This window comes from Lissotriton vulgaris, chromosome 7 (genome assembly GCF_964263255.1).
Source record: "Lissotriton vulgaris chromosome 7, aLisVul1.2, whole genome shotgun sequence".
NCBI lineage: Eukaryota > Metazoa > Chordata > Amphibia > Caudata > Salamandridae > Lissotriton > Lissotriton vulgaris.
Window position 1 is genome coordinate 118,428,104 of NC_141695.1, and position 144,179 is coordinate 118,572,282.

The 144,179-nt window shown below is 46.3% G+C and overlaps 1 protein-coding gene across 1 annotated transcript; it reads left to right on the top strand.

The window, feature by feature from the left end:
* Positions 1 to 21,615: 21,615 nt before the first annotated feature.
* Positions 21,616 to 81,852, top strand: LOC147700963 (phospholipase A2 inhibitor and Ly6/PLAUR domain-containing protein-like). Its single transcript, XM_086929792.1, has 5 exons — positions 21,616 to 21,767; positions 59,257 to 59,376; positions 62,784 to 62,930; positions 75,652 to 75,795; positions 80,031 to 81,852. Exons 1-5 carry the CDS (start codon positions 21,716 to 21,718, stop codon positions 80,219 to 80,221), a joined length of 654 nt encoding a protein of 217 aa, XP_086785918.1. The 5' UTR covers positions 21,616 to 21,715; the 3' UTR covers positions 80,222 to 81,852.
* The last annotated feature ends 62,327 nt before the right edge of the window (positions 81,853 to 144,179 follow it).

A 144,179-nucleotide genomic window follows, 5' to 3' on the forward strand; every position in this document is an offset into this window, starting at 1 on the left:
TGTGCAGCTGAGGATCAGTGGCTGAGCTTCTACAAGGGACACTGAACCAGGGTCATTTCTATAACACCTCTCATCACAGCCCTACCAGAGCATCACAAGATACTCTTGCAACAAGCGGGGAGAACTTCTTGTTCCAGGATGTGGATGGATGATCTGTTGGTCTTGGAAGAGTGCAACAGGGTTTTAGAAACAGAGGTCTCTGGCTTGAAAACCACTGGGCTGACACCAAGAAAAGAGAAGTGTAGAACAGGGTTAGGTTCTGTGAATGACTTAGGTCATAGAGTATCGAACACAGTCATTGAGCCCACGGAGTGCCGATTGCAAACGATTGTGAGGCTCCCAGCCCTGAAAAGAAAGTTAATTTGAGATCTTTCCTGTGGTTTCCCAGATTCTAAAGCCCGTTCATGCACCATTTCACCAACACCACAGGTCTCACTCAAGAAAAAGGAGGAATTTGTGTAGGATCTCAGCCGCACCTTATGAGTCCTTATTGATAGAATGATAAGTATGAGAAAGAATTTAAGCTGCTGAAGCAAAATATTGTGCAGCCAAACCTTTGAGACTACTTGACATTATCAACAGGAGTTTGGCAATGAAACATGGTTGTGGTCATGGTGTAAGCGTAGCTCTACTATAGGTAAGTAATGCATGGGAAGAAAGAGTAGCCATGCTTGTTCGAGATTAAAGGCTGTTTTCCCAAACTTGCCTTTGTGATAATGGATTTCCAATCAAATTGTCCCAAGACACAAGTGGTAGAAAATGCTCTCTTCCAGACCATCATCTAGTTATTTTTAAACAACCTTATTTATAAATCCACAGAGAATGGAACGCTTAGGTTCATGAACCACAAATCAAAATGTACACATACAACATCTACATCTTTAATTAGCACAATCTTTCATTCAATTATATACCTGGAAAATGTGTGCTTCAACAATTTTAGGTGCCCTAAGATCAGGTCATGTTTCGCCATCAACATCCAAGATCGATAACCGATAATATCCCACTCATTCCTGATCATGGGACAGTGCTTAATTTGTGCTGGTGGTTTCCTGAACTTAATTGTCAGCACTGGCACTAGTGTCAGTCCACTACATGGTAGCACTGTATTTTTAGGTTCAGATGAGCACAACAAAAATGATTATTAATTCAGTGTTCATTAAAAATGAATAATTCTAGCCTCTCGTGCCATTATTGTAGCTTTGTGTGGCCTGAAATAGTCTGAATCGTCACACTTGTACAAGTGTGATGGTTAGGTGTTATGTCTGTACTGTTATTCGCAGTGCTGGCAGGGAATGGGTGGTACAGGCTGCAGTGGCCTTCCAATAAGGGCCCTGGTACTACATGTTTTGCAAATTAAGCACTGTCATTGGAGTATGTATGATACACATGCTGGTTGGACATCCTTTATATGTCATTTCATGATTACATTTATATTGTAAATGGTAATCTAACATTTTTGACTTTGTGAATGCTATCATGTACGATAGCTGTTAGTATTTTGTCTAAATGATCCGGATTTTGAACCACACAACATGCAGGGGGAGGGGGGAGTTTTTGCTTCTAAACCTGGACCCTTGACAGTCTGACATCAAGAGCATGGGGTAAGAGGTTTGCTCAAAAGTTTTGTAAGGCGATAAATGTAGTCCCCTAACAACAATATTGCAGTTTCTAGAGCAGAGGTCTTCAAACTATGGGGCGTGCCCCACTGGGGGCTGCAGATTTAATTTACAGGGGGTTTCAAATGAGTCTGCAATTACTTGGCAAATAAGATATCCTGTAAGTGGGCCAGGACCTTTCCAGGATGTCTTCATGTAGATGCAGCAGCTAAAGTGCAAAAAAAGAGTGTGGGAGCTGTACTACTGAGTGCCATGGGGCAGTGAGTGTACAGGCAGGGTCAAATATGCTGATAAAAAGATGTCAATATTGTGCATTCTATTGTTGTTTTTCAACTTCCGGTCACTTAATATAAAATAACACCTCAAATGAAAATATGTAAGATAAACTAATGAAAGGCATAATTGCTTGTTTACCTTATGAAACCTCAGTTGGCTAATGCAATCACTGCAAATGCCTGTGTGTGTGCCTGTGGGCAGAGAGTTACAGGATGAAAACATGATCAGTGCAGTGAGGAATAGTGACTTGTTCATTCATAGTGCTACAGGGTCTCAGACTGTGACAGAAAGCACTGTGAATGTCATTATTTTACATTTGTATTACACATTATAAAACAAGCTGCTCCAAAATAATGTTTATGATAAAAACAAGTGCTTTAAAAATATGCATTTTAGTAATAAGCATTTAGACTTTTTTTGTTCATTTTATAAATATGTGTCCATTAAAAGGGCACATTCCTTTTAATGGACACATATATTGATTCTCCCCCAAAAGAATTGTCACTGTGAAGCTTAAAATGACTCCATTAATTAAAACCTATAAGACCTTCAGAGCAGCCTTTATATTTGGTGATTACTAGGCTTGGGTGGTGAACTGTGCTCTGTTTGCGGAGTTTGCAGAGTTTTTGCCACTCTGCGAAGTTCTAAAAAACTCAGCGGAGAGGATTTTTTTCTTCGCTCGTGTTCGCCAATGTTAAGTTGGTGAGCGCGAGTGAGGAAAATCTTACTCCAGACCACCTCCTGGCGAGTTTTCTCAACCTGGGCGGACGCGGATGGTCGCTACAACTCGCCTTTGAGAACCTTCCATTCGCGTGAGGAAGCTGGCGCTCCAAAAATACTTCTACTTGAGTGGCAGAAAGAGGCAGAGCCCTCTTGCGCTGTGCATGGAGCTGTTTGTGCTGATTTTACAGTGCGGGACAAACACCTGCCACTACAAATCAGCGCAAACAACAGGATGTAAAGCACTCCACCACTTGTGGAATCTCCGCAGAGCGTGGCAGAGTTTTTTGGTCACTTCGTGGAGTTCCACATAGCGTAACTCCTTGAACACCCTCCAGGTCAAGTGATTACCCAAATGCACACATTTAAATTTCAGTACCAGGAGCCCTGGTGAGAAGGTATGTTTCTTTTTTAGCTCTCTATGTTATGTTAGACTCATTTATTATGCGCACAGATGCTCCAGCAAAGGAGCGTCCTGGCGCCCGACAAGGTAGCTACACAACACAACTGGACAGAGTGAAAAGGAAAGAACTACGGAAACAAAAAAGTTTTTACAGCTCGGCGAAAAGAGAGCAAGTCCCTAAGGGCACGGATTTCAGGGGGAAGGGGGAAGGGAATTCTATCTATCTCTCTGCTTCATAGCTTAGGAGCCCGTTCCTCTACCCTCAGTGAGAGGCCACTGGACCCCAGTTATGGCAGTCTCACTGTTAAAAAGTATTCAGAGTGCATTTTCCTCGCTAACATTAGGGCCCAGGTCACCATTGCTGTGCATTGAACAGGGCCCAAACAATGGGTGGAGGTGGAGAGGGGGGCTAGGTGTGTGTTTTTTACACACAGTGGCAGAAAGCCTGCTTTGGGCACCTGGCCTAGAAGTAATGGCCCCATTGTGTGGGCAGAGTAGACAGCCTGCTTCACAGAGCTGCATGTATCATTTATGCTGCAGCTGCATCAGAGGCCCGGGGCACACTTGCTGTGCCAGTGTTGCTTTGGGCCTTGGGCAATGGCCCATAACTTGATCTGGGCATCAGAGAGATGAGAGGGAGATGGTGAGACATGTGAGCTGTCATTGGTGAAGCAGGCCCATTGACTATGGCTCAGGGGCCTGAAGGGACCACTGCATTACAATTATGAATGTTGTGCTCCACAATGAGGGTATGCGGGCTCGTTTTACTTGCTAGCATTGGGGCAGATGGCATCCTTGGTGCTAAAAAGGGAGCCACATACGATAGGTGTTTTTTTCTTTTGAGAAAGAGACAGAGCTTGTTTCCAGACTGAAGTGATGGTCAAGCATGATAGGGAAAGAGTGAAAGAAGAAGACAAGATAGCCTGCCTCAGGGCTACAGCCATCATTACTGCAGGTGGAGAAGCATTAGGGTCCACTTCACCCCAATGATGAAGAGTGGTGTTTTTAGTCAATTCTGTTTTTCTTTGATGGCATTGCTCATTTTTAAGTCTCACAATTTGTGTGGATTGCGAGCTACAGAAAAGCATTCTGGAATGGTCTCATAATGTCCACCCCTGAATCAGCCCTCTCTCTCTCGCTCCTCAAATCCTCGCCATAAAGTTTTGGAGGGAGCTAAACTTCTACAAAATTGCTTAGGGGGTTCGGAGTCAAACAGTTTGAAAACCTCTGTTCTAGAAGGAGCTGAACTCCAGTGACATTACATATATTGGTCATCATTTCTCATGAGAATCCCTTTGGAGGAGGGCAAGACGACCACAAGTGCATCATATCAACTTGTTCTTCACAGCCTTACCGACAGTGACCGGAACTAGCAGAAGTAACTTTCAGCAGGACACGAGCAAAGGGCCGCTTCGCTAAATTTGTGTTTGCATTCTCTTTATGTTGGACACATATTTATTTACTTAAAACATTTATAAAGCACACTGTGACCATACTGGTATCCTGGCATATAGATCACTTGACCGCTCTCGCCCACATCATCCTCAATGTCTCATCGGAGATGTTGTTTCCAGATCCCTTCTCCATGTAGTCATGCAAGTCAGTGGGTTGTCCGCTAGAAGGTTGGTTGTGTGTGTAAATAGCAGTGATACCCCTATTTATTTAGTGCTGCTTCATAAAACATGGACTCAAGTGTAGGAGAGTAGGGTTTGCTTTCCTATGGTCACCTGACTTTTTGCTTTTTGCTTCACTGTTTTTCGACTTAATGTGGCTGTGGACCTGCTAATCAGACCCACAGCCCAGCTGTTCTCTCTCTAAATTCAATTCAATGTACTTTAGGTACATTACCAATTGGGAATTGGGTCACCTTTTGAGCCCCTGTACAGTGTACTATAGGTACCCAGGGCATAGGTGCACCCAAGGCCTACCAGGGGCTGCAGCATATCATTTGCCACCCCTGGCTGGCCATCCAAACTGACACAACTGGCTGCTCACTCAGCTGGGGCAAGGTCGTGTAATCACCCCTTGCTTAGATATCGTTTTTCTATGTATAACCTTATATCTAGTCATATATACACCTATAAGTCACTCCATGGCAGGACTTAACAATCCTGGAGGTAGAGTGCTTGGTTTTATGTGAGATGAGGCTCTAGCATGAGCTTAGCCTGTCTGCAGCTTTCGGAACCATGTCCTTACAGCTGTTCTAGGATATAGCCATACCATATACTCTTAAGTGCATTATGAACCTCACGGTTAAATGCTAACTCTGGTTTGGCTTTATCAAAACATGTCGTATAAGGTGTCATACGCTTTGGAATACTACCCCCTCGCCAGTTCTGGCGATGGGGGTAGCATTACACCCTTCTAGAGGGAGAAGACATGTTGCGCCTACTAATCCCGGTTAAAGTTAACCAGACCCTCAGCATCACAAAATGGATGCTGCTGCCACAGACACAAGTCTGACCTCCTGCTGCTGGGAGTCCTTCCAGCGAGGGAGGCTTGGACAATAGGTTTCCTGTCTTGGGAAGTGCTAGCACCACCCCAGACAGGCTCTAGTGTATTGGGGCAGGGAGGGTTGAAAGAAATGAGACACTGCCTGGGGCACACAAGGTGTCCCATGCATAGTCCAGTTCAAACCGGTGCTGGGGCACTCCAGCTCCAGCTCTGGCACGAAACTGGACAAAGGGAAAGGATTGGTTACACCCCTTCCCTGGTCCCACCCATAGTAATCCAGCCCCTAGATATGGTATATAGGTAGGAGCTGAGTCCCAAGACTTTAGATTTATCCTGACTGAAACTTGAAACGAAACTCTGGACCTTCGACGTTCTACTTGAAGATAGAAGACTGAAGAATCTCCCTTGTGGTCAAGGAGTGACCACCCTGCACAAGCAGGCACCATCAAGCGATCAACGGTTTGCTTTGTCATCGCTCCCGCCGGAGCCCGAACACAGAGCCTGACAATAACCAGACTTCCAGACCTCTTCAGCCCGATCCACAGCAAAGCTGAGACCCGTGGAGTTGACGCGAGACGTGGGACCGGCCATCTTGGAAAGTCAGCTAATTGCTTTCCATGCAACTTCTGAGGAACCCTCGAAGTTGTGCATTGGGGATTGAGAAGCCTCAGCCCCGAGCATCATCTGCACCAAAGATCATCCCTCCACACTCCACGAGTGCTGCGTGGGGCCCTTTTGCATTTTCCTGCTTGACGCGTCTGTCCGGTCACTTGCCCGTTGGCTAGTGACCTCTGTGAGCACGAAATCTTGAATCTACACCATCGTGTGGTTGCTCCAGACTGGCCCTCGCTCCCCTGAAAAGGAGAAGCCCATCAGACCTTGCTGGTCTGATTAAGAAGCCATCTTCCTTTCCTGCGTGGGTTACCTTTGCCAAGGCTTTTTGACTCCAATCCGGAAGCCGACACCGCCGACAGTGAGATCCTTCATGAGACAGTGGGTTGTCCGCTAGAAGGTTGGTTGTGTGTGTAAATAGCAGTGATACCCCTATTTATTTAGTGCTGCTTCATAAAACATGGACTCAAGTGTAGGAGAGTAGGGTTTGCTTTCCTATGGTCACCTGACTTTTTGCTTTTTGCTTCACTGTTTTTCGACTTAATGTGGCTGTGGACCTGCTAATCAGACCCACAGCCCAGCTGTTCTCTCTCTAAATTCAATTCAATGTACTTTAGGTACATTACCAATTGGGAATTGGGTCACCTTTTGAGCCCCTGTACAGTGTACTATAGGTACCCAGGGCATAGGTGCACCCAAGGCCTACCAGGGGCTGCAGCATATCATTTGCCACCCCTGGCTGGCCATCCAAACTGACACAACTGGCTGCTCACTCAGCTGGGGCAAGGTCGTGTAATCACCCCTTGCTTAGATATCGTTTTTCTATGTATAACCTTATATCTAGTCATATATACACCTATAAGTCACTCCATGGCAGGACTTAACAATCCTGGAGGTAGAGTGCTTGGTTTTATGTGAGATGAGGCTCTAGCATGAGCTTAGCCTGTCTGCAGCTTTCGGAACCATGTCCTTACAGCTGTTCTAGGATATAGCCATACCATATACTCTTAAGTGCATTATGAACCTCACGGTTAAATGCTAACTCTGGTTTGGCTTTATCAAAACATGTCGTATAAGGTGTCATACGCTTTGGAATACTACCCCCTCGCCAGTTCTGGCGATGGGGGTAGCATTACACCCTTCTAGAGGGAGAAGACATGTTGCGCCTACTAATCCCGGTTAAAGTTAACCAGACCCTCAGCATCACAAAATGGATGCTGCTGCCACAGACACAAGTCTGACCTCCTGCTGCTGGGAGTCCTTCCAGCGAGGGAGGCTTGGACAATAGGTTTCCTGTCTTGGGAAGTGCTAGCACCACCCCAGACAGGCTCTAGTGTATTGGGGCAGGGAGGGTTGAAAGAAATGAGACACTGCCTGGGGCACACAAGGTGTCCCATGCATAGTCCAGTTCAAACCGGTGCTGGGGCACTCCAGCTCCAGCTCTGGCACGAAACTGGACAAAGGGAAAGGATTGGTTACACCCCTTCCCTGGTCCCACCCATAGTAATCCAGCCCCTAGATATGGTATATAGGTAGGAGCTGAGTCCCAAGACTTTAGATTTATCCTGACTGAAACTTGAAACGAAACTCTGGACCTTCGACGTTCTACTTGAAGATAGAAGACTGAAGAATCTCCCTTGTGGTCAAGGAGTGACCACCCTGCACAAGCAGGCACCATCAAGCGATCAACGGTTTGCTTTGTCATCGCTCCCGCCGGAGCCCGAACACAGAGCCTGACAATAACCAGACTTCCAGACCTCTTCAGCCCGATCCACAGCAAAGCTGAGACCCGTGGAGTTGACGCGAGACGTGGGACCGGCCATCTTGGAAAGTCAGCTAATTGCTTTCCATGCAACTTCTGAGGAACCCTCGAAGTTGTGCATTGGGGATTGAGAAGCCTCAGCCCCGAGCATCATCTGCACCAAAGATCATCCCTCCACACTCCACGAGTGCTGCGTGGGGCCCTTTTGCATTTTCCTGCTTGACGCGTCTGTCCGGTCACTTGCCCGTTGGCTAGTGACCTCTGTGGGCACGAAATCTTGAATCTACACCATCGTGTGGTTGCTCCAGACTGGCCCTCGCTCCCCTGAAAAGGAGAAGCCCATCAGACCTTGCTGGTCTGATTAAGAAGCCATCTTCCTTTCCTGCGTGGGTTACCTTTGCCAAGGCTTTTTGACTCCAATCCGGAAGCCGACACCGCCGACAGTGAGATCCTTCATGAGACAATCCGTGCCTGACTCCTGGTTGTCGTCGACGCCTCCTGGTCCATGTGGCTGCAGAGACAAGCTTCACGACATCACCTGATTGCTTTGCGACATCGCCTGGTTCCTTCCTGGTTCCTTCCTGGTCACTGGCTAGTGACCTAGACTCTGTCCCCTCTGCTTTCAGGTACTCTTCATCCTCGATCCGCCCTTGGATCCATCCGGACACTTCTCTCCTGGTCCCCTGCAGCATCTTTCTCCAAGGCTCCAAAGGAATCAGCGACGAAACCCAACACACTTTGACACCTATGCACCCTCTTCCTGTAGGTGAGGTAACACAAGTACTTCGGTGCTCCTGTGGGTATTGACTATCCAACTGTCTAGGTTTCAAGTAGCTTTCTCCTAGTCTATCCGGAAGTGCCCTAAAAGAACTAGAGGCATATTACCAAGGGCCTTTTCGTCACTTTAGCTGGACTTTTTCCGGCTAAAGCGGCGATAATGTCATCGCCCGATTACCAAGCTGTCGCTAACACCAGTTAGCGACAGCTTGTAGGCGGTAGCGAGCATTTTGGGGCCCGCTTTCAATGTCAGCGATAATTATCGCTAATGACATGCAAAGTGGGCGTGCCAAAATCTTAGCGACTGAAAACAGTCGCTAACATCGCTATCACCTATTACCTACAAAGGCGAAGCGATGGAAATATTCGCGCTAAGCACGGATATCTCCAAAAGCTAACGCCTGCTAATACCAGTTCTTATGCTATAAGGGACAAGGGTCCTTAGCTTATCAGGATTAATAGTAACAATGGAATATAGGCCATGATAGGAGACTATATTTTGTTCTCTGTCCAGCCGGACAGGGCATTTATTTTGAGGGAATCAAAAAATGAGTGGTTATTAGGCACAATCCTGCACCTTACTCAAGAAGGACAAACAACAAATAAGGACAATTTTTACAGGCAAATAGAGGAGCAAAACTGGCCACTTTTAACTCAGTGTTTGAATGGAAGAAATGCCAGAAAAGTGCTAGACACAACAAAATAAAACACAATGGTACAGTCGTGAAAGCACTATTTTGAGTCGACGTTTTGGTCCCTTTTGCTCAATTGTATGGGACCATCATCAGGACTTAAGTTTTAGAAAACATTTGCCTGCCTGTAATATTACACAAGCCTGTTAAGGAGGAAAAATGGGGGAAAAGGGGAAAGAAAAGCCGTAGCTAAGTTACTGACTGGTCCTTCAACAGAACTTGCAAGCGCAATCATAACACATTTTTCATTCGGAATAGGCTTAGCGTGCTCTAAGTGGTGTTTATTATTTGTGCCTAAACCGAGCATACAGGAACTTGTGCAAGGTGACAAGTGTGTATCACATTGTTCCTAGCTAGACTGGCATTTCCTTCTCTGGTAACATTGTGGTTTTCATGGGTATGATTGCGTCACACGTTCTAGTTTTTTAGGGATGCATCTCTGACATCGTTGGATAGAATTAATAAAATTCCACTGGAGACCCATTCTGTGTCCATTCATACGTGCACTTACATACAGTGTTTTTAAGTGAGAGTGGGTGGCTAGCTTACCCTGTTATAGGGTTTTTCGTGGTCAAAGTTGATTGGATTAATCAGTAATTGGTTGGCCCGGGGTGGGAAAGAGGGTGGGGGCCGCGGTTTGGTGATACCTGTGGGGTGAAGGGGAATGGGGTGTTAGTGTATAACTACAAGGAAATTCCTTTATGGGCGTGCTACGGTGTAAGGAAATTACCTGGGTGTCCGAGTGCTAGGCGTCCTGGTAAGTATCCTAGCTGAGACACCTCGACTTTTCTGAAAGGACGAAGTCGAACCTTATTAAGTCGGGGGACTTATTGAGGATGGGGGGTTGATTGGGGCCGAATTAGATAACCATTGAAATACCTGGTTTATTCCAATTCGGTCGGACTCCGCGGGCTGCGGTACTTCGAAAGCCTCAGCGGGTGTCTCTGTGGAAGATTACATGAGATATGGGATCAGTTCCCGGGCTGCTTAAATTGCGGGCAACATGGATATTGCTGGTTGGTGGCGGGCGAGGTGGCTTACCTATGGAGTCCTGTGCCTCCGTGGGAAGATATCCATCGGGCGGGAATGGTGTCCGGGCCGTCTGCTGCTGCTTAGATTGCAGTGTAGCCAGGTACGGATTTGTTGGACTTAAGAAGGCATGTGGAAATAGAGGACGGATTACTTATTCCGTCCGCCATCTTGGAACGGGCATTGGGATTGGAATTATGCCCACCATTTTGGAACATGTTCAGGGGGCAGCGGACCTTAGGTGCTTAAGTGATATTGTTATTCGTGCTCAAGTGACAAAGGAAATGCTGTTACTTAATGACTGTACAGGGTAATTGATAGAAAAAGAAAAATCAGTTAAAACCACAGAAATTATAGTTCTTTGCCATTTAGGTCTTATGCAGGTATATATACAACGGACAATGTTTCGATTCGACCATACATCAGGCTGTCAGAGTTAGAGTAGAGTTGTCCAATCTTCGGCTCTGTTGAGGCCATTCCTTATTGTGTTGAATTGTATCATAGTCTTTAGTTCCTCTCTGTTCAACAACTGAGAAATGTCTCCACCTCGAGGTGGTAGTTTCACGACATTCAGAATTGTCCATTTTAAGTCGTTCTCATTGTGCCCCGCTTCAGTAAAATGTTCCACCAGGGGGGCGTTAGCTGTTTTGCACCGTATTCGACTCCTGTGCTGGCCAAAACGCGTCTTCACTTTTTTGTGTGGTCTGACCAATATATAGTTTAGGGCAACAACATTGTATGGCATAAATTACATTCGACGAATTACAGTTAGAAAACGAACGTCTTTCATCGTGGTGTCGTGGGTGAATTTCTTTCCCTCCACCGTGTATTCACAGACATTACAACATCCACATTTTACATGGCCTATGAGGGCTGGGAGGCCCCAAGCAGCATCTAGTGTCGCTCCCTGTGGTGTCTCTGGTAACGCTGCTCGGACTAGGTGATCTTTTAGATTTTTACTTTTGCGAAATGCAAAAAGGGGCCTCTCAATATTTAGCGAGCCAGCGTTGACTGTCGGCGAGTGTTTAAGAATTGATTTCTTGATATTGTTGGACACTGGGGAAAAAGTTGTGACACAAGCAATTTTTTCATTTTGTTCTTTATTTTTGGGCGAAAGTAGAGCCTCTCGTGGACAGTACCATGCTCGTTTCAGGGATTGCCTAATTATTCTTTTAGGGTATCCGCGGTCTTTCAGTTTGGTAGAGAGTATATTTGCCTCTCTAAAGTAGTCTGTTTTGTACGAACAATTTCGTCTGATCCTGAGAAATTGTGAGAATGGTAAAGAATCTCTCAATGCTCTTGGGTGGTTACTCCTATAGTAAAGGAGCGTATTCCGCTCTGTGGGTTTTCTGTATAGTCGGGTCAAGAGTTTGCCTTCAGAATGGAAAATGGTGAGGTCAAGAAATGGTATCGAGGATCTGTCGTGGCTGAGAGTAAATGTCAGACCGCAGCAGTTATTATTCAACCAATGTAGGAAGTTGAACAGTGTTTCGGTAGTTTGGTTCCAGATTAAAAAAATGTCATCTATATATCGTTGATACATTTTAATGCCGGCGAAGAAGGGATTACATGAGAACAAGATGGAACCGGTTTCTAATTGGTCCATAAAAAGTATGGCCAAGTTGGGGGCAAAAATCGCCCCCATGGAAGTACCTTTGATCTGCTTGAAGTATGTTTTGTCAAAAAGGAAAAAGTTTCTGGTTACACACAGCTCCAATAGCTGGAGAATGAACAAGTTGGGCACCCTATGCGGTCGTGGACGAGTGTCTAAGATTTTTTGGATGACCAGTAGTGCCGCCGTTTGTGGCATGTTAGTGTACAATGATTCTACATCTAACGTGCAGAGTGTTTCCTGCACGGGATCATAGTCTAGATGTTCTACCAGATTAATCATAGACATGCTATCTCTCACATAGCATGCAGTACCTGGGACAAATTCCTTGATGAAATAGTCCACATAGGCCCCCAAAGGTTCTAGGACAGAGACGATGGGTCTTCCGGGGGGATTATTTGGATTCTTGTGAATCTTTGGGAGTGTGTAAATTACAGGGCATCTCGGAGATTTCACGTTAAGAAAATTGTATTCTTTTTTACTCAGGAAGCCTTCTGTATAGGCTTGGCTAGTGTTTTTAGAGATAACCTCTTGGATTTGTTTAGTGGGATTACCGGGTAGATTCTGGTAATGGTCTGTGTTATTTAGTTGGCGGATAATTTCCACCTTGTATGCTTCAATTTCCTGAACCACAATACCTCCACCTTTGTCTGCGCTCTTAATGACTACATCATTATTGTTTTTCTTTTTTTTTTAAACATTTTATTTTTCAGAAACAGATAAAACAGGTACATACAAAAAAAAAGTTGTTGAAATACGATAATATTGTACAATAAACAATAGCTTCCATGTTTGATTTGTTTTCATTCTCATATTGAGAGGGAAAGTGAAATAAAAATGAAGAAAACAATAAAAAAAAAGAAAAGAAATGAAGAGAAAAAGGGCAGTGAATAGACATATAAAACGACATATTGGAGTAAGTCATTATCATACTATCACACTGTGCTAAGCCTCCTTCTCCAATTAGTCATGGGTTGCCAGATCGCCGTACCACGCATAGCAGATCTTAGCCCTCTAGTGGCATAGATAGCACTTTCTTGATTGAAGACCCCAAGAAGATGTGCTAACCACATTTGAAAACTCGGTGGATCTGAGTCTTTCCACCGTGCTGCTAGTATTACCCTGAGGACTGCTGAGCTTATAAAAAGCATGTCCTCTTCTTCCCTGCTCAGGTTTAGTGTATTATCAGTGCCTAGCAGATATAGAGTAGGGGAGTTGGGTATTTTATGGCCAAACACTTCCTCCCAGAATTCACAGATCATTTTTTTAATAGGTGTTAATTGGTCGCATTCACAGAACATGTGAATAAGCGTTGCAGGGCCTTTAAGACATCTGGGACAGTGATCGTTATCTCTTTTTCCCCATGCATATAATTTGGCCGGAGAATAGTATAGATTATTGATAGTCTTATAGGTCTGGGCTATTAAACTAGCTGACATAAGTAGTCGTGATGATAGGCAGAGACTCATGTCAATATCTACATTCGGATTGTCAAGTCTGTCTGCCCACGCAATTTCTGTATGTTCTAGGTCACCTTATCCAGTAGCTGACCATAGATTGGACCTATTCTTGCTGTTCTTTTAGGGATGGTATCGATAATTTCAATTTTCTCCGAGTTAATATTAGGGTTCTTATGTTTGAGCATAGTATGAATCTGCAAATATTTAAAGTAGTGCCCATTTGGAAGATGAAATGTTTGTTGTAGATCAGTAAAGGTATATATCATTATTGTTTTTCAATGTTTCAATTGCTATTTTCTCTTCAAGTGTGATATTGTAAGGAACAAAGAGTTTGCTATTCTGCAGGGTCGTTAAGTCCCTAAGTACTAGTTTCTCAAATGTTATGATATCCGGAGGTATCATTGATGCTGACGGTGAAAATGTGGAAGGAGGCTTGAAAGGAGTAGTTGGGACGGTTGGCTGACTCGGATGTAATTGGAAAAAGGCCTTCAGACGGATTGTTCTGAAGAATCTTAGCAATTCCGTGTGTAGCTCCATGAAATTAGGGCAAATTGTGGGGACGAAGGACAAACCTTTCTTTAGTAATTCCAGTTCTGTCTCAAGCAGTGTGTGTTTAGATAGGTTAAAGATGGGTACAACCTCTACCGATTCTGCCATTACCACTGGTAAAAGTTGTTCCTGGTTTTCATCTCACCCAGGGGGTTGTGCCATCACCTAGTCCGAGCAGCGTTACCAGAGACACCACAGGGAGCAACACTAGACACTGCTTGGGGCCTCCCACCCCTCATAGGCCATGTAAAATGTGGATGTTGTAATGTCTGTGAATACACGGTGGAGGGAAAGAACTTCACCCACAACAACACCACGATTGAAAAATGTTCGTTTTCTAACTGTAATTTGTCGAATGTAATTTATGCCATACAATGTTGTTGCCCGAAACTATATATTGGTCAGACCACACAAAAAGTGAAGACGCGGATTGGCCAGCACAGGAGTCGAATACGGTGCAAAACAGCTAACGCCCCCCTGGTGGAACATTTTACTGAAGCGGGGCACAATGAGAACGACTTAAAATGGACAATTCTGAAAGTCGTGAAACTACCACCTCGAGGTGGAGACATTTCTCAGTTGTTGAACAGAGAGGAACTAAAGACTATGATACAATTCGACACAATAAGGAATGGCCTCAACAGAGCCGAAGATTGGACAACTCTACTCTAACTCTGACAGCCTGATGTATGGTCGAATCGAAACATTGTCCGTTGTATATATACCTGCATAAGACCTAAATGGCAAAGAACTATAATTTCTGTGGTTTTAACTGATTGTTCTTTTTCTATCAATTACCCTGTACAGTCATTAAGTAACAGCATTTCCTTTGTCACTTGAGCACGAATCACAATATCACTTAAGCACCTAAGGTCCGCTGCCCCCTGAACATGTTCCAAGATGGCGTGCATACTTCCAATCCCAATGCCCGTTCCAAGATGGCCGACGGAATAAGTAATCCGTCCTCTATTTCCACATGCCTTCTTAAGTCCAACGAATCCGTACCTGGCTACACTGCAATCTAAGCAGCAGCAGACGGACCGGACACCGTTCCTGTCCGATGGATATCTTCCCACGGAGGCACAGCACTCCATAGGTATGCCACCTCGCCCACCACCAACCAGCAATATCCATGTTGCCCGCAATTTAAGCAGCCCGGGAACTGATCCCATATCTCATGTAATCTTCCACAGAGACACCCGCTGAGGCTTACGAAGTACCGCAGCCCGCGGAGACCGACTGAATTGGAATAAAACAGGTATTTCAATGGTTATCTAATTCGTCCCCAATCAACCCCCCATCCTCAATAAGTCCCCCGACTTAATAAGGTTCGACTTCGTCCTTTCAGAAAAGTTGAGGTGTCTCAGCTAGGATACTTACCAGGACGCCTAGCACTCGGACACCCAGGTAATTTCCTTACACCGTAGCACGCCCATTAAGGAATTTCCTTGTAGTTATACACTAACACCCCATTCCCCTTCACCCCACAGGTATCACCAAACCGCGGCCCCCACCCTCTTTCCCACCCCGGGCCAACCAATTACTGATTAATCCAATCAACTTTGACCAGGAAAAACCCTATAACAGGGTAAGCTAGCCACCCACTCTCACTTAAAAACACTGTATGTAAGTGCACGTATGAATGGACACAGAATGGGTCTCCAGTGGAATTTTATTAATTCTATCCAACGATGTCAGAGATGCAGCTCTAAAAAACTAGAACGTGCGACAGAATCATACCCATGAAAACCACAATGTTACCAGTGAAAGAAATGCCAGTCTAGCTAGGAACAATGTGATATACACTTGTCACCTTGCACAAGTTCCTGTATGCTCGGTTTAGGCACAAATAATAAACACCACTTAGAGCACGCTAAGCCTATTCCGAATGAAAAATGTGTTACGATTGCGCTTGCAACTTCTGTTGAAGGACCAGTAAGTTACGCTACGTCTTTTCTTTCCCCTTTTCCCCCGTTTTTCCTCCTTAACAGGCTTGTGTAATATTACAGGCAGGCAAATGTTTTCTAAAACTTAAGTCCTAATGATGGTCCCATACAATTGAGCAAAAGGGACCGAAACGTCGACTCGAAATAGTGCTTTCACGACTGTACCATTGTGTTTTATTTTGTTGTGTCTAGCACTTTTCTGGCATTTCTTCCATTCAAACACTGAGTTAAAAGTGGCCAGTTTTGCTCCTCTATTTGCCTGTAAAAATTGCCCAAATTTGTTGTTTGTCCTTCTTGAGTAAGGTGCAGGATTGTGCCTAATAACCACTCATTTTTTGATTCCCTCAAAATAAATGCCCTGTCCGGCTGGACAGAGAACAAAATACAGACTCCTATCATGGCCTATATTCCATTGTCACTATTAATCCTGATAAGCTAAGGACCCTAGTCCCTTATAGCATACTTATAGCATACTTTCCCATGGTCCGCAGCTAACTGTTTGGGTTCCCTTGTTTGAAAGGATACCAGTTCTTAGCCATGTTATCCATGGGAGATGGATAACATGGCTAAAAGCTGTTTCACGCTAATGCATTAATATCGCTGTATTGTCAGCGATATTCACGCATTTCGCCTGTTTTTTATCGCTTTTGAGATAAACCTTGCTAATAGCAAGTTATCTCAGCGATAAAAATCGGTGAAGCGCTGCGATAATAATTTTGCCGCTAACCCTACTTAGCGATAAATATCGCTATTTGTAGGTAATATGCCCCTAGTTTCCTATTCTTACCTTCCCATTCTAACTCTATGGTAACCTGCGTGTGTGTAAAGACACTGCACACGCCTCCCATGGGCCTCCTACTTCCTATCCTTTGGTAGTACAGTGTAGCCCCAGCGATTCCCTAGGCCCTAGGCCTTTCTTTTGTTCGTGACGTGGTTCTTATACCACTATTTTAATATATGGTTTGAAGTGCCCCTAGGGCTCTACTGTAGGTTGTGCAAACTTACTGTATGATAATTAAGTCTCTTGTTATGTGCTTGTCCCTCTGACCTCATAAAGAGTTCAGAGGGATTGTTTAGAAATAAATACATATATATTTTATATATAGCCTGTGTGGTGTCCTTTCATTTGATATTAAAGGGATTGCATATGGTAAAACAGCTGGCGTCACATGCCCTCTTGAGTTTAGCCTAAGACTGCTTTGTCCACGCTACCATTAGGAAAGCTGGTCTATAAGGTTGACTTACAACCAATCACCATAAGGGTCGTTTGGACTGGTGCAAGGTGCTCACTAGAATAGTGAACATCATATACCAGGCCAACATTCTCACATCAAGTAGGGTTGTTCTCTATTTGCTTTTGCCTGAACCTGTCTATCTCCAGCCCAATGTAGTCATTGTGCTGACTTATAACTATTGTTTGGTCGAAGACCGAATTGTTCTGTATATGATTCTCTATTCAATAATTCCTGCGTTGCAATATAAGTCGCCGGGTCTCATAGGAGCCCGATAGCTCCATCCCTGAGATCCAATGTCTGAAAGCCCTGGTAGAAAATCACGATTGTTGGAGATTGGTTTCATGGGGTAGGGGAATGAGGGGGTTTTCTTTTTCTTTGTAAGGATGTTCCAATAGTCAAGCGACACCACGATTGAGTTGAGGGTGTGTGCTTCAGAAGGCTTATGGGATCACCATAGCTAATGGGACATGTGTGTGAGATTGATCGGATGCAACCTCTGGCACTGTGGCAGGATGGCAGGGCCAGGCAAGTGCGGGCGTAGATGGACTGAGCACTCCCACCCCTCCATTTCCTGGCTTTTTGTAGAAAATTGACCTGGGCACCAGGGAGACTCGTTTTCCCAGATCATCAAAAGTAGTATTTGTCATTTTAGAAAATGTACATGGTAGCCCTTCTAACACACAAAGGAGTCAGGAATAAAGCTCCTTTTGATACTAGCCTCTTGTCCCAACCACATGATCCCTAACTTCCCCCGCCTGTACAGGCCTTTATACAAGACTTCGAGGAAAGGTGGTAAGAGTCCTCCGCCTGCCTTGTCAGGTGGACCCCAGATACTGTCCATACTTATCATCCCATGTGGCCCTTCGACATGTCTTTGCTTGTGTGTCCAGGTCTGAAACCCCCACCGCGGATGTCTTCAAATAGATGACTTTGAATCCTGAGACCTCTGTAAATTTGCCCAATTCCCGCAACAATGCTGGAATTTACAACTCCGCTTCTGTAAGGAAACATGAAGTCACACACAAAAAGACCCGTTTTGTATTCCCTTTAGGTATGTTTCATTTATAATAATTATTTTTATTCTTTTGGACCAGGGGTCCCATTGACGAGGTGAAATTCAACAGAGAAAGTGGGCGCTTTTGACTCAGGGCTCTAGATGGTGTAGCCGGGTAACACTCACCACTGATCCTAAATTGTGCAGCGGGATTTTTAAATCAAGTCAAGCTTTGTCCAACTCCAGTTTTTACAATAACTTTTGACGTGAACCTCTGATCTACTCTGATTAAGACCTTCTCTACATCCAGCAAAAGAAGAAATATTTGCTCTTTCTTCGGCAGCATTGAATAAATTGTAGGTAAGTCGGGTGTTGTCAGTTGTATTTGTATTTTGTATTTGTATTTTGTATTGTGTATTTATAAAGCGCAACTATCGCTCCGGAAGGAGCATCCTGGCGCTGGCTAGATAGTGAGTAAACAGTAAGTCAGGCAGGCTTAGATAGCGGCCATGACATATTCGTCTGGGAGATTGAAAATCCAGGTTTTTAGTTGCTTCCTAAACTGGTTTTCTTGAGTCAGAAGTCTGAGATTCTTGGGCATGGAATTCCAGGCTCTAGAGGACAGATGGGTCAGGGTCTTACCACCTTTGGTTATGAGGTTAAATGTCTGTTGTTTATCAACTCTGGTAGTTCTGCCGAAAGGAGTGAAGGCCATATGTCCAGACATGCCACCAGTATAGATGTAAAACATTTTACATTTAAATTTAATAAGGATGTAGGCCTACATGATCCGCTTTAGATGGCTCTTTACCAATCTCCAGTATCAATGAAATGTTGGACTCTGTCATGGTTTTTATTAACTTTCTGTCTGCAGAAAAGTGTTGAAGACCGTGGTTATGGGATGTGCCACCAGGTCTGAGCAGTCATCATAAGCAGACACGCCACCTGGGACTGGTGTTTTACTACTTTTAAGATTTTTAATTTCCATTTTAAAATTCATCAATGGTTATGGGGTCAATTATGAGGAAAAGTCAAAATTCCTTGACAGACTCCCCAAAGACTAGGTGGTTTTGGTCGATCTCTACCAGTCTGCTCGCGGTTCTATTGGGCTCTTTGCGAGACCAGGGCAGTTGTTCAGGATTCTTCGGGTATCTGGGGGGCTTTCATGGTCTTCTGCGGGGCTTCAGATGGATCGCACAGACCTTGGAGAGAGATGGAAGTCCTCTGCGTGGATTCATATGGTCTGTGTAGGCCACCATGGGCACGAGGGCTTCAAGCCCTCTGCACCTAACTCAGAAGTTATCTTGAACCAGGACTTTGTGGGTTTGGATAACGGGGATCTACTCTCCGATCTAGTGGTCTTTGCAGGCTTCATGGGGGTCTGCGTGGCTTCAGAGGGTCTTTGTAGGTCTTCAGGTGCCTGTGGGTGTCTTCAACGGATCAGTGCAGGACTCAGAAGGTCTCTGAAGTCAAGGATTCCGGACAGATTTATCAAGGTTTTGCATGGTGCTCGCGCCACGCAAGTTAACGTGAAGGCGACGCAACACCTAAGTGAGATTTATCAAGCCATGCAAGGCCACCTGCAAGGTAGCACAGGTTGCTGCATTGCGTTACTCTGCGGTCGGGAGGTCTTGCATGGGTGGAGGGTGGGTGTTTGTAGCATTCACAGATTTACCATTAGTGGTAGACCTACGAATGCGTCACAATGCTGCACCTCCTCTGGTGCGGCGCAGCGCACATAAGAAAGGTGGCTTCTGCGTTGCGCTGCGTGAAATAATGATAAGTCTGTCCCTTCAAGGGGGGGGGGGGGAGGGACACCTAGCTGTTTTTATCAGGCTTCCAGGGTATCTGAAGAACGATGTGGGTGGACGCCCAGCTTCAGCCGCTGGCACCAGCGTGGGAAGAGGGCATGCCGGTACTTTTCTGATGGTGGTCTGTGAAAGGAATGGACTGTACGTGTGGTGGTCTGAACCGAAGAAGAAATGGGTGGAGGGTATCCATGATGGTCTGTAGGAATGGTGGACGAGCTGACCCATGATGCTCTATGCTTCATGGTCTGTAAAAGAGATGGATGGATCGTGCCCATGGTGGTCTAAAGTAAGGTTGATTGGACCAAACTACTGGTGTTGGGTAGAAATGATAGGAGGGCTTAGACAGAAGGGTTCATAGAAGGGATGGTGGGCGGGTGGTCTGTAGAAGTGAAGGGTGCGGCCCTCAAGGCAGGCTGTAGGTGGGCCATACCTCTGATGCTCTGTAGAAGGGATGGACAGATCTATGCAGGGTAGTCTGTAGAGGCGCTAGATGGACGTTTGCCACTAGTGGTCAGTCTATAGACGAGGTGTGTTGACAAACAAGGTGGTCTGTTGAAAGGATCGGCAGACTGTGCCTATAGCCGGCTGTAGAAGTGATTCCGGTGCTGTTTCCCTTGCGGTCTGTAGACGTGTTGGATAAACGTGCAGTGCCGGTCTGCAGAGGGGGGGGGGAGGGGTCTGTCTGTGGAAGGGAGGCATAAACGCCGACGTCTCTGGAGGGGTGCATGTACGATACCCATGGAGGCGTGTAGGAGGGGTGGATGAACGGATGGATGTTGCTGTGCCAGTCTGTGGAGGGAATGAATGGGCGGTACCCGTGGAGGTCTGTAGAAGAGATGGATGAATGCACACTGTCATGTCAGTCTGTGGTGGTGATGAATGGACGGTGCCAGAGAGGTCTGTAGATGGGATGGATGCCACCCTCTGCCACGCGTTGGGGGCCTGTAGAAGGCATAGATGACGCCCTCTACTCATGCCAGTCTGTATCAGGTGGCGGTGGGGGTCTGTAGAAGGGAAGGATGATGCCCTCTACCCACGCCAGTCTGTATCAGGGGGCGGTGTCTGTAGGGGTCTGTATAAGGCATAGATGATGCCCTCTACCCTCTCCAATCTGTATCCGAGGTCGGTGGGGGTCTGTAGAATGGATGGATGCAGCCCTCTGCCCACGCCAGTCTGTGTCGGGGGCGTTGGGGGTCTGTAGAAGGCATGGATGACGCCATCTGCCCTCTCCAGTCTGTATCAGGGGGCGGTGGCGTCTGTAGAATGGATGGATGCCGCCCTCTGCCCACGCCAGTCTGTATCAGGGGGCGGTGGGGTATGTAGAATGGATGGATGCCGCCCTCTGCCCACGCCAGTCTGTATCAGGGGGCGGTGGGGGTCTGTATAAGGGATGTATGTAGCCCTCTACCCACGCCACTCTGTATCAGGGGTCGGTGGGGGTCTGTAGAATGGATGGATGCCGCCCTCTGCCCTCTCCAGTCTGTATCATGGGTCGGTGCCCGTGGGGGTCTGTAGAAGGACGGATGAATCTCGTTGGTGGATACCCACCCAGACGTCACCGCTATGGCTGAATACCGTCCACCCACACATACCAGGCTCTGAAGAGACCTCGCGGCCAGCCCCCCATCTTCCCTCTGATGCACGCGCTCCCCCCGCCCCCTCCCTCCTGCCTCCGCATAGGCACTGCACCCCGAGGCAGTGCAGCTGTGCAGCGCAGAGGACCAGACGAGCCGCATCCATCCCTCGACGTCTCTCCGGACCACCATGAAGCTTCTCCCGCCCGTCGCCTGCTTCCTGGCCGCGGTGATCTCTGGAGGTGAGACCCCCGCTTCGTCCCCAGCCTACCTCGGAGCTGTGTCCGGGCCCCTGCCCTGAACCTGTGTCTGGCCGTCCAACGGATCGGACCCCTACGCTACACCCGTCCTTGTCAGCTCGTTCCCCTAACACCCTATGGGTGAGGCACGCACGTGCCCGTCTGCCCACCCGTGTCCACACAATCACGACATGGGTGACATCCTCCTGCTGGGACCGGGCACCTTCCTTCGGACACTCGCACCCCCTGCTGCGACCACCCACTCCTCAACAATCTACGGGGCCACCACCACCCACGCTGGAAATCCCAGGGCGAGGCCACCCACCCAGGGAAATTCACGATACCCCCCCCCCCCCCCCCCCGCTGTGCGACCACCCACCCTGGATGGCCCACAGTGAGACCGCCCCTCGGTGCGACCAACCACCCTGGATGTCCCACAGTGAGACCCCCCTTCGGTGCGACCACCCACCCTGGATGTCCCACAGTGAGACCCCCCCTCGGTGCGACCACCCACCTTGAATGTCCCACAGTGAGACCACCCCTCGGTGCGACCAACCACCCTGGATGTCCCACAGTGAGACCACCCCTCGGTGCGACTGCCCACCCTGGATGGCCCACAGTGAGTCCACCCCTCGGTGCGACCGCCCACCCTGGATGGCCCACTGTGAGACCACCCCTCGGTGCGACCACCCACCTTGAATGTCCCACTGTGAGACCACCCCTCGGTGCGATCACCCGCCCTGGATGGCCCACAGTAAGAACCCCCCTCGGTGCGACTGCCCACCCTGGATGGTCCACAGTGTGACTACTCATTGTGTCTGGCCCAGAGTCAGACCCCCCCTCCCCCGCTGTGCGACCACCCACCCTGAATGTCCCACAGTGAGTCCACCCCTCGCTGCGACTGCCCACCTTGGATGGCCAACAGTGAGACCACCCCTCGGTGCGACTGCCCACCCTGGATGGCCCACAGTGAGACCACCCCTCGGTGCGACCACCCACCCTGTATGAACCACGGTGAGACCACCCTCGGTGCGAATGCCCACCCTGGATAGCAAGGAGTGAGACCACCCACCCAGGTCAATCCTCGACCACCCCACGGTGCGACTGACTACAATTGGACAACCCACAGTGAGATCACCAGGGAGAGAAGATGAGAGGTGGTACAAAGAGAAGATGGGGGGAGAAGAGAGGTGGTACAAGGAGGAGAGGGAGAGAAGAAGGGAGGTGGTACAAAGAGAAGATGGGGGGAGAAGAGAGGTGGTACAGAGAGGAGAGGGAGAGAAGAAGGGAGGTGGTACAAAGAGAAGATGGGGGGAGAAGAGAGGTGGTACAGAGAGGAGAGGGAGAGAAGAAGGGAGGTGGTACAAAGAGAAGATGGGGGGAGAAGAGAGGTGGTACAGAGAGGAGAGGGAGAGAAGATGAGAGGTGGTACAGAGAGACCACAGGGAGAAAAGATGAGGAGAGGGAGAAAAGAGAGGTGGGGAGGAGAGGCCACAGAGAGAAGAGACGAGGAGAGGGAGAGAAGAAGAGAGGGAGAGAAGGGAAGAGGAGAGGGAGAGAAGAGGAGAGGGAGAGAAGAAGAGAGGGAGAGAAGAGAGGAGGAGAGGGTGAAAAGAAGAGAGGTGGTGCGGAGAGGCCACAGAGAGGAGGTTAGGGAGGAGAGGGAGAGAAGACTAGAGGTGGCGCGGAGAGGCTACAGAGAGAAGAGAGGAGGAGAGAAAGAGAAGAGATGTGGAGGGGGAGACAAGAAGAAAGGTGGTGTGGAGAGGCCACAGAGAGGAGAGATTAGGAGAGGGAGAAAAGAGATGAGGATTGGGAGAAGGAGAGAACAGATGAGGAGAGGGAGAGAAGATGTGAGGAAAGGGAGAGAAGTAGAGAGGTGGTGAGGAGAGGCCACAGAGAGAAGAGATGAAGAGAGGGAGAGAATGAAATGAAATGAAATTGGGTTTTGTAAAGCGCGTTACTACCCGGAGGCCTCGTAGCGCTGTGGATGGGTAGGGTGAGGGAGTCTGTTCACTGACTCTCAACGGAAGAGAAATGTTTTCCGAAATTGTTGTAGGTTGGGCTTGCTGCGCAGTGTGGGAGGCAGGGAGTTCCAGACAGAGGTAGTGTTCCATGAGATGGAGCGCCCGCCCCACATAGCACGTTTAATTTTTTTTGTTGATGCCAGAAAAGCTGTGCTAGAGAAGAGGAGAGGAGAGTGAGAGGGAGAGAAGAGATGAGGAGGGAGAGAAGAGATGAGGAGAGGGAGAGAAGAGATGAGGAGAGGGAGAGAACAGATAAGGAGAGAAAGAGAAGATATGAGGAGAGAAGAGGAGAGGTGGCGAGGAGAGGCCGCAGAGAGGAGGTTAGGGAGGAGAGGGAGAGAACAAGAGAACAAGAGCGGTGGTACAGTGAGGCTACAGAGAGAAGAGAGGAGGAGAGAGAGAGAAAAGAAGAGAGGTGGTGCAGAGAGACCACAGGGAGAAGATAAGAGAGGGAGGGAAGGAGAAAGGTGGTGAGGAGAGGCCACAGAGTGAAGAGATGAGGAGGGGAGAGAAGAGATGAGGAGAGGAAGAGGAGAAGAGAGGTGGTGCAGAGAGAGGAGAGGGAGGGAAGAAGAGAGGAGGAGAGGGAGAAAAAAAAAGAAAGGTGGTGCAGAGAGGCCACAGAGAGAAGAGGTGAGGATAGGGAAAGAAGAAAAGAGGTGGTGCGGGGAGGCCACAGAGAAAAGAGAAGAGAGGAGGAGAGAGAAGAAAAGATGTGGGACAGAGAGGCCACATAGGGAAGAGAAGCTGGGAGAGGGATAGATGAAGAGAGGTGGTGCGGAGAGGCCACAGAGAGAAGAGATGAGGCGAGGGAGAAAAGAAGAGAGGTGGTGCAGAGAGGAGAGGGAGGAGATGGAGAGAAGAAGAGAAGTTGTGTGGAAAGGAGAGGGAGGAGATCGAGAGAAGAAGAGGGGTGGTGCAGAGAGCGTACAGAGCATACAAGAGAGAGAAGAATAGAGGTGGTACAAAGATGAGAGGGAGGAGATAGAGAGGAGAGAGGTGGGACAGAGAGGAGAGGGAGAAAAGAGAGGTGGCCAGGAGAGGCCACAGAGAGAAGAGATGAGGAGAGGGAGAGAAGAAGAGAGGAGGAGAGGGAGAGAAGAAGAGCGGTGGTACGGAGAGGCCACAGAGAGAAGAGAGGAGGAGAGGGAGAGAAGAAGAGAGGCGGTGAGTTGAGGCCACAGAGAGAAGAGATGAGGAGAGGGAGAGAAGAAGAGAGGAGGAGAGGGAGAGAAGAAGAGAGGTGGTGCGGAGAGGAGAGGGAGAGAAGAAGAGCGGTGGTACGGAGAGGCCACAGAGAGAAGAGAGGAGGAGAGGGAGAGAAGAAGAGAGGCGGTGAGTTGAGGCCACAGAGAGAAGAGAGGAAGAGAGGGAGAGAAGAAGAGAGTTGGGACAGATAGGCTACAGAGAGAAGTGATGAGGAGAGAGAGAGAAGAAGAGAGAAGGCCCGGAGAGGCCACAGAGAGAGGAGATGAGGAGAGAGAAGATCAGAGGTGGTGAGGAGAGGCCACATAGAGAAGAGAGGAGGAGAGGGAGAGAAGAAGAGAGGTGGTGCAGAGAGGAGAGGGCGGAGATAGAGAGAAGAAGAGAGGTGGTACACAGAGGCCACAGAGAGAAGAGGTGAGGATAGAGAGAGAAGAGAGGTGGGACAGAGAGTCCACAGAAAGAAGAGATGAGGCGAGAGAGAGAGAGAGCGAAGAAGAGAAGCGGTGAGTGAGGCCACAGAGGGAAGAGAGGAGAGGAGGAGAAGAGAGGTTGGACAGAGAGGCCACAGAGAGAAGAGAAGAGAGGAGGAGAGGGGTAGATGAAGAGAGGTTGTGCGGGGAGGCCACAGAGAGAAGAGATGAGAGAGAGAGAAGAAGAGAGGTGGTACAGAGAAGAGAGGGAGGGGTGAAGAGAGGTGGTACAGAGAGAAGAAATGAGGGGAGGGAGAGAAGATGAGAGGTGGTGCAGAGAGGACAGGGAGGAGACGGAGAGAAGAAGAGAGTTGGTACAGAGTGGCCAAAGAGAGAAGAGATTAGGAGAGGGATAGAAGAAGAGAGGTGGTACAGAGAGGAGAGGGAGGAGATGGAGAGAAGAAGAGAGGTGGAGTGGAGAGGCCACAGAGAGAAAAGATGAGGAGAGGGAGGGAAGAAGAGAGGAGGAGAGGGAGAGAAGAAAAGAGGTGGAACAGAGAGGAGAGAGGGGAGATGGAGACAAGAAGAGAGGTGGTGTGGAGAGGTCACAGAGAGAAGAGATGAGGAGAGGGAGAGAAGAAGAGAGGTGGTGTGGAGAGAAGAGGGAGGTGATGGAGAGAAGAAGAGGGGTGGAGTAGAGAGGGTACAGAGCGTACACCAGAGAGAAGAAGAGAGGTGGAACAAAGATGAGAGGCTGGAGATAGAGGGAAGAAGAGAGGTGGTGCAGAGAAGCCACAGAGAGAAGAGGTGAGGAGAGATAGAAAAGAGAGGTGGTGTGGAGAGGCCACAGAGAGAAGAGATGAGGTGAGGGAGAGAAGAAGACAGGTGGTGCAGAGAGGCCACAGAGAGAAGAGATAAGGAGAGGGAGAAAAGAGAGGTGGCGAGGAGAGCCCACAGAGAGGAAGTTAGATAGGAGATGGAGAGAAGAAGCGAGGTGGTGCAGAGAGGCCACAGAGAGAAGAGATGAGGAGAGGGAGAGAAGAGATGAGGAGAGGGAGAGAAGAAGAGAGGTGGCGAGGAGAGGCCACAGAGAGAAGAGATGAGGAGAGGGAGAGAAGAGAAGTGGTACAGAGAGGAGTGGGAGAATAGAACTGCGGAGGAGAGGGAGAAAAGAAGAGAGGTGGTGCGGAGAGGCCTCAGAGAGAAGAGATGAGGAGACGGAGGGAAGAGATGAGGAGACGGAGGGAAGAAGAGAGGTGGAGAGGGTGAAAAGAAGAGAGGTGGTGCGGAGAGACCACAGGGAGAAGAGAAGAGAGGGAGAGAAGAAGAGAGGTGGTGTGGAGAGGCCACAGGGAGAAGCGAAGAGAGGGAGAGAAGAAGAGAGGTGGTGCGGAGAGACCACAGGGAGAAGAGAAGAGAGGGAGAGAAGAAGAGAGGTGGTGCGGAGAGGCCACAGAGAGAAGAGACGAGGAAGGGGGGGAGAGGAGCGGTGGTACAGAGAGGAGAGGGAGAGAAGAAGAGAGGAGGGAAGGGAGAGAAGAAGAGAGGTGGTGCGGACAGACCACAGGGAGAAGAGAGGGGAGGGAGAGAAGAAGAGAGGTGGTGCATGGAGGCCACAGAGAGAAGAGATGAAGAGAGGGAGGGAAGTGATGAGGAGAGAGAGGGAAGAAGAGAGGTGGTGCGGAGAGACCACAGGAAGAAGAGAAGAGAGAGAGAGAGAGAAGAAGCGAGGTGGTGCGGAGAGGCCACAGGGAGAAGAGAAGAGAGGGAGAGAAGAAGAGAGGTGATGCAGTGATGCCACAGAGAGAAGAGAGGAGGGGATGGAGAGAAGAAGAGAAGTGGGACAGAGAGGAGAGGGAGAGAAGAAGAGGGGTGGTGCGGAGAGGCAACAGAGAGAAGAGTCAATGTCAAGTCAAAGTCAAACTATGCTTCATTCGATTTTAGCCAATAAATATCATAAAAGCAAACAGGTAAAATACAAATATGCACAATAATTCCAGTTAATTTCATAAAAAGAGAAGACAATACAAAAGCTGAGCATATTAAAACATTTAAGAACAGCTAATAATACGAGCAAATTCATTCGGAGAGAAGAGAGGGGGAGAGGGAGAGAAAAAGAGAGGTGGGACAGAGAGAGGAGAGGGAGAGAAGAGAGGTGGCGAGGAGAGGTCACATTGAGAAGAGATGCTGAGAGAGGGATTGAAGAAGAGAGGTGGTGCGGAGAGGCTACAGAGAGAAGAGATGAGGAGAGGGAGAGAAGAGAGGTTGCAAAGAGAGAAGAGATGAGGAAAGGGAGAAAAGAAGAGCTGTGGTACAGAGAGGAGAGGGAGGAAATGGAGAGAAGAGGAGGGGTGGTACAGAGAGGAGAGCAAATAAATGGAGAGAAGAAGATCGTTGGTACAGAGAGGCCACAGAGAGGAGGTTAGGGAGAGAAGTAGATAGGTGGTGCAGAGAGGCCACAGAGAAGAGATGAGGAGAGGGAGAGCAGAAGAGAGGCGGTACAGAGAGAAGAGAGGGAGGGGATGGAGACAAGAAGAGAGATGGTGCGGAGAGGCCCCAGAGAGAAGGTTAGGGAGGAGAGGGAGAGAAGAAGAGAGGTGGTGCGGAGAGGCCACAGAGAGAAGAGGTGAGGAGAGGGAGAGAAGAGGAGAGATGGTGGGGAGATGCTACAGAGCGTACATGGGAGAGAAGGGGCATGAGAGAGATCAGGGTGAATATAGGGAGACATTCCGTGGAGGGAAAGAAGGTCGATGAAGAGGGTGTGGGGGGAAGATGAGAGTATCGGGTGCTCTTTCTTAGCTCCTACCCTCTGACCTTTGAACCCTCCTGAGTGGGCTGTGTAGCAGAGTTTTTTTCACATATGTCCAATTCTGTGATGACATTATGTATGTCCATATGGCTGAGGACCTTTCTATTACATTGAACTACAGAGTAGTGAGTGCTCGCAGCCTCTGGCTGCAGTGCTGGTCCTGTGAGTATCTCTTTAGCATGTGAGCATGTTGTGTGCTTCCCTACTGATTCTCTGCTGCTTCCCTACTGCTTCCTGATTGATTCTCTGCTTCGTCCTTACTGCTTACCTGTGCTTACCTCGCTGCCTACCTACTGCTTCCCTGCTGCTTCTCTACGGATTCTCTGCTGCCTCCCTGTGCTTCCCTGGTGTTTGTCTGCTGCTTCCCTACTACTTCCCTGCTGCTTCCCTACTACTTCCCTGCTGCTTCCCTACTAATTATCTGCTGCTTCCCTACTGCCTCTCTGTGCATCCCTACTGCTTCCTTGCTGCTTCCCTACGGATTCTCTGCTGCTTCCCTACTCCTTCCCTACTGATTCTCAGCTGATTCCCTACTGCTCCCCTGTGCTTCCCTATGGATTCTCTGCTGCTTACCTGCTGATTCTCTGCTGCTTCCCTATGGATTCTCTGCTGCTTCCTTGTGCTTATCTGCTGATTCTCTGCAGCTTCCTTGCTGCTTCCCTGCTGCTTACCTGCTGCTTATCTGCTGCTTCCCTACTGATTCTCTGCTGCTTCCCTACTCCTTCCCTACTGATTCTCAGCTGATTCCCTACTGCTCCCCTGTGCTTCCCTATGGATTCTCTGCTGCTTCCCTATTGCTTCCCTGTGCTTCTCTACTTCTTCTCTGTGCTTCCATACTTCTCCCAGGTGCTTCCCTACTGTGTCTAAGCTTCTTCCCTACTGCTTCTCTGTACTTCCCTATTGATTCTCTGCTGCTTCCCTACTGCTTCACTACTGCTTCTCTGCTGCTTGCCTGTGCTTGCCTACTGCTTCCCTACTATCTACTGCTTCCCTGTCCTTCCCTACTGCTTCCCTGCTGATTATCTGCTGCTTTCCTACTTCTTCCCTGCGCTTCCCTACTGCTTTCCTGCTGTTTCCCTAATGCTTCCCTACTGCAGTACTACTGCTTATCTGATGCTTTCCTGTGCTTTCCTACTGCTTCCCTACTGATTATCTGCTGCTTCCCTGCTGATTCTCTGCTGATTCACTTCTGCTTCTCTATGCTTCCTTGTGCTTCCCTATTAATTCTCTGCTGCTTCCCTACTGTTTCTTTGCTGCTTCCCTTTTGCCTCCCTGTGCTTCCCTACTGCTTCCCTGTGCTTCCATACTGCTCCCAGGTGCTTCCGTACTGTGTCTAAGCTTCTTCCCTACTGCTTCTCAGTACTTCTCTATTGATTCTCTGCTGCTTCCCTACTGCTTACCTGTGCTTCCCTGCTGCTTACCTACTGCTTCACTACTGTTTCCCTTCAGCTTCCCTGCGCTTCCCTACTGCTTCTCTGCTGCTTCCCTGCACTTCCCTACTGCTTCTCTGCTGCTTCCCTGTGCTTCCCTACTGCTTCCCTACTGACTATCTACTGCTTCCCTGTACTTCTGAAGAACCGAGTTTTAGAACCCAGCGGCGCCAGTGGCACGCCCAATGTCTTCGGGTTCACCTGTATTAGAATACAGAGACACGGGATACTTCTCGTGACGTCAAAGATCAAATTTATTGGCTGCAACCAGGAACAGAAGTCTACGAAGCACGACACGGGTGGTTCGCTAGAGACTGCACAATTTTAGTATTGCGAGACATCCTCTTTTATGCCAAAAATCACATTCCTGACTAGCATCAATTATTTACGAACTGTCCAATCACAAAGTGACATTGCAAAAGGTATCGCATAACGACAAGCCCACTTTTCAGTTGTCCAGCCCACCATCAATTACAAGGGAAAACCCAACATTCTAGCTCGGACCGGCCGGACAAACCCATAATAAAAGGAGCTCAACCCAAACCATAAATAGGCCATAAAAGAAGGAACAGAAACAGATGAGAAGCAAGATAGAAGGGTGTGTGCGTGTACCATATACTCAGCAATGTCCTGCTCTTTGATCTCTATTTTGACCAGCTGCCGAACAAGGAACTGGCTCAACAAAGTTAGCTTCGGGCAATGGAGTCAGTTCGCTCAGGTCACACAGAAGTCAGCTAAAGGGCGTACGTGTCCCAAAGACTCGCTCGGCCGTAGTCATCGGCCTATGTGAGGGCAACCACAAAATGGCTGCCGTACACAAAATGGAACCCAAAGGTTCAGAACGAAATCCCTGAATACACAGTTTCCATCAATGGAACATGACGAAAACACTTGTACATATCGCACTCGTCATTTGTGGTTCGCTGATACCAAAATCGTCATGATACGACGACCTTTATAGAACGGGTTCAGAATCACGGAACCTCAGACCCTCCTTTTGCCCTTATATAGGCAATAAGCCCAAACTCATGTCAGTCTGAATCCAGGTCTATATTCATCAGATCATCAAGATGTTGCTGTAGCATCATCCTAGTACTTAGTAGCTCTCTCTGGACAGGTCTCCTCGCACATGAAGTAGCACAAAGGCCACATATAGCAGGAGCACACTGTACGCAAAGACAGAACAGGAAAAGGATAGCTAAAACCATCCCAATGATCATCAGAATCTTCCATCCCCAGGTGGATAACAATCCCCAAAACCATCCCATTAATGACCAATCTCCTTCGTCCACATGTACAGACTCGGAGATCTTATGTAGCTTGGAAATATCTTGGTACACTGTCGGAGCGTTGTCTGGAATGAAAACGCAGCAGCTCGATTGAATCAATTTACATACCCCTCCTCTATCTGCAAGTATGACATCTAACGCAACTCTGTTCTGAAGGGTCATAAGGCGATCCGACTGGAGCTCAGCAGTCAAGTTACTAAGGGCTCCAGCAGTTTCAACTATGGTGGACTTAACCACTCTCGTCAGTTGTCGGATATTCCTGCTGTTAGCCATAGGTCCCCAAAACGGCAGAAAACCCTTCAAGAAATCTCCTAATTCTTGTCCTGCAGTACCTTCCTTACTGAAGACACCTCTAACAACTCTCATCTTGTGGTAATCTGCCGCAACTGTATACGTAGGAGGCAACAGGAATGAGACAAAACATGTGCCCGAGAAATCAGGGGGCAACCATGTGTACGCTCTATCCTAACAGACAAAATAGGTACCCTTAGCTGCTAAAAACGATGGGGAAGTCTGGGACGCAAAAACATACGTCTCAGTGCAAACACTCTTCCCTAACCGAGCTCTCGGATTCTTGCCCTTACCTTGCAGACAAAAATAACCCTGATGGGGTACAATCCAAATCGGAGAGGAGCTTTTGCTCACTGGTTCTCACTCAGACTAACTCCATATCCAGTAACGTTCCATCCAATATATGCTAGTGTCTCATCTCTCGGGATAGTCTCATAGGAGCTCACTCCTCTAATCATGTCTACTATACCCTTGACTAGAGCACTATTCTTTGGATTGTCTTTCCCAGAAGGTAGGGGGTAGACTTCAAGAGCATAGATGAACATCGTTCTGTATGCCCACACAGAACCATTATAGCTGAATGGCAGGACCAGGTAAGGAATACCTTTATCAGTAGCATGAGGCATAAGACCACACACCCAACAATTAGTCGTGTTCACTACTAGCTGGTGTTGGTGCAGAAGCTGAACAAAAGAATTATTAACGAATTCCAATCTCCTAATGGATTCATGTTCAGGCAGAGGGTGAAAAGAATGCGAAGAAACAGTAGGAGAAGGCATAGGTTGTGTAGTGGGTACAAACGTCACTTGAAAAGAGAATATAATATATCCCATCAAAAACATCATTAGGCTAAGTGGCATAAAAAGACACAATATTAAAAAACATTTTCTACTCATAATTTTGCACATTTTGCTCTTAAAGCTCATTCTTTCAACAGGTCTCTCCATCTCGAAAAACTCCATCCTCTAACCGTGCTGTTCGCGGCAGTTGGTTCAATTCACTCAGTGTACCTCTGAATGTCCTAGGGAACGCCCTAGCACAAACCAGAACCGTCGACCTTGTGTCTACACGGCAGTACGCTCTAAGTCTTTATACCGCGACCCTACAGCTGAACCCGGATGGCGGTTCGAAAAACAAAAATCGGTCAAAACAGTTTCTCAGAGGAGAGAGCTTAACTTCAAAAATAGCAAAGAAAAGATTATTATTTTATTAGTCCCACGACTCTTGGTCGCAAATTATAACGGCCTTTACTAGGCAATGTCTGATCACGAAACAAAAGTTCAGGTTCAGTGGTGTCCAGTCGAACTGACGGTGGCACAGCTTCTTGCAGAAGATCGTCGCTTTCACGCTCAGAGTTTGTCCCAATTAAACGTGCATCGCTAAAAGGCAGAAAACGAGGCACGGTATCAGTTTCTGAATCAGGAATACCCTCCTGGACCCACCGGTCGTACGGCAGAGGCAAAGGAACCCTCTTACAATGTACGCCGTGGATTCAGTTCTTTTTCCCGTGCACTCGTACTGCAGATCGCGTAGACAATAGCACCAAGTAAGGTCCGGTCCAGTGGGGCTGATCGTTCTTTGTTGGCGGAAAATTCTTGACCAGCACCGAGGAACCAGGATCGATGGCTTGTCCTGAATCTTCAGAAGCCTGAGGCAATGTATCATGAACCTGTTGGTGTAAGACACGCAATTTAGCCGTCAATTCGTACAGATAGTCAAGCAATATAGGGTGTTCTATTTCACTGAATTTAGTCGGCCTCGGCACTCCCCATATATTTGCCGGGCGACCAAAGACAATTTCATATGGACTAAGTCCCACTCAAGAATGTACAGTCATCCTAGTTGACAAAAGTGCTAATGGCAAAGCATCGGGCCATTGTAGACCAGAGCTCGCCTGTATCTTGGCCAACTTCAACTTAAGGGTGCCATTATAGCATTCTACCAGACCTGCAGATTGGGGGTGATTTGATGCATGGAACTTCTGTCGGATACCTAAACCATCACACACTCTCTTCATCACTTGACCCACAAATACACTCCCATTGTCACTCCAGACCATTCTCTGCAAACCAAACCTAGGGAAAAATTCCTTAACAAGGGCTTTAGCTGTGGACAAAACAGTATTATCTTTCAGGGGATATGTTTCTACCCATCTAGAAAAGGCACAAACAACCACGAGTACGTATTTCAAGTTGTTGCACCTCTCCATGTGGATGAAATCTAATTGCAAAGCCTCAAACAGATACGTCGGAGGCGCAAAATGACCAGCTGGAGTTGGAGTTCCCTTACCAGGATTGTACATCAGACAAACCATACAATTCTTAACCAAATTCTCTGCACACTTAGGAATTCCAGCATTTTGCCACACTGGAGCCAACAACTTACAAATCCCTTTCACACTGATATGAGCCATTGCATGCGCCATCGTAACCACTGCAAGCACGTACGCATCAGGTAACAACCATCGCTGATGCTCTGACAACTCAACCCAACAACCATTCAAATCCAATTTACCCTTACTCTCTCTCCATTTGCTCAACTCTTTCTCTGTAGCTTCAGCTTGAATTGACTTCACACTCTCTATTGTTTCTTCACACATACTTCTATCCGGAACCCATCTCGCCGGACCCGCAACATACATTCGACTCATCACATCTCTCGCCGTTTCTTTCGCAACTTCATCCGCAAACGCATTACTACGACCAACATCATCAGTAACCTTGTTATGTGCACTGCATTTCACGATCGCAACTTGCAACGGCAAAGTAAGGGACTCAAGAAGTTCATTCACCAACTGACCATGCTGAATCTTAGTTCCATGAGACGTGAGGAACCCACGTTCCTTCCACAAGCGACCAAAACTATGGGCCACACCAAACGCATACTGACTGTCGGTATATACAGTCACTCGTTTCCCTTTCGACAACACACACATTCTTGTCAATGCAATCAACTCTGCTGCTTTAGCTGAATTATGTGGGATACGTGCAGCTTCAACAATCGTATACAAAGTCGTAACAGCATATGCCGCAGTCGTATCACCATTCGGAAGCTTGAAGCACGAACCATCTACCCATAAGGTACCATCACACTTTGCAAGAGGAGTGCCCCAAAGGTCTATTCTACCTTTCGTTTCCTCCTCTGTCCTAAGAAAGCAATCATGCTGTTCAGAAACGTCTGTCTCTACTGAAATCGGCAACAATGTAGCTAGATTCAACGAATTGCATCTCTTTATGTGCACATGACTCGCTAAGAGTGTCAACTCGTAACCTGACAATCAAGCACTAGTTAAGTGCTGTGTCTTGGTCCTGTTCAACAAGGTATCCACTGCATGTGGAACCATCACAACCAACGTATTATCCCTCAGCAAACCAGCAGACTGTCGAATAGAGACAGCCGCTGCTGCTGTAGCTCTCAAACAACTCGGCAATGCTCTAGCTACCCGATCCAAAGTCGGCGAGAAATACGCACATGGACGTTGCTTATCACCAAACTGCTGTGTCAAAACTGACAATGTACATCCCTCTCTCTCGTGGACATAGAGTGTAAAAGGCTTACTGTAGTCAGGAGTACTCAACACAGGAGCCGAACACAACGCATCACGTAATTCTGAAAAACTCTTCTGACATTCGTCAGTCCAAGGAATAGGATTCGGAGTATCCTTAACATTAAGAGCTAACAAAGGTTTCGCAAGAAGCGAAAAATTTGGAATCCACTGTCTGCAATATGACGTAATACCCAGGAAAGCACGCACTTCTCTCTGTGTGGTTGGCACACTCACTTTCGCAATCGCTTGAATTCGTTCTGGGGTCAATCTTCTTCCCTCCTTCGATAAGAGATGACCTAAGTAGGTCACTTCTTGTCAACAATACTGCAACTTCGAAAGAGACACTTTATGATGGAAGTCAGACAAATGACGCAACAACGACAACGTAGCCTCTTTACAAAACTCCTCATTATCAGCAGCAACTAACAAATCATCGACATGCTGAATAAGGGCAGCACAATCAGGTAAGACAATCGTATCCAGCTGTGTTTTCAAAGCTTGACTATAGATGGATGGACTCTCACAATAGCCTTGAGGAGCGTGCTTGGACCGGAAACTTCGGCCTCCTAAAGAGAAGCCAAAAATATCTCTACTCTCCTCGGCAATCGGGATGCTGAAGAGAAAGCATTCTTCAAATCAATCACCGAAAACCATGTAGCAGAAGCTGGAATCCTAGTCAGTAAAGCAGTGATGTCTGGCACAACTGGAAATTGCGGAACTACAATCTTATTCACCTCGCGAAGATCGATCACAAACCTATATACAGGCTGTTGCGAAGAATCAGTACGTTTCAGAACAGGCAAAACCGGACTATTGCACACATTACCTCTCGTTTCTTCAATCACACCTTTCTCAATCAGATCATAGATGATCGCTAAAAGCGCTCTTTCACCATCACTAGAAATCCGATATTGGGGAATACCTGGCAATCTAGCATTAACTTTCAGCGTCACAACATATGGCGGAATCTCCAATAGACCCACATCATTAGGACCAGTAGCCCAAAGAGAATCAGGGAGAGAAGACAATTCTGTCGGAAGTCGATCTTTAGATAAATACATCGGAGAGATCACTCTCTTACCCAATGTAAGCTGTACTCCTGAAGGAGATCAATGTAGCGTCGCATACAATCTTTTCAACAAATCCAATCCCAACAAATTCTCACCACAACCTGTCGTCAGAATGAGGGATGCTTCAAATTCACAAGGTCCAACAGAAAGAGACAAAGGACTAGAAATCGGATTACTAACTGGGGCGCCAGAAAAACCTACCGAAACATTCGTCAAGCCAGACAAAGGTGCGCCAGGGAGTTTAGAGTGCATAATAGAACTCTTCGCAGCACCAGTATCCAACAGAAAAAGCTCTGACACACCTGATGTAATCACTTCAACATAAGGTCCGCTCTGATCTACTGGAACTGAAACAACTCCCTCTCTTTGTCTATGGCTGTCCTAGCAATCATTACTGTCCATATTCTCACCTTTGACATAGTAGTCGTCAGCCTAGTACTGAGTCGTCCTACTAGACGCACCATTCTGCTGATCAAAACTATTCATTGAATTCTGTGGAGGCAAGGAACGCGTGTTCTGAGGGAACACACCACGTCCCCTTGCTGAACACCTCGACCTCTCACACCAGAAGCACCATTCGTGCGCTGTAACAGAACCGGACAACTATTCTTGAAATGACCCTCTTCTTTACAATACGCACACTGATTAGGGCCTACAGGAAAACGCTGTTGAGAAGACTCGAACCTTTGCGAGTTTCTCTGATACTGCTGAGGTTGCTGATAATCGCGCTGATTTTTCCGAGGCGGATACGCTTGCTGCAAAAGAACCTTCGTCTTCAACTCTTTAGTCTTCTTGTCGGCTCTATCTTTCTCATCCTTATCCCTATTCTCATAGTACTGTGCAGTAGCCAATATCTGCGCTGACGAAGAAACAGCCCAAGAACTCTCTGAATCCTTCAACTTAGTACACAACTCAGGAAGCAAGTTATGCACAAACTTATCAACAAACAACCGTTGACCACCTTCCGTACTCATGTCCTGACCACTATGGTTGATAAACGTCTCTTCAAACCTAGTGAAGAAATCAGACACACTTTCGTCTTTCTTCTGCTTACATGCAGACAATTTGTCCCAGTTTACTCGCATAGCAGGCATCAAAGTCTTCATGTACGTAATAATCCTACCAGGGAGTTCTGCAACTAAGGGCTCACGTTTAGCACCACCAACTTGTCGACCATCCGCGGCACCAATATTATTCCATGTATCACCTAACTCTTGTGCATGATCCGTATGACGAATCAATCCCCATAAAGGCTGTGGAACCACATTTCCAAACAATATGTCTATATCAGCTAGATTCATAACACATGAGTCTGCAGTCTGTGATAATTTCTTATAGTACCCTGCAGGATTTTTACGAGGATCAGGCAAAGTCTGCTTAAGGGCCAAAACTTCAGCTCGCTTCCATGGAACATGTACCCAAACATGATGAAAATGAGCCGGTGCAGCTATAATACCAGCCTGAGCATTGGCCTCTTTCCACACTTAAGGAACCTCTCTCATTGGACATTGTCGCACTTTTCTCCTAACAGAAGGATCAGGCTCAAACAACGACTGAGAAGGAGACTCGCTCCTAAACGACAACAATGTCGCAACTGCTCTTTCAACGTCGAGACCCACTGTAGTTCCCTTCGCAAACTCGGACTGTACATGGAACAACTCAGATGGAGTCTGTCCCAAATCACCATCTTCCCATTCTTCACGAAGGAAAGTACATATCTTATCAAAAACATACCTCTGCTTTGGTGCTTCCCATTGACGGAAGACATCCATAACAGACTCTAAACTATATCTCAAAGAATTAGTAACCCATTTACGCGCTAAATTATCCAATACTTCCCACTCTTCAGGACCAGGCATTTGGCTACGCAATTGTTTACGAACTGAAACAGGGGTCATACTCAATAACCCAAAGAAAGGAGACAGAAGACCAGTAACAGTATCAGTCATTCTCTGTCGAACAGAAGGAGAAGTTGACAAAAGGACAGGAAACAAAGCAGACTGAGAGGAAACCAACGTAGGAGCAGTAGCAGAAGAAGTAGCAAGTACAGGAGACAAAGTCGTAGGAATTGGAGACGGAGCAGGTAGCAAAGTCGGCGGCCCTTGAGAAGGCTGCACCAAAGGAATAGGAGCCAACTGAAGAGGAGCTGGCGGCTGTACAATAACAGGAGGCAAAACAACCGGAGGTTGCGCAACTAAAGGTTGCGGAGGTGCTGTAGCACTCTGCACATAACCGGGTGGCGAACTCAACAAATGGGACATCAAAGGATCTTTTTCAAGGTCCTTTGTTGCACCTTGCTGATGAGGTGGCAAAGCTGGATAACATTTATCAATCGCCATTTTACGTTGCCTGTGCAACTGCTCACTCGCTTGTTCTTCTTTGTTATCTTTAAACTCTATAGCAGCCTGCATTATCGAGATACCCTTCTCTCTTTTATTTCTCTTCGCTAGTTTAATTTCTTTCTGTTTGGCTTCCTTTCGCCAAAGGCAGTAAGAGTCCAACATCGCCGGCCGGGCTTTCTTCTTAAAGAGTTTAACTTCTAGATTATCTAAAATCTCCGTGTCATAACTACCATATTGGGACCACTTTAGGACACCATCCTTTCTAGTGTAGCGAACCCACACTTCCTTATACGTGATGGGGCCCACGCCATGTTTTACATAGAGCTCATAAGTCGGAGTTCCAATTGGAGGTACCGGGCACGAATCCTCCAATCGGGAATCCCTATTACAACCACAACAAAATATCTTTCCAAGTCTGCTAAGACCAGGCATCTTCGCTCACTAGTCTTGCTTCAAACTTCAAGGGAATATCGAATACGATAGTCTTGCGAATACACGAGTCCCTCTGCTTTGGAGCTTGCAAGTCCCAAATCAAAGATCCCAAGGGATACCCAAAAACTAAGGACTGGGAGACGCCCCACTCATACTGAACTGATAACGTCGCCAGAAGACCCGTCTATCGTCTCGCTTTACAAATCATCAAAGGGGGTCCAGGACAGGACGACAGTCAGGGCAGGCGTTCTTCGAAGCTGTCGGAAAGCGGGGAACCTCGCAGCAAAGACTTTCGGACCACGACGACATACAGGGGTCGATGAAGTGGTAGGCCTTCCTCCAGAATTTTCACACGAAGCTCCTCACGATCTTCAGGCTTGGACCGGTACCGCTGAAGTCGCCCCACGTTGGGCGCCAACTGAAGAACCGGGTTTTAGAACCCAGCGGCGCCAGGGGCACGCCCAATGTCTTCGGGTTCACCTGTCTTAGAATACAGAGACACGGGATACTTTTCGGTGACGTCAAAGATCAAATTTATTGGCTGCAACCAGGAACAGAAGTCTATGAAGCACGACACGGGTAGTTCGCTAGAGACTTCACAATTTTAGTATTGCGAGACATCGTCTTTTATGCCACAAATCACATTCCTGACTAGCATCAATTATTTACGAACTGTCCAATCACAAAGTGACATTGCAAAAGGTATCGCATAACGACAAGCCCACTTTTCAGCTGTCCAGCCCACCATCAATTACAAGGGAAAACCCAACATTCTTGCTTGGACAGGCCGGACAAACCCATAATAAAAGGACCTCAACCCAAACCATAAATAGGCCATAAAAGAAGGAACAGAAACAGATGAGAAGCAAGATAGAAGGGTGTGTGCGTGTACCATAAACTCAGCAATGTCCTGCTCTTTGATCTCTATCTTGACCAGCTGCCGAACAAGGAACTGGCTCAACAAGGTTAGCTTCGGGCAATGGAGTCAGTTCGCTCAGGTCACACAGAAGTCAGCTAAAGGCGTACGTGTCCCAAAGACTCGCTCGGCCGTAGTCATCGGCCTATGTGAGGGCAACCACAAAATGGCTGCCGTACACAAAATAGAACCCAAAGGTTCAGAACAAAATCCCTGAATGCACAGTGTATCCATCTATCGAACATGACGAAAACACTTGTACATACCGCACTCGTCATTTGTGGTTCGCTGATACCAAAATCGTCACAATACGACAACCTTTATAGAACGGGTTCAGAATCACGGAACCTCACTTCCCTACTGCTTCCCTACTGACTATCTACTGCTTCCCTGTACTTCCCTACTGCGTCTCTACTGATTATCTGCTGCTTCCCTGTACTTCCCTACTGCTTCTCTACTGATTATCTGCTGTTTCCCTACTGCTTCCCTACTGCTTTCCTACTATTTCCCTACTGCTTCCCTACTGCTTTCCTACTATTTCCCTAATGCTTCCCTGTGCTTCCTACTGCAGTACTACTGCTTATCTGATGCTTTCCTGTGCTTTCTTACTGCTTCCCTACTGATTATCTGCTGCTTCCCTGTACTACTTGCCTACTGCTTCCCTACTGATTATCTGCTGCTTCTCTACTGCTTCCCTGCACTTCCCTACTGCTTGCCTACTGCTTCCCTACTGTTTCCCTAATGCTTCCCTGTGCTTCCCTACTGAAGTACTACAGCTTATCTGATGCTTTCCTGTGCTTCCCTGTGCTTTCCTACTGCTTCCCTACTATTTGTCTGCTTCTTCACTGCGCTTCTCTATTGCTTCCCTACTGCAGTACTACTGCTTCTCTGCTGCTTTCCTGTGCTCCCCCCTGCTTTCCTACGGCTTCCCTATTGAGTATCTGCTGCTTCCCTGTGCTTCCCTACTGCTTTCCTACTGATTTCATTACAAGACCGGAGACTACCCTTATGCAATAGCCTTTATTGCAGCCCCCACATGTAGCCCTTTAAAGATCATCAAAATACATCACAAAGCATTAGAATGTTAAGATAATGTATGGATATATTTAGACATATATCTCCAGTGCACGCAGTCGCCATTCTCTTTTATTAGCTGCTCCTATACAGATAAGCTTATGCTTGCTTATATCTCATCTATGATTGTTTATAACTTTTGGCGAGCCGCGGTCCGTGCAGGTAACAGCGGTGGGGCCGTCTAAGGGGGGATTTCGAGGGACGATGCAGAGGCAAAATTCATTATTTAGTACACACTGCCCCACCGCTGTCACCTGCACGAGCCGCGGCTGCTGCTGGTAGTTTTATTACTGTATTGTTTTGGTGCCTGTCATAATGGGCGTGAGATTAGCCTTTCCAATTTTTGGATGCGCCCAGTAAGTAATTTAAGTCTGAATGTGACATTTTATATGTTAGTTCATTTTAGTACCTGTTATCTCCTTGGCAGAGGCAGTGCTTTACACATCTGATGGTGTATTTATCGGCTCGGCTTGTTTCACCTAAAGCCATGGGGCCAACTCATTCCTGACTCTGTGCACGAGCCGTTGGGGCGCCGCTCCCATCTTCGGGGAGCGTGGTATTGGTGCGGTGTATGGACACCGGCTCTGCTTTTGCTGCCTTACTGAGTGCAATCGCGGGAGTGGGCCGCTGGTACCCCGGGGCGGTTTTCCCTTTTAATTTGGGAAACGCCAGATGGCGAGATCACCGGCTTTGCGATCACGCTTGCCAGAAAGAGAGAGGACTAGGCATCCGCCATGTTTGCTTTTGCAGGTTGTTTGGTAACATGCCTGTAAAGAAAGCACAACACCTTAGCAGCGAGGGTGTCATTTTTTACCTTCATCCAAATGCAAAGGGTTTAGGGCCATATGTATCAACAAACCCTTTTGCGATTCCTAAATAGCGATTTTTAAGGAATCGCTATTTAGGAATCGCAAAATGGTATGTATGAAGAAATTCGCTTTTTTTTAGCGATTCCTTAATCTTCCTTATTTGCAATTAAGGAATCATTTCCAATGCATTCCTATGGGCCAGGAGGCCAATAGGAATGATTGCGAAATAATTCTCAAATTGCGAATTCGCAATTTGTTAATCTCAATCTGAGAATTATTTCAAGGGTGCAGGGGTGTCGCAAAGACACCCTGCTGCACCCCTGAAATGTACATGAGTGTGCATATGGCGCACATACATGCCCTATGGGCATGTGTGTTCATCACATGCCACCTTCAAAAATGCCAAATTGTGGATTTTTAGAAGAAATCGCAAGTTACCATCAACTACAAGTTGGTGGTAATTTGCGACTTCTTAACCATAATTCGCAGCCCGAAAATGCTACATACATAGCATTTAAGGAATCGCAAAGTTGCGATTCCTTAAATGCTATGGCAAAATAAGGAATCGCAAATCTTTGCTATTCCTTATTTTGCGAATATTTCATACATACCAAAACATGCAAAAAGGCCTTTTGCGATTCGCAAAGGCCAAAATTCTGCGAATTTCGGCCTCTGCGATTCGCAAAAGGCTTGATACATATGGCCCTAAATCACCTTTTACTCTTTGTCGAGAATACAGCAGCACTTGGGCTCCCCCTGCGGCCTCATTAAAGGTAGATTTATCAGCTTTGGAGAAAATCTGACTGAATAGGGGCTTGTAGAGTATTACATATTACTCTTCCATTTAGAAGATTATAATGGATATGATTAGCCGCCCCCATGTTCAGCCAGCGGTTGACTTTGTCGGGGACTCTATTAAGAAATTCTTGTAAGAGGAGCTGAGATCCTCTGTTGAAGAAGCAGTGGACTTCACACTTGCTAAAAAGAAGAGGGACACTTCTTTGGCGAGAATTAATTTTTCCTTGTCAGAGAAGGACATACTTTCTACCTCTAATACCTGCATAAGGGGTAAAGTTTCCCAGAAGAAGAAACATCTTGCGAAAGCTGAGACTAATGCCTATAGTAGACATGGTCTAAGCGTTACATTATATGATGGTGCTCGCAGCAACGCTAGAGGAAAAGACCACCTTGACGGGGCATTGGGAAAGGCTGTCCATTGCGGCATGATGAGAAAGAGGGACCTAGATGGCACAAAAGAGTTGTGTGATGGGCAGAGTTCTTTGGCGGAGGAGGAAGCTATTGAGTATGAGGATATTGGGCCCGATTCACAGAACTAACTTAAGACAAAATCCTAAACTTCCTACCATTTTAGTATTCACAGAAGGCACTTACTCATTTCGGTATTCACAGAAGTTAGGAGTCCTAACTTTAAGACTCCTAAATGCCTTCTGTGAATACCAAAAGTCCTAAAATTTGCATTTTTCTCAGTTTAGTAGTAGTAAAGTTAGGAGTACTAACTTTAGGACTCCGTGAACATAAATGTTGGCCTGGTCATGGAAAGGAGAAAAGATGTGCTGTTGACAATGAACCCCAAAAGAACCAACTTGTCCAACAGAGGGGACATCGGACACCCAACGGTGCTTCTCTTTGGGGAGAGCTTTGTTTAATCCCTTGGGAAGCATGTCTCTATGTTGACGTCCGTTAGGAAGGCTTAAATTAACATGAGGAGCATGTTTGGGTCAAGAGATGTTTTTAGAAGGGCTGACAGCTCTGGATACCCTAGGTCCCAATACTTCCCTCTGGAGCCCAGAAACTTTGGGGATTATGGTAGTAACTACTGATCCACATCAAGTTTCTTCCCTCAGAGCGTAATAAATTCAAATTTTTATGGAGGAAGATCAAGAACTCAAGGTGCAGGATCGCAAGGTGAGCTTAAACTTCACAATTGGTTCTTCCCATTTAAAAGTAGGGAGAAGATTGAAATTCTTCTTTACCTGCAATTGGGAGAAATCAACTGGAGATGGTTTGGTCCTAGAGACCAGAGTTGGTTGCAGGATAGAGTTCTGGGGAACAACTGTTCAAGATAAACAGCCAAGGGAGATGGCCGTGGATGCGCAAACGATGGACCTGATAGATACAGAGGTTGTCCAGTTGTTAGAGAAAGGGGCACTGGTCCAAATAGTAGAGTTTGAGGAAGTGGAAAGTTTTGTGCGTACAGTTTTTCCCATAAAAAAGAAGGACAAAGTTTGGCGTCCTGTCATAAATTTAAGGGAACTAAACAAGTTCCTTGTTTACAGACATTTCAAGATGAAAGGGATCCATCGGTTCAGGGACATTTTGCAGGAAAAAGATTGGTTGGTGAAATTGGATTTAATGGCTACATATTTCACAATTCTGATGGCAAAGGACAGTCAGAATTATTTACGATTCAGGTAGAGAGGTGTCCTATACCAGTTTCTTTGCCTACCTCAGCTCCATGATGTTTCACCAGGGTGATGTGCCCAGTAATAGCCTTCCTGAGAGAGAGAGAGGCATTCATTTAATAATCTATTTGCACAACATTTTGCTAATGTCTGAGGACAGGTTTGTTTTGCTGAAACATCTTGCTTGGATAAGTGATCTCCGAGAGAGTTTGGAGTTTATAATAAACATGAAAAATTCTGTTGTGGTCCGCGCACAGAACATGGAATCCCTGGGTTTCAGGTAGATGCTCTCTTATCCCAACTAATTCTACTGCAGTTGAAGGTTACAAAGATAAGGTCTTCCATTCAGGCCATTTCCCCAGGGCACTTACATTATGGAGCTCTTCAGAGCCTGAAGGCTTCGAGTCTGAGGAAAGGCTTATGGTATGGAGACCCAATTTCCATGTTAGTGGAAGTTCGAGAGGATCTGGGATGGTGTTTGAAAAACTTTGAGGCTCGGAATGGCAAAGCCAGCTCCAGGAATGTTCTCGTATTGGTTCTAGAATGAGATGCCAGCAGTATTGGCTGGGTGAGCATTTGAACACGTTGGAAAAAGGAGGAAGATGAACCAGGGAGGAACAATCATTTCACATAAGTTGTTTAGAGATGTTAGCGGGTTTAAATGTATTGATGAGCTTCAGAGAGTGTGACTGTGAATCGTTTAGACAACTTTACAGCCGTTTCATATATAAATCATCTGGGCGGCTCAAGATTGAACATTTTTGCAGATTTGGCAAAACAGATATGGTATTTCTGTTGGAATCACAAGATACATTTGGAACAGAATCATTCCTGGTCAGGAAAATGTATGGGTGGATTGGAAGTCCAGGTACTTCAGGGACCCCAGTGACTGGAAGTTGAATCCAGAGGTTTTTGGTTTGATTTAATGGCTATGTGGTCCTGTTCAGGGGCACTTGCTTGCCAAAAGATTGACGAACCAGGCACCCAGTAATTTCAGTTGGGGACCAGACCTTGGGGCAATGGCGGTTGATGCCTTTCTCCAGGATTGGAGAAGAGCGGGAGGTTATGCTTTCCCCCCTTCTCAATGATCCAGAGACTGCTGACGAAGGTCAGATCAGAAATATGCATTATTATTCTAGTAACAACACCCTGTTGAAAGTCTCAGGTTTGGTTCCCAGGCGTGATGGAACTTGTGGAAGCAATATCCCGTCTGGTTCCAGTTCCTTAAGGTCTTCTGATGGATTTAGATAGAGAGGAACAGCCTTTGGATTTAGGGGGGAATATGAACGTTCTTGTTTGGAAGCTTTCAGGGGTACCAGTAGATGTTCATGTCTTACAGGAAAAGCCCAAGACCAATTGGAAGAGTCCTGGCCCCCAGGCACTAGAAAAAGATACCAGGGAGTATGGAAAAAGTGGTGTTGCTGGTGCATGGAATGCAGTTTTGATATTGTGGAGGTTTCTCAAGCTGAGGTATCAAATTATTTACCGTATGTGTTTAACTCTGGTCTCTCATAAAGGACTGTTAAGTGTTTTGGCTAGTTGTCTCTCCCAGACATGCATTAGTTAATAATTTTGCAATTTGAAGGAATGAAGGGAGTTAGATTAAGGAGACCCCCCTAGGGCTTGTTTTGATTCATTATGGGACATTAGTTTGGTCTTCAGGTTATTCACTTCTTGGCCAGGTAGTATTTACCTTTCGCTTAGACAGAGTTCTTCGAAGTTAGCAACTTTACATTGCTTAATTTCCTTTAGAAGAGCTTCTGATGTTAAAGCATTTGAGATTTCGAATGGATTTGATTCTCCTGAAGCTGTATATTTTGACATTTAGAAGAGGACAAAGACCATATTTGCGACAGTTTGCTATCCTTACTTTCATGGGTGTGCTAAGTTGTGTGTTGTGCAATGTATGAAAACAAGCTGTTGGAATTGAGAGCAGATGGAGAGGAACAGCTATTACTGTCTTATGTAAAGCTGTATAATGAGGTTTCAACAGGTCCTTTACCTAGGTGGCTAAGAGCAGTAATGAGTGGAGCAGGAGTAGATCGCTCAAGGTTTGGTGCTCACTCCTCCAGAGGTGCAATGACTACTAAGCTATTATGGGCAGGTGGTTCTCTAACAGACATTTCAAAAGCAGAAGACTGGTCTAATGTGATTACTTTAGCAAAATGTTATTTAAGACCTAGAGCATGTAAGTGGCGTGTCGCTGGATGGCTTTAAACATGTGTAATGGTAGCCTCCGGTCTTGTCATGAAATGGCGATTCTCCAATTAACATACAAAGAGAATCTTGATTTAATTAAACACTACGGAGGCTAACATTATCTCACTCTCCTCACCCTATGAGAAAAACAATAAAAAAAACTGAAAAAAAGAAAGTAAAGTTAATTGTATAGATAACATGGATAATATTATGTCAACAAAGTTCTTGTGGATAAATATGATGTTTTTATTTGAAGTCAATTTGCATTGAAGCCACTTGGCAGAAGATGAAGGGTTTATTGTGTTGCATCCAGCTTCAAGAGAATGATGACTACGTGCACTGGTCATGTGATCAAGGCTCCGTTGGGAGCAGAAACGTTATGTCGGCACAGCGAATAAAGGAGTAAATATCTGGAAATTTGGGTCAGTATCCGTACTTTTGGATGTAGGAAATGCGGAGTGATTGAAGTACTTTGTGGTCCGTACCTGATTTTCCACAAGAAGATGAATTCTCGTCAGGATTGTGGTTACGATATGTATATGTATATATATATATATATATATATATATATATATTTATATATATAATATATATATATATATTATTTTTATTTATTGATTTATTTTCTTGAAATTCTAATACTTTGTGATGTCTTTTGGTGTTCCTTACAGGGCTGCATGTTGGGGGAGCAATACAGGTTATTACATATTGTTAACCTCAATAGTCTTCAGTGAATTTAAGATTCTGTTTGAATGTTAATTGGAGAATCTCCATTCTCTACTGCTTCCCTACTGATTCCCTATTGCTTCCCTACTACTGCTTCTCCTCTGCTTCCCTACAGATTCTATGCTGCTTCCCTACTTCTTCCCTACTCTGATTCTCTTCTGTTTCCCTATAGTTTGTATGTGATTCCCTACTGATTCTCTGCTGCTTCCCTGCTGTTTCCTTGTGCTTCCCTACTCTGATTCTCTTCTGCGTCTCTACTGCTTGTCTGTGCTTCCCCACTTCTTCCCTAATGATTCTCTGCTGCTTCCCTATTGCTTCCCAATGCTTCCCTAATTCTTCCCTACTGACTCTCTGCTGCTTCCCTGTGCTTCCCTTTGATTTCCTACTTCTTTCCAACTGATTCTCTGCTGCTTCCATACTTCTTCCCTGCTGATTCTCTGCTGATTCCCTACTGCTTCCCAGTGCTTCCCTACTTCTTCACTTCTGATTCTCTGCTGCTTCCCTACTGCTTCCCTGTGCTTCCCTACTTCTTCCCTTCTGATTCTCTGCTGCTTCCCTACTGCTTCCCAGTGCTTCCCTACTTCTTCCCTACTGACACTCTGCTGCTTCCCTGTGCTTCCCTTTGATTTCCTACTTCTTTCCAACTGATTCTCTGCTGCTTCCATACTTCTACCGTGCTGATTCTCTGCTGATTCTCTACTGCTTCTCTTTGCTTCCCTGCTGATTCTCTGCTCCTTCCCTGCTGTTTCCTTTTGCTTCCCAACTCTGATTCTCTTCTGCGTCTCTACTGCTTGTCTGTGCTTCCCTATTGCTTCCCTGTGCTTCCCTAATTCTTCCCTTCTGATTCTCTGCTGCTTCCCTACTACTTCTCCACTGCTCGGCACTCCACCTTCTTAGATGTAGGCCTGCACTGCATTCAAGACAGTTTATTGATACAGCAAATAAACAAAATTTTAAGATGTGATCTCAAGCTTTTGTTACAAGAAATAGTTGTGAGTGTGATCAGGTTAAGATCACAGTTTGGATGTTGTTTATAGTACAAGCTCCGTACAACAGTAAACAACCTTTACAACGAAACTTTTACAACGCACTACCATTACGACGCAACTTTTACAACGCAAACCATTAAAATGCATTGCGCTGGGGGGCGCTCTAGGATAGGCAATAGTTTAATTTACTATCCAACACCTTCCCCACTATCCACGGGGACTGGAGTTGGAATAGTAAATTAAATTATTCACTATCCAGCACCCCAAAGCACTATGCGTTGTAAAGGCATGCGTTGTAAAAACTGCGTTGTAAAGGCATGCGTGGTAAAAGCATGCGTTGTAATGTCATACATCCCCGTACAACGGTATCGTTTGTAGTGTGCTTGCTGTGGCTTTGGACTTCGGCAGGCCAGGCTGTGAGACCTGTCAGTACTACCCACCCAGACTGCAGCTCTCGTGTGACTTCTGAGATTGATTCCACGTGCCCACTTCTGCTTGTTTCATTGTGGGTTTACTAAAGGTCAGCTACTGGGGAAGGACATTAATAGTCACACCACTGGGTGTAGAGCACATGCACACCTAGAGGTGTTTATTATCAAAGCACAGAGTGCAAAAATGGCAGAGATCCAGTCAAACATGGGCGACCCACTCGATAAAGGGCACTCTCCTACAACTGCTCTCACAGCCATCAATCATTTTCAATAATAGTGCGGGGATAGTCTTTTCAGTAGCTGTGCGCTTTAGAAATCTTATTACATCAACATTCATTTATGTGAATGACATAAATTAATGTTGATGTAATGAGATTTCTAAACCACAGATTTATGAATGTAATAAGTCTTTTTGGATATTACTGGTCTTGGGGGGAGGGCGGGAGGGAGGGTGGAGTTTGTGTATATAATGGAAAAAATTGTCAATAAAAATATTTACCCCAAAAAAAATTATGTGAATAACATAATTGTCATGAATTATGCATATCATCGAGTAGATAGTCTTGCAATCAGTTAATCAGTTTGACGTCTTTGCACTAATTACTTCCGGCCATACTTAGAGTTTGGCAGGTGGGATACTCTATCAAAAAGTGACGGACATGTCGTCTGATGGACTGCAGGTTCCATTAGCAATAACGCACTTGGAAAGCGGCTGTAGGAACAGATAACATGTTGTGACATAGTTTCCCGTCCATCAAACTTTAAATAAGGTCTTTAGGGCCAGTTTAATCAAGGTTTTGCGTTATCCTTTCACCACGCAAGGCTATGCAGTCCTACACAAAACCTAGAATGAGATTTACGAAGCCACGCAAGGACACCTTGGTACCTCTGGAGTGATGCAAGGCAGTGTAAGCCATTGCTTAGAGTAACTCTGCCCAGGGAAGGCGTTCCATAGGTGGAGCGTGGGCGTTCCCACGCATTCACCTATGGATTTTGACACATTCCCAGAATTACAAAGACAGCTAATCCTGGGAATACATCAAAGTGCTAAGTCGGCCCAGGAGAGGCGCAATGAGGAGACATTTTTGTATTTCTTGCAACAAAGAAAAATGTCTTTATTTCTCCTCCTCGTTTCCTCTTTCTAAATGTGGTGTATTCTGCAGCACTCATAGAAAGAGGGAAATTCCTGTGAGAAAAGAACATCAGACCCGATTCACAGAACTAACTTAAGAAAAAATCCTAAACTTACTACCATTTTCGTATTCACAGAAGGCACTTACTCATTTTTGTATTCACAGAAGTTAGGACCCCTAACTTTAGGACTCCTAAATGCATTCTGTGAATACTGAAAGTCTTAAAATTAGGATTTTTCTCAATTTTGTAGTAGTAAAGTTAGGACTCCTAACTTTAGGACGCCTAAATGCCTTCTATGAATACCAAAAGTCTTAAAATTAGGATTTTTCTCAATTTTGTAGTAGTAAAGTTAGGACTCCTAACTTTAGGACGCCAAAATGCCTTCTATGAATACCAAAAGTCTTAAAATTAGGATTTTTCTCAATTTTGTAGTAGTAAAGTTAGGACTCCTAACTTCTCTGAATACCAAAATGGTAGTAAGTTTAGGATTTTGTCTTAAGTTAGTTCTGTGAATCGGGCCCATCCTGCCTACAGCGCAGGCACCCTTGCACCACAGGACAAGGCAGCACATAGTGCGCTGGCGCAAGGAGAGCACAGGCATGGGCCATATAATGTCAAATATTGCGCAATGCTGCCCTGTGCAGCGAGGCGTCTTGCCGTGCTGCGTGGAAAGTGTGACACGTCTGTCCCTCAGAGTCTAGGCATCATTCGCCTCTTATTAATGGAAGCGGCAAAGCTCGCTGTCCTGCGTGGCCCATGCTGGCGCTGAATCATCGTTATCCCGTTATAATGTCCCGCTCATACGAGGTACCCTGGATACACAGGTCTCTCTCGCCTCCACTGGACTCTAGTATCAGCATCGGGCCCCTCAGACCTCTTGTTAGTGTGCCCAGGCGCTGTGCTTTAGCCACGGGAAAAGCCAGTCACCCTTTCATCTGCGTAAGTGAGTCTGGTGATGGCAGTAAGCTGCTCCAGCCCCGCCAGCTTCCCCAGATCCTCCCCAAAGTTAGAAGAGCTGTGCAAAGTAGGTAGTTATTCGGATTTGTGCATGCTCCCACGAAATAAGCATTGCATTGGTTCGCTTGCATGCCTGTAATACCAACACTAGACACACGAGGGCATCAGAATACCATGCATCTGAAACTGTGAATCAGAAACTTACTCCGCCATGACACTGACCAGATTATGGAAAGTCGGCTGCAGTGTATTCATCCGTCATACGCGGGGCCTAGTGCTGTGCTGAATTAACTCAGACTGACAGAGAGAGTGAGCTGGGCTGCACCCTGAGGACCGAGGCAGAGAGCCTTGAAAGTGCACAACAGGCACAGAAGCGGAAGGGGCGGGGGGGCACACGGGATGCCGTGGGAAGGACTCAAGTCCAGTGCTTCAGTTTGTCCCCTCCCTTCATGCCCCCCGCTTTGTGAACTGTCACAGCTGGTAATCTCTCATTCAAAGACCACTCAGGTGCTAGTTTTAAGGTCCAACCAGTGTTAGATACTCACAGTGAGCAGTGGGTCTGTCCATGATTGGAAGCAATTCCTCTTCAGAGTAGCGCCTTATAACATCAGTAGAGAAGTCCACTCCATGGACGTCATTTAGGAGTCGCCAGGGGTCTCAGCTGTGACCCCTGGCTTGCCCGCTGCTACTCCTGGCACTGCTTTTGCGACCTCTAACCTCGAAGGTGGAAACTCGGTACCTGGCACACAGGGGCAGCTCTTTCTAATGGACTCTGTTTGTAGCTCCACTTAATTGGTATTATGTCAAATGTTTGTTAGTGTAATAAAAATGGAACACATTATCTGGAGTATGACCCTATCTGGAAGATGTGGTAAGTAAAAATTGCTATTAAATCTATGTTGTATGAATTTTTGCGAATGCAAGTGTGTTTATGTGCGTGAATATGTTAGTATGTGTAAGCCATGTGTGTGTGAGCCAATGTAAAGGTCAAATGGGGTGAAATGTCACTTCCACTACCCCTGTCATCTTGGTGAATTGACGTCCATGGTCTACCCCCGCCATACTCTGTTCTCCAGTGCCGTGAGTTGTCTACATGTGTATGTGGGCACCTACAGTAAAGCATAAAGGTGACCCCCTATTTAGTTTAGGCCTAAGAGGAGGGGGAAGGAAATAAATACAATGAAAAACCTCTTAAATGGCCTATAATACTTTTCAAATGGTAATGACTCTACACAAAGCATTTATCTTACAGCATAGACACTATACACAAAAATCAATCTCATGTTGAGGTTTGTTTATTTATCAAAAAATGTTTAAATATTTACTAAAGTGAATATATAAACATTTTTTGATAAATAAACAAACCTCAACATGAGATTGATTTTTGTGTAGTGTCTATTAAGGGTGGGCGCAAAATCTGTTCCGCTCGCGGATTTTGCGGATTTTCGGCAATTTCGCGATCCGCAAATCTCACAAAATTGCCGAAAAATCGCAAATCTGCTCGCGGGTGGATTTTTTATTTTTAGTAGAGGTATCAACACGGTGGCATCTTTGTGGATAAATATTCAGGCAGGATTCAGTCTGGCACGAAGCTCCTGTCACAAAAATTAAACCTCAACAGGAAGCACTTACAGATAAAGCAGGTGCCCGAATTGAAGCTCAAATTCAGTCATAATAATAATAATAATAATAAAAGAGCTTATAGAGCGCCCAGTAACGCCATTGCGGCGTGTCCCCGCGCTAAGAGCTACTAACGCCCACCATAACAGAGCCTCTATCCCTATACAGTGTAGAGTAGTGTTTTGAGCTTAGCCCTGAACAATGCTTCACTGCTCTCCAATCTCAGGGCAGGAGGAAGTTTGTTCCAGTGTTGAGCTGCTTGGAACGCAAAAGATCGTCCACCCATTCTAGCCTTCCTTATCCTAGGAACTGTCAGCAGCCCAGTACCCTCCGACCGGAGGGTCCTTGTTGGTTCGTAGCGGCTGACTAGGTCCCTAAGGTAGGCGGGCGACCTGCCCCAGACGATTCGGTGACAGAAGAGGAGGCATTTGAACAGCACGCGTTTCTTCACTGGCAACCAGTGAAGCGCATCCAGAGCCTTCTGAGAATTAGCTCTCCTGGGTCTTCTTAACACCAGTCTAGCGGCGGAATTCTGGATGACTTGCAGGCGGCCAAGGCTGCCCTCGTTGGACCCTAGGAACAAGATGTTTCCATAGTCCAACCGAGAGGTCACCAATGCCTGCGTCAGTGTCCTTCTGGCCGCTAGGGGTAGTAGGTCTAACATTTTGTTAAGGGTCTTCAGTACCCCAAAACATTTGCCCACAAGACGCCTTATATGGCCATCACAGGAGAGGGTGGGGTTGATCCAGACTCCTAGATTCTTAGCCTCCTCACAAGGTGTGGGAGTAGGGCCAAGGCACGAAGGCCATCATGCATTATAATCAGCCCAAACAATCAGTGAGCACGGTCTAGGCTAGGCAGGTGTGCTTCCTCCCCATATCTACCGTCTACAATTAAATGTAATCCTTGATGAAGGCTGCTTTCTCCTCATCTGGTGCTCTGATCGGTCTCTGACCCTTTATAAACAAGAGGCATATGAACTCGCATAGAAGCCCCGCCTGTTTGGCCCCGCCCCACACACACTAGGGTATGCAACTTCTTCCCGCCCTTTCCTCACTATCGTGGACAGCTCACTCGAGGGACCTCGGCACATGTTGGCGTGGTGGCAAAGTTACATACACACGTGGTCATGGTCACATTATGCAAATCCGTGAGTTTGCGGATTTTCACGCGAACTCGCGGATTTTTTCACGATTTTGCGCCAATTTGCAGACCGCAAATCCGCAAAATTCGCCCATGGTTAGTGTCTATGCTGTAAGATAAATGCTTTGTGTAGAGTCATTACCATTTGAAAAGTAATATATGCCAGATAAGAGGTTTTTCATAGTGTGGGCACCTACAGAACTACAGAACATACGATGGGAACAGGACCTTGGTAGGGTGTGACTACACTAAGTAAACAGCATCTCTACGAGGACTGCTTGTCCAAGGGTACTGCCCCTCATGGTGCATTATCACATTATGTTTATCACATATTTATGCTTTTTAAAGTGTGCGATGTCTGTGTCCAATGATGTCTTAAGCAGTTGCTGCATACACCCGTGTCATTTGTTCCTGCTAGCAGTTGTTATGTGTACCGTGGTCCCTTGCTCCCTTGAGCAGTTGCTGACTGTACCCCGTCCCAGGCTGCCTTGAGATGTATTTGCCTGTACTCTTGTCCTGTTCTCCTGTGAACACCTTCCCTGGGTATTCTGGGCGCATGCTCCAGTGGCTATTACACGTGGTTCAACAGCTCTGCTTTTGTACTCAGCTCTTGGACTGTAGTCTCGGCAGAGGTACAGGGGTGACTGCGATGATTCCTGGGTAGGGGCGGGTGGCTGCCAATCGCTACCACTGAAAGAGCTGTCCAGTCGAGAGAAAACAGGAATCCTGAGCTTCCTTGTTCCACTTTGGGATTTCTGGTTAAACAATAAGGCCCAAATCCAGGTGGGGGGGTGAATCAAACCATGGCTTGTCTAACCACGAACTCTATTTACTGAACGTGGAGTAGAGACAGCGGATTTGTCCATGGTGATGGCAATGTGGCTCTGTCCAAGATGCTGAAGCCTGTGTGTGGACAGCTCTTTCAGTGGCAGTACCTGTGGCGCTGTCCATGGTGCTGAAGTCTTGGAATCTGCCCTTTCTTTCAACAGCAGGCCATGGGAATCTGTCCATGGTGCTGAAGCCTGTGCGTGAGTAGCTCTTTCAGTGGCAGTACCTGTGGATTTGTCTGTGGTCAGCTCTTTCAGTGGCAGTACCTGTGGATTTGTCTGTGGTCAGCTCTTTCAGTGGTAGTGTCTGTCGATCTGTCCATGGTGCTGAAGTGTGTCCGTACACAGCTCTTTCAGCAGCAGGTCTTGTGGTACTGTCCATGGTGCTGAAGCCTGTCGGTGGACAGTTCTTTCGGGGGAAGTATCTGTGGCCCTGTCCATGGTGCTGAAGTACACTTCTCCTGATTCTAAATGTTGCAGTTAACAAGTGGTGAGTGTACTCAGTTTAACGTCCCCCGGAAGGATGGAAGGCTGAGTTGTTCCTACTAGATTTTAACTCAGCAGGTAAGGCTGCTGTTGATAAGAGGGGGACTTGTCCCCTGTGACAGGCACCCCCTTACCCTAGTGCCAGCCGGGGCGCTACCTACAGGTAGGGTGACCAACTGGCATGGGTGCAAATTCAGGATGGCAAGTGTACAAATTCTGGAGAAAGGGTCCAAATTCAGGACAAAAATTCAGGACAAAAGGTCAAAATTCAGGACAAAACTTCGGAACAAAAGGTAAGTTTTACAGACGCATCAGAGGAGGTTGCGCAATAGTATATAAGTAAGTAAATAGACAACCCCTTAAGTATAAGTCAAAATAAGTTTATATTAGGTTGAGACAATCGTTCACTTCAAGTTTTTTCAATATGTCCACTGCTTGCTACCTTAAACGATTCAAAACTGACATCTCGCTCCAGCAGGTATATTAGTCACTAGACGACGGTGAACCACAACTGAATATAAGTGAGGCCGGTTTTTTTGTTGATTGAAAACTACTGGATATACAAGAACTTGACATTGCCAGCCCCAAGTAACAAAACCGCTCACTCCCCTTTCCAGCCTCCCAGGGAAACACCTGATGCCGGTTGGCCAGTCTGGCCTTGCTACCACCCTCCAATGGTGCCCCTCGTCTTCACATAGACCGTCTCTCACGTGTATTTAATTTCTCTTATAGTGTTACTCATCCCAAGTATGTATGTATGTATGTATGTATGTATGTATGTATGTATGTATGTATGTATGTATGTATTGGCATACTTATATAGCGCTATGTCTGTCACCCAACGGGTATCCTGGCGCTTACACTATGTAGGGCTGGGTGTCAAAGTGTGTTACATCACACACACATTATGTAGAGACAATGACTCATAAACGTGAAAGTCAATGTATAGGAAATGTTACTTAAGATAATGGGTGCTACAAGGTGTAGTCATTCTTTTATATTTCATTCAGTCTTTCACCATTCATTCTGTCCTTCCATCTATGTGTCCATCTATAGCCAAACATATTCAACCATTTGCAAACCTATCCACCATGTATCCTTCCATCCATCATTTCACGCATTCATGCCTCCATCCACCCTTTCACTCATCCATCCGTTATCCATCCACCCACCCTTTCACCCCATCCATCCGTACAGTAATCCATCCACTCTTCTACCCATCCATCTATCCACTCATTTACCCAGCCATTTACCCTTTCACCCATCCAGCCATCCTTTCACTTACTCATTTATCCACCCAGTCACTTATTCTTCCACCCATTCACCCTTTTAGTCATTCATCCTCCCTTTCTCTCTCCGCGAAGCGCGGAGATACTCCTCCGGGAGTCGATCCTAGCGCTATATAAACTTGCAATTAATTAATTAATTAATCCCCCTTTCACTTATCCATCCATCCATCCATCCATCCATCCATCCATCCATCTATCCATCTATCCACCCATTTACTCATCCATTCATGAATCCATCCATTGACCCTATTACTCATCCGTCCGTTCTCTCATCCATCCACCCTTTCACTTCTTCACTCATCTATCCATCCTTTTGTCCATCTACCCCCTTTCACTCACTCATCAATCCTTACATCCACCCTTTAACTTATCCATACATCCATCCACCCTTTCACTTATCAATACATCAATCCATCTATCCATTCACTAAACCATTCACCCGTTATCTACCCTTTCACTCATCCATCCATCCAGCCTTTCACTCATCGATCCACCCTTTTACCCATCCATCTACCCTTGCACCCATACATCCATCTATTTACCTTTTCTCTCATCCATACTTTCACTCACTCACTCATCCGTCCATCATTTCTTTCTTTATTTATCCATTCACCCTTTCATTCATCCATTCATCCTTTCACTAATCCATCCAGCCATTCACACATTCCTTCCCTTATTTACTCACCCACCTTTTCACATGAACTGAGCCTTTGTCTGCAGAGTTACAGAGAGAAGAGGCCCATCAAGAACTTCACCCCTGCTGTAGTTCCTAAAGCAAGGGGTGGGGTGGGGGAGGGTTCACTATGCCCTTGTACATAGGCAATCTGAAAACTAGAAGTCATGAGGCATGCATGATGCACAGTGCCAGGATGTGAGGTGACTGTGACATGGTGTTGTTTCCAGGGCTTTAAGTCGCATAAAAAAAGTGTGTGGGGGGAGAGGTAGGGGAGGGAATCTCTTCAAAGGGGGTGTTCAATGTAATTAAGGGTGTGGTTTAAAACACCTAGGCTAAAAATCTGTTCTTAGCATTGTGTTTCGCGCGACTGGTATTATGTTTCTGTCATTGCATCCAGATATATAATACAGCAAGTATCATTACACCAACAACAAGCCAGGACTATTGGCTTTGTCAATGGTTGTTATTTGCTTAAAATAAAAAAGCAGTAACCATGGCTTTGTTGAATATTATATTGAAAATACTTCAGTTCTAAAACGATGAGCTAGTGAAATAACATAACCTGTTCTTTTCAACTTGTTTTACAGGCTTCTTTGTGTAAACTGTTTCCTCTCGTTGCAGCATGGGCGTTTACCTTTTATCTTACAGAATGCCCTGCTGTACACTGAGGCCGGAGGAGGCCACCACAGGCTGTCACACCCCAGACTGCCCAATGTCATTCTGTATGTGGCAATCAGCCGTCATAAAGAATGACAGAGCGTGGGTGGGGCTGCTCTTGTGATCCAGGAGGAGTGCGAGGCGGCCCCATCAGGGGGGGTGGGGCCTCTCAAAGGGGAGCACTGCTGCTCCCTGTCATGGCCAAAATTACGGACAAAAGGCGTCCGTAAAAGGGATCCTCATGGACAACGGACGTGAGGCCGTAATTACGGACGGTCCGTGAAATTTACGGACGGTTGGTCACCCTACCTATGGGCTTTGAAGTACTGGTTTACCTATTGTAATGGAACTCTGGTTGGTTCAAGACACGTGGTCCCAAGGTGGCTCCAAAGAAGAGCTTCGATAGAGTTCGGACAACGACCTGCCCCTGCCTAGCAACACGTCACCTCTACGTCACTGCAGACTTTGCACAGCATCTTTGGCGTCTTTTAAACAAATACCATTTTCGTGCATACATTTTTTTTTTATTCCTAGACAATTGAACTTAGGGAACAATTTTTAGGTCCGGCGAACAACGAATTTAGCTTCTGGCCAAAGCTTAGGTCATGAAATGAAAACATGCACAGTTTCTCTATAGATAATACAGAACAACCAATTGGGAAGTAGTCACCAGGACTCGGTAGCAAACCCCCTATCAGGGTGGGGACTGGCTTTAGGCCCAGTTGGGCAGTTGCACTTGGCCGCTCTAATGTGGTTTTTGATTCTAGCTGGGCGAGCTCATTCCAACAACATTGTCAAAGGTGGATCAAAATAAGCAGATTTACAGACTTTTCTCGTGACTACGTGCAGCCTAGACTAACATAAAAGAAGCGCCGGAAACTGTATCTACTCAGAGGGCTCACTTTAGCTCTTCTAGGCGCTACACTGGCGAGACCGGGGTGCCCAGGTTTCGGATCGGAGTCAAATCTCCCCCTAGAAGACGGGGTACCCCAGTGTTTAAAACTGACTTTACACTTCGAACCTTTCTCTTTTGATTATATTATTATAAATTGATTATTGGTTGGCTATTATTATAATCTGACAGTTTCCTAGTGTTTTCTGTGTATAAAACTGAATTCTAAGCAAACCAATTCAATTTGAAATCCTCACATATTAAGTTATAATCTCTGGCGCTCGTTCTCTGCCCCCTCGCCGCCCCCCTCGCCACAGACTAAGAATGAGGGTCCTGGCTCCTCCACTGGACAGGCTTTTACATACCCCATCTAGAAGGGGAGATTGCAGCCCCACACAGGGCAGGCACCCTCACTCATACTGGGAGGGAGAAAGACAAGGGGCCCGATTCACAGAACTAACTTAAGACAAAATCCTAAACTTTCAACAATTTTGGTACTCACAGAAGGCACTTACTCATTTTGGTATTCACAAAAGGCACTTACTCATTTTGGTATTCACAGAAGTTAGGAGCCCTAACTTTACTACTCCTAAACTGAGAAAAATCCTAACTTGAAGACTTTTGGTATTCACAGAAGGCACTTACTCATTTTGGTATTCACAGAAGGCACTTACTCATTTTGGTATTCACAGAAGGCACTTACTCATTTTGGTATTCACAGAAGGCACTTACTCATTTCGGTATTCACAGAAGTTAGGAGCCCTAACTTTACTACTCCTAAACTGAGAAAAATCCTAACTTGAAGACTTTTGGTATTCACAGAAGGCACTTACTCATTTTGGTATTCACAGAAGGCACTTACTCATTTTGGTATTCACAGAAGGCACTTACTCATTTCGGTATTCACAGAAGTTAGGAGCCCTAACTTTACTACTCCTAAACTGAGAAAAATACTAACTTGAAGACTTTTGGTATTCACAGAAGGCATTTAGGAGTCCTAAAGTTAGGACTCCTAACTTCTGTGAATACCGAAATGAGTAAGTGCCTTCTGTGAATACCAAAAAGAGTAAGTGCCTTGTGTGAATACCAAAATGGTAGCAAGTTTAGGATTTTGTCTTAAGTTAGTTCTGTAAATCAGGCCCAAGATACGGTTGAGGGAGGCCCATGTCTTCCAGGCTCTTAGGAGAGGGCGAGGACTGAGGTAAAAGTTACTATAGGTGTGTATCTTTTTTGTGTGACGAGGAAGGCTGCGGCTGGGAGTAAAGAACAGTTGACCTCATGCACATGTTTTCTCACTCTCCAACATACTCACAAATGTCCTCATTCCTACACCTGTGTTCCCTCTCATGGTCACTCACTGAATGACTCGCCCGCTGTTCTCTGCTTCCCAGGGCACTCCCTGATGTGCGACACCTGCAGCAATGCCAACGGAGACAGCTGCACGGGGCCCGCGAACACCTGTGACGCGGCCCAGGACCGCTGCATCTCCACCCTGACGGAGACTGTGACGTGTGAGTACGGGCGCGCGCCCCGGGGAGCGCGCCTTCCAGCTGTGCTGTGGTACCGCATTCTGCCCCCTACCTCTGGCCCCAAGTCTGCTTCTGTCTGTCACCCTGCCTGTGCTCTCCTTCCTGTCCCTGTGCTTGTGGTTTTCTCCCAACCCCCTGACGCCCTGCCTGTGCTCTCCTTCCCGTGCCTGTGCTTTCCCCCCAACCTCTGATATCTGCCCGTGCTCTCCTTCCTGTGGTTGTGCCTTCCTCCCGTCCTCTGATATCTGCCTGTGCTCTCCTTCCTGTCCCTGTGCCTTTCTCCTATCCCCTGACGCCCTGCCTGTGCTCTCCTTCCTATCCTTGTGCCTGTGCTTTACGCCCGTCCTCTGTCACCCTGCCTGTGCTCTCCTTCCCGTGCCTGTGCTTTTCCCCCAACCTCTGATATCTACCTGTGCTCTCCTTCCTGTGGTTGTGCCTTCCTCCCGACCTCTGACGCTCTGCCTGTGCTCTCCTTCCTGTCCCTGTGGTTTTCCCCCAACCCCTGACGCCCTGCCTGTGCTCTCCTTCCCGTGCCTGTGCTTTTCCCCCAACCTATGATATCTGCCTGTGCCCTCCTTCCTGTGGCTGTGCCTTCCTCCCGTCCTCTGACGCCCTGCCTGTGCTCTCCTTCCTGTCCTTGTGCCTGTGCTTTCCTCCCGTCCTCTGTCACCCTGCCTGTGCTCTCCTCTTCTGCTGGCACCATGCCAATGCTCTCCTCTGTTGTCTCTCTGCCTTTGTGCTCTGCTTTCTGACATCATGACTCTCCTTTCCCCACTGTTGGCCCTCTGTCTGTGCTCTCCTCTGATACCCTGCCCCTGTTCTCCTCTGCTCCCTAATACCCTGTCTGATCTCTCCTGCCTCTGCTGCCTGGCAGCCTACCTGTGCTCTCTGTGCTGCCTGGCAGACTGCGTATGCTCTCCTTGGACACCCTGTCTTTGTGCTCCTCTGCTCTCTCATACTCTGTCTGTGCTCTCCTCTGACACTATGCCTCTGTTCTTCCCTGCTCCCTGATACCCTGTCTGATCTCTCCTCCTCCGCTATCCTTGGACACTCTGTCTTTCCTCGCCTCTGCTCTCTGATACTCTGCCTGTGTTCTCTTCTGCTGACACCTTCCTCTGCTCTCCTCTGACATCCATACTTTTGCTGTGTCTGAGCGTTCCATGGATGTCCTGCCTCTGGTCTCCTCTGACCCCATGCCTGTGCTCTCATTGGACAGCCTGCCTTCCCTCTCCTCTGCTCTCTAACACCTTGCATAGGCTCTCTTCTACCCACGCCTGTCTCTGCTCTCCTCTGACCCCATGCCTTCCCTCTCCCCTGCTCTCTGACACCTTGCATAGGCTCTCTTCTGCCCACACCGGTCTCTGCTCTCCTCTGACCCCATGCCTGTGCTCTCCTCTGACCCCATGCCCGTGCTCTCCTTGGACACCCTGCCTTTCCTCTCCTCTGCTCTCTGACACCCTGCATAGGCTCTCTTCTGCCCACACCTGTCTCTGCTCTCCTCTGACCCCATGCCTGTGCTCTCCTTGGACACCCTGCCTTTCCTCTCATCTGCTCCCTGACACCCTGCATAGGCTCTCCTCTGCTCATACCTGTCTCTGCTCTCCTCTGACCCCATGCCTTCCCTCTCCTCTGCTCTGACACCTTGCATATGCTCTCCTCTGCCCACACCTGTCTCTGCTCTCCTCTGACCCCATGCCTGTGCTCTCCTTGGACACCCTGCCTTTCCTCTCATCTGCTATCTGACACCCTGCATATGCTCTCCTCTGCCCACACCTGTCTCTGCTCTCCTCTGACCCCATGCCTGTGCTCTCCTTGGACACCCTGCCTTTCCTCTCATCTGCTCCCTGACACCCTGCATAGGCTCTCCTCTGCTCATACCTGTCTCTGCTCTCCTCTGACCCCATGCCTTCCCTCTCCTCTGCTCTGACACCTTGCATATGCTCTCCTCTGCCCACACCTGTCTCTGCTCTCCTCTGACCCCATGCCTGTGCTCTCATTGAACAGCCTGCCTTCCCTCTCCTCTGCTCTCTGACACCTTGCATATGCTCTCTTCTGCCCACGCCTGTCTCTGCTCTCCTCTGACCCCATGCCTGTGCTCTCATTGGACAGCCTGCCTTCCCTCTCCTCTGCTCTCTGACACCTTGCATATGCTCTCTTCTGCCCACACCTGTCTCTGCTCTCCTCTGACCCCATGTCTGTGCTCTCATTGGACAGCCTGCCTTTACTCTCCTCTGCGACACCTTGCATATGCTCTTCTCTGCCCACACCGGTCTCTGCTCTCCTCTGACCCCATGCCTGTGCTCTCCTCTGACCCCATGCCCGTGCTCTCCTTGGTCACCCTGCCTTTCCTCTCCTCTGCTCCCTGACACCCTGCATAGGGTCTCTTCTGCCCACACCTGTCTCTGCTCTCCTCTGACCCCATGTCTGTGCTCTCATTGGACAGCCTGCCTTTCCTCTCTTCTGCAACACCTAGCATATGCTCTCCTCTGCCCACACCTGCCTCTGCTCTCCTCTGACCCCATGTCTGTGCTCTCATTGGACAGCCTGCCTTTCCTCTCCTCTGCGACACCTTGCATATGCTCTCCTCTGCCCACACCGGTCTCTGCTCTCCTCTGACCCCATGCCTGTGCTCTCCTCTGACCCCATGCCCGTGCTCTCCTTGGTCACCCTGCCTTTCCTCTCCTCTGCTCCCTGACACCCTGCATAGGGTCTCTTCTGCCCACACCTGTCTCTGCTCTCCTCTGACCCCATGTCTGTGCTCTCATTGGACAGCCTGCCTTTCCTCTCCTCTGCGACACCTAGCATATGCTCTCCTCTGCCCACACCTGCCTCTGCTCTCCTCTGACCCCATGTCTGTGCTCTCATTGGACAGCCTGCCTTTCCTCTCCTCTGCGACACCTTGCATATGCTCTCCTCTGCCCACACCGGTCTCTGCTCTCCTCTGACCCCATGCCAGTGCTCTCCTCTGACCCCATGCCCGTGCTCTCCTTGGACACCCTGCCTTCCCTCTCCTCTGCTCCCTGACACCCTGCATAGGGTCTCTTCTGCCCACACCTGTCTCTGCTCTCCTCTGACCCCATGTCTGTGCTCTCATTGGACAGCCTGCCTTCCCTCTCCTCTGCGACACCTTGCATATGCTCTCCTCTGCCCACACCGGTCTCTGCTCTCCTCTGACCCCATGCCTGTGCTCTCCTCTGACCCCATGCCCATGCTCTCCTTGGTCACCCTGCCTTTCCTCTCCTCTGCTCTCTAACACCCTGGTTGTGCTCTCCTTGGACACCCTGCCTTCCCTCTCCTCTGCTCCCTGACACCCTGCATAGGCCCTCTTCTGCCCACACCTGTCTCTGCTCTCCTCTGACACCCAGCTTTTACTCTTCTCTGATTCACAGCTAAAGGCAAGGCCCACAGCTTCGCTCGGGGCTGTGGGAGGGCAAAGGACTGTGGTCGCCTGTCCACTCTCAGCAACGAGCAGGTGAAGGTCAGCTCCAGCAGCAAGTGCTGCTCCACGGACCGCTGCCCCGCGGACTCTGTCAGTGGTAAGTGCTCCCTGCTCGCGGACGCCTCGGAGAGTCACGTGGCACTGGCGCGTGCCTATTGTGTTAACTCAGTAAGAGAATGGAGCGTGATGAGTTTCCAGCTGTGTGTGAGTGTCGTTTGCTTGTCTTCAGCTGCCTGTGACGCATTATGTCCAGGTGTGTGTGCTTCTGTGTTCTCTGTGCCCATGTGTGTACATTGGTGCTCCATTACATCTGACTCTATATGTGTGTCCGCATCAATGTGCCACTTGTTCCCTTTGGCTCTATGCACCAGACAAACTGGCACACACAACACACAAATATGCAGTAAGTTTGGGTGCTTTGCTGCAGGAAATGAAGTGGTATAAAAATCAATTTTCCCTAACCCTTTGCATGCTGATGACGGAACCGCTCCATCATCAGCTGCGGGTGCGCTGTGCTGATGACGGAGCGGTTCCGTCATGGTCCGCTCGCTGCTCATGCGCGGCGCGAATTCCGCGCCTGCGCTGAGCGTTCTATTGAGTGGGGCGGGCCATGACGGAACCGCTCCGTCCTTAGCATAGCGCCACCGACGCTGGTGATGGAGCGGTTCCGTCACCAGCATGCGGCCGCCGCGCGGCCGCCCCGCCCCCTTAGCACTGCGGCTGAATAGCCACCGCAGTGAAGGGGTTAAACCCAGACACCTCTCCACATGTCCCCAGTCTCTCGTTGCGTCCTCTATGCCCATTCTTTTGAGTACAGCAACAGGTCATCTGCATACAGCGAGATACAATCTGTGATGCCTTTGGGGCTTATGCAACTACATGGTGTCCCGTGCCAAGCTATTCATTCCAGTGGCCAGACCCCCAGGGCACCAAGCAACAGGGACAATAGACATCCCATCTGCATGCCTCACCCTACTGCCTATGCCCTGGATATGCAGCCGGTTCGAACTTGGGGTGTAGGGTTCGTGTATATCAATTCTGTCCAGACCTTGACGCTTGCCCCCTGCCCATCGTCTTCATCCCCACACATTTAAAACTTCACCGCAAGGTATCAGAGGCTTCCTCGAGATCTAACAAAAGGATTAATACGCTTGTAAGCAACCTAAAGTAATCTTCCTACCATAGAGTGTTTGACTCTGTGCATGGGTCGGACTGCATGCGTGGGTAAGTGGAGTAGACTGCCTGTATGACGCTGTTGGTGGATCTGTCCATGTTATATGCGTGTGCACATGTCTGACATACATATTATTACTCCATCCAGTTTGCTGTGAGTTTGCCAATGGGATCACCTGTAGGGTTCCGTGTGTGCCGAGCCTGTGTCCTGGAGTTACCAGGTCACTCTCATTCCTAGTGAGTGGCACCAAGGGAGAGGTGTGGCGCGGTGGCCAGAGCAGCTGACTCTGGAGCACGGGGCTCACAGTTTGATCCTGGCGCTGCTGCTGCTCAGCTCAGCATTATGTGACTCTGTACAATAGGTCACTTAATCTCCCCGACAGCCCTAATGGGGCTGGGTTCCACATTCTAGATTTACTCGGACACCCCTGGTCGATGGGTCGTTGGTTCCTGCTTAAGAGTGTAGAGGGGAGAAATGTCTTATCTAATTAGATTTCACACTGGCAACAACCATGACTCTGAAGAATCACTGAATCCAGGTTCTAAGTGTAATTAGTTTATTACAAAGCCAAGAACAATTGGACATACAAACACCTCAAGATGAGAGTGTAGAAATACTTCAGAACTAATACAAATCCAAACCTACAGGTGGAATTCAGTCTGTGAAGCATACAAAGAATAACTAATTCTACAATCAAGATGCAGAAGATAACTGCGCCGACATCAAGAATCTTTTTCATTGGAGGTTTGGAAGTATAAAGCATTAGTCTGACCCTACACTACCACTAACGTGACATCCCTACTTAGCATTTCCCAGGCAAGTTCAGAAAAAGGTGTCAGCGTGTGAAGCCTTCCTTAGCAGGTGCAAACTACTTGTGATTATAATGCACCCCTACAAATTGGAGAGCGCCATTGCCCTCTATCGGCCCCAAGCACCTGGATATACTTAGGGGTGATAAGTCACGCTTTACAAATCTACAACCTCCTTGGGGATCTGAACTTCCACCTCAAGAACAACAACAATGTCAATTCTGATCGACAACCTCACCAACCTCAGCCTCAGACAACTCGTCACAACACCCATCCATGCCGCCGGCCACACGCTAGATGCCAATCTTCTCCACAAGCACCCACGTCACCTTCAACCACACCCCCGAACCCTACTGGACTGACCACCGCTGCATCCACTTCACCTTCAAAAGACCAACCACGCACCACCACACCCAACACCTGCCTCGCCGCTGCTGGAGCAGTCACCGAAGACCAGCTGATCACCACCCTCTCCCAGAACACACCCCCGACCCCACTAATCCAGACGCCGCAGCCCGCAACCTCAGACAGTGGATCGACGATAATGCCAACACCCTCGCCCCTCTGTAGAAACCCCCCAACAGCCACGCCATTAAGAGAGCCACCTGGTTCACCGACAAGCTCCTGGCCTCCAAGCGTACATGCCAGAAACTGGAGAAGAAATAGCTCCATGAACCTACACCGGACAACCACGCCGCCCACAAGAACGCCACCCGCAGACACCACCACCTCATCAGATCAGCCAAGAGGTCCTCCTTCGAAGAACGCCTGGATTACAACGCACACGACAGCAAAGAGCTCTTCCGCATCGTTAAAGAACTCTCCAACCCCAGCGCCAACGACATCCCGCCCTCATAGGAACTCTGCGACTCCCTGGCCATCTTCTTCACTGCAAAATCACTGACATCCACGACCGCTTCAACACCACAACCAACCCAACTTCGCCAGACTTCACCCCTACTCTGAACAACAACAGCGCCAACCACCTGACCTCCTGGTTCAGCGACGATGAGACGCGCAAGGTCATGAACTCAATCCACTCAGGTTCTCCATCAGACCCATGCCCACACCACATATTCAACAAGGCAGACTCGCACCCCACCTACGGAAGGTCATCAACATCTCCTTCGAAACAGCGACATTCCCGCAAAGCTGGAAGCACGCCGAAATCAACGCCCTGCTCAAAAAGCCCAAGGCGGACCCCACCGACCTCAAGAACTTCAGGCCCATCTCCCTGCTCCTGTTCCCGGCGAAGGTCATCGAGAAAATCGTCAACATACAACTGACCCTCCACCTCGAAGACAACAACATCCTGGACCCGTCCCAATCCAGATTCAGACAAAACCACAGCACCGAAACGGCCCTCATCGCCACCACAGACGACATCAGCAGCTAACTAGACAACAGCGAGACATCAGCCCTCATCCTCCTGGACCTATCGGCCGCCTTCGACACGGTCTGCCATCACACTCTAAAAACACACCTCCAAGAAGCCGGTATTCAAGAGAAGGCCCTCGACTGGACCACATCCTTCCTCTCCGGCAGATCCCGGAGCGTCCGCCTCCCACCTTGCCGATCCGAAGCCACCAACATCATCTGCTGCGTCCCCCAGGGCTCCTCCCTCAGCTCGACGCTGTTCAGCATCTACATGGCCCCCCTCGCACAAGTGGCCCACCACCACAAACTCAACATCATCACCTACGCCGACGACACTCAGCTCATCCTCTTCCTCACCAAGGACCCACACACTGCCAAAACCAACATCCACGACGGAATGAAGGCCATCGCCGACTGGATGAGGAGCAGCCGTCTGATATTGAACTCGGACAAGACGAAGGTCCTCATCCTCGGACCCAACCCCGCAGCCTGGGATGACTCCTGGTGGCCGACCACTCTGGGGACTGCACTGACACAAACCAACCACGCACCCAACCTAGGATTCATCCTCGACTCCTCCCTCTCCATGTCCAAACAGGTCAACGCCGTCTCCTCCTCCCAATACAACACCCTCCGCATGCTCCGCAGGATCTATAAGTGGATTCCGACCGAAACAAGAAGATCGGTGACACAGGCCCTCGTCAGCAGCAGACTGGACTACGGCAACCCACTCTACGCCGGAATCCCAGCCAAACACCTACGACGACTACAGGGCATCCAAAATGCCTCCGCCCGACTGATCGTCAACGTCCCTTGCCGCAGCCACATCACCCCCCACCTGAAAAACCGACACTGGCTCCCCATCGACAAGAGGATCACCTTCAAACTCCTCAGCCACGCACACAAAGCACTCCACAACACCGGACCAGCCTATCTCAACAGCAGACTCAGCTTCCACACCCCCACCTGCCAGCTCCGCTCCGCCAGCCTTGCCCTCGCCGCCATCCCCAGCATCCACGAACAACCTCCGGCGGTAGATCCTTCTCACACCTCCGCCAAGACCTGGAACACCTTACCTACCTACCTACGGTAGACCGAAGACCTACTCTCCTTCAGAAGACTCCTCAAGACCTAGCTCTTCGCACATTAGCGCAGCTCCCCCTCCCTCCTAGCGCCTTAAGACCCTCACAGGTAAGTAGTGCGCTTTACAAATTTCTGATTGATTGATTGAAATCTGGATTACAATTACAAGGGCACCTCTGCTCCCACCAACCCCACCCCTCAGTAAGACACATAGGAATGTGGCCTTTCGGCTAGAGCTGCTGATTTTGGATCTGGGGAACCAGGTTCGAGCTTTGGCGTCGTATCGGCTTCCTGTGATTCTGGACAAATCACATAATTTCCCCGTGCCTACCAAAAATGAATGTGCCCTTGTGTAATGCAACTGGTGCTTATGTAAAGCACTCCAATACCTTTGGGTCGAGTTCGCGCTTTATATATATCGGCAACAAAATAAAGGACAGGGGTGTCGGCCGCCATCTTTGATTCATGGCTCATGACTGCAGGAAGGAGACGAGCTGAAGACGCAGGCAGGCAGGCACGGTTCTGGCCAACAGGTACTTCCAGTCACCGGCTGTAACATCACTTCTGCATTAACATGACGGCCAGGACTAAAGCGATGTGCACGTGAAGGAGGAGGGCAGACATGAAACAGCAGCTTACTTTGCATCCAGTTGAAATGCTTCGGGGCCTGATTCACAGATGAGTGGAAATGTATAACATGAATAATGTGCTCCCTCCTGTGGTGGAAATGATAGTAATGGAGGAGATTATGCCACCATCACCCCAAGGAGGACTGCAGTTACTTACCACCCTTGTCTAAGCCAGGCTTTCAGACCTACCACTCACAGGTGCACTTACCGCGTTACTAATGGTGCTGCACATAGGCACTCATTCAAGCGACCAATGGCAGAAAGTTGCCCATATAATCTAGATTGTGATGATTGGGCAGGCTCAGGCCAGAGACAGCAGAGCTATACTTCAGATACTACTGAGGCAGGTAAGATAGCAGAGCTATCGCCCAGGATTCACAGGCTGAGCCCATACATATACAGCAGAGCTACACTTTATATATTACTGGGGCAGGTAACACAGTAGAGCTATCACTCTAGCTTATACACAGCAGAACTATACTACAGATATTACAGGGGCGGGTAAGACAGCAGAGCTATCACCCAGGATACACAGGCTCAGGCCATACACAGCAGAGCTACACTTTATATATTACTGGGGCATGTAACACAGCAGAGCTATCACCCTAGCTCATACACAGCAGAGCTATACTTCAGATATTACTGGGGTGGGGGTAACACAGCAGAGCTATCCCCCCAGGATCATATGCATTAAAGTTATACTCCAGATATAATTGGGGCACCTGAGGCAGCAGAACTATTACGCAAGATACAAAGGCCATACGCAGCAGAACTATCCTTCAGGTAATACAGCTATTATTGGGAGAGGTAAGGGGGCAGAGCTACACCCCAGGATACACATGTTCAGTTCATACACAGCAGAGCTATCCTTCAGGTAACACAGGAATTTCTGGGGAGGGTAAGACAGCTAAACTGTCCCCCAGGAAACCCATGCTCAGGCCGAACACAGCAGAGGTATCCTTCAGGCTACACACCTATTACTGTAGCGGGTAAGACAACAGAGCTATACCCCAGGATACACAGCCTCAGTTCATACACAGCAGAGCTATCCTTTAGGCAACAGACCTATTGCTGGAGCTGGTAAGACAGGCTCAGGCCGTACACAGCAGAGCTATCCTTCAGGTGACACAGGAATTACTGGGGAGGGTGAGACATCTAAGCTGACCCCAGGATACACAGGCACAGGCCGTACACTGAAGAGTTATCCTTCAGGCAACACAGCTGTGACACAGTGTGCGCGGGACCAACGCCTAGGTATACCCAGACTCTTCCTATTGGAGCAGGGTCAGAACTGATTTGCATATAGCTGGGTCCAAACTGAGGGGACATGGTGTGCAAAATAACAATGTGGTGGGATCCTGCCCCAGGTAATTACCAGTGGCTGAGAATAATTCAAGCATTCCACCTATCACCTTTTTGTACACTTTAGTGTGTCTCCCTAAGTGGGAATGGTATACCCATATATGGGTCCTGTGCACACTGAGTCACTGGAACCAAACTGCACTTGTCTTGGCAGTCGGGTCTGGACTGATGGATTGGGATGCCGCCAGAGATATTACCAGTTGCTGAGATTGATTCAAGCATTCCATCCATCACCCTTTTGTATACTTTAGCTTCTCAGTGCCAATGTCATCAAAGAGTGCAAGGCCAAATTGTTTATGTCCCACTAGCTTACCTGTCACGCTTTGCTGCGATCTCAGAAGAAAGGAAATTTAAGGAAACTTGTTATGATAACATTTAATTTACATTGTGTCATTTTTTATTGAAACTTGTTCATTTTAATATGGTAAACATTTTAAAGTGTTGTTTTAATTCTGTTTATTTATTCGAGTGCTTGTGGATACACAGTATTTTTTGTTTTTATGTCTGGTACGTACACAAATAAATCAGAAGGTTTTCCGACGCGTGAGCTGGCCACATACAGTTGTCTATGTAAGAAGCACGATTCTCCAAATGTAGTCCACACACTTGCAGCCATTGTCCTTGTGCTTTGTTGATGGACATTGCAAAAGCGATTCACACCGGAAACTGTAAACGTTCAGTATTGGAAAGATTAAGAGGTTCCTGGGGACCGGGGGGCAGATATTTAACAAATTTTTATATATTTATTTATTTATTTTTTGCCAGAAACCTTCGCAGGAGTGTACTTAACAACTTTTAACACATTTAAAAAAAAAAATTGTTTTTCGCCAGAAACCTTCGCGGGAGTGTACTCAACAACTTCCCAAAGTTTAATGCCGTTCGGATGAATGGTGTAGTAATGCATAAAGGACAAACAAACATACTTTCGTTTTTATAAATATATAGACTAGCTTACCTGTCGCACAGTTGCTGCGCTCTTAGAAGAAAGGAAATTTAAGGAAACTTGTTATGATAACATTTAATTTACATTATGTCATTCTTTATTGAAACTTATTCATTTTAATATGGAAAACATTTTAAAGTGTTGTTTTAATTCTGTTTATTTATTCGAGTGCTTGTGGATACACAGTATTTTTTGTTTTTCCGTCTGATCTGTACATGAATAAATCAGAAGGTTTTTCGACACGTGAGCTGGCCACATACAGCTGTCCATGTGAGAAGCACGGATTCTCCAAATCTAGTCCACACACTTGCAGCGATTGTCCTTGTGCTTTGTTGATGGTCATTGCAAAAGCGAGTCGCACCGCAAACTGTAAACGTTCACTATTGGAAAGATTATGAGGGCCCAGGGGGCAGGGGGGCCGATATTTAACCCAATTTTTTTTTTTTTTGCCAGAAACCTTCGCAGGAGTGTACTCAACAACTTCCCAAAGTTTCATGCCGATCGGATGAATGGTGTAGTAATGCATAAAGGACAAACAGACATACTTTTGTTTTTATACATAGAGATATGTGCGACAAACTCCAGGTTTATTGCCGTTAGCTGTCAAGGTCAGGCACGTTCCTCTCTGTCCTCCAAGTCCTCTAAAGAGAGGAAGAGGAAACATGTGAAGCAGAGGAGATGGCACAATGACACCCCTTGACAGTACCTCCTCCTCGGAGCTGGAGCTCATGGACTTCAACTGAGGAGCCCCCTCTGGCGGCCCCACCGTCTCTGGCTCCCATCACAGAGCCGATTATGGGTCTGTTACTGTGTCTATCTCTACCATGGGCTGCACCAGCAGCAATGCTGGCCCATCGAGAGCTTCCAGCTCACTTGCTTCACAATATGATGAGTCTATTTTGGCTAACTGCAGACACCGTTGGTGCACCTCCAAGCCCTATGTGTCCATGTGGGGCTTTGGTTGCATTCCACCCGGCAGGTCCTCCCCTGGGAATAGGACACGTTACAACAGAAACATTTACAACGCATTCCTTAACAATGCGGTTTTTACATTGCAACATCCATTACAAAGCATGGTTTTACGAAGCATGCCATCACAAAGCATTTTTAGAAACTATATTTACAACACATTCCATTACAACACATACCGTTACAACACATACCATTACAACGCATAACACTTTTAGGGAAACAGTAGGGTAAGTGTTGGATAGTGTAGGGGTAAAAAATACTATCCTCACTACAGTGAGTGCAACAGTAGGGTAAGTGTTAGATAGTGTAGGGGTTTTTCCATTGCTTACCTTATAATATATTGTAATGGCATGCGTTGTAGTGACATGCGTTGGAATGGCTGCATTGTAAAGGTATGCGATGTAAAGACAGTTGCGTTGTAATGACTGCGTTGTAAATGTAGTGTGTTGTAATGACTGCGCTGTAATGGTTGTTTCCCCTCCCTGGCACCACTCAAACCCAGAGTTCCCCCTGAGGGACTCCTCTGGGGTGACTGGAGTCATCCTGGCACTGAGGCCCTCCCCAGTGGCCGCTTCAACAGTGTCGACACTAATGTCCGCTCCGGCACCATCACCAGGGCTGGTACCTCCATAGACACAGGGAGGAGTCTCAGCCTGGACCCTCTGCATCAGCGTCAGTGACAGACCCTCGATAATATTTTCCTTTCTGGCTCATCCAGATGCAGCAAGGGGTGCCTCATCTCAAAGCCTTAAGTCCAACTAGCATTTAATAAAAAAAAGCAAGAAGCAAAGCAAAAGATCAAAAGAAAACTGTCATTTCAGCTGACTAGGGCTGGCACTAGAAAATGGTCAGTTGGAGCAAAGAGCTAAAATTCATATAAAATCAACACAGTCCTATACATTTTCTCTCAATATGAATCAATGCAGCACAATCGCACGATGGAAACAAGTTACTCTCAACAAAAACGTATCTGACATGCAGGTGTCAGGATCCTCTCCTCAAGGAAGGGCAACATTTATTTTATTTATTTATTTATTTTAGAAGTTTTCTATAGCGCTGTCATGACCCAAAGGTATCAGAGCGCTTTACAGTTGGAGCCTAGTATATAATCAACAGAAACATGACAAGTGAGCGATGTACATCAAAAGTATGACATAGTAAAGAGCGACAAAATTGTCATGTAGAGCTTCTTTGGTTTCCAGGTTCTTAGGGGTCACATAGCTCTATGGTTGCTGTCTGTCCCGTGTTCTCCACATCCAAGGGAACGGGTAAGGAATAAGGATTTGAGTTGACTTTTGAATTCCAAAAAAGAGGGTATGGTTCTGATGTGCGGAGGGATGGAATTCCAAATTTTTGCGGCGTTTCCAGTGAACGAGCAATCCGCTGTTCTTTTCTTTCTAGTTTTAGGTGGGAAGAGGGAGTAAGAGCTTTTTTTGAGGAGTATATATCATTACTGCCTGCTGTGCTTGCCCCACTTCCCTAACCAGGCTTGAAAAGAAGGTCACATTGTATGGAAAATGTCCAAGTACAATGATGAGCTTTATAGGTCACAGGAAGCTTCAAAATAATATAAAACAACATGCATATATGAAGAAAGGACTGGTACATTCAAGATTACACATGTCATTGCTACTACATCACTTTCAAGGGAATAAATATACGCTGCACAGGCAAATATAAAGTTTGTTTTCACACTCATGAAGATGACAACAGAAAGGAGGAAGCCATTTTGCTGCACCCCCATCTTCAGGCATGGCTGCCCACCTGGTATTGCAGAATTCTAGTGGCTTGGAGACGGAGAGCCCCTGAAGTCACTTCTTTTCATATCATCCTGAGAAAGGCGGCACTTACTGTCCTTACTGGCAGTTGAGAACTGGTAAAACATTCCTACAGAGGTCTTTCAATCCCCTTCAGGGGAATAAGAATACTTACTACCTTTTAACAAGTCACGATTCAACCCAATTAAGGCAGCCAGCATTAAACCCGCCTCTGCTCTGGCCATGAATCGCATGATTGAAAGAAGGGATAGACCATCCCCTGGAGATCCAGTCTTTCTCTTTGTCCATCCATCACCAGGAAATGTGAAACGTGGGTCTCATCGTGCCCTAAACAAAATTCAGGTGCCTTCCTAACATCTCAGAAGACAGGGAATCTAAAACATTGGAAGTAGTGGCAAGAAGGTGCTTTCAGCAGGTAGTTTAGCCTATTGGCTGATGAATGCCACTTGTCTACCCACACCTTGGGACATGGTGGCCATGGACATGACGAACCTTCACTGCCACCTCCAGGATCATTTTGAAGAGGTAGTAAAAATGACCAAGACTCTTCCAGGCAGATCATAAGAGCAGGCCATGATACAACAGACTCTTTCTCCAGTGCAACGGCTCATCAGTAGCCATGTGAAGGCATGCAGGGCTAAGATCAATGCGCTCTTCTGGTGATGTGCGGGCAACACTAATGGACCTGCTATTCAATGTTGGATGTCTGTTTGGGGACAACACCAATTCGGCATTTGATAGGTTCAAAGCAGGGAGAGGGATAGCCCAATGTTTGGGTCTTCAAAAATGTAGTGTTTTTCCAAAAGATTCTCCTTTCGCCTGGCTCAGCCATCCCAGCCGGTTCAGCAACTCAATCGTTCTTACAACAGTACAAGAGCAGAGGTAAAGGAAAGGACCAGGAAGCCCAGCAGCCCTCCTCCTCTTTAGTCCCACCTGGGAAGCCACTTGAGCTCCCTTTGAAGGACGTTGGAGTGAGTATCATCCTTTCTATAGGCCTGGAAGATCAACATTTTGGACCAGTGGGTCTCACAGAAAGCATAACAAGCTCCTCAGCATGAACCCCAATCCAGTCCGTTCAGTTGCAAGATCACTTGCGGATACTGCAGCTGGAGGTGGCAGTCCTGCTGCACCAAGAGGCGGTGGAGCTGGTCCCAGAACAGAAATTGGGCAGGGGTGCTGTTCCTGGTACTGCCTGATCCCCAAAAGGTTTGGTAATCTCCATCTGATCCTGGACCTCAGGCTCTTGAATGTTTACCTGCATAAGGAAATGTTGAGGATGCTATCCCTAGCTCAGGTTCTTCCAATTCTGGAAGCGGAAGACTGCACGGTGTCATACGGCAGGTACTTCCGGTGCATCATAGGGTCCACCCATTATCAGTTCACATTCCTTCCTTTCGTTTTAACATCGCCATCTGAGTCTTAGTCAAGGTGACGCTGGGGGTGGAAGCTCATCAGCTATAGTCGCTAATCTCCTTGGTGATTGGCTGGTTAAGGCTGGCTCACCACAGCTGGTTTGAGAACATCTTCAGGCAACAGGGTGCCTGTGGTATGCCTTGGGATTTTACATCAACATGCCCAAGTCTTATCTATATCCCTCCTATTCATAGAGCCAGTAAAGGACATAACATTCTTGAGAGCCTTTACTCCTCCTTAGAAGATCCAGGACATCTGGGATATGACTCAGATGGATCATCTCCTGCATTAATATTTGTCGTGCCTCAGCTAAGAAGGAGCCGCTCAAGGGAATCCATGCCCACTCCACTAGAGTGAAGCCTCAAACATAGATCAGAAGTGGCTGACGTTTCTTGTGTGGTGGCATGGGCATCTCTTCACACTTTCATTACTCATTGTTGTATGGATTCAGAGGTGAGAATAGATGGACATTTCACATGTTCTGTGCTTCAGGATTTCCTTGTCTATCCATTCCTTCAGGTCCATCACCTGGGATGAGATACTGCTTTCGTATGATTTCAAAAGACGGGATGGGGATGTCCAAAGGTAAAATTATCCGTCAGAAGAAAACGTTGCTTACCTTCGGATATTTCTGGTGGCTACTGTACATACCAGCAGATTTTTCACTTCCTCATTTCCTTTCAGTAGGTGCTTCAGGCTGAACAGTATTTTTGTTAAGTGCCATCTTGCCAGATAAACTGACTGGAGCACAAGGAAGGGCAGTGATTTCACACATTTTTGGTCAAGTGAGGAAACTGGTATAATAGTTGCTTGTCGGCCCTTCATCTGTTAAACCATGCACCTATTTCTGCTTGAGGTAAAGGGGTGTCACAAGACCAGACATGGAGGTGCAAATGGATAAGACTGAACCTTGAGAGATTTCACAGAGATCTTGCAAGAGAACTCCACAGATGATCAAAATACATACAAAATCTATGCATGTTGAGGTTTTCTGCACCAATGCTTCATAAATTGCCATAGAAGCAGGGATTCCATAAGAATAGCTCTCCACTCAAATGCAAATGTATGGGCCTACAGAGACAGGATTGTGAAGGAACCAGGCGTGTGTGAAAATGTGACTGGTGAGCCAACAGATGTTCACACAGGTGTCTAGTGTGGGTGGTGACAGGAATAGAGGTCCCCATTTGACAGAGCAGAGAAAACAAGGACTAAGACGACCCTGCATGCTGCTGCAATCTCACCGTTTTCTTCTCCTTGTTTTGTCTTTTAATTCCCCAGTGCCACGCAGGGAAACCCAAGCGAATGGGATAATGTGCCCGGCCTGCTTTGCACCAGGCACAGAAGAATGCACGGGTCAGACCACGGTGCCCTGCACAGGAGTGGAAAACCAATGCATCAAGTACGGCATGCCTGTGCAAATGGGTAAGTGTGCCAGGGGTTCATGGAAGTGGGCACGGGTGCATTGCCATGGAGCGAGATGGGGCAGTGCTCTCTGCAGCTGGAGGGACAAAGCAGATCTTGAGGGGCTAGTGAGCAATTGTCAGGAGGCTCTTAAGAGTTTGAGGGGCAAAAAGGAGCTGCAGAGACAGTGGACAGCTAGCACTGAGTACCGTAGAACTAAAGAGGGCAGTAAAGAGCTGAATGGGCAGAGAGGAGATGTCAGGGAATCTTAGGACCAGACAGGACCATGTGGACACCAAGGGAGATCACTAAACATGTTATCATCTAGAAATGCATCCCTGCCCCCACTGCAAAAACAAACTACTTATTTTCCTACATGTTGAACTGGTTGATTGTCACACTATCTATTCCCTCCCCGAAGAACCATTGTTCTAATGCTTTCCACCTATCAGAGTCCTATCTTTTGCCACTTTCTTCTGCCTGCATAATTTGTTACTAACCTTCTTCCCACCTTATATCTCCTGACATACCACCCTTCCTACCATCTGTACATGACACCCCTCAGCTAGCCTGTCATGGGCCAGAACTACTGTGCATCTGAATCTCCTATGACACACATCCAAGCCTGGGCAGTGAACTCTGCTCCGCTCGTGGAGCATGTAGAGTATTCCGCGATCCACGTTACGCGGAGTTCCAAAAACCTTCGCTTTGCATAGCGGAGCAGAGTTTTTTTCCTCGCTTGGCTTTGTCAACATCAAGTTGGTGAGAGCGAGCGAGGAAAATCCACTTCCTGGTGAGATTTTTCGTCGTTCAGGGTCCTCAACATCAAGTTGTCAAGTGCAAGCGTAGAAAATAAACCTTTCGGTGAGATTTCTCAACGTAGGGGGGGTCAGGGTTCTCATTGCGAGTGGTCGCGTATACATGCAACCGCTCGCATTGAGAAACTGCCCGTTCGCATTGAGTAAAAATCTACTCGAGCGGCAGAAAGGAAAGCAGCGCCAGCTTGCACTGTGCATGGTACCGTTTGCGATGATTGCACAGTGAGTACAAGCATCCTGCACTAAAAATCACTGTAAGCTGCATTTTCTATCACACTCCGCCACTTGTGGAGCTCCACATAGCGCTGGAGAGTTTTTTTCCACTTTGCAGAGTTTCACGTAGGGCAACTCCGCGAACTCCGCCCAGGGTTACACATATCCCATGTCCAGGTTCAGCATCACAGTTCCTTCGATTGTCTACCTTCTGCCATCCAAAAAATTATCCTCGCAGGTGTTATTCATGTCATCCTTCCCAGTTTTTTCTTCCTAATAACCTCCTCTACCACTGGAGCCAGATCATGAAACATGTCCCTACTACTAAAAATGACAGGTGAGCTCCTGCTTGTCTGAACAATGGGGGCCAAACATTTTATTCATACCTCACTCAACTTATTCCTCTTTTTCCTTGCAAAAACCATAATTGTTGTGTGCCTCGTTAAGGTTCACTGTTTTTTACTTACCCTCCTGGGCCATAACAGGGTCTTCAAGTAGTTGATAAGCCATTTGCCTTTGTGAATGTTTGCAAAAACGTTTTTTAAGAGCAGGCAATGGTCCCACGGACAACTGCCTACTCTTAAAAAAATGAAAGGAAAACATTTCATTTTTCTTTTTGAAACACATCTCGTTTTCCTTTAAGGAAAACAGTCTGAATTTAAAAAAGAAATTGCTTTATTGAAAAGCCGCCACAGACATGGTGGGCTGCTGACCCCAGAAGGCCACCATTCCTGGGATTTTTGCGATCCCCAATGGGTTGCAAACCGAGACCTACCTGAATATTAATGAGGTAGGCCTATATGTGACCCAGTGGGAATCGCAAAATGTGTCAAAGACACATTTGTACATTGGTGTTTGCGATTACCTAATAGCGAATCATAAAATTAGCAATTTGGTATTCGCAAACGATTACAAATGTACATCTGGCCCCACATCCTACACCTCGTAGGTCTGATTAACTTTTGTTTCACGCTAATCCACACGAGGAGAACACCTGATGTTTGCGCTGCAACTGGACATGGCCCAGGTGTCCATAGTTCCTCCCACGTCTGAACTCTGAGGAATCCAGGGTTTCAAACGAGCATCTGCTTGTGCAGGAGACGATCTGTGGTGCTTGATAGGAACCATGGTAAACCTGCCTCCATCTGGGCCCTAACCCTCGGCCTCGTGCCTGAACTGAACGCCCGAAATATTCTTCCTAAAGTCTCTTCGAGCAGATGTAAGCTCTGGGCGAAATTAGTTTGATTTCCTTGAGGAAAATTACATAAAATGCCCCAAAAAAACGACATAAAATTATATATTTTTATACGAAATGCCAGTCCAGCTTTATGCACTTTTTTTAGGCAAGGGTGCACAAGCTCGCTCATGATATGGACAGCAGCCCCTTGCGTTCTGTTAGTTCGTGTCGGATTCATGCTCCCGCTTTAGGGGTTTTACCCAAATGAGATCTCATTTGAGCAACTTAGGGCCAGATGGACAAAGCATTTTTCCAGTCGCAAATGGCCCAATTGGCAGAATCCTGCATTTGCAACTGGAAGAATGCTTTTTCTCATGTTCAAAGTGCGATTTGGGGCCTTATGTATGAAGTATTTTTGCACTTGCAAACGGCCTGATTTGCAAATTGCGCTGATTTTGACGGCAAACATGCTTTTCCAAATGTACAAACATCCAAACTGTGATTCTCCAGAATAGCATTTAGTGTGTAGAAATTGCTATCCGGATGGGGCGTGTTTATGGCGTCCATTCCAAAAAGCAATTTCCAGCGTTATGTATCAGGGATTTGCGACCGAAATGTGGTTGCGAAACCTTGATATTTGACCACCAACTCAAATTTGGCGGTAATGTATTTATTAACATCATGACTTCACGGGCCATACCAACACGCATTACGTAACCAACGGGTAGAGGTGATAGGGCATACTATCACCCATCCCTCCTACGAAATGAAGCAGTCCTGATCCTTTTAATAACATATGACCTCACAGACCATACCAACATACCTAGGTAACCGAAGGGGAGAGATAATGGAGCATAACATCCCCATCAAACCAACCAATAGGGCGCTCCTTTTTCTTTTATTAACGTTGACCTCACAGGCCATACCAACATAGATGGCAACCAAAGGGGATAAATAATGGGGCATACTATCACCCTTCACCCCTATAGCATGGTACACTCCTAATCCTTTTATTACCACGATGACCTCATAGGTCTTACCAACACATACGTAACCGAAGGGGTGAACTAATGGGGCATACTGTCACCCATCACCATTAGGGGGAAACATCCTTTACAATGCAACTTTTACCACGCAGTGCCTTTACGACGCAACTATTACAACGCAAACCATTGCGCTGGGGGGCGCTCTAGGATAGGGAATAGATTTAATTTACTATCCAACACCTTCCCTACTATCCACGGGGGGACTGGAGTTGGAATAGTAAATTAAACTATTCACTATCCAGCACCCCTCAACACTATGCGTTGTAAAGGCATGCGTTGTAAAAGTTGCGATGTAAAGGCATGTGTGGTAAAAGCATGCGTTGTAATGTCATACATCCCCATTAGGGCATGGAACACCATTGGTTCTTTTTATTAACATTGACCTCACAGGTCTTACCAAAACACATTGGTAACATCATAGCTGCCAAGTTACCAAGGCCTATGTAGGATGGGCTAATCCAACCCAGGTTTACTCTTAGAATTCTGGGATTTGTAGTCCTGATTTATGATAGAATAGACAAGACTACAAGTCCCAGAATTCAACGAAAAAACCTGGACTAGAACAGAACATCATGCATGAACCTATCATGCAGATAGCACTGGGGAGTACACAATGCGTTGTATGCAGGCATGAGTATTGGGTAGCGCCCCAAGGCCCTTGAAGATCTGGAAGACCCCTCAGGTAACCAAGAGAACAAAGGTGAAGACATTCATTATCAGACACCATACACTGAGGAGCAGGCAGAGGACAAGGGGGTCATGCAGGTGACACTAAAGAGTAGGCAGTGGGTAATGAGGATCAGACAGGGGACAAGGAGGGTCAAGCAGGTGAAACTAAAGAGGATGCAGTGGGTAATGGGGTGCAGACTGGGTATACCAAGAAAGCTGTGCAGCATGTCGCATGTGAAGGGCTGGCACAGGGCATAGAGGTTCAGACAGTACTTACAGCACGTCACACACAGGTGTTCTCAGGAGGCTGACAGTACATGTGTTTCCTTCTAGGTGGAGAGCCTCCATACGCCATGCGCGGCTGCGCTAATGTGGCCATGTGTGAGTCCAAAGGCAAGCTCTCCTTCCCGGGCATCACAGCAGATCTGAAGAAATTTGAGTGCAGCCACGGCAGCCATTTGCAACACAGCTTCTCCCTGACAGTTTTAGTCGGGTTCCCGTTACTCTTCAGGCTGCTCTCCTAAGCGCCATCCAGGACCGAACGCCGGGCCCGGGCTTCCCAGACTCAACACAGCCTGCACTGTTGGGCCGTTCCCTTTTCTCATACATGCTTCTACGCACATATAGCATGCTGAAGATACTCACTGCCCTCGTACTTGCAGGGCGGGCGCAGGGAACATGGCTGTTGTATTCTTAACCAAGACTTGACTTCTATGCTGTAAATGAATGACAGTGACACAGATTCCCTGCTTGGACTTGGAAGATGAGTAGGTGTTCTCAGCCCCAAAGCCATCATTATATTTGAAACTGATTTCCTCATACAGCCCAGTGAAGAGATTCAATGGAAGTGGCCAGTGGGAAATAAATGCCCTCTACTGGATCTCTGCACTGTAAAGCCACTGATTCTATTGGTTGACAACTGATATCCTATCATGTCTATTGGGGGTTGTTTCTGCAATAGGAAGCTAAAGCCCAAATAGGAGTTGGGGTGATATTGTCTGCCGACCAGTTGTGGCCATCGTGCACTTTAATTCGAACGGCTTTAGACAATCTTGAATTGCTCATTGGGGCTCTTCTCATCCATTAAGAAGCTGAAAGCTAGATTCGTATAGGGATAACATCCTTGTTACAAGTAGAGGTTCGCTCTGGTCAAAGAATTCAAATGTCTAATTGGTGTAGATGAGTTGCTCTTATTTCAGTAGAGATCTTCCTGTTACTAAGAATTCAAATGCCCGATTGGCTTAGATGATATGCTCTAATGTCAATTAGGGATCTTCTTTGTATCAAGAATTCAAATAATGTTCAACTGGTATACTTGATACACTGCAATAACCATGAGGGATCTTCTCTTTACTAAGAATTCAAATGTTCAATTTATATGTACGATACGGTCTAATATCTATTAGGAATCTTCTTCGTAGTAAGAACACAAATGTCTGATTGGCATAGGCGATACGCTGTTATGTGTATTAGGGATCTTCTCTGTACTAAAAACCTAAATGCCCGATTGGTATAGATGAGCGCTCTTAGGTCCAGTAGGGGTCTTCTGGTAAAGTGAATTGCTCCGAAGTCTGGTCAGGATCTTCTCTGTACTAAGAATTCAAATATCTGATTAGTATAGATGATACACTGTAATGTCCAATAGGAATCTTCTCTGTAATAAGTATTCCTATGTCCGATTGGTATAGATGATACGCTCTAATTTTCAGTAGGTATCTTCTCTGTACAAAGAATTTGGATGTTCAGTTGGTATAGATGATACGCTCTAATGTCCAGTAGGGATCTTCTTTGTACTAAGAATTCAGATGTCCAATTGGTATAGATGATACACTCTAATGTCCAGTAGGGATCTTCTTTGTACTAAGAATTCAGATGTCCAATTGGTATAGATGATACGCTCTAATGTCCAGTAGGGATCTTCTTTGTACTAAGAATTCAGATGTCCAATTGGTATAGATGATATGATCTAAAGTCCAGTAGGGATCTTCTTTGTATTAAGAAGTCAAATGCCCGATTGGTATAGATGATACGCTCTAATGTCCAGTAGGGATCTTCTCTGTAATACGTATTCCTATGTCCGATTGGTATAGATGATATGCTCTAATGTCCAGTAGGGATCTTCTTTGTATTAAGAAGTCAAATACCCGATTGGTATTGATGAAACCCTCTAATGTCCAGTAGAGATTTTCTTTGTATTAAGAATTCAAAAATCCGATTGGTATAGATGATACGCTGTAATATCCAGTAGGGATCTTCTTCGTATTAAGAAGTCAAATGTCCGATTGGTATAAAAGATACACTCTAATGTCCAGTAGAGAGCTTCTTTGTATTAAGAATTCAAATGTACAGTTGGTATAGATGATACGCTGTAATATCAATTAGGGATCTTTTCTGCACAAAGAATTCAAATGTTCAATTGGTATAGACTATGCAGTCTAATATTCATTAGGGATCTTTTCTGTAATAAGAATCCAAATATAATATTAGTATAGGTGATACACTCTAATGTCCAGTACGGATCTTCCCTGAAATAAGATTTCAAATATCTGATTAGTATAGATGATACTTTGTAATATCCATTAAGGACCTTCTCTGTAATAAGAAATCAAATATCTGAATATTATAGAAGATACGCCATAATGTCCAGTAGGGATCTTCTCTATATTCAGAATTAAAGTATCTGATTAGTATAGATGATACCCTGTAATGTCCATTTGGGATATTTTCTGTAATAAGACTTCAAATGCCCAGTTAGTATAGATGATATCCTCTAATGTCTACGACGAGGATTTTCTCTACAGTACAAGGCTCAAGGTCTCATTGGTATGATTCTCAACACATTAAATTGTCCATCTCTCTTTACAGAACCCATGACTAGATACACTCTCTGCATCCCTACTTTTGAACCTTTTAGCTAGGTTCAAGCTGTGCAAAGTCAACATACGTACAAACATACATATAAATATGATATGCTCTTATGTCAGTCATGGGTCTTCTCTGTTTGCCGAATCTGAAGCCCCATTAGTAGAGAGATAATATTCTCTTATCCTCTATATTGGTCTTTAATTTTCTAGGAAACTGAAGTCTATATTGTTATTGAGATAATATAATCTAAGAGACAATATCATCTTAGGTTTAGCTGAGAGTACAAAGGTTCAGTTTGTACAGTGATAATATCATCTTGAGTTTAGTACTGGTGATCACTGCACTAAGAATTGAAAAGCCCAAATAGTATAGACATGATATTGTCCGTACGAGGCGTCTCTGTACAAAAAAGCCAAAGATTCAAATGGAATGGAATCAGCATCCTTTAAAGGTCATGAGCTCTGACTTTGGCACTGAGAAACCATTGGCTTGATGAGTTTAGAGAGCATCTCATCACAAGCACATTTGGCGCAATTACTGCACAAAAAGGTCAAGTGTCTTCCGGCTGGCTAAGGGATTGCTTCACATATGCATTAGGGGTCAGTTCTGCACTAAGAAGCCTGGGAGCTGATTGGACTTGCCCAGCAGGGGTAATCAGAGGTCACCTCTGCACTTAGAAGAAAAAGACCTGATTGGTGTAGGAATGATATTGTGTGAAGTCCAGCAAGGAAGAGGGGTCACTTCTGCACAAAGAAGACAAAGGTCTGATCGGTATAGAGCTATTGCGTCATGTCCTGCAGCGGTCAGTAGTTACCTCTACATCAAGAAGCCAAACGTTTGGTTAGTCTAGAGACACTATTGTGTGATATCCTGCAGGAGTCAGGGGTCACCTCTGCACTAAGAAGGCATTGGTTTGATTAGTATAAGAGTTATATTGTGTTATGTCCAGGAAGGTCAGAGGTCACCGCTCCATTAGAAGGCAATTGTACAGAAACATTCACCCCTGATGTGCGTTAGGTGAGATCTTAGCAGCAGTGGGATGACGCTGCCTCATTAGGGACGTTCCTCTGGTCCATTCCTGGGGATCTTCAGATGAGGAGGAAATGGCTCTGTTGTAAGTAAATTATATCTTCTCATATCTATTTGTGGTCCATAGATGGTTTAGCAGGCTAAGGATGTAGTACCAAGGGCTTGTCTTTTTGGAAATAGATGAGCATTTCCAAAGCCCTGTGATCTTCGAACTAAGACAACAAGTCTTTTGATCGCATTGAGACGATACCTTTCCTATAAAGCCTCTCAGAGATTTCCATGCCTGAGGTGCCAGCTTCTCTTGCTCTGAAAAAGATAGAGTTTCAGGGCCATCTGGGATTATCTTACTCTGAGACAACAAGGTTTTATTGCATGTAGAAATGGTCCTATTATGTCCACAGTGGTTACTTCAGCACTTATCCAGACCTCATTGATGTAGACCTATCATCTCCTATTCATTAAATTTGACCAAACCACTGAACGATAAAGTCTCAATAGTATTCGGGACAACCGCTGTTCATGTTCATCAGGCTTGTTCTTGGCACTGAGTCGACAAGGGCTTGAGTGGAATACAAGCGACATTCTGCCGTCTTCAATCTGCGGTGATCCTTGCAGAAGCACCCCAAGGTTTCTATTGACACAGGGAGGCAGTATCCTTTGCCATCGGTTGCAGGAGATCTTTGTACTATGGATATATAAGGTTTATTGATACAGAGTGGTACCTCGTATGTCTATTACTGATCTGTTGAATAATTGAATGGCTCAGGATGCAATGTGAACTGGAGGTCTGCAGTGCGGTGCTACATCAAGGACCCAACATGCTACTGGAAAGGTCAGTTAGAGGTTACCCATTCAGTGAGATGCCCAGGTCTTCACAAATAAATGGGTGGCAACTTCCCACAGCGGTCACCTGTCTGCTGAGACGCAAAGGGTTGGATGGGCACAGTGATGACAACGGGTAATAACTGGCAAAGCCCATCCAAGGTGACCTGTAGAGGGCTTTAAAAATCTGTTAGTTTAGAAACAGTGTCCTCTTGCCAAATGAGAGCCAACCCTCACTCTGGAAGGCAGCACATTGTATCTGTAGCGAATGCTCTAATGAGGAGCCAAGCACTGAAACTGTCACTAGACGTTGTGCCCTGTGATGGGTGTGAATTAATAGAAAACGGAAACGGAGAAACGACATTGGAGGAAACCAAATCGTGGAAAAACTATTTTAAGGAAAGACAATTTGCGAAAAAATAAAAAAAAACGAAAATTAAAGGAAACATTTTAAAGGAAAAATTATTTTAAGGAAAAATCCCAAATTACATTAAAATTAGGAGGAGTTTAGGATTACTGTGGAGTTTTGGGTTCAGGGTTTGACAATGTTTAGGGTGATGAGGGGCTTTTAGGGGTCAGGAATAATTGGAGTTTCGGCATCAAAGGGAGTTTTTAGGGTTCAGAGATGGGTGCAGTGTAGAGGTGGTGAGAATTTTTTAGGGTCCACGGATGAGTGGTGTTTAGGTGTGTGAGGTGTTTTTAGTTTTCAGGGATAGGTGGAGTGTACCAGTTTTGAGGGGTTTTAGGTTTCATGGATGGACGAAGTTTAGGGCTGGTGAGAATTTTTGAGGTAAAATTATGGGTAGCGGCTGGGGTGGTGAAGAGTTTTTTACGGTTCAGTATGGAGTGAAGTTTAAAGTGATGAGGAGTTCTTATGGGTTATGGAGAGTTGGTGTTTTAGGGTGGGGAGGGTTTTATAGGGTTCAGGGGTGGGTGGGGTTTGGGTGTACTAAGGTGTTTTAAGGTGTCTGGGATGGTGTGGATTAGGCCTAGAAAGAGGTTTTTAGGGTACAGAAATGGGTGGAATTAGGGGTAGTGAATTATTTTATTGTTCAGAGATGGTGGATTTTTGGGGTAGAAAGGGCTTTTAGGATGAGTGCAGTTTAGGTATGGTAAGAGGCTTTGGAGGGGCAGGGATTGATGGTGTTTATGGGTGGTGATGGGTCAGTGAATTCAAAGTAGCCACAGTATTTGTTTTATAGTGTAAAATATATAAATATATAAATAATGACCCTTGAAATAAAGCACAGAAATAAATATCTCAGACAAAACTGTTTCTGAAACTTAGACCTGCAACCATTGCCTTCACCCTGAAAAAATAAGCTTTCAAAAGCCAATTTCAGTCAAAAAGAGATTCTGTGAATTGGTTTCTACGAAAAGGTAAATACCATTCATTCTGATAATTTCTTTTAAACAGTTTAGCTGAAATGGTTTTCCAATAGTGGTATTCCATGAAATAGTTTTTCTATGAAATCACATACAACCTGTGCCATGAACCTTCCCCCGCCATTTCTATAAGAGGGCACCTTTCTGCCGAAAGACAAGAGCGCCCGGTGGAGATTCTTTAATGGTATCTGTAAGTAAGTGCTGACTTAAATCTGCCTACCACTTTTCGAAAGGAGAAAATGAGGACCTATAGCTGACTGCACTTTACGTCAGGAATCAGTTCACCCCTTCATCTTCAGTAGACTCCAAGTTGGATGTGCTCCACTTGAGGCTTCTAGGTGTTATCTGGACTTGGCAAGCTTTGAAAGATTCCAGGTTTATCCGTGTGATAAAAGAGAACCCCGGACATATTTCCTTCATGGTGCACTGCTCTTCTTCTCTTCCTGGCACCCTCTTAACATCCCCCTAAGGGCCGACTGTCTTCTGTAAATAAATGGGAGTTTCTGCTTCCTGGAATAGTCAGGAACCAAGGTCAGCAACTGTGAATTGGACACTTGTTTCTCTAACACTTGAAAATAGCAGAGCTTGTTAAATTGGCAGTGGGCACAAGGGTAGCATGGAGGAGTGTGGCTGGTTTCTGCTTCTCTGGGAGAGTGCTGCTGGACCAGGGGGCAGAGCTCATCAGTTTGGCAGAGGACCCTGATTGGAGCTGATGGTCCACGGGGTGGAGCCCATCAGTTTGGCAAAGGACTCTGATTGGAGTTGATAGTCCAGGGGGTGGAGCCCATGAGTTTGGCAGAGGACTCTGATTGGAGCTAATAGTCCAGGGGGCAGAAGTCAGAACCCATCAGTTCGGCAGAGGACTCTGATTGGAGCTGATAGTCCAGGGGGCAGAGCTCATCAGTTTGACAGAGGACCTTGATTGGAGCGGATAGTCCAGGGGGCGGAGCTCCTCAGCTTGACAGAGGACCTTGATTGGAGCTGATAGTCCAGGGGGCGGAGCCCATCAGTTTGACAGAGGACATTGATTGGAGCTGATAGTCCAGGGGGCGGAGCCCCTCAGTTCGGTAGAGGACTCTGATTGGAGCTGATAGTATGGGTCTTCAAACTCCTGAAAGTCAAGCCCTTCACAGGCCCGACACACCACTACGTTTCAATGACACTTTAAGTTTTTGCAAACCTTTGCTTCAACCTGCTCTGAATTTAGGAAAGACTTTGCTGATGGTAATGTGGCCCGTGACCTGCGTGACGTATATTGTTCACTTTTAATAAACTATATTAAATAACATGTATCTTGTATGTAATAAAACATTTGTCTCCTTTGCTGCATGGTCAAAAGCCTCCTGTGTACATCATTCACAAACAAATAAATTATAATATAAAAGAAAATCTGTTTTATTTGCTGTAATATCATCTCTGCCTACAGACTGCATGTCCTGTTTGTGAATAATTGTTGGATTAGATCACGGGTGAGACCCCCCCTGCGGTGTCTCATAGCAGTAACGACCCAGGCATACCTTGAATGAATGAATGAATGTTGTATTTATTTGTTAATTAATTAAAATCATTACAAGCAAGGAAAGATAAAAACAACCGAGTAAAACAAGCATATACTATACACAGACTTATTAACATCTTTAAGTGATCCTCCAATAATACATTGGTAGATGACCATTCCATCAAAACATTCATACATTACGCAAATAATTAAAATACATAAAACGTACTAAAATGCCTTATAATTGCCCCAAGAACTATTATAGCAGCGTTTACAGAAAGTGACTTGTGTTGGCAGTTGCAACTACAAATACCAATTTTAGCTGTAATTCATGTACAAGCGATAGTAAAGTACAACATTAATACATTACGCAATAATTAAAATACATAAAACTTACTAAAATGCCTTATAATTACCCCAAGAACTATTATAGCAGCATTTACATAAAGTGACTTTTGTTGGCAGTTGCAATTACATATACAAAATTTAGCTGTATTCCATATGCAAGCAATAATAAAGTGCAATGTGCGCGACTATATTAAAATATACTCCTAGACCCTTAAGCTAACTTAACACTTTGCATCCAATGATCCTTAAATTATGTTTCTTACATATTTTATATCGTAATACAAATATTTATCCCTTCTACTCCTTTGAGTTTCTTCTCTGCAATAATGATAAACTTAACAAAAAGATAAGTAAGTTTAATATTCTCCCCACTCAAACAAGTAATAATTGCTTGTCTATATGTTCTAATTCCTAATTCATTAAAGATCGATTTTAGGATGGACTTCCGAGCGTCTGCCAAAGCTGGACATAAGGTTACTATACGAATTATTGTTTCATCCCTTTGCCTACAAAGCCTGCAAATGCTCGATGACCATTGATTTTCCCATTTTGGTATGCCATCCTTTGTCGGATATCTTCCCAACCTTAAGTGCATGAATTTATTCTTAAACCTTGGTTTTAAGTGATATGCTAAATAGGGTTTAGGTGTCAGCTTACCAAAGGAATTAGCAATTGTCCAGAAATGATTTCTTTTCCTTAATTCTTCCTTGTCATACCTTCCTTTCAGTCCAGTAACGGTCAGTCACAGAACACTCCTTAGAAGGCTCTTACTGCAGTGAGAACCACTGCATGGATCGCTCCTTAGATGTTTCTGACTCCAATGAGGAGCACTGCATGGATCACTCCTTAGATCTCGATCACTCCAGTGAGAACCACTGCATGGATCGCTCCTTAGATCTCGATCACTCCAGTGAGAACCACTGCATGGATCGCTCCTTAGATCTCGCTCAATCCGGTGAGAAACACTGCATGGATCACTCCTTCGAGCTCTCTCACTCCAGTGAGTAGCACTGCATGGGTCACTCCTTAGATCTCTCTCACTCCAGTGAGGAGCACTGCATGGATCACTACTCAGATCTCTCTCACTCCAATGAGAAACACCGCATGAATCATTCCTTAGATCTCTCTCAATGTAGTGAGAACCAATGCATGTATCACTCCTCAGATCTCTCTCACTCCAGTGAGAACCACTGCATGGATCACTCCTTAGATCTTTCTCACTCCAGTGAGAACCACTGCATGGATCACTCCTTAGATCTCACTCACTGCAGTGAGAACCACTGCATGGACGACTCCTTAGATCTCTCACTCTGGTGGGAAACACTACATGGATCACTCCTTAGATCTCCCTCACTCTGGTGAGAAAAACTGCATGTATCACTCCTTAGATCTCCCTCACTCCAGTGGGAACCACTGCATGGATCACTCCATAGATCTCTCTCACTGCAGTAAAAATGTCGCAATAGCCAGTAGCTCAAGAAATATAAGTGCCACTAACCTTTCTCTCTTGTGGCCAGCAGAGACGATGGAAGATGAATAACTCCCCAGTTGCCTCTGACGCAATATCCAACAGAGGAAAAAATCCTACTGTGTGAAACTGAGCCCAGGGGAAAAGGGGAAGTGGATGAAATAATAAACTAGCAGAAACCTCTGGGGTCCCTTCTGGGTCTGGTCTGAGGAACCGCACAGCAATAGTATTGATGGATGTGCTGCAGAACAGGAATACAGAAAAATAAACAGGCGTGAGGAATCCACTCTCTATGTGACACTATGATACACAATAAGGCCTCGTTGTACATCCACTCACCATATACCCTTTCTGCTAATGGTAGGTTCAAACATGAGGTACATGATACACTGTACCTAAACAAAGGCGCAGGCCTCACTTAGAACGCTTGTATTTTCCAAAGAAATCTGTTAGGAAGTCCTGTGCTGTTAATATGAGTCACAACACGAACAACAGGCATTCCAGAGTAGGCCTTAAGTTATATCAAATAGTATACTCCAGTACAAGTACTTCAATCAGTGAGAACCAAAATACGATGAAACAACTCCTTCGTGTAAAACGCTGAATCGCAAATATCAAATGAAATAGTTAATTTTGGGCGTATCCCATTTACACTCCGGGATATGAAACAGAAGGACCTCAAACTTGTAACTCTTAATCATGGGCACCCAAAGGCAACATAATCCAGAAATAATCAAAGTACATGAGGCATAAAGTACCGAGCATGCAAAACACACAAAAAAAGTCTCGAAGCAAGGATAGACGCGTCTGGTGTTTCTGCTGTGCTCACAGCTTTTGAAAATGAAACTGACTCTTCGGAATCGCGTTGGAAGGAGGCGAGCCCGCACTCCGTTCCGGTACCTGTATCCCGAAAGGGGATGATGACAGATGTCTGGAGTCGTTGAAGAGCTCTGGAAACTGGTTAATTCGAGCAGGAGCTTGTAGGAACAGACCACGGCTTCAGTCTTCTAGCTGGAATCCAGCGGGGACATACCTTCCGCCATTCCTACACACGAGAAAGATTGTCAAGCACCTTCCCATTGCAGGGGAGTTGCTTATATTAGAACCGACCTTGCCTCCGTGTCATTTGCCCCATGGCCTGCTAGTATACGTAGTTCTGGCGGCTATTTCGCATACTAAACCAATGGGCACACTTCCGCTTCATGGAAAATGGGCATGCACTCGCTACAGTACCCTCTCTCAAGGACTGCCGACTCGGCGGTCGACCAGGTCTACCGGGGTGCACAGCATGAAAGTGATCCACTAGCTCCGGGCAATGGAGATTAGCACAGGTTCCCAGGTCCGATCATCAACACAAACGAAACCCTTTCCAGTCTACTAAATATTGAAGCCTACCCCGGACTAGTCGTGAATCAAGGATCGACGGAACCTCGTATTCCTACTTCCCATTCTCTTCAATGGGATGAGGTATCGCAGATAACCTCATAGCTGGAGGGCAGAGCTGGAGCAGGGATACACGAAACACAGGATGGATTTTCCAAGAGACAGGCAAGGATAGTTTCATTGCCACAGAATTGATAACCTCCACTATGCTATAGGGACCTACGTATCTAGGCTTCAGTTTGTTTACCCCTCTAAGATGCAGCTTCTTTGTAGAAAGCCATACCTTATTCCCCAACCTGATAATCGGGTTCTTTGGTTCTCTTTCTGTCTGCAAATTGTTTCTGAGCGGACTGAGCAGTGGCCAGGCTAATCTTTGCATCTAACATGGCTGCCCTTAGATGTGCATGGTGTTCATGTATGCTAAGTAAGGGAGAGCTGACTGGCCACTCAAAGGGGAGCATGTTAGGGTGATAACCATTATGGCAAAAGAAAGGGGAACATCCTAAAGTGACGTGTTTGGCGTTATTGTATGCAAATTCTGCCATCCACATTAACGTAGTCCAATCCAAAGAGTTCTGTAGAGTGAAACAGCGTAGATACTGTTCCAATGTCTGGTTTAACCTCTCCGTTTGCGGGTAGTAGCTAGATGAGAGCCTTGCATCAATATTCATGGTTTTACAGAGGGCCTTCCAAAAATGTGAGGTGAACTGAGTTACTCTGTCTGTGATCAAAACACAGGGGATTCCATGAGCTCGGACTATGTGTTGGAGGAAGATCACAGCCAATTCTGACGAGGTAGGCAACCCCCCTAAAGGGATAAAACGTCCCGTTTTTGTAAGATGATCAACCACCACCAGTATGACAGTCTTCCCATCACAAGGGGGCACATCGACTATGAAATCCATCGATAAGGTGTGCCATGGGCGAGGAGGTATGGGCAATGGTTGGAGAAGGCCTATGGGTTTCATGTGTCTGGCTTTCCCCTGTACACAGATTGCGCAGTTCTTAACATATTCTTGGACATCTTTACGTAAGCCAGGCCACCAGAAGGAGCGTTCCACACAGGCGATAGTCTTGTATATACCCATAGGACCTCCCAACACTGAATCATGGGCCCAGTCTAGTACCTTTAGTTGCAGATCCTTATGCGGTATATACAACGCATGGTAGTGATATGCTAGATCCTCTGTTGTGGAGCGATGTTCTTGTTCTTCTTGAACCAAGGCTTGTATATCCAGGTGTGCTAGCGCCACTTTGACATCATCCAAGAAGTCATGTGAGGTCAGCAAGATGATTATCTGTTTTGGATAACCTGTTTCAATGAGAATCAGAGGCGGTTCAGGCGGTTGGCCTATGCTCTCGTCTGCTGATTCTTCCAGACGAGAAAGGGCACCTGCTTTTCCGTTCTGAGGGCCTGGTCAATATCGTATTACAAAATCAAAATCAGAAAAAAAGGGTCCAACGTAACTGTCGAGGTGTTAGGGCCTTTGCAGTTTTAAGAAACAGCAGGTTCCTATGGTCTGTATAGATCTCTACCGTGTGTAATGTAAATGTAAATGTATTTGAGCTTATATAGCGCACAGCTACCCACAAAGGGTTTCCCGGCGCTTGCTTAGGCAACCCGTCCTGGTATTCCCCTGTGAGATAACCCCGGCAGGGTATCCACAAGGTGAAAGCCAGGCATCCCGCCGCGAGGGGCCGTTGTGGAGATTAAGCAAGCTATTGCCCAGACTCGCAGAGTGTGAACCCGTGAGTTGAGAAGGCACCGGAGCGAGAATTATCGAGTCCGTGGAATTTTTTTGAGCCCAAGACCCCCCGAGGCGGGGAATTGAACGCTGGTCCAGGGCCGATCTCATCTTCCGGGTCTGCCGCCTCTAACCCCTGAGCCACACTTCTCCATGTAAGACTCCTAACAGGTAGTGCCACCATTCCTCACATGCTCTCTTGATCGTTAATAATTCTTTGTCGGAGATCGTGTAGTTTATTTCACAGGCAGTGAGCTTTTTGGAGTAGTATGCTACTGGATGTAGTTGATCCGTATCGGGGTGGCGTTGGGATAGGACACCTCCTAAGGCATACTGAGAAGGATCTGTTTCCAGCACAAAGGGTAACTGTGGATCAGAATGATGAAGTATGGGAGCTTGTGTGAACTTTTGTTTTAACATTTGAAAAGAACCAGCTGCCTCTTCCCCCATACGAAAGGACCGTTTTTTCTTAGTAGCTTAGATAGTGGTTGAATTATTTTGGAGAAATCCTTTATGAATCGTCTATAGTAATTGGCGAAGCCAAGGAAACTTTGCACTGATTTGATGTTTTGAGGAGTTTTCCATGAAGTGATTGCCTCGACTTTACTCATATCCATCTGAAAACCTTGGGCATTGATTATATAGCCCAGAAAAGCGACTTCTTGAAAAAGGCATTTCTCAAGTTTGGCGTATAATGAGTGTGTGAGTAGGTTCTCCAGAACGGTTTTGACATGAGACACATGTTCTGATAGGGTAGCCGAATAAATCAAAATATCATCTATGTAGACAACACAGTACGTCTCCAAACAGCCACACAATACTTGGTCCATAAAAAACTGGAAGGCTGCAGGGGCATTACAGAGCCCAAAAGGCATCACTCGATATTCGAATAGACAGAACTTTGTCCGAAAAGCCGTCTTCCATTCGTCTCCCTTTTGTACTCGAACCAAATGATAGGCTCCGTGGAGGTCGAGTTTCGTGAAATAGCGAGCACCCTTTAACTGTTCCAAAAGCACCGGTATCAGTGGTAATGGATAACGTTTTTTTACTGTTATCCAATTTATGGACCTGTAGTCAATGCAGGTCCTCAATTCTTTGCAGTCCTTTTTCGGTATGAAAAAAAGAGGGGAGGATGCAGGTGAAGTGGAATACCTGATGAAGCCCGATGCGAGGTTCTCCTCTAGATAGTTTTTCAAAGATAGTGTCTCTTTCTCAGTTAAAGGCATACACGCGGCTACAGGGGATATCTGCTCCTGGTATTAGCTCAATTCGGCAATCGTACACCCTATGAGGGGGTAACTGGGTAGCTTCTTTGTTGTCAAATAGGGGTTGATATTGATTGTAAGCCTCAGGCAGAACTGTAGAACAGCAATAACGGTCTTGGAGACAGGCAGCTGCTAAATAAGCAGGAGGTGATTTTCGTGGTTTCCCAGTAGATAAGTCTCCTGCGTACAAAGTTATTTGCAATAGTTTGAAGATAGAGTGACTGTACGGGCTGCCCAACTTACTTGAGGATCATGCAGGGTCAACCAGGGCATTCCTAGAATAAAACGGAACTGAGGAGCATCGATGAGATCGAACTGGATATATTCATAATGGTCCTTCCCGAACTTCGTCAAAAGGGAAAAATAAAAAGAATGCGTATGATAAGTCACTGGAGCGGAGGACAAGGCTGTCCCATCCACGCTTTTACCAATTCCGGGACGTCTTTCTTCTCACAGGAAATTCCTATCTTGAGGACGAACTCCTGGTCTATGTAATTCCCGGTGGCTCCGGAATCGAGCAAGGCATCCACCTCCAAAACGTCCTGAGATGTAATGAATAGGGAAACGCTGATGTTTAAGTGTTCTACTGCAGGTTGGAGGGTGTTTGCAAGGACGGGTGAGATCTTTGAACATTGCACACCCAAACCAGAGATCTCCTCCTGGTTTAGGATTGTTAGTTTTCCGCCGGTACTCCTGATTTCATGGTTGCTGGTAATCTATGTACAAAAGGCCTTCCCGGAATAGCATTCCTCTCACGGCACTCCTTGATAAAGTGGCCTTCTTTCCCACAATAGAGACACAATTTCATTTTTCGTCTTTTCTCTTTTTCCTCTGGGGTTAGAGGACCTCGGATTCCCCCAATTTGCATTGGTTCAGGTCCTTCTGTGGTTTTGGGGTGTTCTTCGACTGCGGTTTTTGGTTTTGTATAGAAGAACCGGTTATCTCCTCTGGTCTTGTCCCCTTTTCTTTCCTGGAGGCAATGGTCAAGCTGAACAGTCAAATCTATCAGTTCCTCACACGTGGGTGGCAGCTGCACTACTTGCACGAGAACGTCTTTTAATTCACCTCTTAACCCTTGATAGAACAAGGAGATTCTTTTTTCGGAAGGCCAGTCTGTTTCAACCACTAGTCGGTTGAAGGCCGTTATATACGACAACAGATCCTGTGTCCCCTGTCGTAATGTGAGAAGCTCTCTGTCCAGGGTCATCATGTGGGACTTCCGATCGAACAGTTTCCTCATTTCTAGACAGAAATCGGAAAAACGGTGCAATATGGGATCATTCCTTTCCCTCAAGGGTATCGTCCAACTTGCGGAATTCCCTTCCATGTAGGACATCATAAAGGCGGTCTTTGCAGCCTCCTCATGGAACACTACTGGTTTGCACAAAAAATGGAGACAACATTGATTCAAGAAAGTCTCGAATTTTTTAGAGTCCCCATAAAAACGTTCAGGGGGGGGCTAAGGGTATTCCCTGATTTTGTATGACATGGACAGTGTTATCTGTATCAGGTGTAGGAGGTGTAGGAGGTGCAGGAGGGTTAGTAACTGTAGCAAAAAATCCACCTCCTTGAGCGCCAGTGGGCAGTGTGTGTGTGGCTGCAGTAGGAGGGGGAAAGGTAGCCGGTCTGATGTAAGATTCCTCCCTGTGACCCCTACGGGAAAGGCATGCTACTTCTCTACGTAAGGTACCCATCTCCCTATGCAAGGTCTTGTTTTCTATACGCGAGGTTTGTACCTCCTGCTGCAAAGCAGAAAGGCTTTCCAACAGTGATGCCAACACCTCGTTGGTCTCCATCATCCGGGCTGGGCGTATTACTTGGGCTTGACAATCTGTCGCGATAGCCAGTAGCTCAAGAAATATAAGTGCCACTAACCTTTCTCTCTTGTGGCCAGCAGAGACGATGGAAGATTAATAACTCCCCAGTTCCCTCTGACGCAATCTCCAACAGAGAAAAAAATCCTACTGCATGATAGTGAGCCCAGGGGAAAAGGGGAAGTGGATGAAATAATAAACTAGCAGAAACTTCTGGGGTCCCTTCTGGGTCTGGTCTGAGGAACAGCACAGCAATAGTATTGATGGATGTGCTGCAGAACAGGAATACAGAAAAATAAACAGGCGTGAGGAATCCACTCTCTCTGTGACACTATGATACACAATAAGGCCTCGTTGTACATTCACTCACCATATACCCTTTCTGCTAATGGTAGGTTCAAACATGAGGTACATGATACACTGCACCTAAACAAAGGTGCAGGCCTCACTTAGAACGCTTGTATTTTCCAAAGAAATCTGTGAGGAAGTCCTGTGCTGTTAATATGAGTCACAACACGAACAACAGGCATTCCAGAGTAGGCCTTAAGTTATATCAAACAGGAAACTCCAGTACAAGTATTTCAATCAGTGAGAACCAAAAAACAATGAAACAACTCCTTCGTGTAAAACTCTGAATCACAGAGCGCATCCAAATGTCAAATGAAATAGTCATTTTTGGGCGTATCCCATTTACACTCCAGGATATGAAACAGAAGGACCTCAAACTTGTAACTCTTAATCATGGGCGCCCAAAGGCAACATAATCCAGAAATAATCAAAGTACATGAGGCATAAAGTACCGTGCACGCAAAACACACAAAACGAGTCTCGAAGCAAGGAGAGACGCGTCTGGTGTTTCTGCTGTGCTCACGGCTTTGGAAAATGAAACTGACTCTTCGGAATCGCGTTGGAAGGAGGCGAGCCCGCACTCCGTTCCGGTACCTGTATCCCGAGAGGGGATGATGACAGATGTCTGGAGTTGTCAAAGAGCTCTGGAAACTGGGGAATTCGAGCAGGAGCTCGCAGGAACAGACCACGGCTTCAGTCTTCTAGCTGGAATCCATCGGGGACACACCTTCCGCCATTCCTACACACGAGAAAGATTGTCAAGCACCTTCCCATTGCAGAGGAGCTGCTTATATTGGAACCGCCCTTGCCTCCGTGTCATTTGCCCCATGGCCTGCTGGTATACGTAGTGCTAGCGGCTATTTCGCATACTAAACCAATGGGCACACTTCCGCTTCAGGGAAAATTGGCATGCACTCACTACAGTACCCTCTCTCAAGGACTGCCGACTCAGCGGTCGACCAGGTCTACCGGGGTGCACAGCATGAAAGTGATCCACTAGCTCAGGGCAATGGAGATTAGCAGCAGGTTCCCAGGTCCGATCATCAACACGAAACCCTTTCCAGTCTACTAAATATTGAAGCCTACCACGGACTAGTCGTGAATCAAGGATCGACTGAACCTCGAATTCCTCCTTCCCATTCTCTTCAATGGGATGAGGTATCGCAGGTAACCTCATAGCTGGAGGGCAGAGCTGGAGCAGGGATACATGAAACACAGGAATGCTTTTCCAAGAGACAGGCAAGGATAGTTTCATTGTCACAGAATTGATAACCTCCACTATGCTATAGGGACCTACGTATCTAGGCTTCAGTTTCTTTACCCCTCTATGATGCAGGTTCTTTGTAGAAAGCCATACCTTATTCCCCAACCTGATAATCGGGTTCTTTGGTTCTCTTTCTGTCTGCAAATTGTTTCTGAGCGGACTGAGCAGTGGCCAGGCTAATCTTTGCATCTAACATGACTGCCCTTAGATGTGCATGGTGTTCATGTATGCTAAGTAAGGGAGAGCTGACTGGCCACTCAAAGGGAAGCATGTTAGGGTGATAACCATTATGGCAAAAAAAAGGGGAACATCTTAAAGTGACGTGTTTGGCGTTATTGTATGCAAATTCTGCCATCCACATTAACGTAGTCCAATCCAAAGAGTTTTGTAGAGTGAAACAGCGTAGATACTGTTCCAATGTCTGGTTTAACCTCTCCGTCTTACCATCTATTTGCGGGTGGTAGCTAGATGAGAGCCTTGCATCAATATTCATGGTTTTACAGAGGGCCTTCCAAAAATGTGAGGTGAACTGAGTTACTCTGTCTGTGATCAAAACACAGGGGATTCCATGAGCTCGGACTATGTGTTGGAGGAAGATCACAGCCAATTCTGACGAGGTAGGCAACCCCCCTAAAGGGATAAAATGACCCATTTTTGTAAAATGATCAACCACCACCTGTATGACAGTCTTCCCATCACAAGGGGGCACATCGACTATGAAATCCATCGATAAGGTGTGCCATGGGCGAGGAGGTATGGGCAATGGTTGGAGAAGGCCTATGGGTTTCATGTGTCTGGCTTTCCCCTGTACACAGACTGCACAGTTCTTAACATATTCTTGGACATCTTTATGTAAGCCAGGCCACAAGAAGTAGCGTTCCACACAGGCGATAGTCTTGTATATACCCATATGACCTCCCAACACTGAATCATGGGCCCAGTCTAGTACCTTTAATTGCAGATCCTTATGCAGTATACACAACGCATGGTAGTGATATGCTAGATCCGCTGTTGTGTAGCGATGTTCTGGTTCTTCTTGAACCCAGGCTTGTATATCCAGGTGTGCTAGCGCCACTTTGACATCATCCAAGAAGTCATGTGAGGTCAGCAAAGCAATTATCTGTTTTGTATAACCTGTTCGAATGAGAATCAGAGGCAGTTCAGGCGGTTGGCCTATGCTCTCGTCTGCTGATTCTTCCAGACGAGAAAGGGCACCTGCTTTTCCGTTCTGAGGTCCTGGTCAATATCGCATTACAAAAGCAAAATCAGAAAAAAAGGGTCCAACGTAACTGTCGAGGTGTTAGGGCTTTTGCAGTTTTAAGAAACAGCAGGTTCCTATGGTCTGTATAGATCTCTACCGTGTGTAAGGCTCCTAACAGGTAGTGCCGCCATTCCTCACATGCTCTCTTGATCGCTAATAATTCTTTGTCAGAGATCGTGTAGTTTATTTCACAGGGAGTGAGCATTTTGGAGTAGTATGCTACTGGGTGTAGTTGGTCCGTATCGGGGTGGCGTTGGGATAGGACTCCTCCTAAGGCATACTGCGAAGCATCTGTTTCCAGCACAAAGGGTAACTGTGGATCAGGATGACGAAGTATGGGAGCTTGTTTGAACTTTTGTTTTAACGTTTGAAAAGAACCAGCTGCCTCTTCCCCCATACAAAACGACCGTTTTTTCTTAGTAGCTTAGATATTGGTTGAATTATTTTGGAGAAATCCTTTATGAATCGTCTATAGTAATTGGCGAAGCCAAGCAAACTTTGCACTGATGTGATGTTTTGAGGAGTTTTCCATGAAGTGATTGCCTCGACTTTACTCATATCCATCTGAAAACTTTGGGCATTGATTATATAGCCCAGAAAAGTGACTTCTTGAACGTGAAAAAAGGCATTTCTCAAGTTTGGCGTATAATGAGTGTGTGAGTAGTTTCTCCAGAATGGTTTTGACATGAGACACATGTTCTGATAGGGTAGCCGAATAAATCAAAATATCATCTATGTAGACGAGACAGTACCTCTCCAAACAGCCACGCAATACTTCGTCGATTAAAAACTGGAAGGCTGCAGGGGCAATACAGAGGCCAAAAGGCAACACTCGATATTCGAATAGACCGAACTTCGTCCGAAAAGCCGTCTTCCGTTCGTCTCCCTTTTGTACTCGAACCAAATGATAGGCTCCTTGGAGGTCGAGTTTCGTGAAATAGCGAGCACCCTTTAAATGTTCCAAAAGCACCCGTATCAGTGGTAATGGATAGCGTTTTTTTACTGTTATCCGATTTATGGCCCTGTAGTCAATGCAGGTTCTCAATTCTTCGCAGTCCTTCTTCGGTATGAAGAAAAGAGGGGAGAATGCGGGTGAAGTGGAATGCTTGATGAAGCCCGATGCGAGGTTCTCCTCTAGATAGTTTTTCAAAGATAGAGTCTCGTTCTCAGTTAAAGGCATACACGCGGCTACATGGGATATCTGCTCCTGGTATTAGCTCAATTCGGCAATCGTGCACCCTATGAGGGGGTAACTGGGTAGCTTCTTTTTTGTCAAATAGGGGTTGATATTGATTGTAAGCCTCGGGCAGAACTGTAGAACAGCAATAACGGTCTTGGAGACAGGCAGCTGCTAAATAAGCAGGAGATGATTTTTCGTGGTTTCCCAGTAGATATGTCTCCTGCTTACAAAGTTCTTTGCAATAGTTTGAAGATAGAGTGACTGTACGGGCTGCCCAACTTACTTGAGGATCATGCAGGATCAACCAGGGCATTCCTAGAATAATACGGAACTGAGGAGCATCGATGAGATCGAACTGGAAATATTCATAATGGTCCTTCCTGAACTTCATCAAAAGGGAATGCGTATGATGGGTCACTGGACCGGAGGACAAGGCTGTTCCTTCCACTGCTTTTACCAATTCCGGGACATCTTTCTTCTCACAGGAAATTCCTATCTTGAGGACGAACTCCTGGTCTATATAATTCTCGGTGGCTCCGGAATCGAGCAAGGCCTCCACCTCCAAAATGTCCTGGGATGTAATGAATAGGGAAACGCTGATGTTTAAGTGTTCTACTGCAGGTTGGAGGGTGTTTACAAGGACGGGTGAGATCTTTGAACGTTGCACACCCAAACCAGAGTTCTCCTCCTGGTTTGGGATTGTTAGTTTTCCGCCAGTTCTCTTGATTTCATGGTTGCTGGTAATATATGTACAAAAGGCCTTCCCAGAATGGTATTCCTCGCACGGCACTCCTTGATAAAGTGGCCTCCTTTCCCACAATAGAGACACAACTGCATTTTTCGTCTTTTCTCTTTTTCCTCTGGGGTTAGAGGGCCTCGGATTCCCCCAATTTGCATTGGTTCAGGTCCTTCTGTGGTTTTGGGTTGTTTTTCGACTGCGGTTTTTGGTTTTGTATAGAAGAACCGGTTATCTCCTCTGGTCTTGTCCCCTTTTTGTCAGGGTTTGCGTATTTGCGCCTACCGAACTACAACTCCCATAATGCTAAAATGGGTGTAGAACTGAATCTATATTTTCATGATGTCCACTAGGGGGCTTCGTAAGTGATTACTCTTTTGAACCTGTGAGTGTTGGTGTTGAGTTCTATGTTTTGGGAACTAGTATCCAGGATCAAAGACTTTGGAACATTTGGAGTTTGCCGTTATTTTTCTGTGAGCGGCTGCAGCGGAAAAGGAAACGAATAGCGGCGGAGAACTTGGTTTTGCGAGCAAGAACTACAAAGGGCGTTTCCTTGTCCTAGCCTTACCCGTTTGCGTGCGGCTGCCGCGAGGGAAGGTTTACCGTGGTTGGAGCTTTGTTTCCAGGAACCGTTTGGATTTGAGTGCCTTGGGATTAGAATAGAAAAAAAACTGGTTAGGGTTTGTTTCTTTACTCGAGCGAACTTCGCTAGGAAGAACGGCCACTGGAGGATTATCGAGAAGGCTTGCATCCAAAGAACTCTGACTGGTGTACCTATCGGTTACTAACTGGTAGGCCTCTTAAGGAGGTATCTTTTCGTTCGTTTCTATTTTTGTTAGTGTTCCCTAATTAGTTGGGCCCAGCTAGGAATACTATTTCGTGTGCTACATTTTTGTTCTTAGAGAACGTGTTTCGTTTGCAAGACTATCTAGAAGCCATTTCACTTCAGTGTTTGAAACTGAGGTTTCAATTTCTACACTTTACTTCGCTGGGTTACTGGAGAGAACTTTATCATTTCCAGGGAAGCGTAAAATGGGTATGTGTGTGGTATCATATCTTCATTGATGTATTTTGATGTGTGTTCGACTATTGGTAATCAGTGGTTTTCTTACAGGCGGCACTTGTCTATAGAGAAGTATCTATGGTATAGAGAGGCAGAGGTCCCCTCCTGATTTATTTGGTATGTATCGTTTCAATAGCGAGAATTGAATGAGAGTAGTTAGAACTGATGTGATAACTCTTTTCTTCTTGTCATTTCAGCTGCCCCTTCCGTTCCAGTCCCTTTCCTTACCTTCCCTGATTTATCCCTCGCTTGATTACCTCTACGCTCTGTGTTTTCTGTACAGTCAGAGTGTGGTGAAATCAGGAGGTGGACCCCTTTCAGCATCACCCTGATCCTGAGGCGACGAGAATCGTGACACTTTTCTTTCCTGGAGGCGATGGTCAAGCTGAACAGTCAAATCTATCAGTTCCTCACACGTGGGTGGCAGCTGCACTACTTGCATGAGAACGTCATTTAATTCACCTCTTAACCCTTGATAGAACAAGGAGATTCTTTTTTCGGAAGGCCAGTCTGTTTCAACCACTAGTCGGTTGAAGGCAGTTATATACGACAACAGATCCTGTGTCCCCTGTCGTAATGTGAGAAGCTCTTTGTCCAGGGTCATCATGTGGGACTTCCGATTGAACAGTTTCCTCATTTCTAGACAGAAATCGGAAAAACAGTGCAATATGGGATCATTCCTTTCCATCAAGGGAATCGTCCAACTTGCGGCATTCCCTCCCATGTAGGACATCATAAAGGCGGTCTTTGCAGCCTGCTCATGGAAACTACTGGTTTGCACAAAAAATAGAGACAACATTGATTCAAGAAAGTCTCGAATTTTTTAGAGTCCCCATAAAAACGTTCAGGGGGGGCTAAGGGTATTCCCTGATGTTGTATGACATGGACAGTTTGACCTGTATAAGGTGTAGGAGGGTTAGTAACTAGCAAAAAATCCACCTCCATGAGCGCTAGTGGGCATCGTGTGTGTGGCTGCAGTAGGAGGGGGAAAGGTAGCCGGTCTGATGTAAGATCCCTCCCTGTGACCCCTACGGGAAAAGCATGCTACTTTTCTACGTAAGGTGCCCATCTCCCTATGCAAGGTCTGGTTTTCTATACGCGAGGTTTGTACCTCCTGCTGCAAAGCAGAAAGGCTTTCCAACAGTGGTGCCAACACCTCGTTGGTCTCCATCATCCGGGCTGGGCGTATTACTCGGGCTTGACAATCTGTCGCGATAGCCAGTAGCTTAAGAAATATAAGTGCCACTAGCCTTTCTCTCTTGTGGCCAGCAGATACGATGGAAGATGAATAACTCCTTAGTTGCCTCTGACGCAATCTCCAACAGAGGAAAAAATCCTACTGCATGAAACTGAGCCCAGGGGAAAAGGGGAAGTGGATAAAATAATAAACTAGCAGAAACTTCTGGGGTCCCTTCTGGGTCTGGTCTGAGGACCAGCACAGCAATAGTATTGATGGATGTGCTGCAGAACAGGAATACGGAAAAATAAACAGGCGTTAGGAATCCACTCTTTATGTGACACTATGATACACAATAAGGCCTCGTGGTACATTCACTCACCATATACCCTTTCTGCTAATGGTAGGTTCAAACATGAGGTGCATGATACACTGTACCTAAACAAAGGAGCAGGTCTCACTTAGAACGCTTGTATTTTCCAAAGAAATCTGTGAGGAAGTCCTGTGCTGTTAATATGAGTCACACACGAACAACAGGCATTCCAGAGTAGGCCTTAAGTTATATCAAATAGGAAACTCCAGTACAAGTATTTCAATCAGTGAGAACCAAAAAACAATGAAACAACTCCTTCGTGTAAAACGCTGAATCACAGCGCGCATCCAAATGTCAAATGAAATAGTCATTTTTGGGCGTATCCCATTTACACTCCAGGATATGAAACAGAAGGACCTCAAACTTGTAACTCTTAATCATGGGCGCCCAAAGGCAACATAATCCAGAAATAATCAAGTACATGAGGCATAAAGTACCGTGCACGCAAAACACACAAAACGAGTCTCTAAGCAAAGAGATACACGTCTGGTGTTTCTGCTGTGCTCACGGCTTTGGAAAATGAAACTGACTCTTCGGAATCGTGTTGGAAGGAGGTGAGCCCACACTCCGTTCCGGTACCTGTATCCCGAGAGGGGATGATGACAGATGTCTGGAGTCGTCGTAGAGCTCTGGAAACTGGGAAATTCGAGCAGGAGCTCGCAGGAACAGACCACGGCTTCAGTCTTCTAGCTGGAATCCAGCGGGGACATACCTTCCGCCATTCCTACACACGAGAAAGATTATCAAGCACCTTCCCATTGCAGGGGAGCTGCTTATATTAGAACCGACCTTGCCTCCGTGTCATTTGCCCCATGGCCTGCTGGTATACGTAGTGCTGGCGGCTGTTTCACATACTAAACCAATCGGCACACTTCCGATTCATGGAAAATTGGCATGCACTCGCTACAGTACCCTCTCTCAAGGACTGCCGACTCGGCGGTCGACCAGGTCTACCGGGGTGCACAGCATGAAAGTGATCCACTAGCTCAGGGCAATGGAGATTAGCAGCAGGTTCCCAGGTCCGATCATCAACACGAAACCCTTTCCAGTGTACTAAATATGGAAGCCTACCCCGGACTAGTCGTGAATCAAGGATCGACTGAACCTCGTATTCCTCCTTCCCATTCTCTTAAATGGGATGAGGTATCGCAGGTAACCTCATAGCTGGAGAACAGAGCTGGAGCAGGGATACATGAAACACAGGATGGATTTTCCAAGAGACAGGCAAGGATAGTTTAATTGCCACAGAATTGATAACCTCCACTATGCTATAGGGACCTACGTATCTAGGCTTCAGTTTCTTTACCCCTCTAAGATGCAGGTTCTTTGTAGAAAGCCATACCTTATCCCCAACCTGATAATCGGGTTCTTTTGTTCTCTTTCTGTCTGCAAATTGTTTCTGAGCGGACTGAGCAGTGGCCAGGCTAATCTTTGCATCTAACATGACTGCCCTTAGATGTGCATGGTGTTCATGTATGCTAGGTAAGGGAGAGCTGACTGGCCACTCAAAGGGGAGCATGTTAGGGTGATAACCATTATGGCAAAAGAAAGGGGAACATCCTAAAGTGACGTGTTTGGCGTTATTGTATGCAAATTCTGCCATCCACAATAACGTAGTCCAATCCAAAGAGTTCTGTAGAGTGAAACAGCGTAGATACTGTTCCAATGTCTGGTTTAACCTCTCCGTCTTACCATCTGTTTGCGGGTGGTAGCTAGATGAGAGCCTTGCATCAATATTCATGGTTTTACAGAGGGCCTTCCCAAAACGTGAGGTGAACTGAGTTACTCTGTCTGTGATCAAAACACTGGGGATTCCATGAGCTCGGACTATGTGTTGGTGGAAGATCACAGCGAATCCTGACGAGGTAGGCAACCCCCCTAAAGGGATAAAATTTTCAATTTTTGTAAAATGATCAACCACCACCAGTACGACAGTCTTCCCATTACAAGGTGGCACATCCACTATGAAATCCATCGATAAGTTGTGCCATGGGTGAGGAGGTATAGGCAATGGTTGGAGAAGGCCTATGGGTTTTATGTGTCTGGCTTTCCCCTGTACACAGATTGCGCAGTTCTTAACATATTCTTGGACATCTTTACGTAAGCCAGGCCACCAGAAGGAGCGTTCCACACAGGTGATAGTCTTGTATATACCCATATGACCTCCCAACACTGAATCATGGGCCCAGTGTAGTACCTTTAATTGCAGATCCTTATGCTGTATATACAATGCATGGGAGTGATATGCTAGATCCTCTGTTGTGGAGCGATGTTCTGGTTCTTCTTGAACCCAGGCTTGTATATCCAGGTGTGCTAGCGCCACTTTGACATCATCCAAGAAGTCGTGTGAGGTCAGCAAGGCGATTATCTGTTTTGGATAACCTGTTTCAATGAGAATCAGAGGCGGTCCAGGCGGTTGGACTATGCTCTTGTCTGCTGGTTCTTCCAGACGAGAAAGGGCACCTGCTTTTCCGTTCTGAGGGCCTGGTCAATATCGTATTACAAAATCAAAATCAGAAAAAAAGGGTCCAACGTAACTGTTGAGGTGTTAGGGCCTTTGCAGTTTTAAGAAACAGCAGGTTCCTATGGTCTGCATAGATCTCTACCGTGTGTAAGGCTCCTAACAGGTAGTGCCGCCATTCCTGACATGCTCTCTTGATCGCTAATAATTCTTTGTCGGAGATCGTGTAGTTTATTTCACAGGGAGTGAGCATTTTGGAGTAGTATGCTACTGGGTGTAGTTGGCCCGTATCAGGGTGGCGTTGGGATCAGACACCTCCTAAGGCATACTGCGAAGCATCTGTTTCCAGCACAAAGGGTAACTGTGGATCAGGATGACGACGTATGGGAGCTTGTGTGAACTTTTGTTTTAACGTTTGAAAGGAACCAGCTGCCTCTTCCCCCATACGAAAGGAGGTACATACGTTTTTTCTTAGTAGCTTAGATATTGGTTGAATTATTTTGGAGAAATCCTTTATGAATCGTCTATAGTAATTGGCGAAGCCAAGGAAACTTTGCACTGATTTGATGTTTTAAGGAGTTTTCCATGAAGTGATTGCCTCGACTTTAGTCATATCCATCTGAAAACCTTGGGCATTGATTATATAGCCCAGAAAAGCGACTTCTTGAACGTGAAAAAAAGCATTTCTCAAGTTTGGCGTATAATGAGTGTGGGAGTAGTTTCTCCAGAACGGTTTTGACATGAGACACATGTTCTGATAGGGTAGCCGAATACATCACAATATCATCTATGTAGACGACACAGTACGTCTCCAAACAGCCACGCAATACTTCGTCCATAAAAAACTGGAAGGCTGCAGGGGCAATACAGAGCCCAAAAGGCATTACTCGATATTCGAATAGACCGAACTTTGTCCGAAAAGCCGTCTTCCATTCGTCTCCCTTTTGTACTCGAACCAAATGATAGGCTCCATGGAGGTCGAGTTTCGTGAAATAGCGAGCACCCTTTAACTGTTCCAAAAGCACCGGTATCAGTGGTAATGGATAACGTTTTTTTTACCGTTATCCAATTTATGGCCCTGTAGTCAATGCAGGTCCTCAATTCATCGCAGTCCTTCTTCGGTATGAAGAAAAGAGGTGAGGATGCGGGTGAAGTGGAATGCCTGATGAAGCCCGATGCGAGGTTCTCCTCTAGATAGTTTTTCAAAGATAGCGTCTCTTTCTCAGTTAAAGGCATACACGCGGCTACAGGGGATATCTGCTCCTGGTATTAGCTCAATTCGGCAATCGTACACCCTATGAGGGGGTAACTGGGTAGCTTCTTTTTTGTCAAATACGGGATGATATTGATTGTAAGCCTCGGGCAGAACTGTAGAACAGCAATAACGGTCTTGGAGACAAGCAGCTGCTAAATAAGCAGGAGGTGATTTTTCGTGGTTTCCCAGTAGATATGTCTCCTGCTTATAAAGTTCTTTGCAATAGTTTGAAGATAGAGTGACTGTACGGGCTGCCCAACTTACTTGAGGATCATGCAGGGTCAACCAGGGCATTTCTAGAATAAGACGGAACTGAGGAGCATCGATGAAATCCAACTGGATATATTCATAATGGTCCTTCCCGAACTTCATCAAAAGGGAATGCGTATGATAGGTCACTGGACCGGAGGACAAGGCTGTCCTATCCACTGCTTTTACCAATTCCGGGACATCTTTCTTCTCACAGGAAATTCTTATTTTGAGGACGAACTCCTAGTCTCTGTAATTCCCGGTGGCTCCGGAATCGAGCAAGGCATCCATCGCCAAAATGTCCTGGGATGTAATGAATAGGGAAACGCTGATGTTTAAGTGTTCTACTGCAGGTTGGAGGGTGTTTGCAAGGACGGGTGAGATCTTTGAACGTTGCACACACAAACCAGAGATCTCCTCCTGGTTTGGGATTGTTAGTTTTCCGCTGGATCTCCTGATTTCATGGTTGCTGGTAATCTATGTACAAAAGGCCTTCCCGGAATGGCATTCCTCGCACGGCACTCCTTGATAAAGTGGCCTCCTTTCCCACAATAGAGACACAACTGCATTTTTCGTCTTTTCTCTTTTTCCTCTGGGGTTAGAGGGCCTCCGATTCCCCCAATTTGCATTGGTTCAGGTCCTTCTGTGGTTTTGGGTTGTTTTTCGACTGAGGTTTTTGGTTTTGTATAGAATAACCGGTTATCTCCTCTGGTCTTGTCCCCTTTTCTTTCCTGGAGGCGATGGTCAAGCTGAACAGTCAAATCTATCAGTTCCTCACACGTGGGTGGTGACTGCACTACTTGCGTGAGAACGTCTTTTAATTCACCTCTTAACCCTTGATAGAACAAGGAGATTCTATTTTCGGAAGGCCAGTCTGTTTCAACCACTAGTAGGTTGAAGGCAGTTATATACGACAACAGATCCTGTGTCCCCTGTCGTAAAGTGAGAAGCTCTCTGTCCAGGGTCATCATGTGGGACTTCCGATCGAACAGTGTCCTCATTTCTAGACAGAAATCAGAAAAACTGTGCAATATGGGATCATTCCTTTCCATCAAGGGTATCGTCCAACTTGCGGCATTCCCTCCCATGTAGGACATCATTGTATTGTATTGTGGCATACTTGTATAGCGCAACCTGTCACCACAAAGGGCATCCTGGCGCTTAACCCGTACTCAGTTAGAAGCAATAGCTCAGCCTGTCCTGGGAAAAAGATAAGTTTTTAGAGCCTTTCTGAAAGGAAGAAAATCTCCGAGGCTTCTCAAGGATAAAGGCAGAGAGTTCCAGAGTTTGGATGCCGCTACTCTAAAGGAGCGGCCCCCCATCCTCACTCTCTGGAATCGCGGGACTACCAGTAGCCTGGATGACGAGGAGCGCAAAGCTCTAGCTGGACAATACCAGGCAAACATTCGCCGCAAGGGAATGGGGCCCAGATCATGAACAGCCCTAAACACAATACACGCTGCTTTGTATCGCACTCGTAGATGAACTGGCAGCCAATGGAGTTCTCGCAGTGCTGCCGTGGAAGAGCTGTGGTAGGGGCGAGAAAGGGCGAGTTTGGCAGCAATATTTTGCACCCTTTGCAGCTTGCCCAGAAGTGTTACCGGGGCCTCCAGAAGTAGTGCGTTACAATAGTCAAGTCGACTTAGGATGGTACAACGCACTACTTCTGGTCTGGCTTGCGCAGGGAGGAGAGGAAGGACCTTACGCAGCATGCGGATCAGCATCATACATGTTGAAGAAATCTTATTCACATGTAGATCCAGCTGCAGGTTGGGCCCAAAAGTGACGCCCAAATTACGAGCAGATTGTGCCGCAGACACTGTCTCAGAGAAGGACGGAGGCCAAAAGTCCACTGGTAAATCACGAGGAACCCGATCCGCGGAACAGTGTAAGACCTCCGTCTTCGTTCCGTTGAACTGTAGCGAGTTCAACCGGAGCCATTCCGCTGTCGCCTGCATGCACCGGTGAAAGGTCTCCAATGAGACTGCGTCCTGTCCCTCCAGAGAAAAGACCAGCTGGGTATCATCCGCATAATTAAATGCGGAGATACCAAAGGTTTTAATGAGCTGGACTAAGGGGCGGAGGTAGACATTAAAGAGTATGGGGCTGATGGCCGAGCCCTGAGGTACTCCCTGTCCCACTCTCCGCTCCTCTGAACTGAAGGGGGGTAACGAGACCCGTTGCTGACGGCAGTCCAAATAGGAGATTAACCAGTCCCTAGCTTTGTCACTGACCCCGCACTCCTCCAGCCTAGAAATCAAGGTAGGATGGCTGACCGTGTCGAACGCGGCCGACATGTCGAGCAACACCAGAAATGCTGCCCGACCGCTGTCGACTCGCGCCCGCAGATTGTCTAACACGGTCACCAACGCAGATTCCGTCCCATGCGCTGGGCGGAAGCCAAATTGCGTCTCATCCAGCCAGCTGTTCCCTTCTAGGAAACTGGACAGAGCGCGGGTGACCAACTTTTCCATAATTTTAACCGGAAAAGGAAGCAGGGAGATTGGCCGGTAGTTAGAGAGGCAGGCAGGGTCGAGCGTAGGTTTTTTTAACAGCGGGGATACCACTGCCTTCTTCCAGCAACTTGGGACGGTAGCTGTCTCGAATGACTGACAGCAAATAGCGTGCATCATAAAGGCGGTCTTTGCAGCCTGCTCATGGAACACTACTGGTTTGCACAAAAAATGGAGACAACATTGATTCAAGAAAGTCTCGAATTTTTTAGAGTCCCCATAAAAACGTTCAGGGGGGGCTAAGGGTATTCCCTGATGTTGTATGACATGGACAGTGTGACCTGTATAAGGTGTAGGAGGTGCAGGTGGGTTAGAAACTGTAGCAAAAAATCCACCTCCATGAGCGCCAGTGGGCATCGTGTGTGTGGCTGCAGTAGGAGGGGGAAAGGTAGCCGGTCTGATGTAAGATCCCTCCCTTTGACCCCTACGGGAAAAGCATGCTACTTCTATACATAAGGTGCCCATCTCAATATGCAAGGTCTGGTTTTCTATACGCGAGGTTTGTACCTCCTGCTGCAAAGCAGAAAGGCTTTCCAACAGTGATCTATTGATACACTGGGAGGGTTTGAGGTATTCCAGAATAGGACAGGCGCACTCCCTAGTAACCGCACAGTATCGTGTCGCAGAGTGTCAGACTCCAGGCAAGAGGGCGGGCGGTAATCCCTCATAACCGCTCAATGGTGGATTACAAATCCACACTAATTTGTACAAAAACAACAATTACAGGTTACTAGGGAGTGCGCCTGTCCTATTCTGGAATACCTCAAACCCTCCTAGTGTATCAATAGCTTATTGATTTCCAGCAAAGGCTGCCCCCCGCCATTCTATCACTCACGAATCACGTATCTACAACTAGCACGTTGTTTTAGAATCACTCTAACAAACATCTCCACACCAACATGGACAGAGATAAAATAGCAGCAGATCTCTTCGAGAACCTAGCCAAGGGCATGCCTACTCACACTGCCACGGCAAATGCTGGTCCCCCCCGTGTGGAGGGCCTCAAAGACAAATTCAAAAAATTAGAGAGACTCAAAAAACAGGAGAACTCACGCTGGTGGGATTCTACCACCCTGAAGCAATATATGCGTCTTAAACAAATACCGAGGGGCTTGCGCTCTAATACTTTCCCAACATATGATGATCTTGATCTAGATCTAGTAAAAAAATGGGAAGATTCTGTGACCAATAACTCTTTTGCCCTTATGGACATTCTGATAGAAAATGCTGATCGCAAGTCCAGTAAACTACTGGGAGAAATTGCGAAACTAGAGCAAGAAATCAAAGACCTCAATTTACCAGAACCTACTGTGAAAAATTACACCATTCTAGATGAGGTACTATTTAAACATCAGGAAGAAATAAAAAACAGGAAGGCTAGACAAATAAAAAGAGATGACGCAGATTACCGTAATGGTCGAATCTTTACCTATGACCGTAAATACGACTCTTTAATACGACCTCACAACCCCAAAAAAAGTGGTAACATCTCATCCGCCCCGAGTTCTGTATCATCCAGTAATGCTTCCCTAAATTCTGCAGGTACAAGCGAACCCGATCGAGATTTACTAGATACCAACAGTACTCCTTTTTTAGTGGAGCTAGAACGGATGCGCAAAGGGAACAAGACCCAACCACCAAGAGATACCGCAGATCAAAGACCCACAGAGGCAGCAGGGGTGGCAAACGAGGACTACAGGAAAAAAACTGAGGTCAGGAACAGCAAGGAAATAGAGACCGGACACAATGAGGTCCAAGTGGTCAATCTCTCCTCTTTTCCACTGACTGCTGACATGACTAATCTCCTTTCCAGGGGTTTAAACTTCAATCCCTTCTCAGTAGGAGACACATGCCAAACGAAAATAGACCTCTTTAAATTTGTAAGGAGCCTAAAATTGAAAAAGTATTTTGCTGGAAAAACTACCAACACTAGAAATGTTAAAAATATTCCTGATGTATTAACAGACAATGTGACTACAATAAAAGATATACAAGCAATACACCTATTGTTATCTATTACTGAATGCGAAGAGAGCCCCGTAGAGATGGGACAACTTCTAGAAGAATTAAACATAGACACAGACCTGGGGGTTGTTAGTGGCTTGAAAAATAAATCCACTTGGACACCAACTCTACCAGGTGGCAACAATATCGACATTTTCCACAAGCGTGTTCTTGATGACATCAACAAAATCAACACAAAAAAACTTAACGAAACATTTGCATTTAAAGATAACCTCACCAAAGGTGAGCGCTTTGCCCTTACCACACTCACACAGACTTCCACCATTGTGATCCGCGAAGCGGATAAAGGAGGGAATATTGTAATCATGAATGCAGACGATTACAACAATGAAATACTAAGTCAATTAGCTGATACTTCCTGTTATGAACCGATCACACATAACCCCATGGGCATCTTAACAACATCCATTAATGACCACCTACACAAATGGAAAGAAGATGGCCTACTGAACGAAGATGAATATATGTACCTTAAAGTGCACAAACCAACATTTCCATGGTTGTATACCCTTCCTAAAATCCACAAAGATCTCCCCTTCCCACCAGGCAGACCAATTGTCTCTGGCATAGGGGGCCCAACCGAGAGATTGGCTGAGTATGTGGATTTGTTTCTAGGCCCACTGGTCAAAAATCTACCCTCATTCATCCAGGACTCCAAGCATATACTGAGTGTACTAAATGACCTAGAATGGCAACCAAATACCACCATTGTGACTATGGATGTAGTTGCCCTGTACACAAGTATCAACCCTGTCCTAGGTATAGAGGCCATTACACGAGTTCTATCCAACAGACCAGCATCCCTGTGGGCACATACCGATATGTTAATAACCATGATGACTCTGATTCTCAATAACAACTTCTTTATGTTCCATAAAAACTGGTACCGGCAAAAACGTGGAGTAGCCATGGGCTCCAAATTCTCGCCATCTTTTGCCAATTTGTTTATGGGTTCCTTTGAAACAGACCACATTTGGGGTACTAAGGGCAGCCAATACACCGACTCCATATTATTCTGGGGTCGTTATATAGACGACTGTATCTTACTGTGGACAGGCTCAGACGAACTTCTCCAAAGTTTCTTTGAACATCTTAACCATAACGATTGGGAACTGAGGTTCACAATGAAGTCCAGCAAAACCAAGATTGAGTTTCTAGACTTGGAGTTTTACATTCTCAACAACAAGTTACACAGTAAACTTTACAGGAAGCCCACCTCTTGTAACGCTATACTTCGAGCGGATAGTCACCACCCGCCACACCAAATTAGATCAATACCATTTGGGGAATTCCTCAGAGCCAGAAGAAACTGCAGCAATGACAGCGATCTGGCGGATACTGTACAAGACATGGAACGGAGATTCGAAAAACGTGGATATCCCCAAACCATCCTGTCCACAGCAAAAAAGAGACTTAATAAAATCACGAGACCAGAGACACTTAGATGTAACAACTCTAAAAGACGAAGGATTCCACAGTAAGGATGATCACAGAATTCAACAGTCTACACAGATCAATTCGTACCAGCATGATCAAACACTGGAACCTGCTTAAAAGTGATCCAGTACTTAAGGATCTAATTCCGCCTACTCCACAAATAACTTTCCGCAGAGGAAGAACCCTGAAGAACAGACTCAGTCCAACTGTTCCAAGAATAGACACAACTCCGGACTGGCTGACACAACGCAATAAGGGCTTTTTCAAATGCGGCTTTTGTGTAATGTGCAAATGGGCTAAACACAAGACAACGAAATTTACTGGTCCCAACGGGGACACATATGACATCAGAATGAATATCAATTGCACTACAAAATATGTAATATACATAATTGAGTGCCATTGCGGAAAACAATATGTGGGCAGCACAATAAGAAGTCTGAAAGACAGGATCTCTGAGCATATGAGAGCGATACAAAAACAAGACCCCAAATATCCTGTTGCCTTACATGTTGCCAAATGCCAGTCAACCATTGAAGACTTCCGCATCAGTTTCTATGGCATTGAAACAGTACCCACTCACATCAGGGGTGGCAACCGAGAGCTAACTTTGAGACGCAAAGAAGCGACCTGGATTATGCGTCTCCGCAGTATCGAACTGGGCCTGAACTACGACCCTGAGATGCAATATTTCCTAGGGAACTAAATTAAACCGAAACAGTCCTCACAAAGAACCAGAACATCTCCCTAAACCCAATTCCACATTACAATAGGGATATTAGTTTTCTTAACAAAACCTATATTATTTTCCTTAACAAGACCTATGTTTATATTTACACGACAATATGTGTGCTTAATATGTGGTCTAACATGCCTTTCTTTTTTGTAGTCTGTCAAAAATCATGTAACTTTATATACTCACTGGATTCCTTCGTTTTATATTTTTATATCTGTTAATATGTACTTTGTTGTTGATTCGTCTGCTCAGTGTCACATCCAACAACACTAAACACTACCATCATCAGAACCAGGAATCAGTATAATCAAGGCAATTTTCGCTTTAATACTCTCATTTAACCGGATATCAACCGGGTTCATTCTTAACTAAAAGAATACGCTTTTGATTCTTGGCTCCCATTGTAATTCACTTTGCCAAAACTCAATACCAACTGATTCTTGGGTTTTCATATTTTTCTACTCCATGTATCAGAACGCCAAATCTTAGATCTTTACCTTTAACCACCTTTTTCCATTGACTCACCCAACCCGACATTAGATTGTAGTATTTTTTCTAAATTGGTCCAACGTTTCATCTAACTAAACGAGACGTTACCGCTCTAGTGTTTTGTAAGACTGACAGAGCGAATACCGGAAGTAGACTTAAATAGAGACCCCGACTTCCTGTCAGGTGACCGTTTTCGAACAACGGCACCGGGAACTACAGGAGGGAGAATGAATATTTTCAGGTAAAACAACTCGCTTCGCATACTTACCTTTCCCTTCTCTGAAACAAACCGCATTATATTGAGAAAGGATTACACCATTCGTGTGTTTCCATTATTTACTCTATAGGTGCACCCGCCTAAATACCGGATTTCTAGCGCAACAGCTTTAATCTCTTCTCCTCCCGGGGATGGTTTTGCTATAAACCTTTCAAGGTATGAATTTTTATTAATGGTTTGTTTTTATGTAGTACCAGCTCCCATAATGATTTTACGGGACCTGATACATATCATCATCTCGTCTCTCAACGTTTCTGATACAAACTATGTTTACCTGTAGGAATTACCCGACTACGCTTTCTAGCGCAACAATAATACTTGTGGCCATATCACTACTTCCGGCTTTCCAAAGGGTAAGTCACGTACTAATGCTTAGATACTTTTTTGGGAATATAATTATATTCAGCCTCACAATTAATATATCCCACACTTCAACTTCTGTAACAACAAAAATGCGTGTACTATTCAAACACCAAGTAATTTTTATATCTGGTGTTCTGAGGTAAAATATACAAGTGCATTTCCAAGCACACTCTCCTAAATAGACACCCTCCTTTCTCCGAGTCTGGCGCTCACATTAACCAGTGGCGTTTCATACGATCATGTCCCAGAACAACATCGTAACAAATACGCAGTATATCAATTACATGGGAATGAGCAGTAGGGTTCCATCATTTGTTATTTTCACCGTGCGTATCCTTAAAACCCATTATCTCAGATTAAAACAGGCTAAATACTCTCTTTCTGTACATATAACAGCACTATTCGCCCTGCCTAGTATATTATAAGGAATTGTCAATATATTTAACTATAAAGCCTTCCTTCTTGAATATAATTGATAGAATTAAAGAAACTAAAAAGTCACTATAAGTCACAATGAAGCATGTACCCGCCCACGAGCACGGACACCTTTTCACTCGTTTTTCACAAACTTGTCATACCCCTTCCCGTGTCTTCTATTCTCTTTTTTGAAACATCATCCACGCACACTGGTCAATGTGTTTGCTTTTAAAGATATAAATAAACTTTAGATTTCTAAAGTCACATCCACACAATCTGTATAGCCACGATAAAAGTTTACCACCATTCACAGTCACGAACAACATAGATATCAAGTCACACTTTTATGACAGAATGTCACCCGTTGGCATGCCCGCCTTATGTCACCAAGGGTCACCGATCACTATTTCACTCATGTAAAATCAACCATACAAATGTATCTTTTGTATCTATACCCAGCCCTGAAGATTCGCAGTCTGTTTCCCTGCGATGAAACACGTGTTGGCCAGAACAAGAGGAACAATAAATTTGTTTTCCATAACAAGGATTCTACCTCATTGAACTTTCTTTCTGTTGATTCTGAAACACTATTGATGTGCGCAACTCACTACTATACCATAACCAGGACTTACCGAGCATTTATGATATTTTCCTAGAGCAGGGGCAATTGTTGTTTTTCTTTCCAACAGTGATGCCAACACCTCATTGGTCTCCATCATCCGGGCTGAGCGTATTACTCGGGCTTGACAATCTGTCGCGATAGCCAGTAGCTCAAGAAATATAAGTGCCACTAACCTTTCTCTCTTGTGGCCAGCAGAGACGATGGAAGATGAATAACTCCTTAGTTGCCTCTGACGCAATCTCCAACAGAGGAAAAAATCCTACTGCATGAAACTGAGCCCAGGGGAAAAGGGGAAGTGGATAAAATAATAAACTAGCAGAAACTTCTGGGGTCCCTTCTGGGTCTGGTCTGAGGACCAGCACAGCAATAGTATTGATGGATATGCTGCAGAACAGGAATACAGAACAATAAACAGGTGGTAGGAATCCACTCTTTATGTGACACTATGATACAAAATAAGGCCTCGTTGTACATTCACTCACCATATACCCTTTATGCTAATGGTAGGTTCAAACATGAGGTACATGATACACTGTACCTAAACAAAGGAGCAGGCCTCACTTAGAACGCTTGTATTTTCCCAAGAACTCTGTGAGGAAGTCCTGTGCTGTTAATATGAGTCACACACGAACAACAAGCATTCCAGAGTAGGCCTTAAGTTATATAAAGTCGGATACTCCTGTACAAGTATTTCAATCAGTGAGAACCAAAAAACAACTAAACAACTCCTTTGTGTAAAACGCTGAATCACAGCGTGCATCCAAATGTCAAATGAACTAGTTAATTTTGGGCGTACCCCATTTACACTCCGGGATATGAAATAGAAGGACCTTAAACTTGTAACTCTTAAACATGGGCACCCAAATGCAACATAATCCAGAAATAATCAAGTACATGAGGCATAAAGTACCGAGCACGCAAAGCACATAAAAACGAGTCTCGAAGCAAAGAGAGACATGTCTGGTGTTTCCGCTGTGCTCGCGGCTTTGTAAAATGAAACTGACTCTTCGGAATCGCGTTGGAAGGAGGCGAGCCCGCACTCTGTTCCGGTACCTGTATCCCGAGAGGGGATGATGACAGATGTCTGGAGTCGTCGAAGAGCTCTGGAAACTGGGGAATTCGAGCAGGAGCTCGCAGGAACAGACCACGGCTTCAGTCTTCTAGCTGGAATCTGGCGGGGACATACCTTCCGCCATTCCTACACACAAAAACGATTGTCAAGCACCTTCCCATTGCAGGGGAGCTGCTTATATTGCAACCACCCTTGCCTCCTTGTCATTTGCCCCATGGCCTGCTGGTATACGTAGTGCTGGCGGCTATTTCGCATACTAAATAATAATAATAATAATAATAATAAGCATTTATTAAGCGCCTGGCTGCACAAAACTGTGTGTCCCCGCGCTGATTGCAAATGCAAACCATCTAGAGGAAGAGAACAGGCGAACGGGGAATATTTTTAGGGAAATAGGTGGGTTTTGAGTCTGGCTCTGAATCTTGTTTCAGATGGCTCCATACGTAGTTGAATTGGCAAGGCATTCCAGAACTTAGTGGCTAAATAGCGGAAGGATTTTCCTCCCATCTTAGCTTTGATGAAGCGAGGGATTTGAAACAGCATCGTGCCTGCTGATCTGAGATTTTTGATCGGCCTATGGATGGTCATGAGGCCTCTTAGATAGCTAGGGCCTTTATTTAGGGCAATGCGATGTGTGTAGCAGAGAGTTTTAAATATTATTCTTTCTTTGACAGGGAGCCAGTGAAGCTTGGCAAGCGCATTTTTTGTCGATGCTCTGCGAGGGAGACCGAGCACCAGTCGCGCTGCAGAGTTTTGTATGCATTGTAACTGGTGCAGGCTCTTTTGATTGAGACCCAGTAAAAGAACATTACCGTAGTCCAAATGGGGAGATATTAGGGCATGGACTATGGTTTTTCTTGCTTCAATTGGCAGCAGGTCCAGTACTTTGCGCAGCACTTTAAGGGTGCTGTAGCATTTACCTGTCACTTTGTTTACCTGGGCTCTACCCGAGAGGTCTGGGTCAAGCATGACTCCGAGGTTCTTCACCTTCTCTGCAGGCACAGGTAGTTCTCCTAATTCGCTAGGCCACCAGGCGTGTGACCAGACGGAGGGGTTCTTCCCTACAATCAGTACCTCTGTTTTATCTCCGTTTAAACGGAGGCAGTTGGCGTTCATCCATGACGCTATCTTTAGCATACAGTTTGAGAAGTTGGAGGCTAGGTCTCTACTGTCTGGCGTTATTTTGAACACCAACTGGGTGTCGTCAGCATAGCTGACAATGCCCACCCCAAATTCCTCTACAATGTATGCCAGGGGTTCCATGTAGATGTTAAATAAGGTGGGCTAAACCAATGGGCACACCTCCGATTCATGGAAAATGGGCATGCACTCCCCACAGAAAACCACTAAATGGATCACTCCTTAGATATATCTCACTCTACCACTGAATGGATCACTCCTTAGATCTCTCTATATCACTGCAGTGAGAACCATTGCATGGATCACTGCTTAGATCTCCCTCACTCCAGTGGTAACCACTGCATGGATCTCTGCTTAGATCTCTCTCACTCCAATGAGAACCACTGCATGTATCACTCCTTAGATCTCTCTCACTGCAGTGAGAACCACTGCATGGATCACTCCTTCGATCTCTCTCACTTCACTGAGCAGCACTGCATGGATCACTCCTTTTATCTCTCTTACTCTAGTGAGAACCACTGCATGGATCACTCCTTAGATCTCTCTCACTCCAGTGAGAACCACTGCATGGATCGCTCCTTAGATCTCTCTCACTCCAGTGAGAACCACTGCATGGATCACTCCTTAGATCTCTCTCACTCCAGTGAGAACCACTGCATGGATCACTCCTTAGATCTCTCTCACCGCAGTGAGAACCACTGCATGGATCAATCCTTCGATCTCTCTCACTTCACTGAGCAGCACTGCATGGATCACTCCTTTTATCTCTCTTACTCTCGTGAGAACCACTGCATGGATCACTCCTTAGATCTCTCTCACTCCAGTGAGAACCACTGCATGGATTGCTCCTTAGATCTCTCTCACTCCAGTGAGAACCACTGCATAGATCACCCCTTAGATCTCTCTCATTCCAATGAGAACCACTGCATGCTTTACTCCTTAGATCTCTCTCACTCCAGTGAGAACCACTGCATGGATCACTCCTTAGATCTCTCTCACTCCAATGAGAACCACTGCATGGTTCACTCCTTAGATCTCTCTGACTCCAGTGAGAACCACTGCATGGATCACTCCTTAGATCTCTCTCACTGCAGTGAGAAACACTGCATGGATCACTCCTTATATCTCTCTCACTCCAGTGAGAACCACTGTATGGATCACTCCTTAGATCTCCCCCACTCCAGTGAGAACCACTGCATGGATCACTGCTTATATCTCTCTCACTCCAGTGAGAACCACTGCATGGATCACTCCTTTGATGTCTCTCACTGCAGTGAGAACCCCTGCATGAATCACTCCTTAGATCTCTCTCACTTCAGTGAGAACCACTGCATTGATCATTCCTTAGATCTCTCTCACTGCAGTGAGAACCACTGCATGGATCACTGCTTATATCTCTCTCACTCCAGTGAGAACCACTGCATGGATCACTCCTTTGATCTCTCTGACTCAAATCAGAAACACTGCATGGATCACTCCTTATATCTCTCTCACTCCAGTGAGAACCACTGCATGGATCATTGCTTAGATCTTTCTCACTCCAGTGAGAACCACTGCATGGATCACTCCTTAGATGTCTCTGACTCCAGTGAGAACCACTGCATGGATCACTCCTTACATCTCTCTCTCTCCATATAGAAAAACTGCATGGATCACTCCTCAGATCTCTCTGACTCCAGTCAGAACCACTGCATGGATCACTCCTTAGATCTCTCTGACTCCAGTGAGAACCACTGCATGGATCACTCCTTAGATCTCTCTGACTCCAGTCAGAACCACTGCATGGATCACTCCTTAGATCTCTCTGACTCCAGTGAGATCCACTGCATGGATCATTGCTTAGATCTCTCTGACTCAAGTCAGAAACACTGCATGGATCACTCCTTAGATCTCTCTGACTCCAGTGAGAACCACTACATGGATCACTCCTTAGATCTCTCTCACTGCAGTGAGAACCACTGCATGTATCACTCCTTAGATGTCTCTGACTCCAGTGAGAACTACTGCATGGATCACTCCTTAGATCTCTCTGACTCCAGTCAGAACCACTGCATGGATCACTCCTTAGATCTCTCTGACTCAAGTCAGAAACACTGCATGGATCACTCCTTAGATCTCTCTGACTCCAGTGAGAACCACTACATGGATCACTCCTTGGATCTCTCTCACTGCAGTGAGAACCACTGCATGTATCACTCCTTAGATCTCTCTCACTTCAGTGAGAACCACTGCATGGGTCACTCCTTAGATCTCTCTCACTCCAGAAAGTGTAGTGTAGTTCCTATTTTCCCTATTGGCCCTGCGCATTAGAATAACATAAACAGCAGTGTAGACGTAGGACTGTGGTCTTCTAGGTCTCTACTGACTATGTTAGACTTAATTTAGGTTTGCGCCAGCTAGCTCAGAGGTCATTGGAAACTTTCTTGACTGAATAGGAAGTGATCAGCTTCCCTGGCTCAGACAAGAAGGGATTCAGCTTCCGACAACCGCATAAACATGACAACTTTGCTCCCCAGAATAAGAGTCAATCTCTAGAGTCGTGTGAAAACAATAGACAATTATTTCACTTAGTCAGACGTGCGTTCTTAGTTCACCAGAGTGCAGAGAAGAGAGAGACGGGAGTTTTCAATAAAGGGTATGATTTATTGAACAGTCTTCCTTCTCATAAAAGAGAAATGGATTGCCACAATTGCAATACTTATTATGAAGTAAATTACGTACAGTAAAAGGAGTATTATGAAATAATACTGTAAAAAATGAATAAAATATATACAATATATACATTCATATATACATTGGCTAACGACCTCAACTGGTGCTTCTAACTACGCCTACCCCGGTGTACCTGACCTAAGCCTAATACGTGGGAGGGAGTTAGTAAGTAGCAGTTTAAGTTAAGTTGGTTTTGCCAAGAGTTTGATCCAAGAATTCTCTCCAAGGGTTTAGTCAGCACCCTACCTTTGCAATAGGATGTAGGAGGTCTGATATCTCGCTCTCAGGACCCGATATCCCAGTCACCCGCAAGGGTAGGCTGGAAACGCCTGAGCTGGATTTTCCCGACAGGAGAAAAGACAGCGTCTTTCTCAGCGCGTCAAAGAGGAGGGGCAGCGTCCGTGGGCTTCTCGCGTCTGCTGGGCTCTCTATAAGGGGACAGCTGTTCTGCTCCAGAATTCACCACCGTGTATTTGCTTAAGGCAAGGTTGGTATATTCATACCTGAAAGGTGCCGAGTTTGACATAAGTTTTGGACATAAGACGTCAATAAAGATGTCACTAAAAACTGGTCGTTCTTACAGTGCTCGCAGGAGTTCTAATACAAATCAAAACAAAGCAACCGGGGCTTTCCCAGGTTGCTGGGGGTTTGGTGTGTCGAAAGAACTCGGTGTGCTCTCTAGGAATCTAATGAAGTAGCTTCTGCTGTGTCATGGACTGCAGAGGCGAGTTACTGAAATATGGCTCTGATTATTATGCCATTATAGGTATATTTATTGATTATAGCCGTATAGGGGCATAAGGTCACAATATTGATCGGGTTCCTAGATAAAACACATCACCCACTCCACCATTTTATGTCCATCAATTACTAAAAACTTAAGCAATAAAGATGCATGTGTATTCCAACCCACCCCAAAACACATTTTGCATTTGAAATGGTGTAAACGAAATACATGAAAATTATAATAGGTACTGTCAGTATGGTCATTTAGAAAAATTGCTTATGTATATCAATTGAACGGTTTGCGAAAAATTACAGATGAAATGTCTCTTAATACAGAAAAGAAGGGCAAGACTATTTCATCACATATAAATACAGTTGCTATAAAATGTGCTAGAGGCTAAGGTAATATTTTGTCTCTAGATCTACTAAAAATAGAAGCTCTGTTCTTTATGAATAGTTCTACTTTAAGCAAAGTACGTGTGCCAGAAAAAAGGTAAATATTTTGGAAAAAATAATTTCATGATGAGCGGGGGAAAAAATAGTTCCAAACGTTTTTCAGTAGCTCTTGTTTATCAAAGCCGAAGGCCGAATTCAGAGTTCATGGGAACGCTGTGTGCCGGATTGTTTTCCAAAAAGTTATTGTTTCTGTTCAGGGGAGAACATAATTTCAGACAGACTCGCAAAAAATTGGTCTACATATTCAGGTTCGACCAAGTTTGATAATGCTGTAACCTGACAGTCGTAAGAATGATTGCTATCATCGATTTCAGGATCAGCAATGCTCACAGAGGGTCATACCTGAGTGATGTTGCTTTCATTTCTTGCTTCACTGCCACCATCTAATGGTAGCTCAGGAGTCTCAACGAATGCCGTCATCAGGATTGGTAACCGCTGGGGACAACACGATGCATGAGCCGTTACAGGACTTAGCAAAGTATCGATATCCATTGGTACTGCTGATTGTAGTGCAAGACAGGTGTCTAACAAGCATTCCTCTCTGCATAGCATACATCGAAGCACAGGTAAGATGCAGGTCTGCCATATAGGTCTGAATGAAAGAAACCAGGTCATATTCAGATCTCTTAGCCGGGCTAGTCCAAGGACTTTAGTTATGCGGTCCCGGTAGCGTATTGCTAGGATCGTTTCTTCCATCCTTGCCGGAGTCATGTCTGCGTTTTGGCTTGCCATATCGGAGCAGAAGGGTCAAAAATAAAATCCCTGCTACGAGTCCCAAAAGTAGTGGTAGGCCGCCAGACCGAATGGACAAAATTGGGAAAGATGCCCAGGACTGCTTCGAAAGGTATTAACAGTCCCGAAAAAATTGTCTTAAATACATACGAGATACCACTGGCATCCAACATATTTAGGATTTGGCTTAACATTTCTACAAAATGCACGGGGCAATTTGTTGATAAAAGTGTATGTATCTCTGCAGTTGTCCTTGCAACTTGGAGATCATACGTCTCTTTTGATGACATGATGGGCACTGTTGTCTGTAAAAGCACAGACTTCATTGTGCTTAAAGTATCAATTCGTATAGAAGAGATATTCAAGCGAGGCCAAATCGGAGCCTCTGAGTCTACAGGGCCATTTGGATACAATGCTTGCATATAGCAAGAGACCATGGAACTGACGCTTAAGAGATATGCTTTCCCTGGCACCAAGCCACAACAGCTGTGGTCCGTTATTAGAACGTAGCTCCCGTTAGAAAGTTGTCTAAAGAATGGCTCTATCTGTGTTGCAGGTGTGCCGTGCTGGTGGCATGAAAGGTTATTTGAAGTCCCCTCACAGGCCCCATGCAAGTTAATACCTTGGCACAAAAGTATACCGCTTAGTGATTGTTTACACTCATTACCACTAAGAAATACATTTTTGTTATTGTCACTATAACATGTGTGTGTGTATTAAGCATGGGCGAATTTTGCGGATCTCGCGTTCGCGAATTTTGCGGATTTGCGGATTTGCAATCCGCAAAATCTGCGAATTCCCGCGAATTTGCGGATTTTTTTTTTTTTGTGTTCGCCCGTGTTTCTGCCAGTTCGCGAGGGTTTTTACAATTTCGCAATTTGCGAACTTACCTGTCGGGTCGCAAGTTTTGCGAACTTGTTGTTTCTACATGTCCAGCCTGTTTGGGACACTCTTCTTCATCACTGCCACTCTCTGTCACCACTGCCACTCTCTCTGTCACCACTGCCACTCTCTGACTACTCATGCCACCCTCTGGCCCACCCATGCCACCCTCTGTTTCATCACCACACCCTCTGGTTGTCCAGTGTACCTTATTTTCGGCAAAGCAAAGCACACCTTCCCTGCCTCAAGTGACCTGAATTAATTTGGGGCTGATTAATGTGTCACAGAATATTTTTTTAGCTGGCACCTGCTTCCTTAGTGCGCCCTGATTAGTGATCTTTTGCACTTGCTAAGTGCTTTCATTGTTGCAAAATTAGTTACAACACCTGCCCTGCCCCAACTGACAATAATGAATTAGGGGCTAATTAATGTGTCACTGAAAGAATTTAAAGTTCCAGCCTGGCACCTGCTTGTCTGCTCCTTTAGCTGTAAATCAGGACCTTTGTGGCATACAGTTAAGGTCAGAGCAGGGTCACACAAAATAGTTGCAAGCAGGCAACCGAATTCTGGAGGGCCCCCTCAGGAAGCACTACAAAGAATCGTTACAAATCATGAGGTTGACCTTTTGCACCTGCTCATTGCTTTTGCTTTTGCTGAAATCGTTTTTCGGTTTTTTTCGCGCTATTCGCGGGGCGCGGCGTCGTGCGAAACCGACCGCGGAAGCCGCCAATTCGTGCGAATGAGCATTTTATTTTTTTGCGGCTTGTTGTTTCGCGAGTTTTTTTGCAGTATTCGCGAGCCGCTTGCAGCGCAACACGCGAATTTACCCCAAGGTCGAGTACGGGCGCGGCCATTTTGTTTCCGTGACGTATTTCCGTTTCCGCCCGCTATGTATAATCTCGCGCACTAAGCGCATTGCGAGTAGAGGTTCGCACGAGATCGCGCGGGAAATCTACAGGTTCGCACGAGATCGCGAGGAAAATCTCGCGCGAACTTTCTTTCGCGCTCGTGAACGGGCGCCGGCCATCTTGTTTTTCATTCATTTCCTGTGTCTGGGCATGGTGTTTAATCCTCTTGGTATCTTTGCCATCCTTTGCTTGTTTTCAGTTTTTTTTTTACGATTTTGCTTCTTATCTATCCCTCTCTTTTCCTAGCTGTATATTTTTGTCTTTTCTGCTTTTTTTCTTTACTTTTAAACTACTTTTTTAAACTCTTTTCTTTTCTTCTTCCCTATCCTATTCTTTCTTAATTTTCTACTTCTTCCTACCTTACCTGCCCAGACCATGGTCAAGCCAGGCGCCGTGAAGCTGCCCAGGCACTTGAGGGCCGCAGCGGCGGCGGGGAGTAGTGCTGGACCCAGTGGCAGGACAGCATGCGGGAGATTGAGGGGGGAGCAGGTGACGCGACGGGAGATCTTCAGCCCGGAGGAAGTGGGCGCGCTGGTCTACTTCGTCCAGCGCCGCCTGCCCAGGACCATCGCGGGAGGCGGCAGGATCGCGGCCGGCGGCTACAACATGCGGGAGCGCCGGAAGCGGTGGGAGAAGGTGTGCTGGGCCATATCCCACCTCTACGGGGTCCAGCGCACCTACAGCCAGGTCACCCATCGCTGGACGGACCTCCTGGACCGCGAGCGCGACCTGCTGGACCAGCTCGGCTTGGAGATCCCCGGGCTTGGTGAGTAGTAGTAGCCATTTAATCACTCACTACTATGATGTTTTCTCCTGCTCTGTGTTGTTGTATTGCAAATATTTGTTTTTTACATGGAGCAAGCCAATAATGCCGCTGATGACGATTACATTGTAGTTAAATTATATTTCAAAATCTTCTGTGCATTTCAGGTGCACTGCTCTCCTTCTCAGTGGCGTTGCTACTATGCTTATTTGTTTTCTATTTCGTGGTCTCATTGGCCTGAGTAACTATTATGTATGAGTGTACTTTACAGAACTGCGTAATGCTAGACACTAGGGGGCAGATTACATTTACAAGCCCCTTGCGCCACGTTTACGTTGCCTTGCGTGACGCAACAGCGGCGTAAACGTGCCGCATCCCTGCGAGTCATTTACAGCATGACGCATCTAGGGAGATGCGTCATGTTATAAAGCCATGGGCCTGCACCACAATGGGTGCGTTCCTAGTACGCAGGGTGGGCGCCGCGGTCCAGCGGCTGTGCGCCTCGCAAAATTGCCTGCGTGAAATGTACAAGATTTAACGCAGGCACTTCTGCGACGCTGCTACGTCAATTCAATTCCTTATGTCTGCTCGAAGCAGGCGAAAGGACTGACACAGCATGTTAAGTATTGGGTGGCCCTGAGCATTACTGGAGTTGCATTGCGTTGGCGACGTGACTCCAGCGATGCGCCGCTCTTACGTGACGAGATGCCTCACGCAAGTGCCTACCCTTGCGCCAGGGCGCGCCGCATTGTAAATGAGGCACATCTGCCGTGTCGCAAGGGTAGTTTTGCGTGACGCATTTGATCTGGCGCATCTCTGGAGATGCGCCAGAACGCGTAAGTAAGTATGTCCCTAAGGGGCAGAATTGCAATTACCGTCGCATCCCTGCAAAGTAGCAGGGATGCGCCATTAATTGTGCGGCCCGCTACCACCACCAAACATGGTGCGCCGTATTTGCAATGCGGCGCACCATGGGCCCAAAACGTCACCGAAGCTTTACTGCTGGAGTTGCGTCGCAACGATGGCGCAGCTCCATCAATGCTCTGGGGTACCCTATCTCCCCAATGCTGGGTCAAGCCGTACGTCTGCTTCAAGCAGGTGCAGGGTTTGTGTGACGCATCATTGTCCTAAAGGTGACTGATTGATATTTTGTAGATTTCCCTCAGCCACTATTAGGATGTGTTCCAGCGCAGGAATGCCCTCCCTTGCGCCGGAACGCCCCCTGATGGCGCAGGGCTTTATAACGGGATGCATCTCCCAAACGCGTCACGTTGTTATAATATTATACGCCGCACCATGGCGCCCTTTTTTGTTTAGCTGCTGCGTCACAAAAGTCACGCAAGAACGGCGCAAAAGAGCCGCAAGGGCTTAAATCTGCCCCTTCCTTTGTAACCCTGACAATAAGAAAAATAGTGGCGGTGGATTGATAGTTTGACTATTTAAATGACTGGTAATGTAGCAGGCAACTGTTAGTGTTGTCACTGATCTGACTGAAATCACAATGGAGTTTGTCTGTCACTTTGCGTCTTGCCTGCGGACTGCTGCCTGCCAGTCCTAGGTGAACGTTTCAGTACTTTGTTTAGTGAGTTACGTGACTTTCGAAGTCACAGGTCCGCAAATAAATGAAAAGTAACCATAATCAATATAATTTCGCAGAAATATTTTGTTATTGTTCTTTTGAAATGTTTGATTTGGTTGACATTGACAAGCAACAATCATCCATGTTTTCTGTTCTTTCTTTCATGTTGTACGTCAGCTCCCCCCAGGGGCGAGAGGAGGACACAGGAGCAGCAGGCGGCGGATGCTGTTCATCAACAGGGCCAGGATCGGGCAGGCGAGGGCTCCTCTGCTGGCCCCAGTAAGTTTTCATTTTAGACTAGTACCCATTTTTCCTAGCGTTCCTCATTTGACTTTTTTCAAAATTGTCTTTGCTCTTCTTGTAGACTGTATCTAAATTCTTATCCTGCCTCTACTATGACTCCCTGTGGTATTACTAGATTATTCTTATTAGTCTGTCTGTGTAGCTAACTAAGATTGCACGGTTGGCGAAACTCCCATGATTCTAGTCAGCAATAGCTCTATCAACTTAGTGCAGTCCTCTGGGATTGTCCATAATGTCTTTTGAACTGTTCTATCTGGACTCATGCTTGCAAAAATTGCAAAACCTTTCGCTCAGTCACTCTAGTCTGGACCAAAAAACACAGATTGTATTTAAGTTTAAAAGCTTTATTAAAAGTAAACACATTTATTAAATGAAGTCATAATAAAACTAAACGTTTAACTGATAATGGAAAAGTGGTTAGTGCTGACGATTAATTGAAGACATTTCTTGTGGTCGAGCCGAGCTCTCACCTGGTTTCAACTTGATCTTGTTGTTAGAAGTCCATCTTCTGTCTGTGTGGAGAAAAATGGTGCGTGTTAAAAAAACAGATTTCATCAGTTGTGCCTAAAAGTGCAGCAAGACAACCTTCCCTGGAAAAAGGGACATTTTTTTTAAGTTTAACGTAGACAGTCACAAATTACATTGTTTTCACATGTCTTCATTCCTAGACCAAATACTAGTGACTAGTGAGTGCTTCATTCTAACATTCCTAAATGTACTTTGTAGGTGGAACATCTGGTGGCGGGGCCAGTGTGGAGGTGGTGGTGCTCGACACGGAGGCGGAGGGCGATTCTTCAGGGGAGGAGGCGGCGGCGGCAGCTGTGAGAGTTGAGACGGTGGTGGTGGCGGCCAGAGGTAAGCTCTTATATATTCCTTACTTATTGAGATTGAAGACTAGCTGGGAAGGCAAGAATATGAGATGCATGGCTGGGTGAATGATGAAGCAATGATGGGTGGAAGGACAACAGCCTGGGTGGGTGACACAGAAACTGTATGTGTCCATATACCTGGATCATGCTACTATCTGACTCTTAGATAGCATATGTGTATCTAGAGCAGGGGTACTCCTAGTACGGCCCGCGGGCCGGTGGTGGCCCGGCAAGCCTTCGTTGGCGGTGCGCAGACCTTGCAGACAATCACTGCTCCCCCGGCCCCCACAGAGCAGAGGCTTTTTTGTATTTCACCTGTTAGCGCCCCTGCATCTCCACTCTGACAATCACTGCTCCCCCGGCCCCCACAGAGCAGAGTGGAGATGCAAGGCCACAAAGAGGTGAAATAGAACAAAGCCTCTGCTCTGTGGGGCCGGGCAAGCAGTGATTGTCAGGGTGGAGAAGCAGGGGCGCTAAAACAAACAAAGCCTCAATAATATGTTAATGGTCTTTTAAAGACCTGTTAAGTACTTTGGTGTTGTTGTCTGTGTGTGCGCGTTGAGGAAGCGGTCTCAACCCGGGCTGAAGGCTGACACAGATAGACACACACACAGTGAGATGACAGAGGGGGAGGGAGAGGGAGGGCAGGAGGGAGAGAGAGATGGAGGGAGGGCAGGAGGGAGAGCAGGAGGGAGAGAGATGTATGTAAATGCTGGGTCTGGTGGCTCAGTGGATGAGGGCATCTGCTGCAGGGACCTGTGTGCAACCTCATGGTCACAAGTTATCGTTTTGCTTTAGCCCCGCCCCCTCTGACTCCGCCCCCACCAGTGCGGCCCTCGGCCCCAAACTACACTGTAAATGTAGCCCCTGAGAGAAAGTTTGTGAGTACCCATGATCTAGAGAGAGTAGATGGTCAGTGGATGAACTAAGTGTAAATTTGAAGAGCATGTAACACTGCACCCGCACGTCCGTTCCAGTGTAGGAAAGGCAAGGAAAAGAACTTTTAATTTTGTCCAAATACTACCATAAATAGTAGCAGTAGTTTGTATTGCAAGCACTGCATAGATCCGGTTATTATGGTGGCCACTCCCTACCTCTCTTAATAAGTTTAGTAGTACTCAGTCATTCATGTGTGGATGTATCACTGGTCACTCAATAAAAAGCAAAGCACCTAAAGTCATCCCATATATAAGCAAAAACATCCCATGTGAAGTGATAGATAATCAGATTATTTATCTTCTTCAATTTTCCATTTCTAGTACTCATTTCCACTGTAGGGTGAAAGTTAAATTAATTAAGCAGTAGCCCTTGAGTTGTAACAGAGTATTCTCAGTGCCACCCGTAATAGAAAAGTAAGAGATTCACCACCTGCATGTACTGGACGGGTACAGTAACGCAACGGCAACGCAAGTCTAGGTCACTCCTCATGGCGTGCGTCTCTTTTTCTCGGGTGCAAGTTTACCGCGCTGGCATTATGCCGGCTTGCAGAAAATAACGTACCAATTTTCCAAAACAAGAGATAAGAAGAAGAATAAGACTGGTGTACTTTCATAGTCGACTCCAATGGAAGTCCACAGTGCTCATAGAATTTGTTCCTTAAACTCCCACTAATGTTAGAGCAAGGATGAAGAAGTGTGAGGTTAGATAGATACTGGCCTCAATAGTTATGTAATGCGCTTGCAAGTTGCTAGTTGTACTGCAGCACAAATTTCTGCTGAATGATTGAGTTAATTTTAAAGAGCATTGGTTACAGACTATGTCTTTCTTTCTTCATATAGGTTCTCCTTCCAAACGAACAAGGAGGAAGGAGCTGGCTAGAGCGGCCCGGCAACGGAGGATCGAGGCCACTGTTGCGGAATATCGGCGGCTGGTGGCCCTGGAGGACGTGGAAAGTGTGCGGTCGACAACTACGACAACGTCGTCTGCATCGGCCTCCGTGGCCCCACGGGCTGCCACCCAGCACAGTGGTCCACCGAGACTGAGCCGGGCTGCCAAAGGCAAACGCCACCGCCGAGCAGCAAGGCCAACAGCTGCCTCTCACAGGCCTTGCACCTGCAAGGCAGTGAAGGCACGCCTGCGCCGCACTACCCTGATGGTGTCCCGCCTTCAGCAGGAGCTCGCCTTGCTCCGCGAGGAGCATGATGCCCTGGCCCAAAAAGTTAACAGCATCCACCCATAGTGTCCCTTGCCCCTTTTTTAGAGACTTTTGGGGGGTGGGAATTGGGAGTTGGGTTTTTGGGGACTTTTGAAGGACAATCGTTGGGGTTAGGGAGGGTCTTGCGGGAGATTATTTTGTTAGGGATATAAATATACTTTTTCAAACTTTATCTGAGCATACCTGTTTTTTACTGCTTGCCTGGTGGGTGGGGGTTTAACGTTGACTGTTTTCCTGAAAGTTTAGTTCCATTTTCTTCCTTTAAGTGTAAATGCCCAAATGTTTTCAACACTAAGTGCCTCTCACAGACTAAGTGAAGTGAATCCAAGAGTCCTAGGACTTTAGTAGTACTACCTTCAGTCTCTCGTCTCTCGTACTAATACTCCATTATACCCCCAAACCACCAAACGCTTATCTTACCTGTAATTTGTGTTTGAAAGTAGGGCTAGGCCCAGGGCTGGCTCCACGGGAAACACCGAATAACGTTGGCAATCTTGGTCGGATAAAATTTCCTCATAGCGGTGGTACTAGTGGTGTGACACAGTGGCAGTTGCATGCCTATGAAAAAAAAGAAAATGAAATCTGGTTTGTCCTCCTGAGCAATTCAACGGTACAACTGAGAATATAGCAGGTGACAGAAGTACAGTAGAGCAGTGCCACATTGTAGCCTAACAAATGGTAAAGTATAACTACTAATTCGGTTGAAGTTCTTTCACATTAGCAATGGTTCTTTGTCAAGCAGAGTAAGAATATATCATCGACAACTGTGGAAAGAAAGAATGCGACAGTACAGGGCCTGTGTGGAATTATTGATAACGATATTCAACATAAGGTCTCTGTAGCCAGATACCCGAGAGCCTTGCTGGTCACTATAAATCCATTCACAACAACACTCAATGGGGTTGGTCTGGAAGGTGTCAGGTTTACTCCCCGTGATCCAGTCGATGCAAATATGGTTCCACCTCCAAATGTCACCAACACCCAGAAGTGTAAACACAGGGTGTTCGAGGCATTAGGCGAGGGAGAAAAATAACAAACTAAAATAAAAAATGTGGGATGGGTAAAGGTAGGGTCAGCAGGGAAAGGAGACCTGTAACAGAAGACAAGACAGGCATCAGTGAAGTGCTGTCCTAACATACAAGGGTACTCTCATATAGTCTCACTAAATAGTCTGCAAGTCTCCCGCCTACTCATGGGAAATGTAGTTTCATAGTACGGTAGGCGCTTAGGGGCTGCGTAACCTGACAGAAGGTATAGTAGATAGAAAAGGAGAAATTGCTTTTTTTCTAGGTGTCCCCTCACTCACCAGGGTTGCCCCTTGGTAACATGCTTCATCATTGGGGCCATCCCAGTCCTCTACGGCCTGGGGCGTGCTGCGACTTGCGAATTACGTAGGAGCACTTACAAATGACTATGTGTGGTGCAGATAGTGGAGTGGACTAAGTGATGTGTTAAGGGATCAATGTAGAAGCCGAGAGAGAGGCAAGAAATGCAGTCACAGTCAGAGAAAAAGGCAAGGGATACTGTATCTATGTGGTTGTAGTGGTCCTGTTGGAAGTGGTAAGTAAGTTGCCCGCAGAAAAAAAATCCTCCTATTAGCGGCACTCCTCCATTGCAGCCGACGCTTCGTCCACCGATGTTGGTCACCAGAAGACACCCTGTCCACTGCCTGCCTGATGCTGAATTGTGGCTCGCTACTGTGAAGCCTGACTCCATCCTTTTTTCCCCATTGCAGAGACTGAAACCCGGCCTGTAATTATTCAACGAAAAACAGGAAGTGATATAATATTACAACACCACTGATAAATAAATATAAGGTATGTAGGCTGTGGAGTGCAAAAAGTCACAATTTGTTTTTCCTAGTAGACAGTACAATGTTTTTGAAAGTGCGTACTCTGAGTCACCTTTTGAAGGATAAATAAGTATGGGCAAATTAATGTAGCGGATCTTGCCCCTCAAGCTAGGTGTACTGTAAACTGTGTTTTAGAACAAAATTAGATCTTCCTAGCAGTGCTCCCACCCAGACCCTTACTAAAGCCAGTCGCAAAAATGTAGAAGACCCCCAATCAAATCTCAAAAAACGAGGCCTAGCAGAAAACTGGTGACAAAACTTACTTTGAAAGTAAAAGTAGGCCGAAGTACCCTAATTACCCATTACCCACCGTGGATTGCATTCAAACCACTTGCAAGCAACCAAGCAAAAGTAGCCATAGCCAGCATCGCTCCAAGACTCGAAATCCCCCCCACTCAAACACATGCAATAGAAATACTGCTAACCCTAACGAACCCTAAGTTAAGAATAGTGGCAAAGGCTTTCTTTAACTATGCCAAATCCCCCCTTTCCCACCATGGATTTTCTTCAAATGACTTGCAACCAAAATTACACATTCTCACGAGTGCTCTAAGACCCCAGAACTCAGTTTGAAAAATCTAGAACACCCCGAAACACATGCAATCCTGCTGCTAGGGCTAACCCTAACGAACCCTAAGTTACAAAAAGTGCCAAAACTAAAGGCTTTTCCGCGCGGATTTTGTCCCAACCACTTCTACCCGGTATTAGACCTTCCCAGGAATGCCCCAAGACCCGGCAACCCACCCGCCAAGAATCGTAACACCCCCAAACAGGCCAAAAGCAAAATCTCATACTTGCAATATTTCTGGGCCTTCGGTCCAAACGCGCTGCGTAGCTAGGCCATAAGTCGGGGTTGGCACGACGGATTTCCTGAAAAGCAAATGCAATCAAGATTAGAGTGTCCCAGCAGTGCTCCCAGACCACGAAACTCACCCGCAAACAGACGGAACCCCCCCTAAGAGCACCTCAAAGGCAAGCAAGTCATCAAAAACACAAAAAAAATTCCGCCTGGGATTTGGTCCAAAACACTTTTATCCGGTATTAGAGCTTCCCAGCAATGGCCCCAGAGCCGTCAACCCAGGAGAAGACGAGTAGAAGACCCCCAAACAGCCAAAGAGCAAAAGTACAAAAATGGGGACTTAGTCAATTTTTCACAAATTTCCCAAATCACTCCGCGCGCGCTCTGCAGCTAGGCCCTAAGTCCCCTCTGCCACCATGGATTTGCTTCAAACCTCTTGCAAAGTAAAGTATATATAGCCAGCAGTGCTCCCAGACCACGAAACTCACCCACAAACACCAGGAAGCCCCCCAAACAGGCCCCCGAAAACGCTACATAGAGCAAAATGTCAGAAATAGCCCAAAAAAAAATCGGCCTGGATTTTGTCCCAACCACTTCTACCCGGTATTAGACCTTCCCAGGAATGCCCCAAGACCCGGCAACCCACCCGCCAAGAAGCATAACACCCCCAAACAGGCCAAAAGCAAAATCTCATACTTGCAATATTTCTGGGCCTTCGGTCCAAACGCGCTGCGTAGCTAGGCCATAAGTCGGGGTTGGCACAACGGATTTCCTGAAAAGCAAATGCAATCAAGATTAGAGTGTCCCAGCAGTGCTCCCAGACCACGAAACTCACCCGCAAACACCAGGAAGCCCCCCAATTGGCCCCCGAAAACGCTACATAGAGCAAAATGTCAGAAATAGCCAAAAAAAAAATCGGCCTGGATTTTGTCCCAACCACTTCTACCCGGTATTAGACCTTCCCAGGAATGCCCCAAGACCCGGCAACCCACCCGCCAAGAAGCGTAACACCCCCAAACAGGCCAAAAGCAAAATCTCATACTTGCAATATTTCTGGGCCTTCGGTCCAAACGCGCTGCGTAGCTAGGCCATAAGTCGGGGTTGGCACGACGGATTTCCTGAAAAGCAAATGCAATCAAGATTAGAGTGTCCCAGCAGTGCTCCCAGACCACGAAACTCACCCGCAAACACCAGGAAGCCCCCCAATTGGCCCCCGAAAACGCTACATAGAGCAAAATGTCAGAAATAGCCAAAAAAAAAATTGGCCTGGATTTTGTCCCAACCACTTCTACCCGGTATTAGACCTTCCCAGGAATGCCCCAAGACCCGGCAACCCACCCGCCAAGAAGCGTAACACCCCAAACAGGCCAAAAGCAAAATCTCATACTTGCAATATTTCTGGGCCTTCGGTCCAAACGCGCTGCGTAGCTAGGCCATAAGTCGGGGTTGGCACGACGGATTTCCTGAAAAGCAAATGCAATCAAGATTAGAGTGTCCCAGCAGTGCTCCCAGACCACGAAACTCACCCGCAAACACCAGGAAGCCCCCCAAACAGGCCCCCGAAAACGCTACATAGAGCAAAATGTCAGAAATAGCCAAAAAAAAAATCGGCCTGGATTTTGTCCCAACCACTTCTACCCGGTATTAGACCTTCCCAGGAATGCCCCAAGACCCGGCAACCCACCCGCCAAGAAGCGTAACACCCCCAAACAGGCCAAAAGCAAAATCTCATACTTGCAATATTTCTGGGCCTTCGGTCCAAACGCGCTGCGTAGCTAGGCCATAAGTCGGGGTTGGCACGACGGATTTCCTGAAAAGCAAATGCAATCAAGATTAGAGTGTCCCAGCAGTGCTCCCAGACCACGAAACTCACCCGCAAACACCAGGAAGCCCCCCAAACAGGCCCCCGAAAACGCTACATAGAGCAAAATGTCAGAAATAGCCAAAAAAAAAAATCGGCCTGGATTTTGTCCCAACCACTTCTACCCGGTATTAGACCTTCCCAGGAATGCCCCAAGACCCGGCAACCCACCCGCCAAGAAGCATAACACCCCCAAACAGGTCAAAAGCAAAATCTCATACTTGCAATATTTCTGGGCCTTCGGTCCAAACGCGCTGCGTAGCTAGGCCATAAGTCGGGGTTGGCACGACGGATTTCCTGAAAAGCAAATGCAATCAAGATTAGAGTGTCCCAGCAATGCTCTCAGACCACGAAACTCACCCACAAACAGACGGAACCCCCCCTAAGAGCACCTCAAAGGCAAGCAAGTCATCAAAAACACAAAAAAATTTCCGCCTCGGATTTGGTCCAAACCACTTTTAGTGCTTCCCAGCAATGGCCCCAGACCCGTCAACTCACCTGCAAAGAGGTAGAACAACACCCCCACAAGTGCTGAGTCTTTCTTCATTGGGCGTAAACCAGCCCTCTGCTTTGATGGAAATAGGAGTCTGGAGGATAGAGGAGCATGTTCTTCTGAACTTGTGAACCTGAGGAATGCAGACTGCGGCACCTTCAAATAAATTAGCAAACAAGTGAAGACAGTTCTGCTGATGGGCTTGTTTTTGTGATTATCTGATTAAAGTTTGAATTATATTAACTGTGCACAACAAAGAAAGACAGACACACAGGAATAAAAGTGAATAAGGATGAAAAAGAAAGTTATTGATTCGTTGTCTCATTTTCAGGGCTCGAAGTCGGTATCACGGTCCAGGAATAAGAATAAGGCTTCGTCATCATACTCTGCGAATTCAGCCAGGGTGAGGTCAGTGCCACCTGACAGAGTAGAAATTCCCTCATCTATGGTGCTGGCCACCTCCTCTTCATCCGGCACGCTCTCTCGTACTCTTATATCTGGTGGTATGAGGTGCTGATTCATCTTGATCATTGTTAACCTCTCCACATTTTTGGGCGAGAGGCGGCTCCGTTTGGGAGTTACAATCCCACCAGCCGCACTGAAAACCCGTTCAGAAGACACACTTGCGAGTGGGCAAGACAAGTAGTTTATAGCCAGGTTGGTGAGCTGTGGCCACAATTCTTTTTTCCCATGCCAATACGCCAATGGGTCAGAATTAACATAGACCTCTGTGGAGTCATTCAGATAGTCCTTCACCATCGACTCAAGGTCCTCCTCCAAGGTTCCTCCACTTTGCGTAGCTCTTGCTGTGCCTCTGACCTTTTGAGAACCAAACCCACGCAGAGCTAGCCAATCCTCTTCAGCCTCCAATGTTTCTGTTGTCTTTCGTGCAGATGATCCGGTTGCCGGTGTCTTTAACGGCTGAGAGGTCACTTGTGCCACAGCCACAGGTGCAGAAGTGGATTGTTTTGACTGGGGATGGCCTGCTGATGTACTGCCATTTCCTTCAATTTCCAGCCGTTCTGTTTCAAACTTCTTGGCTGACAAGGCTAGCCAACGTTTGTACTTTGTAACATCTTCATCACCAAAAGGAAAGAATGCTCTGCCTGCCAGCGCCTTTTTGTAGCGTGGATCCAGAATAGTAGCACAAATGTAATGCTGTTCTGAGTGGATCTTTTGAAGACGTTCATCACCTTGTAGGAGCTCTAATAATTGCTCAGCCAGAAGCAAAGAGTCTTTCTTTTTGTCATCTTTTCGAAACACAGAACACACCTCCTTCAGTTGGTCCTCCAGCATGTACAACAATGGGATAGCTTTTCCCAAATTAGAGTCCTCCTTGCTGACTGCACGCGTGAAGACCTCAAAAGGACGAAGCATGCGTGTTAGGCTTTCAACTATGTTCCATTGCGGCCCACCCATCCTCAGCTCCTCTATACCCTCTTTCAAGAAATATTGATCGAGTTGCGTATACTGCTCATACAGACGCTCAAGCATGTAGAAGGTTGAGTTCCAACGTGTTACCACCTCCTGGATGAGTGCTTTCACTGGCATTTGACATTGATATAGCATGCTCCTCAGCTGCTTCCGGGCCTTAAAAGAATGCCTGAAATGCTTGCAAATTTTTCGGCAGTTCTCCAATACACTGTACGCTGCACTGCGTTTATTACCCAAGAATTTTTGGACAACCAGGTTTATACAGTGCGCCAAACACGGCACTCTGAAATAGTAACCGTCCCTCATGGCCTTAACTATATTGGAGCCATTGTCCGTGGAAACATAACCAACCTTGCGTTTTAGTGGGGACAGACAGTTAAGGACCTTTGTGTTAAAGACATCCAAAATGTTTTCTGCTGTGTGACGTTTCTCCAAACCAAACATGGCTAGTGTTGCATGTTTCCGAGCACCTTTAAAAACAATGTTAGTGTCAACACCTGAGTTTAGCTTTGCTTTAGCCCCTGAAAAAGAGACCCAGTGTGCAGTGATGCACATGTAATCAGCGCCTGCGCCACTGGTCCACATGTCTGTTGTCAGATGTATAGTGTGAACAGCACTCTTCTGCAAAGCTGCCCCAATCACCTTCAGAACATCTTCATGTAGTGCTGGAACCGCAACTCGGGCAAAATAGAACCGGCTAGGAACCTTCCATTTAGGGCAGAGCACTGCCACTAATTCTAGAAAACCAACCCCTTCTACAAAAGAAAAAGGGAGAAGGTCCAGAGCTAGCATTTTAGCCAGCTTAGTGTTATACAGACGGGTCATTGGGTGGTTGCGTTCATATTGCGCTTCTGTAAACAACATCTTTTTAATGTTGCCCTGGACCAATGATTTACGGGATGATGATGATCTCTTCGACCCAGTTACGCTCGCTGATGAACTTTTCCGCATTGATGTCTCACTCTCTCCCACACTCTTAGTGTGGCTCCCATGGGGTGTGCTGCTGACATGGGAACTGGGTGTAAGTGAAGTGTTTGAATCGTCTTCTTGTACCTCCTCGTCATCAGCAGATGACAAATCAACGTTTTCATTACGTGCAATTCCGGCTTTCTTGACCGCCTCTAGGTGCGGAAACCATTGGACAGGGTGCGCTCTCTCAAGATGACCTCTCTGGCCTCCGGTACCATAGTTAGAACCAAGCTTACCACGACTAACTAGAAGCTTACAAAGGCTACAAATGGCTACGTTTTCCTTTTTTGGGCAACACTAAAGAAGTCCCAAACTGGAGACTTGAAATGTCTTCGGGGGCCGGAGGAGGCGGCGATACTGGTGGTGGTGGTCCTGCTGCTAATGACAGATGAAGTGGAGGATGTGGATTGCCGAACTTCAGTACGTTTTGCACTTTCACCACCACGAATTGAGGTCGAGGACGAGGTGGGTACCTTCTTGCGAAGAAATATGGAAGCGGTAGGTTTTGGTGTACTACTTAACTCCAAATCTAATGATTCCATTTCCATTGCCTCCTCGCCGACATCATCATCACGCTCAGCAGCTTCTCGGGATAGGGTCAAAATGTCTCTTTGCTGCATGCCCGGTGGGGCTGCAGTGACCTTTGTGATGACTGGCTCGTCGTCATCGTGAGAGGCTTCATCACCAGCAGTATCTGTCACTTCTTGTTGAGCCTCATCACACTCCATAGGTTTGAGTTTTTGGACGACCTTCCTTTTACGCTTAGGTGCCGGTGTCAGATCATGGTGTGCCTCTGCCTCACTGTCAGACCGCAGTTGTGGTGGTTCCCAAGACAGATCACTTGCACCAGAACGAGGTGGGCTTGAAGAAGATGTAGACACCCCCCTTGATCTTTTCCTTGCTAGGGATGTGGAAGACAATGAATGATCATCAGGAGGAGTGGCTTCCAATGATACCTCAGCTTCAATGTAGATTTCCAAATGTGCCCCTACTTCGGGAGGAACAACTATTGTGGGCACTTGTGAACCTCCATGCACCTTTGCTTGCGCATCTCCTTTTGCTGCCTCTCCTTCCACATGTACTTGGGCGTGTACTTGCACATGGTGTTGTTGTTGCGGCTGTGGTTGTTCAACACTTGTCAGATGAGTTACAACAACCTGTGTTGATTCAGGGACATTGCTGCTACTTTCTTGCGATGAGCCAACATCACTGGTCGATGGTGATTGGAGAAGTACACTGACTGCCTCTGAAGCACTCAAGGGCTTTGACTTAAGTTGGCGTGGTGGTGGAGGCACTGAACCCAATGGAGCAGGGGTGCTGCTCTCAGCTTGGTCCCCAGCAGATCCTGCTGCTGCAGGCGTACTTTTTTTTTTGCTCCCAAAAAAAGTGGCGGGTGGCACACCAGCCTCCTTGGTAACTTGCTTCTTCTGCTCCTTACTAGCAACTTTCTTGCTAGAGGAGCTACGGAGAACTTTCTTTGGGGCCATCTTCTTCAGAGCAGGTCAGACAGCAGGCCGCAGTTGCACGAATTGTAGAGTTGTCTGAGGCCAGACGTGACGTCGCGTGACGTTATGCTGCACACACACACCGCTGCAGGACTTCTTCCTGGCACTGGTGGTTCTCTTGAGTCTTGTGCACCTAAAAAAAATGGAAGACAGAGGAACATCAGTTCAGTTATAGAGCACAAAAAAATCGAAAAACACTGCAAAATCAGCACAATCCCAATCCATCCATGCCCTCCATAATGTTTAAATTCAAGACAACCCACAGAAAGACTAGGCCCATGCAAGACTCACTACCCCTGGGCATAAATAAAGGTTGAAAAGTAGGCAAAATGGTTGGAGGCCTAACAACAAAGCCTGCATTTAAAATGGCCACTTGCCTGCCAGCACATGGCCAGTGCCTGTAGCTGCACTCAAAATGGCCACCAGCCACATGGCATGTCCCTCCCCATGAACACCCCCAAAAATCGAAAAACACTGCAAAATCAGCACAATCCCATTCCATCCATGGCCTCCATGATGTTTAGATTCAAGACAGCCCACAGAAAGACTAGGCCCATGCTAGACTCAAATACCCCTGGTGAAAAGGCCACAAGTACAGGCCCAAAAATCGAAAAACACTGCAAAATCAGCACAATGCCATTCCATCCATGGCCTCCATGATGTTTAAATTCAAGACAGCCCACAGAAAGACTAGGCCCATGCACCACTCACTACCCCTGGTCAAGGCCCCAACAACAGGTCAAAAATCGAAAAACACAAAATTTTACAAAAAAAAAAATCGAAAAACACAGAAAAATCAGTACAATCCCATTCCATCCATGGCCTCCATGATGTTTAAATTCAAGACAGCCCACAGAAAGACTAGGCCCATGCTAGACTCAAATACCCCTGGTGAAAAGGCCACAAGTACAGGCCCAAAAATCGAAAAACACTGCAAAATCAGCACAATCCCATTCAATCCATGGCCTCCATGATGTTTAAATTCAAGACAACCCACAGAAATACTAGGCCCATGCAAGACTCACTACCCCTGGGCATAAATAAAGGTTGAAAAGTAGGCAAAATGGTTGGAGGCCTAACAACAAAGCCTGCATTCAAAATGGCCACTTGCCTGCCAGCACATGGCCAGTGCCTGTAGCTGCACTCAAAATGGCCACCAGCCACATGGCATGTCCCTCCCCATGAACACCCCCAAAAATCGAAAAACACTGCAAAATCAGCACAATCCCATTCCATCCATGGCCTCCATGATGTTTAAATTCAAGACAGCCCACAGAAAGACTAGGCCCATGCTAGACTCAAATACCCCTGGTGAAAAGGCCACAAGTACAGGCCCAAAAATCGAAAAACACTGCAAAATCAGCACAATGCCATTCCATCCATGGCCTCCATGATGTTTAAATTCAAGACAGCCCACAGAAAGACTAGGCCCATGCACCACTCACTACCCCTGGTCAAGGCCCCAACAACAGGTCAAAAATCGAAAAACACAAACTTTTACAAAAAAAAAATCGAAAAACACAGAAAAATCAGTACAATCCCATTCCATCCATGGCCTCCATGATGTTTAAATTCAAGACAGCCCACAGAAAGACTAGGCCCATGCTAGACTCAAATACCCCTGGTGAAAAGGCCACAAGTACAGGCCCAAAAATCGAAAAACACTGCAAAATCAGCACAATCCCTTTCAATCCATGGCCTCCATGATGTTTAAATTCAAGACAACCCACAGAAATACTAGGCCCATGCAAGACTCACTACCCCTGGGCATAAATAAAGGTTGAAAAGTAGGCAAAATGGTTGGAGGCCTAACAACAAAGCCTGCATTCAAAATGGCCACTTGCCTGCCAGCACATGGCCAGTGCCTGTAGCTGCACTCAAAATGGCCACCAGCCACATGGCATGTCCCTCCCCATGAACACCCCCAAAAATCGAAAAACACTGCAAAATCAGCACAATCCCATTCCATCCATGGCCTCCATGATGTTTAGATTCAAGACAGCCCACAGAAAGACTAGGCCCATGCTAGACTCAAATACCCCTGGTGAAAAGGCCACAAGTACAGGCCCAAAAATCGAAAAACACTGCAAAATCAGCACAATCCCATTCCATCCATGGCCTCCATGATGTTTAAATTCAAGACAGCCCACAGAAAGACTAGGCCCATGCACCACTCACTACCCCTGGTCAAGGCCCCAACAACAGGTCAAAAATCGAAAAACACAAAATTTTACAAAAAAAAAAAAATCGAAAAACACAGAAAAATCAGTACAATCCCATTCCATCCATGGCCTCCATGATGTTTAAATTCAAGACAGCCCACAGAAAGACTAGGCCCATGCTAGACTCAAATACCCCTGGTGAAAAGGCCACAAGTACAGGCCCAAAAATCGAAAAACATTGCAAAATCAGCACAATCCCATTCAATCCATGGCCTCCATGATGTTTAAATTCAAGACAACCCACAGAAATACTAGGCCCATGCAAGACTCACTACCCCTGGGCATAAATAAAGGTTGAAAAGTAGGCAAAATGGTTGGAGGCCTAACAACAAAGCCTGCATTCAAAATGGCCACTTGCCTGCCAGCACATGGCCAGTGCCTGTAGCTGCACTCAAAATGGCCACCAGCCACATGGCATGTCCCTCCCCATGAACACCCCCAAAAATCGAAAAACACTGCAAAATCAGCACAATCCCATTCCATCCATGGCCTCCATGATGTTTAGATTCAAGACAGCCCACAGAAAGACTAGGCCCATGCTAGACTCAAATACCCCTGGTGAAAAGGCCACAAGTACAGGCCCAAAAATCGAAAAACACTGCAAAATCAGCACAATCCCATTCCATCCATGGCCTCCATGATGTTTAAATTCAAGACAGCCCACAGAAAGACTAGGCCCATGCACCACTCACTACCCCTGGTCAAGGCCCCAACAACAGGTCAAAAATCGAAAAACACAAAATTTTACAAAAAAAAAAAATCGAAAAACACAGAAAAATCAGTACAATCCCATTCCATCCATGGCCTCCATGATGTTTAAATTCAAGACAGCCCACAGAAAGACTAGGCCCATGCTAGACTCAAATACCCCTGGTGAAAAGGCCACAAGTACAGGCCCAAAAATCGAAAAACACTGCAAAATCAGCACAATCCCATTCAATCCATGGCCTCCATGATGTTTAAATTCAAGACAACCCACAGAAATACTAGGCCCATGCAAGACTCACTACCCCTGGGCATAAATAAAGGTTGAAAAGTAGGCAAAATGGTTGGAGGCCTAACAACAAAGCCTGCATTCAAAATGGCCACTTGCCTGCCAGCACATGGCCAGTGCCTGTAGCTGCACTCAAAATGGCCACCAGCCACATGGCATGTCCCTCCCCATGAACACCCCCAAAAATCGAAAAACACTGCAAAATCAGCACAATCCCATTCCATCCATGGCCTCCATGATGTTTAAATTCAAGACAGCCCACAGAAAGACTAGGCCCATGCTAGACTCAAATACCCCTGGTGAAAAGGCCACAAGTACAGGCCCAAAAATCGAAAAACACTGCAAAATCAGCACAATCCCATTCCATCCATGGCCTCCATGATGTTTAAATTCAAGACAGCCCACAGAAAGACTAGGCCCATGCACCACTCACTACCCCTGGTCAAGGCCCCAACAACAGGTCAAAAATCGAAAAACACAAAATTTTACAAAAAAAAAATCGAAAAACACAGAAAAATCAGCAGAATCCCAATTCATCTATGGCCTCCGTGATGTTTAAGTTCAAGACAACCCACAGAAAGAATCAGTCCACCCACCACTGAGTACCCCTGGGGAAAAGGCCCCAAAACAGCCCAAAAATCGAAAATCCCAAAATTTTAGTTGCAGCAACTGTAATGCCCCAAACAAACTTACTTGTAAAATTTCTAATCCAACAGTGATCCAAAGAAAGTCAAAAAGGCCTCAAATCCAAAGATCCAGCAGCATCCACAAAAAGTAATCCTTCCAGGTCCACATCCGAATGAAAAGTGACCAGGAGATGGACAAAGCACTGGGAGGAGCCTGCTGAACAGGAACAGGAAGTTGAAGACTATGGGGCACTTCCTTCCTCCCACCCCCCTGCCCCCCTCCCCAAAATGGACTCCTCGCTAAAAAAGTGCAGGCAAATGTCAAACTAAGGAGTTATTCACATAAAAATCATCATTTCTAGAAGGTTTATGCTGCTTGCTGGTGGATTTCTTGTGCAGAATTGCAAATTTATATTTTCGCTCGCCGCATCTCAAATCTCGCAATTGCGAAGTACCGCGAGACGTGATCTCGTCGTACTCGCGTTGACAAACTATCGCTGGCAAGCCGCGATGACGTAATCGCGCTCGCCAATTCCCGCGGGATCACACAGCAAGATCCAAAATGGCGCAGCACTCGCAAACTATCGAAAAAAACAACTCGGCAAACGATGATAAACGCCGCGCGCCGCAAAAATTGTATCACCAACGCCGCGCGCCGCCAAAAAAATCCGCTGCGTGCGAATTTGCGGATTTTGCGGGAAATCCGCAAATCTCGCGGATTGCTGATTTCCCGAAAATCCGCAAAATCCGCGAGCGGAACGGATTTTCCGCCCACGCTTAGTGTGTATAAGGTAATTTCTATGATGACTTAATGTATCCTTTACCCAACCTTTCATACTGGCCTGCTGGTATATACTCTTGGCATTTTTTAAATTGGAAAGTTGTTATCGGAATTGTGATAATCCCGTGTATTATTCATTCAATGACAGGTCTTTCTGACATTATCAATGGTACTCTCTCAAGTTTTTCAATGCTCAGGATTGTATAGTCTGCTCCTTTCTGTGCCAAACTGATTTGTTTATCAGTAAGGTTAAAGATAGAAAACAATGACTTTGTGTTGATTAAACGCCATGGCACATAGCCTGAACGCAGGTTTTGCAACGTCCAGCCTAGCTGTACAATAGAACGTAATTGGGACTGGCCATGTTGTAACATTAGCAAGTCCTGGTCTATTATATCAATAGCAGATTATACAATACTGTCTAGTGAATATATTCTGGAGGACAGAGTCATTAACCCATTGTCCACTACAGAAAGTGATTTTTACAAATTAATACGATCAATTTCTCGTATTTTCTCTGCTGTCTCAATTTGAGTCACTTTTCATGCCTCGTTGTAAGCAGCGTATATACTGGCCGCTATGAAACATTTTTGACGCTGTTTGTGTGGTCCCATTATGAAATCGCACAAGTCAGCACCATCTTTAAGTAAAGATAAGTGTTGCTTAATTTCTGCCAGTGTGGATGTTTTTAGCCATTCAAGGCATAGTTTCCCTACACTGTATGTTGTTACTATCCCTGGATGTTGTCTCTGAGATTATCTAGGGTCTGGTCTGGTCATT

Bases quoted from the DNA above. Each gene is read 5' to 3' on its own strand.
- LOC147700963 (XM_086929792.1), top strand. From the start codon at position 21,716: ATGAAGCTTCTCCCGCCCGTCGCCTGCTTCCTGGCCGCGGTGATCTCT. The intron at 59,377-62,783 runs GTGAGTACGGGC...TCTGATTCACAG, and splicing joins CCTGACGGAGACTGTGACGT to CTAAAGGCAAGGCCCACAGC. The intron at 62,931-75,651 runs GTAAGTGCTCCC...TTAATTCCCCAG, and splicing joins CCCCGCGGACTCTGTCAGTG to TGCCACGCAGGGAAACCCAA.